General features: G+C 68.5%; 8 protein-coding genes across 23 annotated transcripts; 3 read left to right on the top strand and 5 right to left on the bottom strand.

Moving 5' to 3' along the window:
* Window positions 1-21,843: 21,843 nt before the first annotated feature.
* EBF4 (EBF family member 4) lies at window positions 21,844-37,678 on the bottom strand. Of its 3 annotated transcripts, none has more exons than XM_035571749.2 (17): window positions 37,548-37,678; window positions 33,083-33,239; window positions 32,879-32,942; window positions 32,761-32,816; window positions 32,412-32,485; window positions 31,724-31,792; window positions 26,617-26,698; window positions 25,597-25,714; window positions 24,464-24,597; window positions 24,272-24,398; window positions 23,850-23,938; window positions 23,419-23,484; window positions 22,959-23,133; window positions 22,682-22,864; window positions 22,303-22,506; window positions 22,097-22,172; window positions 21,844-21,982 (listed from the first exon to the last, which is right to left on the bottom strand). In XM_035571749.2, exons 1-16 carry the CDS (start codon window positions 37,676-37,678, stop codon window positions 22,102-22,104), a joined length of 1,800 nt encoding a protein of 599 aa, XP_035427642.1. In that variant the 3' UTR covers window positions 21,844-21,982; window positions 22,097-22,101. The 3 variants fall into 3 exon arrangements, with proteins under 3 accessions (XP_035427642.1, XP_035427644.1, XP_035427643.1); XM_035571751.2 differs by having other exon boundaries at window positions 24,272-24,368; XM_035571750.2 differs by having other exon boundaries at window positions 24,464-24,594.
* Window positions 37,679-41,680: 4,002 nt separating this feature from the next.
* LOC118261097 (RING finger protein 145-like) lies at window positions 41,681-46,303 on the bottom strand. Of its 2 annotated transcripts, none has more exons than XM_035571753.2 (10): window positions 46,108-46,303; window positions 45,301-45,409; window positions 45,011-45,102; window positions 44,415-44,650; window positions 44,120-44,295; window positions 43,846-43,986; window positions 43,500-43,682; window positions 43,142-43,289; window positions 42,582-42,938; window positions 41,681-42,421 (listed from the first exon to the last, which is right to left on the bottom strand). In XM_035571753.2, exons 1-10 carry the CDS (start codon window positions 46,268-46,270, stop codon window positions 41,879-41,881), a joined length of 2,148 nt encoding a protein of 715 aa, XP_035427646.1. In that variant the 5' UTR covers window positions 46,271-46,303; the 3' UTR covers window positions 41,681-41,878. The 2 variants fall into 2 exon arrangements, with proteins under 2 accessions (XP_035427646.1, XP_035427647.1); XM_035571754.2 differs by having other exon boundaries at window positions 42,582-42,887.
* Window positions 46,304-51,728: 5,425 nt separating this feature from the next.
* Window positions 51,729-54,806, top strand: LOC118261101 (C-type lectin domain family 4 member F-like). Of its 4 annotated transcripts, none has more exons than XM_035571761.2 (8): window positions 51,729-51,922; window positions 52,455-52,550; window positions 52,685-52,801; window positions 52,887-52,967; window positions 53,042-53,098; window positions 53,223-53,374; window positions 54,410-54,522; window positions 54,608-54,806. In XM_035571761.2, exons 2-8 carry the CDS (start codon window positions 52,496-52,498, stop codon window positions 54,762-54,764), a joined length of 732 nt encoding a protein of 243 aa, XP_035427654.1. In that variant the 5' UTR covers window positions 51,729-51,922; window positions 52,455-52,495; the 3' UTR covers window positions 54,765-54,806. The 4 variants fall into 4 exon arrangements, with proteins under 4 accessions (XP_035427654.1, XP_035427653.1, XP_050566405.1 ...); XM_035571760.2 differs by having other exon boundaries at window positions 52,455-52,559; XM_050710448.1 differs by lacking the exons at window positions 51,729-51,922; window positions 52,685-52,801 and having other exon boundaries at window positions 51,959-52,550.
* A 2,246-nt stretch (window positions 54,807-57,052) lies between these two features.
* On the bottom strand, window positions 57,053-58,695 carry AP5S1 (adaptor related protein complex 5 subunit sigma 1). The gene is made up of 2 exons (XM_035571778.1): window positions 58,505-58,695; window positions 57,053-57,452 (listed from the first exon to the last, which is right to left on the bottom strand). The coding sequence occupies exons 1-2, from the start codon at window positions 58,693-58,695 to the stop codon at window positions 57,053-57,055; spliced, it is 591 nt and encodes a 196-aa protein (XP_035427671.1).
* Window positions 58,696-59,217: 522 nt separating this feature from the next.
* On the bottom strand, window positions 59,218-63,880 carry CDC25B (cell division cycle 25B). The gene is given in 17 exon segments (XM_035571762.1): window positions 59,218-59,415; window positions 59,487-59,598; window positions 59,731-59,864; window positions 60,075-60,173; window positions 60,274-60,336; window positions 60,495-60,590; window positions 60,688-60,718; window positions 60,720-60,862; window positions 61,085-61,159; window positions 61,447-61,581; window positions 61,765-61,884; window positions 61,975-62,076; window positions 62,204-62,240; window positions 62,434-62,475; window positions 63,105-63,156; window positions 63,259-63,380; window positions 63,704-63,880. Coding segments are annotated over 17 exon segments (1,674 nt in total). The 5' UTR covers window positions 63,874-63,880; the 3' UTR covers window positions 59,218-59,274.
* Window positions 63,881-66,891: 3,011 nt separating this feature from the next.
* ADISSP (adipose secreted signaling protein) lies at window positions 66,892-82,715 on the top strand. 9 transcript variants are annotated; one of them, XM_050710506.1, is made up of 9 exons: window positions 66,892-67,041; window positions 67,196-67,307; window positions 67,719-67,875; window positions 68,583-68,640; window positions 69,056-69,176; window positions 69,385-69,499; window positions 72,866-72,967; window positions 75,366-75,508; window positions 77,982-78,120. In XM_050710506.1, the coding sequence occupies exons 1-8, from the start codon at window positions 66,924-66,926 to the stop codon at window positions 75,468-75,470; spliced, it is 888 nt and encodes a 295-aa protein (XP_050566463.1). In that variant the 5' UTR covers window positions 66,892-66,923; the 3' UTR covers window positions 75,471-75,508; window positions 77,982-78,120. The 9 variants fall into 9 exon arrangements, with proteins under 9 accessions (XP_050566463.1, XP_035427662.1, XP_035427661.1 ...); XM_035571769.2 differs by lacking the exons at window positions 72,866-72,967; window positions 75,366-75,508; window positions 77,982-78,120 and adding an exon at window positions 70,579-70,786; XM_035571768.2 differs by lacking the exons at window positions 72,866-72,967; window positions 75,366-75,508; window positions 77,982-78,120 and adding an exon at window positions 69,967-70,445.
* A 784-nt stretch (window positions 82,716-83,499) lies between these two features.
* On the bottom strand, window positions 83,500-93,551 carry HSPA12B (heat shock protein family A (Hsp70) member 12B). 2 transcript variants are annotated; one of them, XM_035571758.1, is made up of 12 exons: window positions 93,509-93,551; window positions 91,043-91,143; window positions 89,754-89,878; window positions 88,753-88,939; window positions 88,173-88,277; window positions 87,879-87,995; window positions 87,328-87,499; window positions 86,244-86,330; window positions 85,879-85,983; window positions 84,712-84,970; window positions 84,395-84,498; window positions 83,500-84,143 (listed from the first exon to the last, which is right to left on the bottom strand). In XM_035571758.1, exons 1-12 carry the CDS (start codon window positions 93,549-93,551, stop codon window positions 83,500-83,502), a joined length of 2,049 nt encoding a protein of 682 aa, XP_035427651.1. The 2 variants fall into 2 exon arrangements, with proteins under 2 accessions (XP_035427651.1, XP_035427652.1); XM_035571759.1 differs by having other exon boundaries at window positions 87,879-87,992.
* An 11,817-nt stretch (window positions 93,552-105,368) lies between these two features.
* Window positions 105,369-121,942, top strand: SIGLEC1 (sialic acid binding Ig like lectin 1). Its single transcript, XM_035571756.1, has 23 exons — window positions 105,369-105,450; window positions 106,957-107,086; window positions 107,544-107,900; window positions 107,981-108,277; window positions 108,632-108,895; window positions 109,202-109,401; window positions 109,486-109,540; window positions 110,093-110,392; window positions 111,263-111,514; window positions 111,997-112,299; window positions 113,121-113,375; window positions 114,117-114,416; window positions 115,100-115,360; window positions 116,002-116,304; window positions 116,870-117,124; window positions 117,972-118,259; window positions 118,380-118,631; window positions 119,015-119,308; window positions 119,397-119,651; window positions 119,846-120,142; window positions 120,863-120,962; window positions 121,045-121,117; window positions 121,549-121,942. The coding sequence occupies exons 2-23, from the start codon at window positions 107,026-107,028 to the stop codon at window positions 121,564-121,566; spliced, it is 5,040 nt and encodes a 1,679-aa protein (XP_035427649.1). The 5' UTR covers window positions 105,369-105,450; window positions 106,957-107,025; the 3' UTR covers window positions 121,567-121,942.
* The last annotated feature ends 8,964 nt before the right edge of the window (window positions 121,943-130,906 follow it).

The raw sequence follows: 130,906 nt of genomic DNA, 5'->3' as shown, positions 1-130,906 counted from the left end.
CCCAGGATCCCTGATCTCTGTTCTCCCTGGATCCCTGCAGGGGTCACAGGACTCGGTGTGGTGCAGGGGGCTGGGAAGTGGCTGCACATTCCTCCTGGATGGGAGCAGTCCTCTGGGGCTGGGCCAGCACCAAAACGGGTTGTGTTGGCTGAGAGGAGTGGGACATGGTCCCCCCTGGAGGGGGTCCTCGTGCTCTGCGATGCTGCTCCTTCCCCAGCCCTGGTGAGAGCAGGGTATGGCCGGGAATGCCGTGCACTCCCCCATACCAGACATCTGGCCTGCAGAACCATGGCTTTATTTCACATCCCGTCCCAGGGCTAGGTCGCAGGAAGGGGTTGCAGGGAGCCGAGGCAGCTCCCGTGGCGTGCCCGAGCGCCCGCATCCCAGCGGCTCCGGGAAGGGCCGGGAGGGGAGGCTGCCTGGGGGCCTGACTCAGCCGCCACGTGATGGGGCTTTCTAGGTTTGCAGCGGGCCTGGCACGGCTCCGCGCTGTCCTGGCTGTGCTGCTGGGACCGGTGCCTGGCCGCGGGGCAGGAGAGGCCGTGCTGGAGCCGGCCCCGCTCCGGGGCTGCCCGCGGCGGTGGTGACCAGAGGCCAAGGCACTCGGCGCAGCGGGCTCCAGCGGTGGATTCCGCCCCAGTCAGCACTTCCAGGGACTTGCTGAATTTCCACATGCAGCTTGGACCGGAGTCAAGGCGTCCGCATCTGCACCGCCGGCCAGCCGCCAGCTCCCTCCCCGGCTGCGGGAGATGCCTTAAAGGCGCCGGGCTGGGGCAGGGGCAGGGGTGCTGCACAACTCTGCTTGGTCTCAGATCCGACAGCACTTCCTTGACCCACCGGTGCCTGCGCTCCTGGGGAGCCCATGGCTCCCCGTGGGGCTGGAGAGGCCCCGGGGTCCCCCGGGGAAGGGGTGCCCCAGGAGGGAGCTTCTCCCCGGGGCACGGATGGCTGTGAGCCCCGGGCTGCCCCGTCGTGCTGCTGCCCCGTGCCCTGGCTCTCTGCCCTGCCCTGCCCGGCCGGGGACCGCAGCCCATGGCTGAGGTCGGGGCAGCCGGCCAAGGCAAACACTTTGGCAGCCGCTGCTGGCTGCGAGGCTTGTGCCCAAACCACCCGGCGGTTCCGCGCGCACCCAGGGAGCCCACATGGGTGGCTGAGTGCCCACCTGCAGGAGAGGACTGCCAGCACCAGCCTGGCCCCCCCTGGCCTCATCCCTGTCCCCCAGGCACTGTCCCACCACAGGGTGACGGCAGCCCTGCGGGCAGGGGGTGTGGGCAGACCCCTCCTGCCGGCCCCACATCCCCTGTGTGGGCAGAGATGTGGCAGGTGGCTCTGGGTTGGAGTGGGGTCGCTGGGTGTGAGAAGGGGCAAGGGCTCTGTGGGGCTTTCTGGCTGCTCGGGGCTGTGCTCTGTCCCCCGCAGCCACCTCTGCACCATGCTGATGCCAGAGCCCTCCTCTGGTGGCCGCTCCAGAGAGGCTCCATGCAGGGACAAGGGGGGCTGGCAGCAGCCCTGTGCCCATCCCAGGGGTCCCAGCACAGCCCCCAGCCCCAAGGGAGGCCATGCTCCAGGGCTGTCCCCTCCCTGGAGATGGTGTCACCCCACAAGCCCCGGTTGTGACATCGCCCTCCTCACTGGCACAGCCGGGACTTGGTGGTGCTGAGCCGTGGGTATGTGGTGGGCCAGAGGAGCTGTGCCGGGACCCCGACGGGAACAGAATTAATGTGTGCCAGCCCCGAGCGGGGCAAGGGGTGCGGGGGGACCCTGGGTGCTGGGTTCAGTGCGGGAGCACCCCCAGAGGGCTCCCACCTGGATCTGCAGGTGATGCCCTACGGCTTCGTGTCCCTGCAGGATGGATGCGACCGCCTGGGGCCGCGCACGGACCATGGAGCTGCACAACGAGAACCAGATGGTCCTGGAGATGGTGGCGTGTGTGATCCTTGCCTGCTACCTGTCCCACGCAAACGTCTTCTTCTTCTACCTGCTGGTGCTCCTACCCCTGCTCTTCCTCTTTGAGGACACCATCGGAGCATGAGGATGGCTGCGGATCCTGCCTGAGCTGCTCAATAATGCCTCCTGCCCTCCGTGCTGTGTCGTGCCTGGGGAGGCGGGTGGGCGCGCTGCACCCCCTGCTCGCCATGTGCCTCCTGCCTGGAGGTGGAGGGGCTGGCACCTGGGGCAGGGACAGGGACAGGGATGTGACGGCCAGCTCTGCAGCACACAGTGCAATGGGGAGGTCCCACGGCCGTGCTCAGCTCCCAGGGGTGGGTCCCCGCCTCCGTGCAGCAGTGCAGGGGGGGCTTGCAGTGAGATGCTCTGAGCGGGGCCGGCTCCAGTGTTGGTGCCTCCAACCCACCTGAGCTCTGCCCTGCCCCGTCCTGCTGCCCATGGGCGGCTGTGGTGGTTTTACTCGGGTGGGCAGCCGAGTTCCACCACGGCCGCTCTCACTCCCCCTCCTCAAAGAGGAAGGGGAAGAAAATACGACACAAAGAGCTCGAGGTTTGAGATAAGGAGGATTTAATTAAAGGGAAGAGGGAGAGGGGAAAAAAAAAGGCTTGGAGGGAGTCCTGATGCGGTGCCAGCACTGCTCAGCAGCAGACACAACCCTGGAGTGATACCAGTGCTGTTCCAGCCACCAGTGCAGAGCACAGCACTGCGTGAGCTGCTGCAGCGAAAGCTAACTCCATCCCAGGCAGACCCAGCACAGCAGCTGCAATGGGAAATCCCCCAAAGGGGCGGTGGGAGGCAGGGCAGGCACTGGGGCGAGCGCCAGGGGTCTCTGCTATGCTGCCACCAGGGGACAGGACCAGGGGACATGCAGCACGCTGCCCTGAGACGTGCACACCCACTTGGACACATGCAGCCTCTGGGCACGCACAGCCAATGGCCTTGGCACCCACAGCAGCAGGCACAGCTTTGGATGCCGGGTCCTGGACACGCACAGCCGACGGGTGTACAAAGCTGGGGGCACGGGTGTGCACACCGGGGGATGCAGGGGATGCGTGCTCAGTAGACATGGACATGATGGGACACACACACATTCGATAGGGGACACCATGGGACACAAGAGCCACACTGCGGGGCAGGGGACTTTCGGGATGCCCCCCGGGTCCGTCAGCCTGGTACAGAGCCCAAGGGGGGGCCGGGCAGCCCCCACCCACCTCTGGCACAGGCCCGCCATCAGCAGGGCAGCGTCCCGCTCCTCTGGGCTCTGCCAGCCCCGGTGCTGCCGGTCCTGTGAGGTCACAGAGGCCACGTGCAGTTGGGGACGTGGGGACAGCAACGGTGTCCTGCAGGGACCGCAGCAGGGAGCTCCTGCTTCCCCCATGCCCCCCAAAAGCCTCCTTGTAGGTGTTAATGGCAGCTACACGACCCCCCCTCACCCAGCGTGACCGCGGGTGGGACGGGGTCCTTGCCACGAGCGGGGACGGGCTGGGACGTGGAGACAGGGCTGGGACGTGGAGACAGGGCCAGCCCCCCCAGGCACAGGCAGGCAGAGCCACCTCTGTCCCTGCAGCCACCCAACCCTGGGCTGCACAAGCCCCGAGCACCCGCCAGGTGCTGCCCCCACCCTTGGGCATGGAACGGCCCAAAAGAGCCGGGCACCCCGAGCCCCGTGGGGCTGACCCAAAATGGAACCGCAGGGGACTGGTGGCCAGGGCATGGGGACACGCCAGTGCTGGCCATGGCCACGCACACCCCCTGGCACGGACACCCCGGGACACACAGCCCCCCTGGACACGGACCCCCTGGGACATGCTCCCCCGTCACACAAGGACACCCTGGGACACGGACCCCTGGGACGTGCTCCCCCTTGCACAAGGCCACCCCAGGACACAGCCCCCCAGACACGGACCCCCGGGACACACGGCGCCACTGGACACAGACACCTCGTGCCACGTCTCGGCTTTATTGGCAGGTGTTGCGGGCACAGCAGCAGGGCCGTGGCCGGGCGCGGTGGTGCGGCGGTGCGCGGGCGGTGGCGGCCGGGGCTCCCATCAGCGGCGGCTCCGCGGGCGCCCGGTGCCGGCGGGGATGGCTCAGTAGCGGCGGCTGCGTCTCCCGCGGCGGCGGCGGCTCCTCCCGTAGCGGCGACGCCGGCTGCTCCCGTAGCGGCGGCGACGGGGGCTCTGGTAGCGGCGCTGGCTGCGTCGGCGGCGACGCCGGCTCCTGCTGCGGGTCCTGCTGCGCCGGTAGCTGGCCATGCTGGGCTGGGGGCGCGGGCACGGGACGCTCGCCCTGTTGTGCCGGTGGCTTGCGCTCTGCGCCCCCGCGCCCCCCTTTTATAGGGGCCCGCGGGCGAGGCCCTTTGTGACGGGGCGCGCGTGCCACTGAGGGGGGACCCCCGGCGGGGCTGGGGGGGGGGGGGGGGATGAGGGCGGGGGCGGGGTCTCGCCTGCGCCCCAGCTCCTGCTGCCAGGCACCGAGCCCCACCGGGCACATGCCTTTCCCACCAAGATTTGATGCTGAAATTGCAACGAGGTGTTTGCGGTGCCCCAGTGCCCGCGTGCTGTGCTGTGGATGCTTCGCCCTGGCAGCGTGGTCCCAGCCCCAGGGGGTGCTGGCTAGCCCCAGCTGTGGCCGCACGGGCTGCTGTGGTCCTGCTGCAGACAGAATCACAGAGTCACAGAGTCACGGAATCACCTAGGTTGGAAGAGACCTCCAAGATCACCCAGTCCAACCTCTGACCTAACACTAACAAGTCCTCCACTAAACCATATCACTAAGCTCAACATCTAAACGCCTTGTAAAGACCTCCAGGGATGGTGACTCCACCACCTCCCTGGGCAGCCCATCCCAATGCCTAACGAGCCTCTCCATAAAGAAGTTCTTGCTAATATCCAACCTAAACCTCCCCTGGCGCAGCTTTAGCCCATTCCCCCTCGTCCTGTCACCAGGCACGTGGGAGAACAGACCAACCCCTACCTCGCTACAGCCTCCTTTAAGGTACCTGTAGAGAGCGATGAGGTCTCCCCTGAGCCTCCTCTTCTCCAGGCTGAACAACCCCAGCTCCCTCAGCCGCTCCTCCTAAGACTTGTTCTCCAGACCCCTCACCAGCCTCGTCGCCCTTCTCTGGACTCGCTCGAGCACCTCCATGTCCTTCTTGTAGCGAGGGGCCCAAAGCTGAACACAGTACTCGAGGTGCGGCCTCACCAGAGCCGAGTACAGGGGCACAATCACTTCCCTAGACCTGCTGGCCACCCTGCTTCTTATACAGGCCAGGATGCTGTTGGCCTTCTTGGCCACCTGAGCACACTGCTGGCTCGTATTCAGCCGGCTATCAACCAGTACTCCCAGGTCCTTCTCTGCCAGGCAGCTTTCCAGCCACTCCTCTCCCAGCCTGTAGCGCTGCTTGGGGTTGTTGTGCCCCAGGTGCAGGACCCGGCACTTGGCCTTGTTGAACCCCATACAGTTGGCCTCAGCCCATCGCTCCAGCCTCTCCAGATCCTCCTGCAGAGCCTTGCTACCCTCGAGCAGATCGACACACGCACCTAACTTGGTGTCGTCTACAAACTTACGGAGGGTGCACTCGATCCCCTCATCCAGATCATCGATAAAGATATTAAAGAGGACTGGCCCCAGTACTGAGCCCTGGGGGACTCCACTGGTGACCGGCGGGGCTGGGGGGGCAGGGGGGTATGAGAGTGGTGGCCTGGGCTCGCCTGCGCCCCAGCTCCCACTGCCAGGCACTGAGCCCCACCAAGCTCCCACCTCTCCCCAGTGTCATGCTGGTGGTTCCCTGCGTGCTGCACTGGGCACCCTGCAGCCTGCTCGTGGGCGCACTCCTGGGGCTGCTCCTCAGCAGGTGCACAAGTCGGGATGGTGCCCAGCCCTGCAGCAGTAAAGATGCACCCAGCATGGGGAAGGAGAAGGGCCACAGCACGAGGTCTGTCCATGTGTCACCCCCGTGTGAAGGCTAGGCACATCGCTGTCCCCATGTCTCCTGGGAATGGTGACACAGTGACAGCCCCTCAGGGTCTGGCCACCTTCCTGCTCAGTGGCTGGCCCCCCCAGGCACAGAGCAGCCCAGCGTCCCTCTCTAGTGCCTCCAGACCTGCCAGAGGATGTCAGGGTGTCCTGGTTGCAGCTAGGACAGAGTTAATTTTCCTCCGAGTAGCTGGTAGGGTGCTGTGTTTTGGATTAGGATGAGAAGAGCGCTGATAACACACTGATGTTTTAGTTGTTGCAGAGCAGTGCTTACACCAAGCCAAGGACTTCTCAGCTTCTCACACTGCCCTGCCAGCGGGCAGGCTAGGGGTGCAGCAGGAGCTGGGAGGGGACAGACCCAGGACAGCTGACCCAAACTGGCCAAAGGGGTACTCCGTACGATATGGGGTCATGCTGAACAATTATATGGCGTGGCTAGCTGGGGGTGGGGGGGGGGGGCGGCTGCTGGGGGATAGGCTGGGCATCGGTCAGCGGATGGTGAGCAATTGTGTTGTGCATCACTTGTTTGGTACACATTATTAGTAGCAGTACTATTATCGTTATTATTATTATTTTCCTGTCTTAATAAACTGTCTTTATCTCAACCCACAGGCTTCACTTTCCCGTTTCTCTCCCCAGTCCCGGAGAGGGAAGGGGGAGGGTGAGCAAAGGGCTGTGTGGTGCTGAGCTGCTGGCCGAGTTAAACCATAGCACAGGGTGGTCCCCAGGCACAAGGGAACACGGGGACCCCACACACTTGGGAGCAAGCTCCCTGCTGAGCCCCCAGCTTGGCAGCATCCCTGTTGGGCCTGGGGAGGTCTGCACCTGCAGCCTGCATCCCCCTGGCCGGGGGGGCTGAGGACCCTCCCTGGGGGGCTGTGCAGGGCTGGCACGTCCCTGTGTTTGGACACTGTCCCCATGACCCCTCTGTGCCTGCACGTCCCTGGTAAAATGCACGGACTAGGATGAGCAAACATCCCCGCAGCTGCTTCCTGGCACTGGGAGCTGGGGGGGCTGCAGAGCCCTTCAGAAGACCCTGGCCAGGTGGGAAAGGGGGTCCCCGGCCACTTGGGGACACACAGCTTGGCTGCGGAGGGGGTTGGGGCCCTGGGAGAACCCCGGCCCCGCTGACATCATGGTGACAGCACAACGTCCCCATGGCTACACAACATCACGCATAAGCTCCGTGGGTGCCAGCAGCCGCAGCAGGAGGAGGCAGCACCGCACCCCCAGTACCACCATGTGCCGCTGGGCCCCCCGGCCGCGCGCCCCACCAAAGCGGCGCAAGAGGAGCCCCCGGCCCAGCAGCCGGAGCAGGCGGCGCCGTGGGAAGAGGCAGCGGAGAGGTGGTGGTGTCCCTGCACCCCGAGGGACCCCGAGGGGACCCCAAACTCCCCGGCCCCCAGGAGTGGTAGTGGGCGCAGCACTCAGTCTCGCTTCTCTCCTGCAGGTTTCCAAGCAAAGACGGTGTATTACTACCGGAGGAACAGGGCCCTGTGAGCGCTCGCCATGCCTGCGCCCCTGGAGCACCCGTGGGCGCTGCCATCCGCCCCAGCCGTGCTCCCCGACAGCTGCTGGGGATTCACCTGCCATTAAATCCTGCGTGTCATCCTGCACAGCCTCCTCTGTCCTTCCTGGTGCCGCCGGCCCCAACGCACTCACCCCTGGTCCCTCCCAGACCCCATCCGCCTCGGGGTCACCTCCCTCTCAGCCCTGCCCAGCTCCTGGCTCCCAGCCCCAGCACGGGGGGAGCTCACCGTGAGCACCGTGGGTGGGTTTGGGGGTGACCCACTAGGGGCCATGGCTGCCCACAGGTTGCACACAAGGGCTGGCATCCTGTGGACAGGGAGGCTCTGGGCTGGGTCCTGATGGTGCCCCCACTGCCTCAGGGTGACATGGAGACGGGGGGACCCAGGACACAGACACCCAGCACGCACACTGCTCCGTGCCACGCAGGGGCTGCTCCTGGCCCCGCTCTGACCCAAGCAGCTCCTGCACCCACCGGGAGTAGGACAGGGACAGCATGGGGACAGGGATTTGATGGCTAGGGTTGATGACACTGCCGTGACAGCAGGGCGATGTGGAGTGCCCCAGTGCAGCCACACATGAAGCACTAAGAGGAGCATGAGGCTCAGCACCATCCTGGTGGCACTGAATGACTGCGAGGCCCTGCAGGACCCGGGGCTGTCCCTGAGGGGACAGGCAGCCTGCCTGGGACCCCTGCCCAGCAAAGGGGGAGCTGGGCACGGCCACTAGCAAGGCGGGCTCTGCCACTGCTGGGGTCATCACGGGGCAGCCACGTTGCTGCCAGGAGCCTTCACCAGGGCATGGTCCTGAGCCGGGCCCTGGGCTGTGACTGTGCCACGTGCGGAGCTGCACACGGGGGCCCTGTGCCACGCACCCCATGCAATGTGCCCTGTGCCGAGGCCCTGTGCTACCTCTGTCCCACCGCGCTGCAAGCACAGCACCGTCTCTTTTTAGAAAGTCTGTGGCAGCACCGAGCTCTCACACCAGGCTGTCACCGAAAGTCACAGCACCGAGCTCTTTTCAGACAGTCTGTGGCCACCCAGACTGAGTGCCCGCTCAAAAATGCGGCAGTTCAGGTCTCTGGGTGCACGGAGTGCCTGGGCCTGTTGCTGCCCTCTGAGGGCGGCAGAGACCCCGCGTGTGTGAGGTGTGAGCAGGTGGACGACCTGCTCAGCGTGGTGGCGGAGCTCGAGGAGGTGGAGAGGTTGAGGGCCCTCAGGGAGTGCGAGCGGGAGATAGACCTGTGGGGCACCTCCCTGACAGGCCTGAGGGAGAGGCACCGGGGTGAGACACCCCAAACAGTGGTGGACCCCCCGCCCTGCCGAGCAGAGGGAGGGGACCTAGGAGATGAGGAGGAATGGAAACAGGTCCCTGCTCCACGTCGCAGGCAACCCCCCTCCCTACTGGCCCTGCCTCCCCAGGTGCCCTTACACAACAGGTTTGAGGCCCTGGAGCTTGAGAGACCGGTGGGTGAGGATGAGGTGAAAAGTCTACCCAGGAGGCTGCCTAGGGCAAGGAAGTCAACTCCACGCCTCAAGACTGCCTCCGCTAAGAAAGAACGAAGGGTGATCGTTGTAGGCGACTCCCTTCTCAGGGGAACAGAGGGCCCTATTTATCGGCCTGACCCTACCCATAGGGAAGTCTGCTGCCTCCCTGGGGCCAGGGTCAGGGATGTTGCCAGAAACCTTCCCAACCTGGTTTGCCCCTCTGACTACTATCCTCTTTTGATAGTCCAGGCTGGCAGTGGTGATATTGAAGAGAGAAGCCTGAAGGCTATCAAACGGGACTTTAAGGGGCTGGGACAATTAGTAGATGGAGCGGGACTATAGTCATGCTTTCCTCCATCCCTACAGTGGCAGGGAGGGGTACAGAGAGGACTTGGAAAGCCCATCTGATAAACAGGTGGCTCAGAGGCTGGTGCCAACACAGAAATTTTGTTTTTTTTGACCACAGGGTGCTTTACTTGGCACCCAACCCGCTAACTGCAGATGGGTCCCACCTGTCTCGAAGGGGAAAACAGACAGTAGCGCAGGAGCTGGCAGGGCTCATTGAGAGGGCTTTAAACTAGGTAGGAAGGGGGATGGGGAGAGAATAAGGCTTGTTAGAGGTGTGCCAGGGAGAACAATGTCAGGGCCGGGGGAGCAGGCAATGGCCCAGCTGAAGTGCATCTACACTAATGCACACAGCATGGGCAACAAACAGGAGGAGCTGGAAGCCATCGTGCAGCAGGCAGGCTATGACTTGGTTGCCATCACGGAAACGTGGTGGGACCGCTCCCATGACTGGAGTGCTGCAATGCCTGGCTATCGGCTCTTCAGAAGGGACAGGCAGCACAGAAGGGGTGGTGGTGTGGCTCTCTATATTAAAGAGTGTTTTGATGTTGCGGAACTCGAGGCTGAGGCTGGGAATGATAAGGTTGAGTCCCTATGGGTTAGGATCGGGGGGAAGGCCAACAAGGCAGGCATCCTGGTGGGGGTCTGTTACAGACCGCCAAAACAGGATGAGGAGACGGATGAGGAATTCTACAGGCAGCTGGCAGAAGTTGTGAAATCGTCAGCGCTTGTTCTCATGGGGGACTTCAACTTCCCAGACATATCCTGGAAGCACAACACAGCCCAGAGAAAGCAGTCTAGGAGGTTTCTGGAGAGCGTGGAAGCTAGTTTCCTGACGCAGCTGGTTAGTGAGCCTACTGGGGGAGGTACCCCACTGGACCTTCGGTTCACGAACAGAGGACTGGTGGGAGATGTGGTGGTTGGGAGCTGTCTTGGGCAGAGTGACCACGAAATGGTAGAGTTCTCTATTCTCGAATGATATTCTCTCTGTTGGCGAAGTCAGGAAGGGGATCAGTAAAACTGCTGTCTTAGACTTCCGGAGGGCTGACTTTGAGCTGTTCAGGACACTGGTTGGCAGAGTCCCTTGGGAGGCGGTTCTGAAGGGCAGAGGAGTCCAGGAAGGCTGGGTACTCCTCAAGAAGGAAATCTTAAAGGCTCAGGAGCGGTCTGTCCCCACGTGCCCGAAGATGAGCCGGCATGGAAGAAGACCGGCCTGGCTGAACAGAGAGTTGTGGCTACAGCTTAGGGAAAAAAAAGAGGGTTTATGATCTTTGGAAAAGAGGGCAGGCCACTCAGAAGGATTATAAGGACGTAGTAAGGCTGTGTAGGGACAAAATTAGAAAGGCCAAAGCTCATCTGGAGCTCAATCTGGCTACTGCCGTTAAAGATAACAAAAAATATTTTTATAAATACATCAACACAAAAAGGAGGACTAAGGAGAATCTCCATCCTTTACTGGATGCAGGGGGAAACTTAGTGACAAGAGATGAGGAAAAGGCTGAGGTGCTTAATGCCTTCTTTGCCAGTTGTTCTCTGGATACCCAGTACCCTGAGCTGGTGGAAGGGGATGGGGAGCAGGATGTGGCCCTCACTATCCACGAGGAAATGGTTGGTGACCTGCTACAGCACTTGGATGTACGCAAGTCGATGGGGCCGGATGGGATCCACCCGAGGGTACTGAGAGAACTGGCGGAGGAGCTGGCCAAGCCGCTTTCCATCATTTATCGGCAGTCCTGGCTATCAGGGGAGGTCCCAGGCGACTGGCGGCTAGCAAACATGACGCCCATCTACAAGAAGGGCCAGAAGGTTGACCCGGGAAACTATAGGCCTGTTAGTTTGACCTCAGTGCCGGGGAAGCTCATGGAGCAGATTATCTTGAGTGTCATCACGCAGCACTTGCAGGGCAACCAGGCGATCAGGCCCAGTCAGCATGGGTTTATGAAAGGCAGGTCCTGCTTGGCGAACCTGATCTCCTTCTATGACAAAGTGACGCGCTGGGTGGACGAGGGAAAGGCTGTGGATGTGGTCTACCTTGACTTCAGTAAGGCTTTTGATACCGTTTCCCACAACATTCTCCTCGAGAAACTGGCTGCTCATGGCTTGGACTGGCGTACGCTTCGTTGGATTAGAAACTGGCTGGGTAGCCAGGCCCAAAGAGTTGTGGTGAATGGAGTCAAATCCAGTTGGAGGCCGGTCACCAGTGGAGTCCCCCAGGGCTCAGTACTGGGGCCGGTCCTCTTTAATATCTTTATCGATGATCTGGATGAGGGGATCGAGTGCACCCTCCGTAAGTTTGTAGACGACACCAAGTTAGGTGCGTGTGTCGATCTGCTCGAGGGTAGCAAGGCTCTGCAGGAGGATCTGGAGAGGCTGGAGCGATGGGCTGAGGCCAACTGTATGGGGTTCAACAAGGCCAAGTGCCGGGTCCTGCACCTGGGGCACAACAACCCCAAGCAGCGCTACAGGCTGGGAGAGGAGTGGTTGGAAAGCTGCCTGGCAGAGAAGGACCTGGGAGTACTGGTTGATAGTCAGCTGAATATGAGGCAGCAGTGTGCTCAGGTGGCCAAGAAGGCCAACAGCATCCTGGCCTGTATAAGAAGCAGCGTGGCCAGCAGGTCTAGGGAAGTGATTGTGCCCCTGTACTTGGCTCTGGTGAGGCCGCACCTCGAGTACTGTGTTCAGTTTTGGGCCCCTCGCTACAAGAAGGACATGGAGGTGCTCGAGAGAGTCCAGAGAAGGGCGACAAAGCTGGTGTGGGGTCTGGAGAACAAGTCTTACGAGGAGCGGCTGAGGGAGCTGGGATTGTTCAGCCTGGAGAAGAGGAGGCTCAGGGGAGACCTCATCGCTCTCTACAGGTACCTTAAAGGAGGCTGTAGCGAGGTAGGGGTTGGTCTATTCTCCCACGTGCCTGGTGACAGGACGAGGGGGAATGGGCTAAAGCTGCGCCAGGGGAGGTTTAGGTTGGATATTAGCAAGAACTTCTTTATGGAGAGGCTCGTTAGGCATTGGGATGGGCTGCCCAGGGAAGTGGTGGAGTCACCATCCCTGGAGGTCTTTACAAGGCGTTTAGATGTTGAGCTCAGTGATATGGTTTAGTGGAGGACTTGTTAGTGTTAGGTCAGAGGTTGGACTGGGTGATCTTGGAGGTCTCTTCCAACCTAGGTGATTCCGTGACTCTGTGACTCTGTGATTCTGTCTGCAGCAGGACCACAGCAGCCCGTGCGGCCACAGCTGGGGCTAGCCAGCACCCCCTGGGGCTGGGACCACGCTGCCAGGGCGAAGCATCCACAGCACAGCACGCGGGCACTGGGGCACCGCAAACACCTCGTTGCAATTTCAGCATCAAATCTTGGTGGGAAAGGCATGTGCCCGGTGGGGCTCGGTGCCTGGCAGCAGGAGCTGGGGCGCAGGCGAGACCCCGCCCCCGCCCTCATCCCCCCCCACCCCCCAGCCCCGCCGGGGGTCCCCCCTCAGTGGCACGCGCGCCCCGTCACAAAGGGCCTCGCCCGCGGGCCCCTATAAAAGGGGGGCGCGGGGGCGCAGAGCGCAAGCCACCGGCACAACAGGGCGAGCGTCCCGTGCCCGCGCCCCCAGCCCAGCATGGCCAGCTACCGGCGCAGCAGGACCCGCAGCAGGAGCCGGCGTCGCCGCCGACGCAGCCAGCGCCGCTACCAGAGCCCCCGTCGCCGCCGCTACGGGAGCAGCCGGCGTCGCCGCTACGGGAGGAGCCGCCGCCGCCGCGGGAGACGCAGCCGCCGCTACTGAGCCATCCCCGCCGGCACCGGGCGCCCGCGGAGCCGCCGCTGATGGGAGCCCCGGCCGCCACCGCCCGCGCACCGCCGCACCACCGCGCCCGGCCACGGCCCTGCTGCTGTGCCCGCAACACCTGCCAATAAAGCCGAGACGTGGCACGAGGTGTCTGTGTCCAGTGGCGCCGTGTGTCCCGGGGGTCCGTGTCTGGGGGGCTGTGTCCTGGGGTGGCCTTGTGCAAGGGGGAGCACGTCCCAGGGGTCCGTGTCCCAGGGTGTCCTTGTGTGATGGGGGAGCATGTCCCAGGGGGTCCGTGTCCAGGGGGGCTGTGTGTCCCGGGGTGTCCGTGCCAGGGGGTGTGCGTGGCCATGGCCAGCACTGGCGTGTCCCCATGCCCTGGCCACCAGTCCCCTGCGGTTCCATTTTGGGTCAGCCCCACGGGGCTCGGGGTGCCCGGCTCTTTTGGGCCGTTCCATGCCCAAGGGTGGGGGCAGCACCTGGCGGGTGCTCGGGGCTTGTGCAGCCCAGGGTTGGGTGGCTGCAGGGACAGAGGTGGCTCTGCCTGCCTGTGCCTGGGGGGGCTGGCCCTGTCTCCACGTCCCAGCCCTGTCTCCACGTCCCAGCCCGTCCCCGCTCGTGGCAAGGACCCCGTCCCACCCGCGGTCATGCTGGGTGAGGGGGGGTCGTGTAGCTGCCATTAACACCTACAAGGAGGCTTTTGGGGGGCATGGGGGAAGCAGGAGCTCCCTGCTGCGGTCCCTGCAGGACACCGTTGCTGTCCCCACGTCCCCAGCTGCACGTGGCCTCTGTGACCTCACAGGACCGGCAGCACCGGGGCTGGCAGAGCCCAGAGGAGCGGGACGCTGCCCTGCTGATGGCGGGCCTGTGCCAGAGGTGGGTGGGGGCTGCCCGGCCCCCCCTTGGGCTCTGCACCAGGCTGACAGCCCCAAGGGACGTCCCAAAGGGCCCCTGCCCCGCAGCGTGGCTCTGGGGGAGCGCACCCTCCCTGGGCTGTGGCGGTGCTCGGGGAAGGGCAGGGTTTGTGCACCCACAGTTGCCGGGGCCTTGACAGGGTGACCGGGCAACGCCAACGGGCAGTGTAGGGGCCGGCACGCCCCGGGGTGGTTGTCCTGGCTGGGACATGGCAGCACATGTCCCCATCCCACAGCCCTGGGGTGCCAGCCTGGGTGGGGGGCAGCTGGGGGAAGGGACCGAGCCCCCTCTGTGCTCCCCCCAGGCAGAGGCAGCGCATGGGAGCGGGCTGGGCGCGGGCTGGCCCCGGCAGCGTGCGCGGCACCCTGCAGTGCTGCTTGCAGCCGCTCCGCAAGTTCCTGTCCTTCGTCGTCACCGTGGGCTTCTGCGACCTCCTGCTGCGCACCGCCTTCCTCTTCCTCTTCTTCCTGCTCCTGCCCGTGTTCGTCGTGCACGACCACGTGCTGCCGGCCCTGCTCGCCCTGCTGCGCGCCATGCTGCCCGTCGCCAACGGCTTCCTCAACGGGCTGCTGCTGGCCCTGGCCGCCTTCCTCACCACGCTCTTCCCACCCACCGTCATCCTCCTCTGTGCCACGCAGCTGCTGCCGCCTCTGGCTGGCTGGGCCCTGGCTTTGCTCTGGTGAGGGCCCCGCGGCTCAATACGGCCCCGGCACTGCCACGAGTCCGCCTCCTGCTTGCGCCTTCGAGGGGGCTTTGTCCCTTGTCCTACAGCCTCACGGCCTCGCCTGCTGCCGGCCCCTCGCCCAGGTGACCAGCGTGTGTCCCTGGTGTCCTGCCATGTGCTGGGGACAGTGGCTGGGAGGTGACCGGGCTCCAGCAGAGCCTGGAGGGATGTGGGGCAGCGGTGCTGGGGGTGGGAGGACTGCGGGGTGCTGAGGTCCCGTCTGGGGGCCTCCAGTGGGTCCTTGTCACGTCAGCGGGGGACGGAGGTGCCAGGCAGTGCTGGGGATGCAGCTCCCAGAGCCAGCGCCAGAGCTGGGCTCTCAGCTCCGGGGCAGACGGATGTCCCCAGGAACGCCACGGCACAGCCACATCCCTGGGACACCACAGGTCCCACCTCAACCCCCTCTCCCCTTCTCCCAGCATCCCAGGCTGGATCTGCTGCTGGGGGGTCAAGGGGCGAGACTCGATCAGATCCCACCCTTGGGTGCTCCCAGCTCTGCACACCTCGAGGCTGCAGGAGGGGGCTGTGCCCTGGGGGTGCTCCAATGTCACTGCACTGCGGTCCCTCCCCGCGCACCCTGCACACCCTCTGCGCACCCCTAGTGCAGCCCATGAACCCCACAGACCCCATGCATCCTCTGCGTCCTGGGCACCCCCTGCACCCCCTGCACCATGCTCTGCATGGCCTGGAGACCCCGGGGGTCACTTTGCAGCGCAGCCCCTCCCTGCTTTGCTGCTGCCCCCCGTTAAGGTCCCAGAGGACAAGGGTGCAGCCTGACAGCCCGTGCTATCCGGAACGAATTGACTTACCCTGGGTGCAGCTTTTCAGCATGTGCCTCATTTTCTTGTCCCGGAGCTGAGCACACAGCCCCAGCCCGCTGCCTCGAGCCGTTACGAGTGGGATGGAGCAGTGTGGGATGGGGGTGCTGGGGGGGCTGAGCCAGACGGGTGGGAGCCTTGAGGTGCGCCCCATGTGTGCAGCCCATGTCTGCCCCCCCGGACTGCGCTCCTCTGCCCTGCAGGGACAGCTCCTTCCTGGGCCAGGAGGGGTGTGCGGGGGGGTCACATCCCTGCTGCCCCCTGCCCCGTTCTGCAGGGGCTGGGACGGGGTCACAGGGTGCTGGGTGCTGGTGTAACACTGCCAGGATGGGCCATGCACAGGCAGGGGGAGGTGGGTGCTGCGCCCTGCGGGCCCCTGCCCAGGCCCCCGGTGCTGTGCCCCCACCTCTCTTGCAGCAGGGGATGATGAAAAAAGCTCAACGTTAGCAGCGAGTTAATAGGAGCCGCTACCTCCCCCCTGCCCCGCTGCAGCAAATGGTGATAAATGGATTCCATATGGTTCCCATAAAGGCAGCGAGTGCCACATGCCTCTCCCCTCTGCCCCAGCCGTAAGCAAATAAATTAAAGCAATTACTGCTGCAGCTTGTCTGGCTTTTAATGAGCCGCGAGGAGCGGCTGAGAGCTCCCAACGCGTCCCGATGGCTGGAAATGTCAGCGTCTCCCCAGCGCAGCGCCGCAACCGCAGCCAGGTGCTGGGGCCCTCCGGGGCCACCGGCTGCAGGGGAGCGGGGTGCACCGGGGGGTGCTTGGGGTGGGAGTGCCACAGGGAGGTGTTTTTGTGGGACGGCTGCCCCCAGTCTGCTCTGGGCACGTCCCCCCCAGCATTGCCCCCAGGGCACCCTCGGGTCCTCTGCAGGAGCCAGCTGAGGGTGCCGGGGCGTGAAGCCGTGTGCGCTTCCACAGCCAGCAGAGAGGGGCAGGAGAAGGGGGTGTGGGCTGGGTGTGTGGCAGGGGGTGCAAGGAGAAGGTGCAGGGGTGAGCGGACATGGATGTGAGCACAGTGCTCGTGCAAGCAGGATGGGTGTACAGGGCACTGATGTGAACACGTCACTCCTGGACCAGGGACGTGTGGGCATCAAGGTGAGCGTGGCGCTTGTGCGAGGAGGGCACACGGGTCCTGCTGCTTGTGCCAGTGGGATGTGTGTGCAGGGCTCGGGTGTGTGCAGCATTTGTGTGTTGCTCGTGCAGGTGGGGTATGAATGTGGGGCACTGATAAGGGCTTGTGCGAGCCAGGTGTGTGTGCAGAGCACTGTTGTGGCCCAGCAGTGCGCACGTGCAAGGCACCGGTGTGAGCAGGATGAGTACCTGGGGCACTGCTGCAGGCATGTGAGCGGGGCACGAGTGTGAGTGTGCAAGCAGTGTGTGTGTGCAGAGCAGCACGGTGAGTGTGCGGGGGGGGTGAGCATGCAGGGCCCCTCTGAGTGTGCAGGCGTGGGGGTCACTGATGTGGGAGCATGAGGGGGGTGCACCCACAGGGCACTGCTGCAGTGTACCAATGTGCACCATGGCAGCACGAGTGTGCAAGGTACTGCTGCAGTGTACAAACATGCACCACGGCAGCACGTGTGTGCAGGGCACTGCTGTGAGCGTGCAGCGAGCCCTCGGGAGTGTGCAGCCGTGCGGCTCCACTGCAGCATGTGAGCAGGGCGCAGGCCTGCAGATGTCTCTGTTTCCCACCAAATGCGCAGCGGGGCTGGCGGCACGGCCATGCTGCACCCCCCAGGACCGCGGGGTCCCTGCCCAGCCCCGTCTCCGTCCCTGCGGTCACCCCTGCGAGCTGGGGACACCAGCTGGGTGCTGCCAGCCACGATGCCACCCGTCCCCAAGTACCATTCCCTGGAGCCTGGCCCCCGGGTGCCATAGCCAAGGAGAAATCTGGGCAAAATGCTGGTGGCATCAGGTCCCCAGGAGCTGTGGAGGCGCTGGGAGACCCCCAGGGGGTGCAGGACCCCTGCCAGCAAGGCTGCTCCCTGCTGCAGTGCGGCCCAGGAGGTCCTGGGGCTGGGGGCCGGAGGGAACCCCGGAGCTCCATGGCTCCCTTCCCAGCCACGGGCACGGCGTTCTCTCCTCTGCCTCAAGCACCACCCTGGGCAGCCCCTGCGATGTCCCCGAAGTGACAATTGAGAGCAGCAGGGTGGGCACCCCAGGGTCCCCCCTGGACCCTCCCCGTGTCCCCCAGCAGGTGAGAGCCACCATGGGGGCACCTGGGCTGCGGGTGGGGGTCCCGTGCAGGTGGTGAGTCCTGTGCACCCAGGTTTGCCTCGGCTGCTGCTGCCGCGGGTCAGGCGTGGCGTGTCCCCAGGAGGGGCACAGGGACGAGGTGGCCCCGAGCCTGGCTCCCCGTGCGGTGCCCGGTGCCGGCTGTGCCGCGCTGCCGCTCGCTGAGCACTCCTGCAAGCCTCGCGCTGCGCCGGCGCCCGCCGCAGTTGTACACACAAGCAGCCTCATTAACCTTTCTTGATTAAGGCAATTATTTCCAGCACATTATCCTCTAATCTAAACATCGCAGGCTGCGCTGCTCCGCGGGGCTGGGGGAGGGAGCTGGCACCCGCAGCCACGGGGCTGTGCTGGGGGGGGCAGGGGGGTGTCCCCAGGGCGACCCGAGGGGGGTCCCCTCCCTGCCCACCTTGTCCCAGCCCCCAAGGCAGGAGACCCCTGCACAAAGGAGCAGGATGCCGGGGGGGCCCAGAGGGGCTGGGGGACCCTGTGGAGGGGGGGCAGCTCAGCTCAGGGGTCTGGGGGCTGCCCTGTGCCCCAGCCCGCGTGGTCCCTGGTCCTGACGTGGGTGCAGGTGCTGGGGTGCCCCATCCTCATGGGGCAGGGAGCCCTCGGGGGCAGCTGGGGGGATCCAGGGGGCTGCAGACACTCCACGGGAGCTGCTGCCTGCGCCAGGGGCCATAAATATTTATGGTCCTTCCAGGCAGATGCTGTCAGCATCTGTGCGAGGCGGAGGCTGCCGGCATGCCGCTCGGTGGGATGGATGTGTGCCGTCCCACCGCTCCGGCTCCTCGCTGCCAGCATGGCCCCAGCCCCTGCCCCAGCCCCGCGGGGTGCTGGGGACACCCGGGGTAGTGTGGGGAAAGGGGCACCAGCCCCCCCCGGGTCCTGCCCGTGCCAGAGGTGTCTGGTGCAAGGAGTGAAGGGTGGTGGGGATGGTGGGTGACCCCTGCTCCCTGCCCCGCCACAGGTGGCACAGAAGCAGGGGGGGGTGGGCCGTACAGCAGGGGGGTGCTGCCGCCCAGAGGGACCCAGACGGGCTGGAGAAATGGGCTGCAGGAACCTCAGGGAGCTCCCCAAGAAGCGCTGAGTGCTGCCCCCAGGGAGGAGCAGCCCCAGCACCGGGACAGCTGGGGGCACCCAGCTGGAGCCAGCTCTCAGACCCCCTCACCCCCCCCAGGGACGGTGCTGGGGGCAGGCATTGGGGGGCTGCGCTTTGTGCACCCACCCTGGCTGCACCCCGCGGCTCTTCTGCCTCGGTTGGAGCATCCTGTGCCCCCCAGGGCAGGGCCCAGTGCTCAGCGTGGGTGCTGTGGGCGTGTGGGGGCCTGAGAGGGGCTGGGGGGGCCCAAATTGTCACTGCCACCCCGCTGAGCACTGCTCAGCTGCCTGCACCCAGCCGTGGTGCAGGCTGCCCCAGACACACGCGGGTGCACGCCGCTGAGTGTGCCAGCAGGGAGGTGCGGACACGTGCAGCCCCCCAGCGTGGCAGCAGGGCCCACCCGCCCTTTGCACGCGCGTGTGACTGACTGCCGGCTGTGCCCCCCTCTGTGCGCAGGGTCAGGGTGTGGGGCAGGCGCTACGGGGGTGCTGAGACCCCCCGGGCTCCTCAGGGGCACAGCGGCACAGGGGTCCTTCCCCCTGCACGTGTGTGTGTGTGCCTGGGTCTGTGTGTGTGCACGTGTGCCTGCACGTGTGCGGGGTGCTGCTGCTGACCACCAGCGCTGCTGCAGCCGGGGCTTTGTGTCCCACCCGTGCCTCGAACGCACGGGCCGTGTCCTGCACCGGGTGGCGCTTGGTGCGTCAGGTCTGTGCACACCCACATCCCACGGGGACACACCCACATCCACACACATGTGTCCCTGTGCACACTTAGCCCACGCACACGCTCACCGCACGGCCCCGCAGCCTGCTGTGCGCCCTCTCCCTGTGACCCCCACGTGCAGGAGTGGCGCTCGCACCCGGGGCTGGGTGGAAAACCCCGGCCGAGTCTGGTGCCTGCTCACCAAGCCATGAGCGTGCCCTGCTGGTCCTTGTGGCCAGGGCGGTCCCCAGGACCCTGTGTCCCCCCCACGTCCCCCTGCCCAGCTCCTCTCCCTCCTGCAGGGCTGTCCCAGGCCACTTTTGGGCTGTGGGGGCAACGGGGGATGAGGCACAACCCCCTGCCCTCCCACCCCCCACGCATGCTGGCTCAGTCCCTGGCTGTGCTCAGCCCCTGGGGCTGGCTGTGGGGCAGGCACAGCCCCACACCTCCGGGTCCCACAGCACCCGCTCCCAGGGACCACGGTGAGCCTGGTCTGGGGGCGGCCGTGGCCCCCCCCCAGCAGCTGCGAGGGCTGGGGGCTGCCCCCACATCCCCCAGGCTCTGACCCTGCAGGGCGGGGAGGAGCGGGCGCGTTCCTTGGGGTCCCAGGGGTCCGGCGTGGGGAGGAGGCTCCGCGCCCGCCTCGCTGTGCTCCGGCAATGGGAACGGGCTGTGGGGCCGGAGCCGGGGCTGAGCGCTTCCAGGTGCTGGGGGCCAGGACCAGGGCAGCAGCTCGGCTGCACGGAGAGGGGATCCCCCCGGGCAGGACCAGCGGGCAGCCTGCGGCCCCCAGCCCTGCCTGGCCACATGGCACCAGGCTCCGGCACCCTCCAGAGCCACCCTGTCCCTGTCCCTGTCCCTGTCCCTGTCCCTGTCCCTGTCCCTCTCTCCCTGGCCCCAGGACCCCCATGCGCTCACCCTACCCAGGGCTGGTGCAAGGCAGCCCCAGGGTCGGGGTGCTGTGGTGCTGTGGTGCTGGTTGTGCCCCCGCTTCGGGGCAGCCCCCTCCCCGCTCACAGACCCTGCCGAGCCGCTGCCTTTCTGCAAGTCCTTTTATTTCCGTTTCAAAAAGCCCCCCCACCTCCAAGCCAGCCTGCACAGCCCGCCCCGTGCCACCGCCGCAGGGGGCACCAGCACCCCGGTGGGGCCACCCCGTCCCAGCCACCCCGTCCCCAGCACTGTGTGACCCCGTCCCCAGCCCCCTGTCCTCGAGGCTTGGCTGGGGACAGAGGCCAGCGCTGGTGGCTGGAGGTCACTGGGCGGGGGGGGGGGCTCTACCCTGGGACCCCCAGATGGGGACAGATGGGGACAGCTGGTGAGGTCCCAGCTCCGGATGAGGGGACGATGCGGGTGGCACGGGCTGGGCACGGAGGCGTCACCTTGGCTGAGGCACGAGACACACGGCGGCAGGGGGACAGGGGCACACGGCCACCCTGCAAGGGGATGTGGATGGGACAGGGACGGGGATGGGGGGGGGAGTGGTGTTTTTTTTCTTTTCCTTTATTTACAAAATTTCTGTCTGCTCCCCCCTGCCTGGAAGTGCCAGCAGAGCCCCAAACGGGAGGGGGGGCAGTGCCAGCCCTGGGGGGCTCCCGCCAGGCCTGCCAGAGCCCCCTGCCCTGGGGCTCGTCTGTCGCTAAAAACAATAATAATATTATTAATAATAACCGTAGTGATAATCACAATAAAAGAGCTGCAGCTGTGTCCTGCGGCTGCCGGCTCCGGGTGCTGATGGGGCCGGGAACCGCGCTGAAGGGCTCAGATGGCTCGGGGTGGGCAAAGTGCTGCGTGCCCCCGCGGGGGGCTCGGGCTGGGGAGGGGGCAGTGTGGCCCCCCCCCCAACCCCAGCCGGGCAGGCTGCGCTGGGCTGAGCCCCCGCACGGCCCCGGTGCTGCGCGGGGGCGCAGGGGCAGAGACCCGGCCGCGGCCGCCCGGGAGCTGCGGGTGGGCGGCTGCACATCTGGAAGCGCACATCTGGGCAGCGAGCTCGGAGGTGAGGGGGGAGCGGGGCCGACCGGAGCCTTCCGCCCCGCTTCCCGGCGCTGCCCCCGCACGGGGGTCCCGGTCCTGCTGCACAGGTCTTGGGGTGCTTCTGAGGCTACACTCGGAGGGGTTGATTCGATCCCAGGAGCTCCCCAAAGGCCTCTGGCTGGCCCCATGAGGGACTGTGCCGAAACCAGGATCCGGCCACGCTGTCCCCTTCTGGTCATGCTGGCCAGGGTCACCCCGCTGCCCCGGGGGCACCCCGCTGCAGCAGGGGCTGAGCTCCGGGACCCACAGGCAGTAGGTCCTGGCCCCGCAGCCCCCCCAGCCCCGGGCACGGGTCGGAGGACCCTGCACCGCCACGCTCACGGCCGCGCTCGGTCCCGTCCCCGTCTGCTGCTCGGGGCTGTCCTGGCTCCTGCAGGCAGCACGTGGAGCCTGGGCACGGCTGTAAGGGAAGGTGAGGGGTCGGCAGCGCTGGGGGGGGGCAGGACCCCAGCCCTCCATGGCCCTGTCCCCATCAGGTCTGGATGCGGCCCCGCGTGCACCGCCAGGCACCTACTGTGCTTAGGAATAGGCCAGTCCCTGGAGCGACCGCGCAGGGGTGTGGAACTTGTCCGAGTCCTCAAAAGCCGGGTCTGGGCAGTGGGGATGGAGAGAGTGAGCCGAGAGGGGATGGGGACGGGAACAGGGATAGGGACGGGGACAGGGATGGGGACAGGGATGGGGGCAGCAGGCTGGGGGCAGCCCCTTCCCGGCCGGGCTCACCTTGCAGGCTGCTGCCGCTGGTGCTGGAGCAGGCGGGCGGCGGCGAGGTCTGCGGCCGCACCACGGGGGCGAAGGCGCTTTTCTGCTTCACCGCCGAGATCATGTTGACGGGGGAGAAGGAGAAGCCCCCGGCGGGGGCGGAGGTGGCGGTGCCGGACGGGAGGGTGATGGAGGAGGCGCCGAGGGGGGGGCTGGCGGGCATGACTGTGGGGGGGAGGCGCTCAGGACCCCGAGCCCCTGTGCCAGCTCCCCCAGGGACATCCAGGGGGACCCAGCTGGCAAGGGACAGGGATGGGGACGGGGAGCCCTGGGGCTGGTGCTCCGGGGGGTGCCCGCAGCCAGGGCAGAGCCGGCGGCACAGCCCCAGGTGAGGACTCACTGGCGTAGGGGGAGTTGGCGGTGGAGCCGTTGAGGAAGCTGGGGGAGCCGGGCACCCCCAGGCCGGCCATGCCGCTGCCCCCATAGCCGTTGATGCCGGAGGTGCCGCCGTAGCCGCCCTGCTGCGGCGTGGAGCTGGGCACGTAGCCCCGCGGCGAGGCGCTGCTCGTGTTCCGGGAGTAGCCTGCAGGTGAGAGCGGAGGTGGCACGGGGCAGGGCCATGGCCCACGGCCCCCCCACGGCCCCTCCAGCCCCCCCGGCCCTGGCCCCAAGCCCACCTTGCTCGGGGCCCTGCGCCGAGTCGCCGATGTTGACGGCCAGCTGGCTGCCGAAGGAGTTCACCCCCATCACGGCGCCGGGGCCGTGGCTGCCGAGCGAGGAGAGCTGCGCGGGGGCGCGGGGGACGCTGTACAGAGCCTCGGCGATGTCTGCCGCGCGCTTCAGGATGATGTCCTGGGGACGGGACGGGCACGGGCACGGCGTCACCCGGGGCTGCAGCGGGGCCCGGTGCCAGCACGGACGTGGGAGCGGGGCAGCTCCCGCGGCCGGATCTGGGCGGCTCCGGCTTCCGCGCAGGTGGGGGGCGGCAGCGCCGGGGGGGTCCCGCGGCCCTGACTCAGCGCCCGGGGAATCCTAACGCGGAGCAGATGTGGGGCCGGCTCCTGCGGCCCTGCTCCAGTGCCAGGAGCTGAGCCCGGCCAGCCGGGGGGGCCGTGGGGCGGGACGGGGCCGCGGTACCTGGTTGCTGTGCGGCATCCCGTAGAGAGCCTCCACCAGGTCGGCCGCCCGCTTCAGCAGCACCTCCTGGGCAGTGAGTGGCACGGGGTCAGGCAGGACCCGACCCCCTCCGCACCCCCCACGTCCCCATGCCAGTGACACATCCCCGCAGCGATGTCACAGCCCCATGCTGGCAGCTCCCCGGGCTGCCGTGCAATGCCCTGAGCCCGGCCCCACGTCAGCCCCACGGGGCTGCGACCCAGTGCTGCCCCACTGTGCCCCCCAGTCCCCCCTGCCCCTTGGCGGGAGGCAGCACAGACCCCATGCAGGGGACCACCAGTGTGTCCCTGCCTGCCACCACCAGCCGTCCCTGTCTGCACCTGCGGGTGCCAACAAGCACGATGGAGAGCAGAGCATGGTTTCACTACGGCGCTGGGTGAAGGGGTCCCCACCTTGGGCAAGCGCTCGGGGTCTCCGGGGTGCCGGGGAATGACCTTCTGCAGGCGCTGGAACCCGTAGTCGATGGTGGGCTCGTTCAGCGCTGGCCGAGGAGAGAAGGGGTGAGTGGTGAGGCCAGCCCCAGGCCCCCAAACCTGCCCTGTCCTCTGGGGAAACTGAGGCACGAAGCACTGTGCATGGAGCTGAGCAAGGGACAGCGGGAAGGGGGACCCCGGGGTCTCTCCTCCCACTGCAGGGACCCCCCCCACATCACCCCTGTCCCCCCCCATGCAAACTGCCTCAGCCCCCTTCCCCTGGCATCCCCCGTATCCTGCGCTGGCTGTGCCCTGGCTGTGCCCTGGGGCCGGCAGCGGGCACAGAGACCCCATGGCACCCCCGGGGGCCGTGCCCCCTCCCTGAGGTGCGGGCCCCTCACCGGTGTAGACGAAGCGCCCCGGAGCGCCCTTGCAGAACTGCTTGGACTTGTAGGAGAGCGTCACCTCCACCACGCCGGGGATGTGCCGCGGGGGGGTCTGCACCCGGATGGCGTGAGGCGTGATGAGCTGCGGGGAGAGGGGGGGGCTGAGCCCTCGGCCGGGCGCGCGCCCCCCCCCGCCCCGTGCCGTACCTCGCTCCACACCAGCATGGTGCCGAAGACGACCTGCAGCCCGTCGAAGAAGTTGTCGCCGATGACGATGACGGTGGCACCGCCGGTGGTCCAGCCCTCGCTGGGGCTGATGGCTTTGATGCAGGGGGTGGCTGCTTCGGGCGGGGGGGGGAGAGACAGGGCAGCAGTGAGTGTGGGGCGCGCGCGTGGCGGGAGCGGGGGGCGCCGGGGTCGGGGCCGGGGGCGCGAGCTGGGGGAGAGAAGGCAGAGAGGGAGAGCAGAGGCAGAGAGTGAGAACCAGGCGGCGGCGGGGCGCGCGGCCGGGGACAGACGGACACGGACAGACGCCACGCGTGAGCACGGGATGGCTGGCTCTGCCGGGGAGACGGGGACAGGCGGCGCGGGGACGGGCGGGGACAGCGGTGGGACGGGGACGGTGCCACGGGGGCGGGCGGGCGGGTGGACGGACGGACAGTGTGCACAGGACAGACGGACAGACGGAGAGGGAACACGTGTCGGATGGGCAGACAGAGCACGTATACGTCGGTCAGACGGACACAGACGGACGTCAGGGATGCACGGAGTGGCTGGCTGGACAGTGTGTGTGTGATGGCAGGAGAGCCGCGACGTGCTGAACAGACAGCCAGACGGAGGGACAGACAGAAAATGCACATGCGTGGTGGGTAGATGGAGAGACTGTGTGCTGGATGGACGGACAGACGGACGAGGCATAAATACCGGGCTCAGTGCCCACCCCAGGGTGCCCGTTCGCCCCGCTGACCCGGCAGGGAGGTGCCGGGGCCAGGGAGCTGCAGGCTCGGAGCAGTGTGGGGCAGAGCTGGGGGCATTGCACGGCCCGCCTGGGGGTCCCGGCATGGGGACACGGTCCCCGTGGGGCTGGGGGCTGCTCTGGTGCCGTGGGGCACACGTGGCCACGGGGCTGTGCCAGACCCCACAGCCTGGGGACCCTTCTCCTGTCCCAGCCCCGTGCCCGGCCACTGCTTGCACACACACACACGTGGCTCTGGGTGTGCGCGTGGGGATGCGCACAGCTGTGCATGCGTGCCAGGAGCACGGCACACTCGAGTGCACGTTCCATGGGCACACGTGCAAGTCCCGTGTGTGTGTGTGTGCGCGTGCGCTCAGGCGCTCACCTTCGGAGGGGTCGAGGCGCCGCGCTCGCCGCCCGTGCTTGGAGTTGTTGTGCACGAACATGTTGTCGGACACGGCCAGCACGTGGCCATCCACGTTCACAGTCGTCGACACGACCACCTGCGGGACCGACATCAGCGCCACCATCCCCTCGTGCCCCACGGGGGACGCAGCCATGGGGCACTGGGGCTGGTGCCCGTCCCCATGGGGACCCCGTAGGACCCCCTGCCACGGGTACATCACCCCACCCACGGGAGGGTCCTCACCGCCGCGGTCACCTCTGGTGTCCCCTCTGCCTCTGGGTACGGCAGCATTGTCACGCCTGCCCTCCAGCCCCTCCCTGATGTGTGTGCCAACATGTACCACGCGTGTGCATGCGTGTGCATACAGGTGCAGGAGCCAAGGGGGGGAGGGGGTGGGTGGGTGTGTACCTGAACGCGCCGGTGAGCGCTTGTGTGTGTGCAGGCACGCTGGTGTGCGCATTGTGCACGCGCACGGGTGCCATACCCACGCAGAACACGGCACTGCAAGCCCCCAGCACCACCCCCAGCACCGCCGTGCTGCCAGGACCTGCCCGTCCCACGCCACCCCCTGGGGACACCCTGGGTCCACGGCGGGGACACCCCACCCCGCCCCCTGCGCCCCCACCCCACCTTCCCCCCTCCCTCCCTCCGGCGTGGACTTGGCTGTTCTCCCGGAGCTGCTTGGCGCTATGCAAATTGGATAGGTCGTTAATCATGTAAAAATGTCACAATTATCATATCTTTACGAGAGGCCCTAATGAAGGCGCCCGTGCTGGGTGGGGGACGGGACAGAGCCCCCCCCCCCAGCTTCGCTACGGAAACTCCAGCTGTGGGAAGGGGGACGCTGGGGAAGACTTTGCAAAGGGGTCGGGGGGAATTCAGGATCTGATTCGCCTTCTTCAGTGGATCAAAACCCCCAATTCCCCTCGGCCCCACTGAGAAAGAGACGGGGCTCCTGACGTGTGGGGCATGGCTTGAAGGGGGGGCCCGGGGGCTCACCTGGAAGCGCCGCATGTCCCGTGGGTTCCCTGCGTTCTTCAGGCAGTTTTGGTTGCACTTGAGGAAAAACTTGAGGAAAAACCTGGGGTGGAAGGAGGGAGGACAGCGGGGTGAGGGCAAGTGTCCCCGCTGTCCCCATGTCCCCAGCCAGATGTGCTCAGGAGCTCTCCACAACGCAGCCCCCCCCCCCATGCATGCACCTCACAGCGATGTGTGCGCACACGCCTTGCACAGACACACCCCAGGACCCACGTGCTGAGTGGGGCTGATTTGGAAGATGGGTGGGCAGCTGGGCGAGCTGCCCCCGCCACCTCCCGGCCTGATGAAATATTCAAGCTGCTTGTCCACGGCCCTAATCAGCATCGGCCCCTCAATAATTAATGAGCAGCAGCAGCAGCACTCACCCCAGGGAGAGGGATGGGGTGGGATGGGATGGGATGGGATGGGGATGGGATGCACAGGGATCATGGCACACAGGCACACGCCTAGGAGCACAGACCTGTCCCTCCGTATCACGGACACATCCCCTGGGATCACAGATGCACATGCCCCAGTACCACCAGGGTGTCCCTGCGTGCACTCGCACACACAGTGCACACACAGCTGCACGAGCCCCGTGCAAGGCCACACACCACCACCCACATACACACACACCGAGCTGTGCCACCCACTCCACCATGCCCAGGAGTACCCCTGGTACGACTCGTACCTGGTACCGGGGAGACCCCGCTGTCAGTGCTGCGTGAGCGTAGGGCGGGGGCAGCCCCAGCCCCCCCGCACCACCCCAGGGAGCCATCCTGCTCCAGTCCTGCCTCAACATTGTCTCAGCGCCTGATCCCAGCACCCCGCACTGACACTGTGCCCCAACATCCTGCTCCAGCATCTCCCTGAGCACCCCGACCAGCACGCTGCCCTGTACCCTGGCACCCTGCCCCAGCAGCCCAGCCCAGCCCAGCCCAGCCCAGCCCAGCCCAGCATCCCATCCCATCCCATCCCATCCCATCCCATTCCCATCCCATCCCATCCCATCCCCATCCCATCCCATCCCATCCCATCCCAATCCCATCCCATCCCATCCCCATCCCATCCCATCCCATCCCATCCGCATCCCATCCCATCCCATCCCCATCCCATCCCATCCCATCCCATCCTATCCCATCCCATCCCATCCCCATCCCATCCCATCCCATCCCATCCCCATTCCATCCCATCCCATCCCATCCCATCCTATCCCATCCCATCCCCATCCCATCCCATCCCATCCCATCCCCATCCCATCCCATCCCATCCCATCCCAATCCCATCCCATCCCATCCCCATCCCATCCCATCCCATCCCATCCGCATCCCATCCCATCCCATCCCCATCCCATCCCATCCCATCCCATCCTATCCCATCCCATCCCATCCCCATCCCATCCCATCCCCATCCCATCCCATCCCATCCCATCCCCATTCCATCCCATCCCATCCCATCCCATCCCATCCCCATCCCATCCCATCCCATCCCATCCCCATTCCATCCCATCCCATCCCATCCCATCCCATCCCATCCCCATCCCATCCCATCCCATCCCATCCCATCCCATCCGCATCCCATCCCATCCCATCCCCATCCCATCCCATCCCCATCCCATCCCCATCCCATCCCATCCCATCCCATCCCCATCCCATCCCCATCCCATCCCATCCCATCCCATCCCCATCCCATCCCCATCCCATCCCATCCCCATCCCCATCCCATCCCATCCCATCCCATCCCATCCCCATCCCCATCCCATCCCCATCCCCATCCCATCCCATCCCCATCCCCATCCCATCCCATCCCATCCCCATCCCATCCCCATCCCCATCCCCATCCCCATCCCCATCCCATCCCATCCCATCCCATCCCATCCCCATCCCCATCCCATCCCCATCCCATCCCATCCCCATCCCCATCCCCATCTCATCCCCATCCCATCCCATCCCATCCCATCCCATCCCATCCCATCCCACCCCAGCATGCTGCCCTGGTACCATGTACCAAAAACCTGTCCCAGCATCCCACCCCAGCACCCCATCCCATCTTGTCCCAGCACCCCATCCGATCCCAATAGCCCATCCCACCCCATCCCACCCCATCCCATCCCATCCCACACCATCCCATCCCACCCCATCCCACCCCACCCCACCCCATCCCATCCCACCCCATCCCACACCACCCCACCCCACCCCACTGCAGCATTCGGCCTTGCCCCGCCGCCCCCCGGGGCTGCAGAGGGGCTGGGGAAGGCTGGGGGGGCAGGAGGTGGGTGGGAGGGCTCGCAGGCCCCCCTCGGGCCCCGGGCAGCCCCACCGGAGCAGGGCCCCCCCGCCGTGTCCCCCGGGGGGCTCCTGGCCCCGGCCGGCACAGGGACGGTTTTACCGGGAAGGGCACGGGAAGCGCCCCCCCACCTCTTCGCCCCCCCCCCGTGTCCCGGGCGCGGGGCCGCGGCCTCGCAGGTGGTAATCAGCGGAAGGAAGGCGCGGGGAGGGGGGGGGGGGGGGCAGGAAAGCAACCCCCCCCCGCCAGGAGATTGACAGGGGCGGCGCGGGGCGAGCCCCCCCGGGCCGGGCCGGCCCCGCGCCGCCGGGAGGGGAGCGGAGCGGAGCGGAGCGGGGCGGCGGGCGGCCCCCTCCGGCACGGCGCATATGGGCGCGGAGTTAAAAATACAGCGCCGCGCATCCATTAGCATCCTGATGCGCCGCGCTCCCCATTTAATATGCAAATTCCCGGCAGTGCTGCCGAACACCTTCTGTTCCGAGCGCATAAATTTGAATTCGCAATTAGAATAATCTTGTATAATTAATGAAAAGCGTCAATTTTAGCTCCTAAGTAATTTGATTAACATGTTGATAGGGCACTTATCTGGCTCTCTAAACCAGTGGGGCCGGGCGTCGGGCCGGGAGCGGGCGCGGGGGCAGGGCCGGGGGGCGGCGGCGCCGGGCGGGACCCGGCCGGCCCCGGGCACCGAGCGGGCCGAGGGGGCCGGGGGGGGCCCCGCCGGGGCCGGGCCGTGGGGCAGGGGCCGGGGCAGGGACGGAGCCGCGACCCCCGGCCACGGCACGGGGCAGGGGCACGGCCCCCGCGGGTCCCCGTGGCCGGGGGGTCCGGCCCCGGCGGGACCCGTCCCCACGCCGGGCAGCCGGGGCGGGGAAGAGGAGGGCGGGGGCCGGGGGCACCGGGGACCCTCTGGCCGGTACCGGGAGTTTGTCTTGGCCGGGCCGCGGCCGTTGCATCCCGCGGCCGTGCGGGGATTTCCTGATCCATAGGGCGGGGGCGGACGCACATCTGGCCGGGCACAGCTGGCCGGGCACAGCTGGCTGCTGCTGGCAGGGTGCAGGGAACCGGGCCCCGGGACCTGACACCCACCCGGGGCTGGTGTCACACCGGGAGGGCAGGGGACGGGATGGGGATGGGGACACGGTGTGCAAACATGGCCAGAGCCTCCCCTTGTCCCAGGTGGCCTCCAGCGCACGGGGAGCCACCCCCAGGGACCCCAGGGACCAAGGGGCACGGAGCGAGGTGAGGAGGGGACACGGCCCCAGCGTCCCCCCAAGTGCCACCGACCTCCGAGCTGGCAGCCCCCAGGGACAGCCCTGGTGCCACCACTGACACGGGTCCCCAAACGCCCCACTGTGCCCCAACAGCCCGGTGGTGTCACCAGGAGGGTGCCACCGTGCTGGGAGATGTGCGGGGACAGGGATGGAGCGATGGCATGTGGGGTGGGGAGACAGGAGGATGGACAGACAGAGGGACGGTGGGGCCTGGGGTGCTGCAGGGCAGAGGGAGGAGCAGAGCAACGCCTGGGGAAGGGGTGAGGGGAGGGAGGGAGGGAGGGAGGAGGATGCGGCAGGGAGGGAGGCGCGGTGTGTGCAGTATGCCCAGGGCGGGTGGAGGGCACAGGGCTGCACACAGATGGACAGACAGACAGACACCCGCCGCAGAGCCAGGGCTCTGCCCGTGGGGCTGGCTGGGGAGGACGCGGTGCTGTATCCAGCACAGAGCGCTGCCTCTCCCCTGTGCTGGGCTGTCGGCCTGGGGCACAGCATGGCATGGCACAGTATGACATGGCACAGCACAGCATGACATGGCACGGCATGGCACGGCACGGCGCGGTATGGCATGACTTGACATGGCACAGTACAGCACGGAGACTGGGTCCCACTGCTGACCCCAGTCCCACAAGGGGGGGACCAGGAGGTGGCTCCTGACCATCTGTGCCCCCTTGTGTCCCACTGCAAGGGCAGGGAACCCCCTCCCCGCTCTGTCCTGGGGCCGGGGTGCCCCAGGGGTATCAGCCCCTGCATGGGGACCCGGGGGTGACACCTGCTCAGCCCCAGCACCGAGGGATGGGGAGCACACACGGGGACCCCAGCACGACACAGGGGTGCCAGCGCTCATCCACCACGCAGCAGGAGGCTCGGGGGGACTCGGGGCTGTCCCTCCCCTGTGGGGCACACGCCTGGGGACACCGCGCCGTGCCAGGCTCTTCCCGCTGCACGTGGCCCCGTGCAGGAGTGGGGCTGCCCCGCGGCCCCGTCTGGCTGATGGCAGTGGCTGGGTGCCGTTTGTATTATTTATTTGTTTGACGCACGTCGGAAGTGCCGCGCTGACTGCGAGCGGCACTTCCCCATCTGTCACGGCTGGCCGCCACCGCAGCCCAGTGGGGGGACACGGGGACGCGGGGACGTGGGGACTTGGGGACACAGGGACTCAGGACGTGGGGACGCGGGACATGGGGACGCAGGGCACGAGACAGCAGGGGTGAGGGTCCGTGGGGCTACACGTTGCTGCTGGAGCAAGCATCTGGGTGGAGACGAGGCGCTGCCTCGTTCGGTGCCACCCGATGCCATCCACAGGCAATGGCCCATGCTGGGGGCGGGGGGACTCCTACCTGTCCCCCAGGGCCCAGGGCAGGATCCGGTGCTGCTGTGCCAGCTGCACAAACAGCAGAGAAGAAGGAGCAGGGAGTGCAGAGCGGCTCCGAGGTCGTTAGCACTAACGAGGCAGCGCTCACATCCGGCCCCCCACCCAGGGACTCCCTGCCCTGGCTCCCCGGGGACCCCCGGGCGCTGCCCCGTACCTGTCGATGATGACGGGGTCCGAGGGCGTCTCGTTGCGGTTCCCGCAGCTCTTCTTGTCACAGCAGCGGCTGGGGGAGAGGAGCAGAGTGAGGGAGAGGTGCCGGGACAGCCCCATGCGCCCCCAGGACCCCAGGGGTACCCCCCACCCCCAGAATCCCCCCCATCACCTTTCCCTTTGCTGGGGAGCAAAGGTGGGGGGGCGGACATGGAAGGGACAGCCACGTGCCCCCAGGGGAGCAGGGCTGGAGGGGTCCCCAGGACAGGGACATCGGCCACGTGGTGCCAGGGCACGGGGGGCTGGGGCGCCGCAGGGGATGCCCTGCTGCAGCCCCCCCTTACTGGTCCCACTGTGCCACCAGGCTCTGAGCTTGGGCTCTGCACTGGGGTGCCATGGGTGGGCTCCGTGCGCCGGGGTCGCCCACGCCCCGCATGCTCCCACGGTGGCCCCACGCTGCCCACGGGGTCAGGGGACACGGCTGAGCCCCAAGGAGCACCATGGGGAGCACAAGGCCCGGCCGCAGCATCCTTAGCACGGCTCCTGGAGATCAATTAGCCGTGCTGGCACGGAGCGCTAATTTGCACAAACACCGAGTGAGCGTGGTAAACAAGAGCGGCTCTAATGGGGCACGGGGGACCGTGGTGCTGGCACCAGGCAGCTGGGGCTGGCAGCCCCCCCCAGCCCCCTACCTGCACATGATCTCGTGGGTGAGGAGGACCCGGCACATCTCTGGGTTCTTGTCCTGCCCCTCGTAGATGATGGCCTGGCGGGGAGAGCGGGAGGTGGGGGCTCCGCCGGGCCCGGAGCTACGGGGATGGGGACCCGCGGGGAGCAGCGGCCGTGCCCACAGCCATGGGGTGTGTGGGGCGCATGCACACGCGTGTGCCCATGCACACCTGTGTGTGCCCACGCTGCACACAAATGCACACAGCCGTGCCCATCCTGCACATCTCCGTGTGCACGTGCAGGGCTCGGTGGCTGCGTGGGACGGGGCAGCCGATGCAGGGTGGGGGCCACGGGGACCCCCCGCAGCGTTACCTGCTTGGACATGGAGTCGACGAGCCTGACGTAGAGATCCTGCTCGGTCCGGACCCCTGCGGGGCGAGAGGGGTCAGTCAGCCCGGCACGCGCCCCTGCACCCCCCCCCAGCACCCACCGTTGCTGTAGAGCAGCTGCAGCCGGTAGTGGATGCCGTTGTTGGTTTTCTCGCCGTTCTGCTCCTGGGGAGGGGGAGAACAGTCGGGTGGGGGCCGCGGGGTGTCACCATCCCCCGGGTGCAGCCCCAGCCCAGTCCTGAGCCGCAGACCCCACACCCTACGGTGGCCTCACCCCCCCCCCATCCCATGCCCCCTGGCCTCACCCGCTCCTTCTCCACGAAGTCGATGAAGGAGGTGCGCTCGATCTCCACGGGCTGGCCCTGCCGGTCGTACATGGCCAGGACGAAGTGGAAGAAGTTGGATTTCCGCAGGTTGGAGGGGGGCTGCTTCTCGAAGTGGGCTCGGGCCAGGCCCACCCCGCTGCGGGGACGAGGCAGGGGTGAGCGCGGGGCGGCTGCTGGGGCCCTGCGGCCCCTCCCCAGGGCCGCCTGCGTCCCCCCACAGAGCTCCTTCCCCAGGAGGGACTTGGCACGACGTGCCCATCGTGATGCCCACGGGGCGAGGGTGTCCCCGGTACCCATGGGATGTTACGGAGATGGAAGCAGGGAGGACCACGGCCCCCCAGCCCTGAACCACAGCCAGGATGTGCCCACACCCAGCTCGCCCCCACCACCTGCAGGGCTTGCCCTGACAATGAGCGAGGCCGAAGGCCGTGGCGCACAGAGAGGGGCAGTCATGGAGACCCCCCAATTCCCACTGCCGCAGCGGGGCCCCACCACGTGCCACAGTCGGGGCGAATGCAGGCACCAGCAGCCCAGCCTCATGGGACTCCCTTGCTGTCCCCACAAGGACTTGCACATGGTGACAAAGCAGCGGTGGCACGGGGTGACAAGGCTCGGGTGGCACACGGTGACAAGGCACGGGTGGCACGGGGGATGCCAGCGGACGGGCGGCAGCTCCGGCACTGCCCGCTCCCCTGGCACACGCAGCCACCCACACGGTCGGCACCGTCCCCAGCCCGGCGGGTGGTCCCCGTCCCTGCGGCGGTGTCAGCGCCCGTGCGGGGGCCAGTGCCGCCCCCGCCCTGCACATCCGCGTGGGGGGCCGCGGGAGCAGGACCCGGCCCCACCGTGCGGCTCGGCAGCCAGCGGGGCGGCGCGGCCAAGACAAACACGGGGATGTAAAAAATTCCCCGCTTCCGTGATTAAAAACACATCGGGCGATGAGCGAGCCGGGGGCGGGGGGCTTGGCCCCCCCCCACCAGCCTCAGGGGGCTCGAGCTGCCGGAGCCGGTTCCCACGCTGCCTTGGAGCCTCCCAAGCAAGGCAGGGACCGGGACGGCCCCACGGGGACCCCACGGCCTGCACCGACCCCCGGTGTGGGGCAGGACCCCGCTGTGCCCGCAGCCCCCCGCAGCCCCCCACGGCATGGGGCAGACAGGGCGCAGGCAGGGGTCAGCACTGGGGGGGAGGGCACAAACGTGCGGGGCTAGAACCCCCGGCCCTGCTCCAGCCCCGGAGCCCCCCGGGGGGGGACACAGGGCTCGGTGGGGGGCAGCCCCGCAGTGCGCCCCGTTGCCGGAGCCGGGCCCGGTACGGGGCCCCCCCGCTGTGCCAGGGCACGGCCGCCACCTGATGGCCGGCCCGGGAACGGCGGGGGGGGAACGGCCCGGGCACGGCCCCCCAGGCCCCCTCCGGCCGCCCGGCGCCCCGCAAAGCTCCGGGACGCTCCGAGGGCGGGGGGCGCGCAGCCCACCGAGCTGCCTGCGGGGGCTCAGAGCCCCTCTGCACGCACCGGGGCGCCGGTGCCCCGCGCTTGCTTGGCACACGGGTGCCCGACCACACTGCAGCGTGCACGGCCGGACACGCGTGTGTGCGCTCACACACTCGCTGTCCCCGTGCGCTGCTGGCAGCCCCGCACACCTCCGCGCACACGCACACGCTCGTGTCCTCGCTGCCTCACACCCAGGCTCCAAGCAGTGTGGGGGGGCGCTCCCCGGACCCCGTCCGTGCCCACGAGCTGGGGCTCCGGCAGTGCCAAGCTCCGAGCTCCGGACCATCCTCCCTACACGTGGGTGCTGAACCCGGGACCCCACAGTGCACGGGGACCCCAGCTCAGTGCACGAAGCCGCGCGATGCTGCTGGGACAGGGGACCCCGCTGTCTGCGCTGGAGCCCGGCCACGGGGCTCCTGGCTAATGCGAACGTGGCACGGCCCCAGCAGCAGGCAGAGCCGGGCAGCTGCAGCGAGCCAGCGCTCGCCCCGGCCTTTTAATTCCCCTCCGCCTCCCCCAGGCTTTTTTGGCCCTAAAGTGCAGCGGGGGGGCGGGGGGGCCCGCGGGCTGCCGGCCGGGTAATAGCTGCATCTCTGCTCCCAGCGCTGCTGAGACCCCGGCGCTCCGAGAGCCGAGCCCGGCTGCCATTAATTATTAAAGGAAATCAGAGCATTTCCTAGCAAATGAGACCAGCGAATGTCTGTTACAGGAAAGCAACATCTTCCACTCACGGATCCTCCAAGAACAAGGGGCACCGCGCAATTATGCAGCCCAGGCTCCCCGCTCGGGCTGCGGGAGGGTGGGAGGGAGCCCGGGAAGCCGAGGCACGGCGCGGGCTTGTCCCCAGGACCCTGACCCTGAACGTCACCCCCGGGACGTGCTCGGGGCTGCTCGTGGGCAGCACGTGGGGAGCGAGCCTGCGAGGCACCACAGGACCATGGGGCCGGTGTTTGCCAGTGATGAGAGGCCCCGGGGCCGGGCAGCCGGGTGTGGAGGTGGCGAGCAGCCCGCGTGTGTCCACACGCATGTCACCGCCGACACACGCACCGTTCACACCCAGCTGCTGGGGACAGCGGCGGGACAGGGACGGCACTGCAGGCTGCCGAGCACATCATCTGCTGCCCCAAAACTGTGGGGCTGAGCAGGGGTCCGTGAGCCCCTTCCTCGTGCACCGACACACGGAGACACACGGCAGCCCCGTCCCCACCACCGAGCCCAGCCCTGCCTGTCCCCCGCTGTCCCCCTGTGCTGTTGCAGCCGGGGAGCAGAGGCAGGGGGACGGATATCATCCGCCTTCCTCACCACCACACTGGGGCACGGGGAAGTCTCTGGGTGCATGACGGCCAGCACCTCCTTGCGCCCCGGCTCTCACCCCCTCTGCAGCCCCCTCCCCACCTCCCGGGGCCGGGCCAGCCCACCAGTGCAGCCCTTCAGCGCAGCCCCTCTGCTGGGGTGCTCAGCAGGGCTGCACCGGGTGGCTTTGCCGGGGACTCAGTAGGATCGCTGCAGTTTTGCAGCACCCCGGAGCATCTGCGAGTGCAGCAGCGGGGGGGTTCCCGGGGGAGACCCCAGGGCTTCCAACACAGCCCCTGGGGCGAGCAGGCGGCAGGGCTCGCAGTGGTGCTGGGGTCCCCGGGCTCGGGGATGGTGCCCAGATGGGCAACTCTGCCAGGGGGCTGGCGGTGCTGGGGATGTCCCGCTCCGCTGTGGCAGTCGCCCCCCACCAGAGCCCAGCCCCACTGTCCCTGGCTGGGAGGGGACACAGGCACCCTCAGCATGGGGCAGGGCACTGGGGAGGCAGCACCCACACTCTCACTGGGCTGTGTCCAGGCTGTCCCAGGGCCCCCGGCACCTCCTGGTACGCCTAGGCAGAGCCGCAGCACGCTGCAAGCACGGCACCCCTGTACCGAGCCCCCCAACTCATGGGGACAGCAGGAGCAGGGGTACTAGGGACAGGGGTGGAGGTGTCCCCCTGCCACTGCCGGGACCCCTCTGGGCACGGGGCTGGGGAAGGGCAGGGGAGCGTTGCGCATGGAGCCCTGAGCCCCGCGGGGACGGGGTGGAGCACAGGGAGCCCCAGGGAGGGCAGGGGATGGGAAGAGGGATAGGGACAGGGCACGCAGAGCCCTATGAGGAGGGCAGGGAATGGGGTGAGAGAGCACAGGAGGGCAGGGGGCTGTGGAAGCAGCAAGCCCGATGGTGCAGGCTGCGTGAGCGGTGTCTCGCCTGGCCGATGCCACCAGCCCTGCCCAGGAAGAGGGGAAGGCGGCGCCGCCAGCCTTGCCATACAGCTGGGGCACGGGGTGCGGGTCCAGCCCCAAGACGCGTGGCACACAGCTCAGCATGAGCCCCTTGCAGCTCCAGCAGCAGCACCTGCCCCACTGCCATCCGCCAGCCCTCCCAGCACGGGGTGACCAGCCTGGCACACGTGGGGTGACAGGGCTCGGGGTGCTGCTGAGGTCCCCGGGGGTCCCCACGGTACCCAAGGTACTCAGGGGTCTGGATAACCCGCGAGGCCTGAGGAGCCCAGGGTGTGGGGGGCACTTGGGATGCCTGAAGTCCCCAGCGGGCACTAGGGATGCCCAAAGCATCCAGGCTGCCCACGGACCCCGGGATGCTGAGGGGGTTGGGTGCCTGGGGTGCCCAGAGCGTGCAGGGTGTGCCTGGAGTGCGCGGGGTGTTTGTGGGGCACGGGGTGCCCGTGGGGCACGGGGTGCTCGCAGCACCTGGGATGCCGTGGAGCTTGTGGCACCCGGGCTGCTGGGGGCAGCCGGGATGATCCTGGAGCCCACGGAGCCCGGGGTGCCCATGGAGCTCGGGATGCCTGTGGTGCCTGGGATGCCCACAGAGCCCGGGATGCCCACGGAGCCCGGGATGCCCACGGAGCCCGGGATGCCCACGGAGCCCGGGATGCCCGTGGTGCCGGGGATGCCCACGGAGCCGCCGTCGCCTTACCTCTGCGCCGCCGTGCTGGCGTCCAGGATGCCGGTGCCCTGCAGCCACCTCACCGAGGGCAGCCCGGCCGTCAGCGGCTCTTCCTTCATGGGCAGCCCCCCCCGGGGCAGCGCCTCCTGCACGGAGAACATGGCAGGGGCTCAGCGGCCGCCCCCAACTTCCCCCCCCCCGCCCCGGGCGCGGCGCTCAGAGCCGGGCAGGTGCCGGGCGCCGCCGTCCCGGCCGCCGGGGAAGCGGCATCTGCGGCGGCTGGGCGGCCGGGAGCGAGGGGAGGCAGGGGGGGGACCGGGGGGGGGGCTGGGGGGGCGGGCGGCGGGGGCGGGCGGAGGCAGGGCCGGAGAAGTTGGAGACGGAGGAGCCCAAGTGCGGGGAACCGGGAGGGGAAGGGGCGGGGGGCGGGGGGGGGGGGGGAGGGATGGGGAGGGCAGAGGAGGAGGAGTGGGGGGGGGGGGAGGGAGGCAGAGGAGGGGAGGGAGGGAGGGAGGAAGGCTGGGAGGAGGAGTGGAGGGAGGGCTGGAGGGAGGCTCGGGGGGCTGGAGGAGGGATGGAGGGAGCAGGGGAGGGGTGGAGGGAGGGAGGGAGGCTGAGGGCACCGGGGGAGGGATGGAGGCACGGGAGGAGGAGGAGGAGGAGGCCGGGGGAGGGCTGCGGGAGGGGGCAGGCGCGGCCCGGGGCGGGGGCTCGTTACCGGCCGGGCGGCGGCGGCGGCGGGCGCGGCGCGGGGCGGCGGCGGCGGCGGCGGCGGCGGCGGCAGCGGCAGCAGCAGCAGCAGCGGGCGGCCGGGGGGGGCCGGGGTCGGCGGGAGCCCGGGGGGGGCGCCCCCCCCGCCCCGCCGCCGCCCCCCCCCGGCCCCGCGGCCCCGCCGCCCCGCCGCGGCCACCAGCACCATCAGCACCAGCACCCGCCGCCGCGGCCCCGCCGCCCCGCCGGCCCGGGCCATGCCGCCGCCGCCTCCCCGGGGAGGCAGGGCCGGAGCCGCCGGGGGAGGCGGGGGCCGCGGCCGGGCAGGCTGACATCATTCCGGGGAGGAGCGGCCCCTCCCCGCGCCGCCGAGGGGCTCCGCGGGCAGCGCCGCCGCGGACGCCGCCGGGGGGAGAGCGGGGGGGGCGACGCCCGGAGCGCCGGGGACGGCCCCGGGGGGGGCCCGCGATGGGACGCGGCGGGGAGCCCGGAGAGGGCGCAGGGATGCTCCGGTGGACACCTCGGCTGCACCTGCGAGACACCCCGAAAGGACCCCAAACTGTTCCTGTGGATGCCCCGGAGTGACCCCGCTGCACACCCCGAGACACCCCAAAAGACCCCCAAACTGGTCCTACAGATGTCCCAGAGTGACCCCGCTGCACCCCCCAAGACACCCCAAAAGGATCCCAAACCGTTTCTGCAGATGTCCCAGAGCGGCCCCTGAGACACCCTGGGATCCCCAACAGGCTTTGCAGACGTCCCCCAGGGACCCCACAGAACCCCCGGGGCACCCTGCAGAGACCCCCCCCCCCATCGCCTGATGCCGCACAGAGACCCTGGATGGACCCCAGGCGGGCTGTGAGCACAGCCTGGCCCCACTGCGTCCCCCTGACATCCCGAGAGGCCTCAGTGCCCTTCGGATGCACCCCAACGCTGCCCAGAGAGACCCCTCAGGCCCCTCGCAAACCCCACAGAGACCCATGCAGCCCCCTGTGCCCTCCCAACGACCCCCCCGTGCCTCCTGAGGGACCCCAGTGCCCCTCTTTGTGTCCCCTGCATCCCCTACGCTGACCCCAAATGAGCCCCTTGGATACCCCAGAGTGACCCCAAACGAGCCACCGAGCACCCATCACGAATAATTGGGTCCTTTGGGATACACCCCGGGGGCAGGGACCCCGAGGGCGGCGCTGAAACAGAACCAGGCAGCCCCCAGCCCCCCCCTCCAGGGTCCCCAGCACCCCAAGGGGCCAGGCTGGGGAAGGTGGAGCTGCCGGAGGGTCTGAGGGGGGGGACACACGTCCCAGCGGGTTTCTGTCTGCAACGGGCAAGTAAACGGAGCAGGAAAGGACAAACCCCGGAGGGGACAAACCCAGAGGGGACAAACCCCCGAGGGATGAATCAGGGAGGGATGGACCCAGGAGGGTTGCACCCAGCAGGAATCGCCCCCAGGACCCCCCCACAGGGGAGGCTCAGGAGGAGGCCGAGGACTCGAGGCTTTGCTCCATCCTCCTCCGGGAAGGCAGCGCTGCCAGCCGGGGGGGGGGGGCGAGAGGGGGTCCCGCGGGAGCAGAGGCCTCCGGCAGCTGCGGGGCTTGGACAAACTCCCCCGGCTCCTGCGCCCCGGCGCTGCGGGAGGGGGCAGCCCCTGGGGGGTGTGTGGGGGGGTTCCTTGGTGTCCCGCGGCCCCCGCTCCTTGCGCAGCTTCTGCACCAGGGCTCTGCAGGGAGAGCCCCCCGCGGGGGCCGAGCCCACCGAGCGCCCCCAGCTCTGCCCGGAGCCCCCCAAGGCTGGTGGGGCCGTGGGGTTTCCTGCGGAGATGGGGGCGTCCATTCGCCTGTGCACCCATCCGGGCCAGCGTCCATCTGTCCGCACACCCACCCATCCTATTGTCCATCCGTCTGTCCCTCCGTCCACCCATCCCCCCATTAACCACCCATCCCCCCCACTATCCATCCATCCATCCGTGCACACATCCGTCCCATCTGCCCTTAAACCCCCCCATTTATGCACCCCCCCCACCCCAGCACCCACACACCCAGCCCGTTGTCCGTCTGTCCGGGCACGCGCCCACCCCCGTGTCTGTCTGTCCCCGTACCCCCGGTGGGTGCCCGGCGGTGGGGTTTGGGGTGCGGAGGGAAGGCAGGGGCCCTGCTGCCAGACCCGGGCACCCCCCCAGCACCAGGGTCCGCACGGGGGGGCCGCCTTGGTGTTCCCCCCCCCAACCCTCCCCCCCATGCTGCCGGTGCCAGCGGTAGGATCGCAGGGGTGGGCAGCACCCAGGGGACCCCAGCCCTGTGCCACCCCCCCGCCTCCCCCACTTCCAGGCAGCGCCCTCGGAGCCGTGCCCGGGGGGGAGGGAAGCCCGGGGGGGGGGGGGACGCCGGGTTTCTCTGCCAGGGAGCCGCGTTCCCTAGCACGGATCCGGTAACGTGCCCTAATGCCGGTGGGAGGGGCACGGGGGGGCTGCCCTGCTCACGGCTGGGGGCGAGGGGCACGGGAGCAGCCCCTTGGCCTCCGGGGGGGCAGAGCCCCTGCGAAGGGGTCCGGGCAGCTCCCCCCATGCTGCCTCCCCCCAGCCAGGGGCACCCGTGGGCCCCCCATGGCCACGTCCCCTCCAGGCCCCTCGGACCCCATGGGGGGCACTCAGCCCCACGGCAGCCCGGCCGGGGGGGGGGGTCCGGGGGTCGAGGCGTTGGTGTAAGGCTGGGGGCTGCGGGGGGAGGAGGGAGGAGGGAGCCTCGCCCCGAGTGGTTGGGTTTTATGGCCGGTTCTCTCTCCCTCGGCTAATGGGCTGCACAGGGCCCCCCCGGGACGCTGCGTCAGCCTCCTTAGGGTAAGTGCAGGGTGGGGCTGAGCTGGAAGGGGGGAGCCCATTTACCTCCTCCCCAGGGACCCCGGCCCTTGGGGCCCTCCCTGCCTCCCCTGCCGGGCAGCAGAGGGGCTGCCAGAAGGGCTGGGTGCCCCCCAGCAGGGACCCCCCACAGCCGGGCTTCCGCCCCAAATCCCACCAGGCGCTGACGCCCCCCCAGCCACAGTGGGGGTCAGCACCACGGGGACGGGGACCCCGGCAGGGCTCAGTGCCCCCATCCCCTCTCGGGCTCAGCTGGGAGCGGAGGGGGCCCCATGCCCTCCCCCCCAGCACGTGGATGGGGCTGGGGAAATGGGGTTGGGCAGCAGAGCTGGGAGGGGGCTCAGGGTGCCCAGCCCCATGCCAACCACCCCCCCCCATCCTGTGCCAGACCTGCACCGAGCCCACGGCACCCCGCACCAGCCCCATGCCAAGCCCAGCACGCCCCTCCGCCCCCAGCCATGCCCCCCGTGCCAGGCAGGCACCCGCTCTGCGCCCCCCCAGCACGCGGGGCTGAGCAGGGCTGGATGCGGCCCCAGCACAGCCCCCCCCCCGCGGGGTCCTGCCAGGCCCAAACGCAGGAGCACGGGGCAGGAGCACGGGGTCGCAGCAGCTTCAGCTCCGGATTTATTGCAAAATCAGTCCGCGGGGCACGGCTTGGTCCCAGCCCCCGCGTGCTGCGTGGCCCCAGAGAGAGACCCCAATCCTGGGGGGCCTGGAGACCCCTGGCACCGGGGGGCTGCTGGTGCGGGGTGCCTAGCGGTCTGCAGGAGGGGAGGGGGTGGGATGGGGAGGGGATGTGCTAGGAGGGGTGGTGGCCACTGTGGATGTCCCCACCGTCCCCCGCACCGGGGGTGGGGCTGGCAAAATGGTCCAGGCTGGCAGGCGAGGGCACCAGCTGCTGCGAGTCCTTGCTGGGGGGCCCAGCCCTGAGGGGTGCAGGGGGCCGGGGGCAGGGACAAGGGTCCCCGTGGGGCTGTGGGATGGCACCCGCTGCTTCTTCACCCAGGGCAGGGGTGCTGGGATGAGCAGGGAGGTGGGGGCTGCAGGGCCCAGCCCCGTCACCCTGGCAAGCCCTGCTGTCCCCTGGGCCTGCGAGCACGCTGTCCCCACGGGGCAGCCCGTCCTCCCGGGGCTGTGCTGGGGCTCCTCCATCCACCAGCACCTCGTCCTCGTGGGCCGGCACCTCCTGAGCCGCCGTCCCGATGCCGGCATGGTCCTGGGGGGCTGCTGGTGTGACCTGCTGGTGGCACATGGGGCACGTGTCCTGCACGTAGAGCCACTTGCGGAGGCAGGCACCGTGGAAGAAGTGGCTGCAGGGGGTGATGACGGCCACCTGCATGTCCTGCGGGCGGAGAGAGGATGTCACCCGGCGTCACCTGAGGTGCAGGGCTGGGGCAAGGGCCGGCACGGGACCCCGGGGGCTGCTCCAGCCCCCCCTGTGCTGGGGGAATCGGCAGAATGGGGCCCTCCCGGTGCTGCAGGGGGTCCTGGCAGGGGCTCACCTGGAAGCAGATGGCGCACACGTCGTTGTGGTCCCGCAGCTGCCCGCGCGTGGCCCTGGGCAGGGAGTTGATCTTCTTGGCGGCCTCGCGGCGCAGCAGGAAGCTCCTCCAGCCCGACTGGGCGCGCAGCCAGACGTTGAAGTAGGAGTGGATGATGATGACGGAGGCGCCCATCCAGCTCCACTCGCCGAAGAGGGACTCCCAGGTGCCGTAGGCCACCACGCACAGGGCCACCAGGAACTCCAGCACCCGGCTCACGGCGTTCACGCAGTAGATGATCTCGTCCATGCGCTCCAGCGGCGTGTCCTGCAGCAGCTCCACCACGAAGAGGGCGTAGATGAAGAGCGTGCCCATCACCTGGCGGGCAGCGGGACGCGCCTGGGTGCTGCTGGCCGGCACACAGCACGCCCCAACCCAACCCCAACCTTGGGAGCACGACTGGGACACGGTCGTGCTCCAGAACCCCAGGGAACCTCTGCTCACCCTGCCCAGGGCCGGGGAGCTCCCGGGCACATTGGAGGGGACGTGCACCCCCACAGGAGCAGGGGGCCCCCCCGTACCTGCAGGGAGGTGAGCATGCAGCTGGAGACCAGGATGAGCAGCCAGAAGTCCAGGTGGAAGAAGTGGGCGATCTTGTAGGCCATGAAGCAGGGGAAGACCAGCAAGAAGAGGCACATGCTGATGCCGCGGAAATGCTTCCAGAGGCTCCTGGGGGGGCGCAGCTCAGCCAGGAGGTGCCTCCCACCCAGACGCCCCCCGGCAGCACCCTCTGCTGCCAGCCCCCTGCTCCAGTCACCTCTGGCTCTGCCCCAAAGCGAGCAGCTCCCGTGCCTCGGGCATGGCTGCTCCCAGGGCCGGGCTGGCAGAGGGGTGCAGGACAGGGCTGCGTCCTGCTGCTCTTCCCCACACGACCGGTACCTGTTGCGGGAGGCCCCCAGCGCCAGCACGATGGGGTCAGCTATCTCGATCATGGACTGCAGCGTGGATGTCACCACGATGAAGAGGATGATGCTGAGGAGGAAGGTCCGCTGCAGGACCTGCAGGTCGAGCAGCCCCGTCTGCAGTGCCAGCAGCAGCAGCGTCACGCCCTCCGTCACCCCCCTGCCAGGAACAGGGCGTGAGGACGGGGGCCCCCATGCCCTTGGCCCTCCTCATCCCATACTGGATGCATCCCAGCCCCGGGATCGCTCCTGACACCCCCATCCCGTGCTGGGCTCGGACAGGGGACGCCCCCTGCCCACCCTGCGCCCCAGCCCGGGCTCACCTGTGCATGACGTTGCCGTTCTGGAAGGCGCTGAAGCCCAGCAGATAAAACTTGCAGAGGTTGAGCACGCCCAGGGCCAGGTAAGAGACGGTGAAGGTGAGGCCGACGAGGGAATAGGGCGTGCTGCAGCACTCGGCCACGCTGCGAGGGAGCCGGGCTGAGCACAGACCCTGACAGCACCCAGCACAGCCCAGGGAGTGCCCGGCCCCATCCCTCCTCCTCCTCCTCCTCCTGAAGCCAGGAGGGAGGAAGGCAGAGCTCAGCCGGTGCCTACCTGCTGAGCAGGATGAAGAGCAGGCCCTGCTGGGCTACGGCGCTGCCGGAGGAGGCCAGGAAGGAGGACAGCCGCAGGGAGAAGAGCACCAGCCAGAAGACGAGGAAGAGGAGGGGGACGGCCAGCTGGCTCCAGAGGGACACCCCCAGCGCCAGCAGCCGGTACACCTCCATGGCCTGCGGGGCAGCACAGCACAGCTCAGGGGGGGCCTGCCCCATCCTGCCCCGTGCAGGGGGGACGAGGGGTCTTGGTGGGCAGGGGACAGCCACAGCGGCGGGTCCGCAGCCCCCCTTACCTGCATGATCTCGCGGCAGGCGGCGGCAGCCAGCTGGAAGGGGACGAGGACGTGGGAGCTGAGCACGTAGAGCACCTCCATGCTGGTGCAGATGGCAGCGAAGGTGCTGGCCAGGGGCAGCGCGTGGAGGGGGAAGCCGCAGAGCCGGGCCAGCACGGGCAGCAGCGGGGCGGCGAACAGCCAGGCCTGGCGGGTCCTCATCAGGAGCGCGCAGAGGGTGCAGACACAGACCTGGCCTGCAGAGGGGACGTGGAGGGTGCCGAGTCCCTGCAGCACCCTGATCCCGCTCCCGGTCCCCAGCCATCAGCTGAAACCGAGGGCAGGGGGCTTGGGGAGACCCCAAGCTGGAGCACGCACAGCATGCTCGGCCACAACGGGACAGCAACACCCCGAGACTGCCTGAGCTGGGCACTGGGGGGGCTCAGCCCTTCCCCTGCAAGCGCTGGGGCAGGCCTGGGGCGTACCCCTGGACACGTCGCCGCAAGCCTCTGCCTTGTCCCCTGTCCTGCAGCCGTTCCCCACCCTTCTGGTGCCACTGTCCCCATGCTGGGGGTCCCAGGGCGCATGGGAGGCTGGAGCAGCCCGGGCTGGCTCACCTGCGAGGGCAGTGGTGAAGCGTCCAAACGCGGCTGTGTCGCTGTACACAGCGCCCTGGAATCCGTGCTCCAGCTCGCGGCGGACGTAGTCACTGCACAGGGAGAGGCTCAGCACCCTGACACATCCCCGCACCCCAAAACGTCCGCAACGGCCACCCGTGGGGGTGGGCACTCACAGCGCCCCGCAAACAGCCCCGCTGCTGCAACACCCCCAAACTGCCCCCACCCCACACCTCGCAGCCCAGCACCACGGCGCTGTCCCCCCCCGTCCCCCCGTGGCCAGACCTCACCTGGCCGCCTGGTGCCCCGCACAGAGCAGCAGCGCCGTGAGCAGGTGGAGGTAGAGCTTGACCAGGGAGCGCACCGGCAGCACCAGCAGCACCACGCACAGCACGTGTCCTGCGGAGAGGAGCGGGTGAGAGCCCTGCCGGGGGGGGGGAGAGCCCTGCCAGCCCGGCCCCGCCGCTCGGGGACCCCCCTGTTACGGCGCACACACATCCCCTGTCCCCAGCACCGCCACGGGACGGACCCAGCCGGGGATTTCTGCCCGTCCCCTCCCAACATTTTGGGACTCCGCAAGCTGCGAGGAGCCTGGGTCAAAGTTTGGCTTCCCGGGCACAACTGGCTGCCTCCGGTGAGAGGCCGCTGCCTCCGGGCCCTTCTGCGCCTCGCACGCACACGGGGCCGGTTTGGGCAGCCCCCACAGCAGCCGTAGCTGTGCGATGTCCCCTCGCAGGGAGCCCTCGGTGCCAGCGGTGCCACCGGAGCCACCCGCACCGTAAGGCACCGTCCCGGTTTGCCCACACCGGGGCCGTGACACCGGGCACACCGCAGCACCCACGCCCCACGGCCGTCCCCCCGCTCGGTGGCGGGGCTCTCAGTGGGCACCGGGGCGGGTGCGGGGGGCACGGGGCACAGCTGCCACCCCACCGGGCTCCCCCGCGCCGGGGGACCCGCGGGGACCCTCTGGGCACTCAGCACCCCCCGGCCCCGGGGACAGCCCGGCCCCGGCCCCGGCCCCACCGCGTCCCCGCCGCGCCCCGGTGCCCGCCGGAGCCGGGCCGGGCCTGCCCGCCCGGTGTCCCCGCGGCCCTCACCGAGGCAGGAGGCGGCCCGCAGGGCTCGGGCCCGCAGCGGGGCGCCCCCGGGCAGTACCGGCAGCGGGCCGGGCCCCGCCGCGTCCCAGCGGTACAGCGCGTCCAGCAGCGCCAGCGCCGGCACCCGCAGCGCCACGTTGGCCGCCGCCTCCAGCCGCGACATGGCCGGGACGGGCGGGGGAGGGGGGCCCCGGGGCCCGGTGCTGGGGGGAGGGGGAACGGGGGGGGCACCGGGGGAGCTCCCCCGGCCCGGCGGGGGGCGCCCGGCTGGGCCCTGCGCGGGGGCTCCCGGCGGGGCGGCCCCGCCCCCGCCGCCCCTCCCGCTCCCGCCGCCGCCCCACGCCCGCCGCCACTTTCGCTTTCTCCCGCCCCGCCCCCGCGCTGCGCCGCGCGCCCGGTGCGTCGCGAGGGGAGGCCTGGAGCGAGGGCCCGCCCGCGGCTGACGCTGCGGCCGCCATCTTGGAAGCGGGCACGGGGTCCCTTCAGCCCCGCTGTTCCGCCATCTTGAGTAAGGGCGATGCGCATGGGGGCGGCCATTTTGGAGAGGGGCGCGGCCCGCCCCGGTGACGCCGGCCCGGCCGGGCGGCGGCCATGTTGGGTGCGGGCAGGCTCCGAGGGGGAGCCCGCGGCCGCCATTTTGAGAGGGGCGCGGCGGAGGGGGGGACGCCTGCACCGCCTCCGTGCCGCTAATAAACCGAGCGCCGGCGGCCAAAGCGGCTTAAAATCCCAGAATCCCAGAATCCCAGAATCACCTAGGTTGGAAGAGACCTCCAAGACCACCCAGTCCAACCTCTGACCTAACACTAACAAGTCCTCCACTAAACCATATCACTGAGCTCAACTTCTAAACGCCTTGTAAAGACCTCCAGGGATGGTGACTCCACCACTTCCCTGGGCAGCCCATCCCAATGCCTAACGAGCCTCTCCATAAAGAAGTTCTTCCTAATATCCAACCTAAACCTCCCCTGGCGCAGCTTTAGCCCATTCTGTGAGAAGCAAAGTTGTGTTTTTGCAGTAGAGAACTAATTTTCTGTACTCCAAGGTAGTTGTGTAGTCGTAATAAGGAGAAATGCTAAGTAGATAAGTGGACAGTAGAAGGCCTCACTGTTCCAAAATAAAGCAGAAGCTTGAGAAAAAACAGGATGAGCAGTGTGGGAACAGTAAAACAAAGATCACAGGTTCTCAAAACATAAGAAAGGGAGAAAAAAGGGAAAAAGGAGAATTAAAGGGTTGAAAAAAAAAAGAAAAATTGTACATATATGGTATAGAGGAGCGTCGAGTAGCTTGTGAATCTGCAGTACTTGGCCAATGAGGAAACAGGGGAGGTGATCAGGCGTTGGGTAACAGGGGATAAAAGGTTATGATTTGTTTACTAAAATGCACTCCTGATTGACAGGATGCCCGCCATTGCAATCGCGAATAAAATAGCTTTACAGAAGATCCTGTCTGAAGAAAATTATTTGAGATTTTTCTCACACTGGGCCGTGCCCTGGGCACCCCCAACCCCACGGGGGTGGAAAGAAATGTCCGCACATCTGGATGGGCTGCGTGCAGCTTAACAGGGCACCAGGAAGGTGGGTGGCAGAGGGGACTGGCAAGGGCTGCCCTCAGTCCCGGTCCCTGCTGTACGCCAGCACCGGTGACCCCCAGACGCTGACTCTGTGCCTCAGTTTCCCCGCGGGGGCAGCAGGGGTAGCACAGCTCCTGCATCCCGTGGGCTGGCTTTCGGGGCTGGGATCCGGAGAGGAACGGGGCTGGTAGCACCCGTGGGGAGCTTGCTGATGCCAACCTCGCACCCACCAGTCGCCAGCTGCCGTTGCCTTCCCGGGGAGGCTGCCCGGTGCCTCCCGGGAGTGTGGGCACCGCCGGGCTCCCACCGGGGAAGGGGCAGCTTGATGGGTGTCAGGGACCGGTGGGCACACGGACAGACGGACGGGCACACGGACAGACAGGCACAAGGACAGACGGACGGGCACACGGACGGACCGACGGGCACTCCCGACCCCACGCCCTTGGGTGGCTCCGTCTCACGAGCTCGGCTCGGCGCGGCCCCCGGCCCGCTCCCGGTCCCCCCCCCCGGCCTTCCCCCGGCCCCGCGCCGCCCCCCGCCCGCTCCCGGCCCGCAGCACCGCGGACAGCGGCGGGCAGTGCCGGGCGGGGCTCCCCGCTCCTCCCGGTGCCCGTCCCGTGCGCTCCCGGTCCCGGTGCTCCGGGCTCCCCCGGGTCCCCCCGGTTCAGGCGCTCCGGTCCCAGTCCCGGTCTCCAGCCCGGGTCGCTGCCCCCGTGCGCTCCCGGTCCCGCCGCTCCGTGCGCCTCGCTCCCTGCAGCCCGGTGTCTCCGTCCCGGCTCCCGGTCGCCCGTTCAGGAACCGCCCCGGTGTTCCCAGAGGGGCCGCGGCTCCGGGAACCCCGGGCCAGGTCCCCCGAGCTCCGCCGTGCCCTGCGCCGTGCCCCGGGGCCGGGCGGCTCGGCGGGCGCAGCCCCGGTGCGGCACGGGGGGCGCCGGGGCCGCGGAAGGCGGCGGCGATGCCGGGCACGGCCCCGTTAGCAGCGCCCGCTCGCGGCTCCGCGGGGCTTTACCGGCCCCCGCGGTCCACCCCCCGGCCGCTCCCCGCCGGGCACGGAGGCAGCGCGACCCCGTGCCGCAGCCCCCCACGCCCCCCGCTCCCCGTGCCCGGTGCCCGAGCGCTGCCGGTCCCGGGAGACCCCCGCCCGGGGACCCCGCATCCCGGGACCAGCTGGAAAACCCGCACCTGGACCCCCAGCCCGGCCCCCCCAGCCCCAGCCGCATCCCCCGAGCATCTCCGGTGCCTCCGGTGCCTCTGCCCGCGGCTGCGGCCGCTCGCCCGGCCCCGAGCGCGGCCGCTGCCCCTCGCAGGGTGCCCCGGGGACACCCCAGGGCGCTGGCAGTGCGCCCCGGTGCTGAGGTTTGGCTTTGGCCTCGGGCAGCGGGGGTGAGGCAAGTGCCTGTAGCCAAAGTGCACGGGGTTAGGCTGCAGCAGGTGAGGTGAGAGCACGCAGAACTGGAAACACATCCAGCAGGAGGAGGGATGGACGGACAGACGGACGGACGGACGGATGGATGGAGGGATGGATGGGTGGATGGGGAGATCCTCGTGGAAAAGAGGGAGCTCCTCATGCACACACAGAGAGCCCCGGGGGTGCAGATGTAGCAGCTCTGCCGTCATGCCGTGGGCATGCTCGGGGTGTGGGTGCCACAACGAGGGCTCCCAACAGTGCAGGGGTGCTGCAAGGTGTGGGTGAGCTCCCCCAGAGCCCCAGCATAGGGCTTCTTCCTGCAGTGCCTCGTCAGGAAGGTTCAGGTGGATTCAGTCTGGGCAGGCCAGGCAACAATTTGGGTGCAGGCAGCGGGAGTGCAGGGAGCCTGGGGCTACCCCCACCCACAGCGAGGACTGGGGGCAGTGACAGGCACCCCTGGAGCAGCCCCTGGAGCGGCAGCTCTGTGTTTGGAGCTGGTACATGAGCACAATCCCATTTCGAGGGAACGTTCCACTGCCTGACGTCCCTCATTCTCCAGTTCATGCTGCTTCAGGCCTGCATCCTGCAGCTCGGGCTGCTGCGGCAAGGCTGACGTGGGCTGCACCCCAACGCCTCGGCTCTTCCTGCTCCCCAGCTGGCCGCCGAGCACGTGTTTGGGCAGGGGCTGTGCCCGAGCAAGTGGCTTTTGGGAAAGTGCTTGGGGAGCTCGTAGGAGCTGTCCCTGACCGTGGCCCCTCCAGCTCCTGGTGCAGATGGGGCATTTGCACCAATGCCCATGGGGGGGACACAGGAGGGGGTCTCTCCCGGTGGGAGCCAGCAGCTGGCTCAGCACGGCCTGCACAGAGCCATGGGGACAGTGGCAGGCGCTGCGCTTGTTGTGGTGACTGCTAAACGCCGGGGCTTTGCCAGGGAGCTTGGAGGGAGAGGCTGGCCCTTCCCGAGCTGGGGCTGCTCCCTGCCTTCAGGCTCACCTGGAGCTGCTGTCACCGACGGGGGACGGGGAAGCGGCCAGTCCGCAGGGCAAAGCTCCCCCAGCGGGGACCGTCACCCTGCCCAGTCCCCTGGCAAGGAGGCAGAAGGGGGTGCCTGGGGCAGCCGCTGCTCACAGCTGAAGCAGAGGAACCCCCGCCAAGAGCCATCCGATGGTGGTGCTGGTGGTCATGGTGGTGGTGGTGCTGGTGGTGGTGGTACTGGTGGTGGCGGAGTGGTGTCTGACCCCATAACCCAGGGGTGCCAGCCGGTGACCCCATCCCTCATTTCAGGCAGTGCCACATTGCACTGAGCTGCTTTAGATGCACTTATCAGGCTTTCTGCTGCCATTTCGCGTAGCACACTCGCTCCCTGCTCGCAAGCAGCCCGGCAGGCCCTGGCCCCGCTCCCCGCTGCCCCCACGGGCTCCCTCTGCACCGCGGCCCAGGAGGGCTCCACGCACAGCTGCAGTGCGGGGCCGATGGCTTTGCTTTCAGGGCTGCTTCTTTCGGTGTTTTTTTCCGTCTGCCTCACTTGTGCATCTCAGCACGAAGCTCCCCGTGCTGGGGCTTTCAGCCACCCTGTCCTCTCCCTGCGCGCGGCTGCTGCTACAGAGCAGCTCCCCACGAGACCCCACCAGCGCCGAGCACCAAGATCATAGAAAATCCCGAGTTGGAAGGGACCAAAAGGATCATCGAGTCCAAGACACCTGCTGCAACAAGGACCAAACCCTTCTGGCCCCTAGGAGCTCCTTGGAAGTGCTGAAACCAGAACCCCTCATCCCGGGAGGCCTCAGCCCCGTGCTTGGGGACGGGACATCTCCACCACCCCCTGCCCTGAACCTGCAGCGTCTCCAGTCCCCTGTGACAGCTCCTGCTCGCTCCTGCCTCGTGCTGGGGCTTGGCAGTCTCGGATCTGTGTCCTTATTGCTGGGGTCGGGGGTTTCTCCCGGGCTGCTTCCTGATGCTGTCCTCGTGGGGCAGGGCAGCCTCCAGCAAACCCTTCCTTCGCCCCAACGTGCCTCACAACACCCCCACGAGCTGGGGGGGCGGCCTGGGGGGGACAAGGGCTCCCAGTTCATCCCAGCAGGGCCACTGGAGCTGAGCCTGCCAAGGAGCTGCAGGTGGGTGGGGGAATCACGTCCCGGCCTTTTTGGTAACTCATCCCTGTGCCAGAGAAGTGCTGCTTCTGCAGATTTGGAGCTATTTTCAGAGCCTGCGTCAAACACCACAATGGTTTGGGCTGAAACAAAAACAAAAAAATCCCAAACAAACAGAAACCAAAAACAAAAAACCACCCAGAAGCTGCAAAATAACTCAGCCGAGGCTTCCGGAGCGAGGCGTGGGGCACGCAGGGGGACGCACGGGCGAGGGCTGTGCTGGGTGTGGGGCACCGGGGGTGCTGAGCCCAGGAAACGGCCCCAGCACCCGCTCCGCCCACGGCCTTCCCCTGTTGGGAAGCCTCAGGGAGGTCCCTTGGGAGGCCGGGAGGGAGAGCAGCCCCCAGGGACGGACCCCGCGACCCCGTCTTGGGCATCCGTCCCCGTCCCTGCTGCGCCCAGCACCATCCCTGGGGTGCTGTGCGGCAGCAGTACCGCGGTAGCAGCTCCTCTCCTCTCCCGCGTCGCCGCCTCCGTCTGAGCCTTCCCCGTCTGCGGGCAGCGGGGAGCCGGGCTCGAGCCACACGCCGGGCACGTGAGAGCTGCTAACAAGAAGCCGGGCGTAACATCTGCGCTGCTTGCCAGGGGTTCCCGGACGCGATTCTGCGTCTGAGGGCAAAAAGCGGAACACGACTGCGGTGGGGATGTGCTCGGGAATAAAACCAGGGCTGGAGCAGGGGCAAGGCTGGTATGGGGGCAGGGTTGGTGCTGGGTGGCCGGGAGGCAGCGCGGGCCAGGCGAGGGGTGATGGAGCTGGGCAGAGTCCCCTGGGCATGTCGGGGACGTGGCCCTGCTCCCCCTGGGGACATGCTGGGGACCTGGCCCTGCTCCCCCTGAGGACACAGGTGCTGCCTGCACCCAGCCCCGAGGGGTCCCCCCTGTGCTGCTGCGCCTGCGGCTGAGCAGGGCTGGGGCCGTCCCCCCGTGCTGTCCCCACGAGCTTGATGTGTCCCCACGGGAGCCACCTGTGGGTCACCACCAGCCAGGGCTGGCCGTGGGGTGGGGGGACAGGGATCCCCCGTGCAGGGTGGCCCCGTGGGGTGGCCGGCCATGGGGCAGCAAGCCAAGATGTGGCCACAAGCCCTGCGTGGAGGTCTGTGCCTTTGGGACGGGGGAATCCCTGTCCAGCCTGGGCGGTGGCACCCCAAGCAGCACCGTGCCCCCCCGGCTGCCGCCTTCCCTTTCCTGGCAGTTTCCATTGCTGGGGCTGCCATGCGCAGGGCTCCGGGAGGAAGTGGCTGTGGATTCGGCCAGCTGCGGGATGGCCACCGAGGGGCCGGACCTGTACGAGAACCTGAAGATCCGCTACCCGCGCGGTGAGCAAGGTGGGCCCGCAGGGCTCCCCATCCAGCCCCGGGGCTCCTCTCCGTGGGGCTGGGGGCCCGGGGGTGCTGGGTCCTGGGGGTCCGGATCAGCCCCGGCTGAGGACCCCTCTGCCGTCTCTCCGCAGTGCTGGATTTCGGGTCCCGGCCGTCCCCGTCCCGCCGGGTGCTGGGCACTCTGCTGGCCATGGGCTTGGCGGCCCTCCTGGCCCTGGGGGCCGCCCTGACGGCCGTCGCCACCCTGCGTAAGCGCAGCCGGGCTGGGGACCCTCACCCCGTGGGGGGCAGGCAGGAGGCTGGGGCTGCCCTGACCCCCCCCGCCCTCCCCAGGCGCACGGGACCAGGCGGAGCTGCGGGTGGCACGGGCAGAGCTGGAGGCGCTGGGGCCGCTGCTGCCGCCCGGCCCCGATGGTGAGTGCGCCCGGCGGCACCGGGGTGCGGGCAGGGCTGTGCCACGGCTCCTGACCCTGCTGTCCCCCGGCCAGGTTCACGGAGCCCCAGTGACAGCCCCGACGTGGCACAGAGGCGCAGGGACTTTTTGGGTAACGTTGGGACGTGGGGACAGACCCCACGGGGACGGGGCAGGGCTGTGCCTCCCCCGCGTGCCCTCCGTGCCCCATGGCACGGCCGCGGGGCCGTGGCACCGAGCACCCCCGCTGTCCCCAGGGCGGTGGCTGCAGGGGCTGGGCCTGGGCTGGAGGTACCACAAGGGGAAGATCTACTACTTCTCCTGGGACGAGAAGCCTTGGCGCGAGGCGAAGGAGTTCTGCCTCTCCAAGCGGGCGCAGCTCACCTCCGTCACCAGCCGGGACGAGCAGGTGGGTGCGCGGGGCTCCGTGCCCTTCACCGCCTGCGTGCCCTGCTGCCAGCTGCACCCCCGGGCACCCCCTGCCTGTGCCTTCCCGCCCCGTGTACCCCCTGCCCCATGTACCCCCTGCCTGTGCCTTCCCCCCCCATGTACCCCCTGCCCCCTGCACCCCCTGCCTGTGCCTTCCCGCCCCATGTACCCCTTGCCCCATGTACCCCCTGCCCCCTGCCCCCCCGCCTGTGCCTTCCCGCCCCGTGTACCCCCTGCCCCCTGCACCCCCTGCCCCCTGCCCCCCCTGCCTGTGCCTTCCCGCCCCATGTGCCCCCCCACCCCATGTACCCCCTGCCCCATGTACCCCCTGCCTGTGCCTTCCCCCCCCATGTACCCCCTGCCCCCTGCCCCCCCTGCCTGTGCCTTCCCACCCCGTGTACCCCTTGCCCCATGTACCCCCTGCCCCCTGCCCCCCCTGCCTGTGCCTTCCCGCCCCGTGTACCCCCTGCCCCATGTACCCCCTGCCCCCTGCACCCCCTGCCTGTGCCTTCCTGCCCCATGTACCCCTTGCCCCATGTACCCCTTGCCCCATGTACCCCCTGCCTGTGCCTTCCTGCCCCATGTGCCCCCCCACCCCATGTACCCCCTGCCCCCTGCCCCCCCTGCCTGTGCCTTCCCACCCCGTGTACCCCTTGCCCCATGTACCCCTTGCCCCATGTACCCCCTGCCTGTGCCTTCCTGCCCCATGTGCCCCCCCACCCCATGTACCCCCTGCCCCCTGCCCCCCCTGCCTGTGCCTTCCCACCCCGTGTACCCCTTGCCCCATGTACCCCCTGCCCCATGTATCCCCTGCCCCCTGCGCCCCCCTGCCCCCTGCGCCCCCCTGCCCCATGCGCCCCCTTGCCCCGTGTGCCCCCCTGCCCCCTGTGCCCCCCTGCCCCATTCGCCCCCCCCTGCCCCATGCACCCCCTTGCCCCATGCACCCCCTGCCCCCCCATTCGCCCCCCTGCGCCCCCCCACCTGCCCCCCGCCCCCCCCTGAGCCCTCTCCGCAGGAGTTCCTGGCGCGGGAGTCGCGGGGGGGCTATTACTGGATCGGGCTGGAGGACGGTGACCGCAACGACACCTGGCGCTGGGTGGACGGCACCGTGTACTCACCGGCCAACAGGTGAGGGGGCGGCGGGGACCGGGGATGGGGGGGGGGGGGACGCGTGGAACCTGGCCTCCCCCCCCCGAGCCGCTCTGCCCCGCAGCTTCTGGGCGCCGGGGCAGCCGGACCGGCAGGACCACGGGCAGCAGGGCCGCGAGGGCTGCGCCCAGATCCACCCGGTGGGCACCGGGCTCTGGAACGACCACAACTGCAACATCCCCTTCCTCTGGATCTGCAAGCGGGACCTGGGGGGGCCCTGAGCGCCCGCGGCCGGACCCCGCGGGGTGAAGCCCCCGCGCTGGGTCCCCGGGGCGAAGCGAGCGCCCGGCGGCGCCCAGCGCTTTGCCTTGAATTAAATTGAATCAAACATCTGCCGTGCCTCCGTGCCGCCTCGCCCCGTGCCCCCCACCTCGTCCCACCTCCGCGCTGCCCCCGTCCCCCTCTGCCAGCCCCCGGGGCCCCCGTGGCCGCCCCGTCCCTGCCCCGGGGAGCCCCGGTGCGGCACCAGGAGGGGCTGAGCCCCCCCGTGCGCAGACCCCAGCTCCCGGATGTGGCAGCGGGGGGGGGGGGGGGGCGCAGGAGCTTTGACATTTCTCCCCCGACCCGCTCAGCTCCTCTCCGGCCAAAGCGCCGCTGCGGCCGCCCGCAGCTCCATCGCAGCCGGAGGAGAGCTGGAAGACCCCTTCGCTTTGGGGCGCCCGCATTTCTTCCCCCCGAGGGCGGGCAAACACCCGCAGCAGCCCCCTGGCGGGGCGGTGGGTGCCCCGTGCCCGCAGCGCCCAGGCGCTGGGACGGGGCCCTCGGGAACGCGCCTGGGCTCCTGGTAGCCCTGAGGTGCTCGGGTGTTGGGCTCGGTGATCTCTGTAGGTCCCGTCCCACCGAACCGAACCGAACCGAACCGTTCTGTTCCAGCCTGTCCCGTCCTGTCCTATCTTATCCTGTCCTGTCCTGTCGTATCCCATCCCCATCCCATCCCATCCCATCCCCATCCCATCCCATCCCCATCCCCAATCCCATCCCCATCCCATATCACCCCCATCCCCAATCCCATCCCCATCCCATCCCCAATCCCGTCCCCATCCCGTCCCCAATCCCGTCCCCAATCCCGTCCCCATCCCGTCCCCATCCCGTCCCCAATCCCGTCCCCATCCCGTCCCCAATCCCGTCCCCAATCCCGTCCCCATCCCGTCCCCAATCCCGTCCCCATCCCGTCCCCAATCCCGTCCCCAATCCCGTCCCCATCCCGTCCCCAATCCCATCCCCATCCCATCCGCAATCCCGTCCCCAATCCCATCCCCAATCCCGTCCCCAATCCCATCCCCAATCCCATCCCCAATCCCGTCCCCATCCCGTCCCCATCCCGTCCCCAATCCCGTCCCCAATCCCGTCCCCATCCCGTCCCCAATCCCGTCCCCCATCCCGTCCCCATCCCGTCCCCAATCCCGTCCCCATCCTGTCCCCAATCCCGTCCCCCATCCCGTCCCCATCCCGTCCCCAATCCCGTCCCCATCCCGTCCCCATCCCGTCCCCAATCCCATCCCCATCCCGTCCCCATCCCATCCCCAATCCCGTCCCCCATCCCGTCCCCAATCCCGTCCCCAATCCCGTCCCCCATCCCGTCCCCAATCCCGTCCCCAATCCCGTCCCCATCCCGTCCCCATCCCGTCCCCAATCCCATCCCCATCCCGTCCCCATCCCATCCCCAATCCCGTCCCCATCCCGTCCCCATCCCATCCCCAATCCCGTCCCCATCCCATCCCCAATCCCGTCCCCATCCCGTCCCCATCCCATCCCCAATCCCGTCCCCATCCCATCCCCAATCCCGTCCCCAATCCCGTCCCCAATCCCGCCCCCAATCCCGTCCCCATCCCGTCCCCATCCCGTCCCCAATCCCGTCCCCATCCCATCCCCAATCCCGCCCCCAATCCCGTCCCCATCCCGTCCCCATCCCGTCCCCAATCCCGTCCCCAATCCCGTCCCCATCCCGTCCCCAATCCCGTCCCCATCCCGTCCCCATCCCGTCCCCATCCCGTCCCCAATCCCGTCCCCATCCCGTCCCCATCCCGTCCCCATCCCGTCCCCATCCCATCCCCAATCCCGTCCCCATCCCGTCCCCAATCCCGCCCCCAATCCCGTCCCATCCCCTGGAATAAACCAAGTCAGGGACACGGTTCAGCGGTGGGCTTGGCGGTGGCAGGTCGATGGCTGGATTTCATCTTAAGGGTCTTTTCCAGTCTGAACGACTCCGTTCCACTCGAGTCCATCCCATTCCATGCCGTTCCGCTCTGCTCTACCCTATCCCACTCCGTCCCCCCCCCATTCAATGATTTCAGACCCCGCTCACCCCATCACCAACCCGCCCCCCCCCCCCGCCAGCAGCACACCTCCCCGCCCCGCAGCCCTCCCCGTGCATTAAACCGACGATAACCCACCCTTTACCAGCACATCGCTTCGTCCCCCGCCGCGCTCCCCCAGAGCCCAGCCGCAGCCCCTTTTCCCCCCCCCCCCCCGCTTCCCCCCCAAAAACCAAGCCCCGGGGGGTTCCAGCTCAGCGTGACAGCTCGCGGTCCGCGGCCTGGAGGAAGCGCTCGCTGAGGAAGAGGAGCTGCCCGTGGGGCAGGAGCCGGTCGAGGAGGAGGTCGGCGGCGTCGGGCCGCAGCAGGACGCCGGTGCCGGGGGGGCGCAGGGCGGCCAGCAGGCGGGGGGCGAGGTGCCGCAGGGTGCCCTCGGCCAGCGCCAGGTTCTCCCGGGGGTCGCAGACCAGGGCGAAGGCGAGGTTGGGGGCCGCCAGCCAGGCGACCGAGGTCCCTTGGGGGAAGGGGTCGCCGGGGGGCAGCCGGAAGAGCCCCCCCGGGGCGTTGTGGAGGGACGGGGGGTCCTCGGCAAGCGGCGGGGCCGGGGGGCGGCCGGAGGATGCTTGGTGAAGGTGGCAGTGGGAGGCGACCTGCCTGCGGGGGGGGGGGAGGGGGGATTTGGGTGAGGACACCCCCCCCCCCCCGATGTGGGCAAGGGTAACGTCTTGCTGGGGGGGGGGGGGACAGGGCCTCGGCGGGACCCCCGGGGCCAGTACGGATGTACGGCCCCGGGGGTCCCGCCGGGCCCTGCCCCCCCCCAAAATGGGGCTAGCATCATCCCGGGGGGTATTGGGGGGGGTCCACAGCTTCTCCCACTGAGGCCAGACCCCCCCCAAAATGGGGGTCATCCATCCTTGGGGGTACTGGGGGGGGGTCCACAGCCCTCCCACCGAGCCTTATCCCTCCCCAAATGAGGCTGCCCCATCCTTGGGGGTATTGGGGGGACGGAGTGGGGGGGTCCACAGCCCTCCCACTGAGCCCAGACCCCCCCGCAACAAATGGGGTTCCCACTGGGGGGGTTCCACGGCCCAGGGGTCCCAGTGGGGGGGGTGCAGGGGGGATTCCACCGAGCTCAGGCCCCTCCCCAAATGGGGGTCCCCCAACCCTGGGGTTATTGGGGGGGGTCCACAGCCCTCCCACTGAGCCCTGCCTCCCCCCCCCAACAAATGGGATTCCCACTGGGGGGGTCCCACGGCCTGGGGGTCCTAGTGGGGGGGGTGCAGGGGGGTCCCACGGCCCAGGGGTCCCAGTGGGGGGGGTGCAGGGGGGTTCCACCGAGCTCAGGCCCCCCCCCAAATGGGGGTTCCCCCATCCCTGGGGGTATTGGGGGGGGGGTCCACAGCCCTCCCACCGAGCCCTGCCTCCCCCCCCCCAACAAATGGGATTCCCGCTGGGGGGGTCCCACGGCCTGGGGGTCCCAGTGGGGGGGTACGGAGGGGTCCCACCGTGCCCAGACCCCCCCCACAATGGGGGTCCCCCAGCCCTGGGGATACCGGGGGGGGGTCCACAGCCCTCCCCCCAAGCCCCCTCCCCCCCCCCCCAAACAGGACTCTCCCCTGGGGGGGTCCCGCAGCCCCGGGGGGGGGGTTACGGGGGGGTCCCTCCGAGCCCCGCCCCCCCGGGGGATCCCCCCGCCCCCCCCGTACCTGGCCACGGCCAGCAGCTGCTCCTTGCGGCGGAGGCGCTGCCGGGGGGGGGACCCGGGGGGGGTCCCGGGTGGGGTCCCCGGGGGGGCGAAGGCGCGCGCCAGCAGCACGCGGCAGGGGGCGTGGCCGGGGGCGTGGCCAGGGCCGGAGCCGGGGCCGCCCAGCGCCAGCAGCAGGAACGCCCGCACCATGGCAACGCCGCGCCGCGACCCCGGCCCGCCGAGCGTCACGTGGGAGCGGGGCGGCGCTAAGCGCCCCCCTCCGCCCGCGATTGGCTGACGCGGAGACGCTCGGATCCGATTGGTGGGCGACGGGAGAACCGGGTGCGGGCGGCGAGGCTCGCGGCCGGCCCCCTGCACGTGACGCGATTGGCGCGACGCGATTGGCCGAGCCGACGCGGAAGACGCGCTCTAATTGGCGGAAAGGCGAGCGGGGAGGGCGAGGCGGTGAAGCCGCTGCCCGTACCCGGAAGCGCCCCCGGGCGGACGCGGCCTGCCAGGCCCCGGCCCCGTTTATTGCCCGGCGCGGTCACGCGGCGCGGCCCTGCCCCCCCCCGCCCCCCGCGGCCTTACCGGGGGCACCCATCCGGGGGGGGGGGCGGGGGCGGCTCTAAGTGCTTCTCTGCGGCCCCCCGGTACAACGGGCGGGCACGGAGCCCCGGGAGGGGGCTGCAAGTGCTGGGGGACGGGGCCTGGGCCCCCCCCACCCCCCCGGTCCCGGCCGGGCTCTCCGGGGCCGCCCCCGGTCCCGTCCCCCGGTGCCCCCGGGACTCAGCAGTTGTTGAGGCGGCTGTAGAGCTCCCGGCGGCTGCGCTCGCCCGCCCAGGTGCGGCTCTTGAGGCGGCACTTGCGCAGGTCCTCCTTGAAGTCGGCGTGGTGCATGGGCCGGTAGTCCTGCGGCTCGCAGTGCGCCTGCGGGGCACGCGGCCCCGTCAGAGGGGCACGCGGCCCCGGGGGGGGGGGGGGGTTTGGGGGAGGCTCACCTGGTACTGGGGGAAGAACTCCCGGTACCCCCCCTTCAAGACGTAGAGCTCGGGGTAGTGCAGGTGGGGGTACTCGTTGCAGGCACGGTCCTTCTCCCGGACAAAGCGGCACCTGGGCAGCGGGGCGGCGATGGGAGGGGGGCAGAGAATGCTCGGGGCAGCCCTTGCCCAGGCCGTGCCGGGCCCCAAGAGCCCCCGGCCCCAAAAGCCCCCAGTCCCCAAGAGCCCCCCGGCCCCAACGTACATCCTGGGCCCCCGCTCGGAGGAGAACTCGCAGTGGAAGATGACGATCACGCGCTTGGTCGCGTCGAAGGGCACGATGGGCTTCTTCAGCAGGAACTCCTCCACGTCCTGCTCCATCGGCAGGTTGACAGCACCCTGCGGGGAAGAGGAGGCGCCTTCAGCCCCCCACCTCCTGGGGTTCGTCGGGGTGACCCCCCCCACGCCACCCCAGGCACCCTCACAGCACCCTCTGCGAAGATGCTCAGCACCCTTGGAGCGTCTCGAACCCCTGGCGTTTGATATTTTTAATACCACCCCCCTCCAAAAGGGCAGGGCGAGCCCCCGGGGCGCAGCAGCGGTTCTGACCTTGATGTGGCCTCCCTCGTACTCGTAGGGGTACCTGCAGTCCACGATCACGCAGCTCTCGATGAAGCTGCTGAACTGCCCGCTCAGCACCGCCACCATCTGCGGGGAGCGAGGAGCCCGTCAGCCCCCGCCGGCATTGGGGGCGAGGCGGGGGGGCTCTCGGGGCCGCTCCCTTACCCTCTCGGGGCCGCTCCCTTACCATTTCGGGGGAAATGTACTTGAGGTCCTGGTGCTTGCCCTCCACCGTCTGCAGCAGGTAGGCCTGGAGGCGTTGTGCGGGGTCAGGGGCTGACCGGGGGCGCCCGCCCGGCCCAGACTCGCCGCCTGGGTGTTGTTCCCCCAGCAGGGCTCCGCAGGCCACCCTCGGTTTTGGGGGGGTTGAGGGCACCCCGTGACCTCCAGCACCCCCAGGGCCCCCACCTTGGAGAAGTCTCCGATGAGCTCCCGGTGGTCGTTGGCCAGCATGTTCTCAATCTCCTCCTGGCAGAAGGACCTGGAGCGCATCAGCCGCGCTTTCTGCGAAGGAACGGGACAAAAAAACCAACCCCCAGGCGTGGGTGCGGGGCCCGGCGCGGGCAGGGGGCCCCTCGCCACCGCCCCCCCCGTCACCCACCGGCTCCGCCACCTCGCCCGGGGTGCCAGGCCACGCTCCTGCGCCGCTTGGTTTTGACGGGGGTGTCCCTGTCGTGGGGCCGCTCGAGGCGCTTCAGGATGGGCCGGATGACGCTGCTGGGCATCGAGGGCGAGCGGAAGAGCTGCCGGCACTTGCTGCGCTTGGCGGGGCGCTGCTGGGGGGAGAACCCCACGAGGGTCCCGTGGGCTCCGCTGGTCCCGCCAGGGCGAGGATCCAGCTCCAGCAGCCCACAGCAGCCCACGACGTGCCCCAAGCCCCGGGGCTGCCGCTGCCCACCCCGCAGCCCCTCTGCCAGGGGCCACGGCTCTGAGCCCCCAGCGGGGAGCGGCCCGGGGGCTCCCAGCCAGGCCCCCCCTCTTCGGGGGGCTGCACCTACCGGCTCTGCCTCCTCCTTCTTCACCAGCGGGGCGGTCAGCAGGCTCGCCATCCCCGGCGGCACCTCCGCGTCGCTCTGCTGCCACGGTGGTGGGGAAGAGCGTGAGGGGGCTCGGCCCTGCTGCCCCCTTGCCCCCTGGGGGGGACGGCAGCTGCAGGCAGCTCGGTCACCCCGCTCCCAGTTTTGGGGTGTCCCTGAGCTCTGACACCCCCTCGGCTTTACCAGCCGTAGGGATTAGCCCACCCCAGGAACTCGGCGCAGCCAAAAAAGGGGGGGGAACATGGGGGGGGGGCACGGTGCTGCAGAGGGGCAGGGGCTGCTCCCCAGACACAGCCCCTGAGGCAGAGCAGAGCCCTCCCTACCTTCATCTCCTCCTCGTCCAGGATCTCCATGAAGCCATCGTCGTCCTCCTCGGCCATGGAGGAGGTGAGGGAGCACCGGCGCAGCACCACGGGGCTCTCGCCCTCGGGCAGGTTTTCTTTCTCGGGGGTGTCGAACTGGGTGGGGGGACAGCCCGTGGCTCAGGGGCCCCACTGGGATATGGGGCACCCCGATACCCTCATTGGTGCCACCCCCACACCCACGGGTGTCCAGGCACACAGATTTGCTCCTGTGGTTCCTGTGAACAGCAGCGGCACCCCCCAGCCCCCCCCCCCCCCCAGCCCCCCGGCCCCCCTCACCAGCAGGTTGGGCGCGGAGCTGGGTCTCTGTGCGAAGGGCTCCTTCCCCGAGCCCCCCTCCGACGCCTGCAGCCGGCTGCGGTGCCCCGGCCTCTGGGGCTTCTTAAACACGAACCCCTCCTGCGGGAAGGACGGGGGGGGGGGGGCACAGCGTTATAGCAGCCCTCTGCCCCCTCCCCGAGCCCCCCCCAGCCCGGCTGCCCCACTCACATCGTCCCGGGGCTGCCCCTGCTGCTCTCTCGCCGGCGGGCTGTTGAACTCGCTGCAGTTGGAGATGTTCCTCAGGGCTGGGCTGGCCCCCAGGAGCCGCGGCTGCGGGGCAGAGTGGGGGGGTGAGAGGTGCTGCACGGCCCCCCCGGGACTGTCACAGTCCCGTGCCCCCTGCTCCAGCCTCCTCCCGGGCGGACCCACAGCAGGATTTGCCCCCCCCACGACTTACCGGCAGCGAGTGGATTCTCCGGATGAGGAGCTTGTTGCTGCAGAAAGCAGGAAAAGGAAGGGAATAAACCACGGAGAAGGCGCCCCAGGTACAATACATACAACGTGCCCCCCCCGGATGCCATGGACACCCCCCCCCCCCCCAAAAGAGCCCTGGGACAGGGACCCCTGCAGGCGTGAACCAGACCCGGGGTGGGCGACCGGGGACAGGGGGCAGCCCCCCGAACTTACTCGGTGACGACCCTCCCGGCCTCCAGCACGGCCTTCTCGAAGCTGCGGGGAGAGCGGAGCCGTGGTCAGGGGGTGTCGGACCCCCACGCCGGGCAGTGCTTTTGGGGGGGGGGGCTCAATGCTGCCCCCAGGCCCCAGCTCCAGCACCAACCCCCCCCCCCCCCCAGGCTGCTTCTGGCTCATGCACTGGCCCGGGGGGGGGGGGGGGGGTTAGGCTGTGCAGGGCCCGCGGGTGGTCCCGCAGCCCCGCTCCCCACCTGTATGCAAATGGGGGCCACCAGCGCTGCCCCCGCCATCTGGCCCCCAGCGCCGCGGGGACGCACCGGCCATCTGCCCTGCCGCCCCCTCGCTGCCAACGGCCGGGGGGGACACGGGGGGGACACGGGGAGGACACGGGGAGGACACGGGGGGGAACAGGGCCCGCCTGCAGCCCCCCCATCCTGCCCCCACCCCCCCCCCCAGCGCCCAGCACCACCCGGAACAGGCTGCGGCTTCCTGCCCCCCCCGGCTGGTTTTTGGGTAAAGGCGGCTCTGTGCAGGGTGGTGCTGCCGGGGGGGGGTGGGGGCAGCCGGGTGGGGGGCTGCTCCTGACTGTTTGCAACCCCTGATCCCCCCCCCACGCGGTGCTATTGGGGTACAGGGGGGGGGTCCCTTTGGGGGGGGGCACTCACACGTCCTCCAGGGCTTCGGGGTCCTCCTGCGTGGGGGAGTCGAGGCCCACTCCTGGGGGGACAGGGCAGGGGTAGCAGGAGGGGTTGGGGTGCGTGGGGGGGGCTCGGCTGCCCCACGAGGGACCCCCCCCCGTGCCCCCCTCCCCAAACTCACCCGCATCCGAGGCGTCGGAGGTGGCGGAGTCCTGGGACGAGCCCGAGGAGGCGCGGGCCAGGCGGCACCGGGGGCCCGGGAAGGGCCCCCCCGGAGCCTTCCTCCGGGGGGTGTCACAGTGGCTGCGGGGCAAGGGCGGGGGGCATGGGGCTGGGACCGGCACCCGCAGCCCCGCACCGGTCCCAGCCCCGCACCACGGCCGGGACCCCCCCCCCCAAAACATCACCCCCCGGGACCCCCCCAAAACATCACCTACCCCCCCCAAAACACCCCCCCCAAAAGCACCCCCCCGAAACAGCACCGCCCCCGAAACAGCACCCCCCGAAAGAACCCCCCCAAAAGCACCCCCCCCAAACAGCCCCCCCAAAAGCACCCCCCCAAAACATCACTCCCCCCCAAAAGCACCCCCCCCAAAAGCACCCCCCATGTCACCCCCCCCACTCACCTGCCCAGCCCCGCCAGCTTGTCCATGTCGCGAGCCAGCGTGGTGACCGGCGACATCCCCACCGTGCCCGACGACACCCCCGGCCCCCCCCCCGCCGCCACCGCCAGCAGCGCCGCCAGCCCGGGCAGCCCGCGGGGCCGGCGGGGGCTGGGACCGCTCTGCGCCGCCATGGGGGGGGGCGGAAACCGAAAATAAAAAAAAATAATTAAAAAAATAATAAAAAAATAAAAACCGAAATAAAATAAAAGATAAAAATTTAAAAAAGATAAAAATTAAAACTAAAACTAAAAAATAAAAATTAAAAAATTTAAAAAAAAGAAGAAAAAGAAAATTAAAAAATATAAAAATAATAAAAATAAAAAATAAAATGGGGGGGGGGGGCGGCGGTGGCGGTGTCGGGCCGGAGCCGGGGCCCCCGCAGGCCGCGGTGCCGCCGCCCCTATTTCTATTCGAAAAATAACACCGAGCGGCGGGAGCGCGGCGCCGCCCCGAGCCCGGCCCCGCCGCAAGCCCGGCCCCGCGCGGGGGGGGCACGGGGGGGGGCACGGGGCCGGGAAGTGCGGGGCGGGGGGGGGGCACGGCCGGGGCTGGATGGGGCTGTTTGGGGTGCGGGGTCTGTAGGGCGGGGGGGGGTTGGGGGGGTGCTGCGTGGCTGGCGGGGGGTCTGTAGGGCCGGGGGGGGGCATGGGGGGGGGTTGTGGCTGGGGGGGGGGGCCGCATGGCTGGGGGCACATGGGGGTGTGTGGCCTGCGGGTGGGGTGTATGGCCGGGGGGGCTTGGGGTGGGGGGGTATGAGGGGGTTTCTGGCTGGGGGGGGGTACAGGGCTTGGGGGGGGGCTTGGCCGGGGGGGTGCAGGGCTTGGGAGGTGCCTGGGGGGGCAGTTTAGGGTCGGGGGGGTGCACAAGAAGGATGTGCAGCAGGCAGAATGTATGGCGGGGGGGCTGCACATGGGGGTGCGAAGGGGGGGGCGTGGAGGGGCACTTGGCTGGGGGGGCACAAGGGGGGTGCATGGCTGGGGGGGGCTGCATATGGGGAAGGGGTTTGCAGTGGGGGGGTGTGGAGGGGCACTTGACTGGGGGGGCACAAGGGAGGTGCATGGGGGGGGCTGTACATGGGGTGTGCAGTGGGGGGGGCGTGGAGGGGCTTATGGCTGGGGGGGCACAAAGGGGGTGCATGGCTGGGGGGCTGCATGTGGGGAAGGGGTGTACTTTGGGGGGGGCACTTGGCTGGGGGAGCACAAGGGGGGTGCATTATGGGGGGGGCACGGCAGGGCACGTGCTGGGGCTGTGCGGGGTCGGGGGGCACGGCTGGGTGTGCGAGGGCAGACGTGGACGGGTGCACGTGGGCGATGGGTGGTGGGACCCGGGGGGGGGGCGGTCCCACTGCTCGGACATAGCCCCCCCCCCCAATTCTCCGGGGGTCCCGGCTCGGCCCCGCCACGTGCCACCACGCGGCGCGAGACCCCAACCTCGGCCCCGCTTGGTGGGGGGGCGGGGTGGGCTCCGACCCGGTCCATCTGTCCGTCCGTCCATCTGTCCAGTTTGGGGGTGTCCCCCCCGCCCCCCCCTCGCCCCCCCGGCCAGCCTTTCTCATGTAAAGCAGGGGCTGGGGGCACAGCGCAGGCAGCCCCGGCCTGGGTGGGCGGCCTTTCATCCATTGTCCCCGGCCCCCTTCTCTCCTTTCAGAGGGGAAAATAAAAGGGGTGCGGGTGTGCCGAGACCCCGACCGCAGCCCTGCCGGACGGAGGGTGGGGGGCAAGCGGGGGCAGCCCCCCCCCACCCGGCATGGGGGGGCACACGGCCCTGCTGGCACCACTGCGGGGGCCGGATCCTGCACCCCTGGAGAAGCAGGAGGACGGGGGGGGGGGGTCCTGTGCCCCCCCCCCCCCCCCCGCAGCTCGTGGCATTGGGGGGGGTTTTGGGGGGGTACGTACAGGGGCAGGGGGCTCCCGGCCCCTCTCTGGGGGCTGCGGGTTGTTGCCCCCCTCTCCCCCCCCGCCCAGGGCTGTAATTGCTTCCAGCCCCAGCAGCGGGAGGCTGGGCTGGGGGCCGGGGGGAGCCCAGCGCTTGCTGCCAGCCCCAACACCACGCCGCTGGCCTCGGGGGGGGGGTCTCCTGCTAAGCCCCCCCCCCGCGTCCTCATCCCCCCAAAATGGGGGGTTCTGGGGAGCAAATGGGAGCGAGGGGCGCAGTGGGTGCTGGGCCCCTCGGGGTGGGTGCTGAGCCCCCCGCCCGCAGCAGGACCCAGCCAGACCCCATCTGCAGCCCCCCCGGGTTAGGACGTGGGGGTCCCCCCAAGCCCCCACCTCCACGGTTGGGGCTGGGGGGGGCCGGGGGGGCGGCTCGCTTTAATGGCTGCACAGCGAGGGCTGCCCTAATGATCACTCTAATTAACGAGGCCGGGTGGGGGGCGGGCTGGCCCCCCGTGCTGCAGCCCCACGGCGACCCACCCCCAGTCCCCGTGGCCTGGGGGGCCCCCTCTGTGCCGGGCCTCCCCCGCCGTGGGGTCAGGGCTCTCCTGGTGTCCCATGGGGCTTGGGGACCCCCCGCCATGGGGCCAGGCCCCCCAGGCCTCCCCCCTCCCCCAGGTCCTGCACCCCCAGGTCCCCACATTGCTCAGAGACCCCCCGGGCCCCATCCCTCAAGACCCCCCTGTTGCCCCCCCATTGCTCAGAGCCCCCCTACCCCTTCTCCTGATCCCCTTTCCCCCATTGCTCAGGCCCCCCATTCCTCAGTCCTGCACCCCCAGCTCCCCACATTGCTCAGAGACCCTCAGGACCCCCCTGCTGCCCCCCCCCACCTCATCCTACCCCCCTCTTTCCCCCCATTGCTCAGAGACCCCCATCCCTCAGGACCCCTTGCTGCCCCCCCCCAATTCCCCAGGGCCTCCCCACCCCTTTATTTTACCCCCCCTTCCCTCCATTGCCCAGAGACCCCCAGGCCCCATCCCTCAGGACCCCCTGCTGCCCCCCCATCCCTCAGGGACCCCCAAGACCCTCCTGCTGCCCCCCCCATTGCTCAGCCCCCCCCATCTCATCCTACCCCCCTTTCCCCCTTTGCTCAGAGACCCCCCCCCCCATCCCTCAGGCCCCCCGGCCCCCCCCCTTCTGCCCCCCCTTCTGCCCCCCCGTTCTGCCCCCCCCGTTGCCAGGCAACCCAGCGGCGCGCTCCCAGCATGCCCCGCGCGGCCCCCCGTTGCCATGGCGACGCGGCGGGCGCCATGGCGGCCCTAGGCCCGGCGGCGGGCAATGGCGGCCTGCGGGCGCTGTACCGCTGGGTGGACGCCGTGCCGCTGTCCCGGCCCCGCAGGAACATCGCCCGCGACTTCAGCGACGGCGGTGCGAGGGGCCCCGGGCCTCCAGGGAGCCGGGCGGGGGCCCTGGGGGGGGCTAGGCCGCGGCTGTGGGGCCAGGTCCGGGCCCGGTGTGGGGCCAGGCCCCGCGTCCCGCCCGTGTCCCAGCGCCTCTCCTCCTCCTCCTCCTCCTCCCCCAGTGCTGGCAGCCGAGCTGGTGAAGTTCTTCTTCCCCGCCATGGTGCAGCTGCACAGCTACGTGCCCGCCAGCTCCACGCCGCAGAAGCTGGCCAACTGGGGCCACCTCAACAGGTAGCGGGGCGGCGGTGCTCTGCTCCCCGCCGGGCTGGGGGAGCGCCGCCCCTCGCAGCGGGGCCGTGGGTGCTGGGCACCCTGCCTCCCTGCTCCCCGCCGGGCTGGGGGAGCGCCGCCCCTCGCAGCGGGGCCGTGGGCGCTCGGTGCCCTGCCTCCCTGCTCCCCGCCGGGCTGGGGGAGCGCCGCCCCTCGCAGCGGGGCCGTGGGTGCTGGGCACCCTGCCTCCCTGCTCCCCGCCGGGCTGGGGGAGCGCTGCCCCTCGGAGCAGGGCCGTGGGTGCTGGGCACCCTGCCTCCCTGCTCCCCGCCGGGCTGGGGGAGCGCCGCCCCTCGCAGCGGGGCCGTGGGCGCTCGGTGCCCTGCCTCCCTGCCCTCCCGCCTGCCGGTTTGTCTCCTTTTTTGTTTTCAGGAAGGTTTTGAGTAAGCTGAACTTCTCCCTCCCGGATGAGGTGATCCGCCAGGTCGTGCAGTGCCGGCCGGGCACGGTGGAGCAGGTGCTGCTCCTGCTGCGGCAGAAGATCGAGGAGAAGCAGAAGCAGAGCAAGGCGGTGCCTGGCCCAGAGCAGGTCAGCGGGGCAGAGCCGGGGCAGGCGTGAGGCAGGCGGCAGGGCCGGCCCGTCGCGGCAGCCACAGACGTGCTGCCCCGGGAAGCGCCGCGGCCCCGCAGGCAGGAATTGGCCTGGGCAGCCCTGGAGGAGCTGCTGTGAGCCGGGGAGGTGAGGGGACGCTCGCTCCGTCATCCTCCTTTGGCACTGCTTGTCACCTCGCTGTGACAGCCCTGGGGAGGAGCGGAAGCGTGCCTGGGCTGGGTCGGGCTTGGCAGCCGTGCCGAGAGCTGAGCACGCGGCTCCAGGATGGGGCTGGCGGCAGCAGCCGCCTCCTCTCCTGCCGCAGCCAAGCCCTCAGCCCACGAGGGTCCCGGTCCCCACGGTGTGAGGGAGGATAAGGAGCCCGCGGGCCTGGGGCCGGCTGGGCTGCGTCTGCCAGCGCTCAGGTCAGGGCAGGAATCCGCAGTGGGAAGGGCTGTGGCTGCGCGGGAATTCGGGCGGATTGATCCCGGCCCTGCCTTCGGGCGGTAACTCCAGCACCACGCTGCGCTGGGAACCCCCTGCTCTGAGCTGACCTCTGCCACGGGAGCGGCCGGATGGGCTGGGGTGCCCCGGCCCCCTTTTCCTGACAGCGGGGTGGGCCGGGGCCGCCTCCCGGCAGGGGGGCTGCTTGCAGGCTCACCCCCGGGGCGAGGAGCCACGGGTGATGGGGGTTTTCCGTGCAGGAGCTGGGTGTGAGGACAGCGCAGGAGGAGATCGGCTACTTGGAGACGGGTAGGGCTGGTGCGTGGCACCTCGGGGCCCCCGCTCCTAACCCAAACCGTCTGCCCTCTGGTCCCTGCCTCCTGCTGGGGGGGTCGTCCTGGGCTGGTGGGGGGCAGAGCTGGTTGGGCAGGGCACGTGCTAATTGAGGGAGGTGCTCCTGGGGCTAATTGACGCTAATTGTGCTCGTAGAGGGGGGGTAGCTGGTGACAGGACACGTGCAGACGGCACAACGCTGCGCCAGGGGAGGGTCGGGCAGCACTTTAGGAAAAAAGTCTTTGCTGTGAGGGTGGCCAAGCGCTGGCACTGGTTTCCGAGCGGGGTGCCCGGTGCCTGTCAGCGCTCAGGAGGCGTTTGGAGGATGCCCTCAGGGACGCGCTTTAACTTCTGCGTAGCCCGGGAGCGGTCGGGCAGTCGGACTCGATGGTCTCTGTAGGTCCATCCGACCCAACCGTTCCGTTCTGTTTTGTTGTGTCCCTATCGCCGCGTTTGACAGGCTACTCCGGGGCGAAGAGCACGGGACAGGGCTGTGCCCAGGAGTCCCCCGGGGCTGCCGGGTAAGGGCGGGTGCTGTGCGGGTGCTGTGCGGGTGCCGTGCCCTCCCTGGGGGCTCCCAGCGGGATGGGCTCTGCAGGTCCCCGCGGGGTGCGGGCCCTGGAGGGGGAGCCCAGGACGCGCTGGGCACGGCCGGGGGCTCAGCCCCGCGGGCTGTGGGTGCTGCAGGGGGGCTCAGTCGCTGTCCTGGCGTTCCCTTCCCTGTCCCAGGGGGAACAGGAGCCGCCTCGGCTACGCCCAGCATCCCGCAGGGGACACTGCTGCCATCCACCTGCAGCTGGCAGAGAAGGAGCAGGCGCTGCTCCTGGCCCAGGAGACCGTCCAGGTGAGCGGGAGCGGGACCGGGACCGGGCCGGGCTCCCCGTGCCCCCCGAGCCAGCCCTGCAGCGGCGTCGTGCTCCCAAACGGGCGTTTGCTCCGTGCTGTCAGGCTCCCGGGCCACCCCTCTCTGGTGGCACCCTCGGGCGCGTCCCGGCCTGGAGGTGGCCCCGCTGCTGCCCGGATGTCCCACGCCTCCCTGGGGTGCTGCTCTGGCAGCGCCGGGGCAGGGCTGGGCTCCGGGCCGTGGTGCCGTGCTGTCACACGAGGGCGGGCAGTGAGGTTAGGAGGTCGCCCAGAGCCCAGCACCGCCCGGAGACGTGGCTCGATCCCCGCAGCTTGCCTCTGCCGCCCCCCCCCCAAACCCTCTGCCCGCAGCTCTCCCGCTGCGGGAGCCTTTCCTGCTCAGCCCTCCCCTCCTGGCCGTGCCCGGCTCTCTGCCGCACCCAGCAGTCACACGTCCCCGCTCCCCAGGTGCTCCCGGCCCTCGATCCTTGTCCTTCCCGGTCGCTTTTCAGCCAGCGGTGGCCGAGGTGGCGCAGGGCAGGCCTCAGCAGCGCTGCCCCGCTGGCCTCCGGACTGTCCTGGGGCGCAGGGCGGGCTCGGGGCGTCGGAATCCGGCCCCCGGCAGCAGCGGCTTTTGTCAGAGGTTTGGTCGGCACCGCGGGAGGGCGACGCCTCGGTCCGAATTGCCTAAAACCCAGGCTTTTCTGCCGGAAAACGTCAAAACGGGCCGTTTTGACAGAGGGGAAGGAGTGCTCCGTGCTGCCTTAAGCTGGGAAGCGTTGTCGCTGCTGCCCCGTGGGGCCCGGGGCTCCGGGGCCCTGTTCCGGGGGGGTCGTTGCTTGACGTGGGAGCGGGAGCTGCGGCCCCAGATCTGCCGCCGGTGCTGGCCTGCCTCGGTTTCCCCACGGCTAAGGGTGCCTGGGGCTGCTCAGTGCCTCCTGCCCCTCTCGCAGCCACGTCACCTGCACGTCCAGCCCGCGTCCCCGCTGCCGGTGGCCCCCAGGGCTGACCGAGGCCGGGGCAGAGCCGGGGGCAGAGCCGGGGGCGGCGCGGGCCGAGCTGAGGGCAGGTCCCGCTCAGCTCCTGCAGATGAAGGTGCGGAGGCTGGAGCAGCTGCTGCGCCTCAAGGACACGCGGATCGACGACCTCAGCCGGCGCCTGCAGCAGGCGCAGCGCCAGCACCGCTGAGCAGAGCCCCGGCGGCCCCGCGGCCTGGCCCCGCCGCCCGTCCCGTGGGGCTGGCAACCCGGGGCCTCGCGGGGCCTCCCGGGGCCTCCCGGTTCTCAGGACGGAGGCAGGAGCAGAATTACAGCCCCGTTTCCCACCCCTGACTGTGCCTCCCCGTCCCTGCCTCGGCGACGAAAAATCCGGTGTTTGCTCCTCCGAGGAGTGCGGGGGGCGGCGGGGGGGCTGCCGGTTAATCCCTGGGGGGGGCTGCCGGTTAAATCCCGGGGGGGGGCTCCCGGTTAATCCCGGGGGGGGGGCTGCCGGTTAATCCCGGGGGGGGGCTGCTGGTTAATCCCTGGGGGGGCTGCCGGTTAATCCCTGGGGGGCGGCTCCCATTTAATCCCGGGGGGGGGGCTGCCGGTTAATCCCTGGGGGGGCGGGCTCCCGGTTAATCCCGGGGGGGGGGGCTGCCGGTTAATCCCTGGGGGGCGGCTCCCGTTTAATCCCGGGGGGGGGGGCTGCCGGTTAATCCCTGGGGGGCGGGCTCCCGGTTAATCCCGGGGTTAATCCCGGGGGGGGGCTGCCGGTTAATCCCTGGGGGGGGCGGCTCCCGTTTAATCCCGGGGGGGGGGCTGCCGGTTAATCCCTGGGGGGCGGGCTCCCGGTTAATCCCGGGGGGGGGGGCTGCCGGTTAATCCCTGGGGGGCGGCTCCCGTTTAATCCCGGGGGGGGGGGCTGCCGGTTAATCCCTGGGGGGCGGGCTCCCGGTTAATCCCTGGGGGGCTCCCGGTTAATCCCTTCGCGGAGCCGTTTCGGTGACCCCCCAACCCCCCCATCCCAGCGGCCTCGGCCCCGGGCTCGCGGTGCACACCCGGTGTCCCCCGGGGCCGCGCCGTGCCGGCTGTCACGCACCGCTGGACGCGGGGACTCGGCCGGTTCCGGAGCAGCCCCCGGGGACGGAGCCGCGGTGCCGGGGCCGTGCTCCCGCGGGCTCCGCTGGGCTCCCCGGGACCACCCCCGGGGCTCTCCGGTGCCCTCCCCGGTGCCACCTCCCGGCCCCGCTCTGGGAGCCGGGCGCGGCCCCCCTGAGCCTCCCCGGCCCCTCCCCACCGTGCCCCGCCCGTCCCGGTCCGTCCCGGTCCGGGGCCGCGGGGCTCGGGGAGGGGAGGGGGCACCGGGGGGAGGCGTCCCCATGGCAACCGCGTCGCGCAGGGCGGGGCCGCCCGCCAGCGAAGCCCCGCCCACCATCCTCCCCATTGGCTGCCCTCTACCATCGCCACGCCCCCCCCTCCCCGCGACGGGCCCGCCCCTTGGAGACGACCTCGCCGGCGGGCCGCGTAGGAACCGGAGCCAATGGGAGTGGCGGGGGGGCGTGACCGCGGAGCGGGCGGACCAATGGGAGCGGCGGGGGTGTGTCCGAGCAGCAGGGTGACCAATAGGAGGGCGGGGGGCGTGTCCCGGTAGTGGAAGCGGGCAGCGGGCAGCGGGCAGCGCCCGGGACGCGGCGGTGAGCGGGGACGGGGCGGGGGGGGTGGGACGGGAGCGGCAACGGCAACGTGCGGGGGGTTCGGGCCTCGGTTCCCGCGGTGTGCGGGGTTTCCTGCGTGTGCGTGGTTTTTAATGATTTTTTTTTAAATTTTAATTTTTTATATTTGAACGTTTTCCGTTTTTGCCGTTTCCGCCGTGTTTCCGCCCGGTTTCCGCGCTCCGTTCCGACGCCCTCCCCTCGAGCTCCCGCTGCTCACCGCCAGCCCCGCGGCTGTGCCCATTGTCGCGTCCCTCCCCCCCCCCTTTTCATCCCGGGGCACCGGGGCCGGTACCGGGGTCAGGGCACGGCCCCGGTGCTCCCCTCCCGGGCCCCGTTTCCCCGCCCCCCGGGGCCGCTCCTGGCCCCGTCCCAGCCGCGGTGACCCCGAGGCCGTGGGACGGAGCCTGAGAGCCTCGGGACGGCTGCGGGGCCCTGGGGAGCTCCGTGGGGCCGGGGCCGGCTCCTCGTGCACCGGGGGCGGCAGGACCGGGGCCGTACCCCGGGGCCCGCCCCCTCTCGCTGCGGCAGCACCTGCCCCGTGCGTGCCCGGCGTGTGCCCGCCGCTGCCGCCGAGGGGCTGCCGGTGCCCGTGCCCAGGCTCCTCCCCGGCAGCCGCGTCCCCGGTGCTCGGCGGCCCTGCCCGCTCCTCACCGGCCCCTTCTCCCCCCCCAGCTCCGGCGGCGCCCCTCGGAGCATGGCCTCGCGCTGCCGCCTCTGAAGCTCGGCGCAAGGACGACGGACGGCGGCGGGGACACATGGCTGCGGCCAACAAGGGTGAGTCCCCGGCGGCCCCCCCCGCTCCCTCCCCCGGGTGCGTGCCCGCGCCCCGGTGGGGTCTGGTTCGGTGCCGCTCGCTGCGGGGGTCCCCGCCCGTGTCCGTGGGGGGTCCCCGTGCTGTGGCGGGGGCTGCGCGGAGCTGCCTGCCCTGCCCCTGCAGCAGGGGACGGGTGGGGAACGGATTGCTGCTGTTCTTTGGCTGTGGGCGCGTCCCGTGGGTGCCGCTCCTCGGGGTGCTCCCGGTGCCCCGCGGGGCTGGGACCCGGCCGTGTGCTCGGTGCGGGGAGGTGACCCGGAAAGGCTGCGGCGCTCCCTGCCCTGCGCCGCCCAGACAAAGCCCCAGGAGCTCTTTGTGCTCCGCTGAGCCGTGCTCTCATCTCTGCGTGGCCGCGGCTCCATGCCCCCGATCCCCGCGTCCCCTTCCTGCAGCGAGCGAGGTCGTGGGACGGCTCCGTCCCCGGTCGCTCGGCACCCTGGGGACCCTCCCTCCCGCGGTGAAGCCTTGTCCGGGCTGCTGTCACAGCTGACCGAGGGGCACAGCGCCAGGGTCCCCTGCTCCGCGTGCTGTCATCACCTGTGGCTCTCCTGGCGCCGGTGGCGGTCCCGTGGCAGCGGTGCCGAAGGGCAGACCGCCCGCTGCCTTGTTTCCGTCGGTGCCGGGACAGCCCCGGCGCTCCCAGCCCTGCCTGCTGGGGGGACAATGGGGACCCTCGCCTCGGGACCCTGTGACAAAAGGTGGCATTTACTGCCGGGCTCGTGACCGTCCCTGACACAGGCGTGGTGGTCTCCCCAGGGCAGACCCTCCCCGCTGCGCAGAGGCTCAGGGAGCAGGGGGAGCACAGCACCAGGGCTGGCTGCCGGCACGCTGACCCCCAGGGAGGGGTCCGGCGACCCTCCTGCTGCTGTGGTGGGACTCGGTGCAGTCCCCTACCCCACGAGAAATAGCCCTGGGTGATTTTCTACCCTGCCCAAGGCTGACTCACGCAGCTGCCGGAGCAGGAGACGCGGTCGGCGTCGCTGCCTGGGTGTGTGCAGGATGCACAATTGGATTGCACCCCTAATTTCATTTCTGGGCTGCCTGACGCGTGGGCACGGCCCTGGCCCCGTGGTGCTGGGGCTGCCGTCGGGTATTTGGGCTCTGCCCGGTGCTTTCTGGGTCACCGGGGGGAGGCCCGGTGCCAGCGCTCAGGGCGGGTGGCACCGTCCCTGCCAGCCCCCCGTGGGCAGGATGCGGTGCTGGGTCCTGGTGCCCCCGCAGAGGTGCCCAGGGACTGCTGGGGCTCCGCGGCCAGCAGCGAGCTGGGACCTCAGCCACAGCTCCCCGCGTTCATCCCACGGGGCCGTTCCGTGGGCTCCGTCCTGCCTGGTGTGCTCGGTCCACCCGAAGCTGTGCATCCCTGGGGGACGTCTGAGTTCAGGCGGGGACAGCCCCGTGCACGGCCCCGCACCCGCAGCGCTCCGCGCGCCCCCCGGGCCCGCTGCCTCCTCCACGCCGAGGAGCGTTTCTTGCCAAGCTGTTCCTGCTGAACAATGCCGAGTTATTAAATCTCTTGCATTTCAGTAAATTAGAGTCTGCCGAGGCACAAAGAGCCTTTTCTTTAAGAAGGCAGCAATCTGCTCCGTGCCTGCTGCCAGATGGACGCGCTCGGCGGCTCTGGGGAGGGGGCTTCGCCCTGCGTGGTGCAGCACCATCGTGGGGCGTTGCTGCCGCAGCTCCCAGCTTTTTGGGGTTCTGCCCCCCCCGCGCCTCGGCGATGGAGCTGCAGCAGCCTGGCTGGGGACCCGCCGTCCCCACGTGCCCTCCTGCCCCGCATCTCTGTGCCGTCCTGTGCTGAAGTCACCAGGACCCTGGCTTGTGCCCGGCCCTGCTCCCAGATCAGCGTCCGGCCGCAGAGCCCGTGCTCTGAGGGCCACCCCAGCCCGTGCTGTCTGCAGCGGGATTTCGCCCCTTGTCTCATCCCAGCCGGTTCTGGGCTCTGCTGGTTGCGGCAGGCCGGGGAGGCGGGTGTACTTTTTGCTGTCCGTTTGCGCTCTCTGCAGCTGGGTTTTTACTGTAGAGCTCCAGCACCCAAATGACGGCGGGGAGAAGAAGTGGCTGCCGGTGAAATCATGCCGGCAGTGCTTCCCATGGGTTCCTCGCCCTGTGCGGGCAGCCTGGCCGGGCGGCTTCCTGGGTCACTGGTGCGGGAGGAGGAGGAGGAGGAGTTGTCTCTTCCTGGCAGCCCGCAGCCCACACTCTGCGAAGGCACAAGCCTCAGGGCGCACGGCGCTGGTCCTGGTGGGCGGCTGGAGGCGGCAGGGGCCAGGGAGGGGAGCGGAACCCATCCTGCCCCTTGGCTTCTTGTCCCCGGGGGCAGCAGGTGACACGCAGGCTCTGTCCTCTCGTCCCGTGCAGGCAGCAAGGCGAAGGCGGGCGGCGTGCGCTTCGCCCCCAGCCAGCCCGCGGAGGGGGCCCCCGGCCACGTCCACTTCGAGGAGAAGCTCCGCGACTCGGCGGTGATGGTGACGCAGGAGAAGGACGGACACTTCCTCGTCAAGGTGGGGGCGCGGGGGGCACGTGCTGGGGCGGCTGCTATCTGCGGAGACGCGCCCGGGGGGTCCCGCAGGTGCCCTGTGGACTGGGGACCCCTCTCCACGGGTGGCAGTGAGGCTCCTCGGGGCGTGGCTATAAAGGGGGTGCTCTGCTCCGGATTCGCAGAGATAACCCCTGATTTCCGCCCCGTTGCTGCTGCCTGGTCCAGGCTGTGTTTGCCTGGGGCTCTTGGGACGGATCCGACCCCTCAGGGACCGCAGGGGCAGGCATGTGTGGAGGAGAGCGTTCGCTTCCCTGCGGGCAGCGCCGCCGCACCCGCTGCCACGCGGGGCCGGTTGGGGTTTGCCCACCAGGGACACCGTGCGTTTCCCAGAGCTTCCCTGGGACTTCGCAGACCCGAGCACCCACAGCCTGCCCCCATCCCCCTGGGCTGTGCTGAGCTGCCATGGGGCAGGGGGCCGGGTCCATCTTCAAGCACCCGGGCAGCTCCGTGGGGCTGGGGCAGCGCCTCGAGGGGGTGCTCGTGGTTGTTGTGGGATGAGCACTGGGGCTTTTTGTGCTGGCCACCAGCCCTGTGGGTGTTTGCAAGAGGAGGCTCCAGTCCTGCAGAAAAACCTCCACAATTTTCCTCGCTGGTTTGCAGGCGGAGGGGGAGAGGCCGAACCGCGGGGCCTCCATCCCCAGCCTCCCCCTTGGGGGCTCCCTTCCCCGAGAAATAACGCCGGCGAAGGGCTCGGCAGGTGTCCTGGCGTTGCATGAAGCAGAGCAATTTAAATTCCCTTTTGAGCTCTGAGTCACTTATTTGTCTAGGGCGGATGATGGGTTATTGCCCTAAAAATTGCTGCGAATTGCTTAGCGATTGCCGCCCCGTGGGTGGCTGTTGGTGTTTTTCTGCTGGCGGAGCGCGGCGTGCCGCAAGCGCCCCCGGCACCGCACGTGCCCTGCAGATGGGACGCGGGTCCCGAGGCAGAGCGGCAGCGGCCGGTGCTGCTCCTTGGGTGGATTTAGGGTGGGTTTGGGGCTCTCCCAGCCCCGGGGCGCTGTGGTGCTTCCCGTGCAGCCCGCCCCATGCCTTCGGAGGCAGAGGAGAGCTGCATCTCCCTGCCGGGGGTGAGATGGGCTCGCTGGGGCTGCTCACCCCGTGTCTGTCCCTGTCCTGAAAATCCCCGAAGCGTTTGTGGCTGTTTGGGTTGGTTGCTGTGTTGCAGTGATGTCTCCGAGCTGCTCACGGGCAGGAGTGCCGCCGTGCGAGGCAGATGGCTTGCACTTTATATATTTATATATATGCGTGTGTGTTATACATTATGTAAAAGATGATATATTTCCATGCAGAGCGGTGGCTGAGGCTCTGGGCACCGTGACGGGGTTGCACATGTGCCTGTCCTGGCTGGACGTGCCCGTGGCGGGGGTCATATCCCGGCGCCCGGGGCGGGTTGCAGGGCCGGAGGGCGATGTCTGAGCGGAGGATCGCCCCGCTGAACGGGAAGAGCGACGAGGTGGCACGGCTTGATGCGGTCACGTCGCCCACACGGTTGGCGACCGCATGCTGCGTGGCTGCTGCGTCACCCCGGGTGACAAAGAGCCACTGCTGTCCCCAAAACCCCTCCCGAGCCATCCGCGGGCTGGGCGTGGCGGGGGCTCTGTCTCCCTGCACACCCCTCGCTGCAGCAGCTCCCACTTCTTTGCCGCGGGCGCTGTGCCACGGCCGGGGCTGCCCCAGCACCCGGAGAGGCGCGGTGCTGGGCGGCTGTGGGTGCCGGCAGCGCTGCCGCCACGTGCCGCGCGCCCTCCTCTGATTCACGCGGAAGGTGTGGGCAGCTCCCCCCGCACCCCCCGGCAGCGATTAGCTCCGCTTCAGCTCCTCGCCTCCCCCTGCCCGTGCCAGCAGCTGGGGCGCTCGGAGGACTGGTGTCCCCCCTCTCCTTGGGGTCCCGTTGGCTCGGGGGGGCTCTGGTCGGTGCTGGGGGGACCGTGGGGGGGGTTCCCTTCCCGAAACGTGTATTGCTGGGTGGAAACAGACCTGCTGGCTGGGAGAGGGCTCTGGTTTTCATCGTGGAAAAGGATAAACGGCGTGTGAAGGCGTGCTCCTGGAAGCGTCCTGGCTTCTGGAGACCTGCAGCGGGAGCTGAACGCTGCTCAGCTTGAACTGGGAAAATTGGTCTGCTGCTCCCAAAGCACCCCAGGGTTGTTCTTAACAGTGCGTTTCCCAGAACTGGTTATTTCTGCCGCTTGCTTTGTGCAGCTAAAATAAATGCGTTTATTACATTTTCCTGATTGTTTGGGAAAACAGCCCCCCCCCCCCCCTCCCGTGGCTGCTGCCAACCCCGCTCCACCCCCGTGGTGCCTGGGGGCGAGCGCCGGGTGCTGGCGGGTCCCTGCCCCACAGAGGGGGGTGTGGGATGGGGCGGTGGCGGTGGGGGCCCCTCGCCGTGCCTTCATCCCACCCGGCGTGACCCGAGCGCTCCTCTCCCCTCGCAGGTGGGCTTCCTGAAGATCCTGCACAAGTACGAGATCACCTTCCTGCTGCCCCCGTCGCAGCGCCTGGGGAAGGACGTCTGCGCCGTGCCCCTCCCCAACCTCAACCTCAGGGTCCTCAGCGTCACCTCGGTGCCTGAAGGTGAGGTCCCCGCGTCCCTACAGCGTGTCAGACCCCCGCGTGCCACCCGCCTCCCCTCGGGGTCCTGCGGGTGGCTTCTGTCCCCGAGGGGTCATCATCACCGGGAGCCAGAACCGATTGACCTGCCGAGGGCTTAACGGGGACAGGCGAGAGATGGGCGGCGGAGAGCGGGTCCTGCTGCTGTCCCCAGGGTCCCCCAGCACGGTGTGCGCCCATGTGGGTGGCACCGGCTTGGCACCCTTGCTGCTTGGGGGTGGCTTGTTGCAGGGGGGTGTCCCCGCCGCTCCACTGGGATGGGGGTGGCATGGTGTGGCGGGGACAGGGCGGCGTGTTTGGGGCTTGAGGCTGCTGGGCAGGAGCAGCCAGGATGCAGGGTGCCGAGCAGAGGGCGTGAGACCTCAGCTTCACCCGGGCATCGCGACGCAGAGCTGGAAACGCCTGGGGGGCTCCTGGGCAGGGGCAGCAGTCCCGGCTGGGAGCGTGGGGCCGTGTCCCAGCGCCTGTCCCTCGCCGTGCTGGAGAGCTTTACAGCATGGAGAAGGAATCCGTGTTTCCATGCGCCTCCCGGGAGACGTCTGACCCTGACCCGCGTGCTTCAAGAGCGGCTTTTGTGGCATTTTAATCCAGGAACCTGCTGAACGGAGTCCAGACGTGCTTTTATTTTTAGCCCTTGTTCTGTCTGCTCTTTCTCCGTGCCGAGGGTCCGCGCGGAGAAGCGGCACAGCCCTGCCTCTCCGCCTGCCTCCACGCTCGTAGCTAATTTCCATGTCAGAGAGGGAAGGGGGAGCAATATCCTGACGAGTGAGCACCACAACGTGATTCTCGGTGCGGCGGCGCTGCCTGGGATTTGTTTTGCTGCAGCTGCAGCAGCTCAGCCTCCTCCCAGCCCTTCCGGAGCCGGGCACGTGGCAGCCCCCGCCTCGTGGCTGCGGGTCCGGGGGGGCCCCGCTGGCTGCTTCACCCCCCCCCTCTACCCCTGCTTCCTCCCGTGCAGCTTCCCCCGGTCCCGCTGGCTGTGTCCGTCCCTGTGACAGCCCAAGCACGGCCCCTCTGGCCCTGTGGCTGTTGCTCCCCCTGCTTCGAGCCCATGTCCCTCCGCTATTTATCCCCTGCCATCGCACGTTACAGCCCTCCTGTCCCTCGCCCGCGGTTTGGGTCGGTCTCGAAGGCGGGAGGTGGGAGGTGAGCCTGCAGCCTGGGGGACAGGGACGGGGACTGCTCCGGGAGCCACTGGGATCGGTTCATGGCCCTGGAGAAGGGAGCAGGAGCACTCGCAGCAGCTGGGACGGGCTTCGGTGCTGCGCTGAGCATGTCCGCAGCACGGCTCGGTGCACAGGCCGGGCAGTTCGGGGTGTGAGCTGCGTCCTGGCTGCGGGCAGGGCTGGGCATCACCTTGGGATGGATCCAGTCCCTGGTGGTGGCGGCAGCCTGCAGGAGCCCGTGCCACCGAGCCGGGGGAGCCCAGCCTGGCGCCTGGTGGGGCACGGCCCGGGGCTGGCCACGACAGCAGCCATGGGTGGCACCAGCGAGGCTTTGATCTGCTGGCCCTCTGGCATCGAGACAGAGATGAATCGGCCCCGGGGAGTGCAGCCAGGTGATAATGGGGCTCCTGGCAGTGAGAAGAAAGATTTTTGCCACCGCTTCGCCCTCCGGCCTGCAGATAAAACCCTTGACCTTGTTTTGAGGTGGAGCTGCCCGACGGAGCGGAGCAGGGGAGCCGCACGCTGCTGGGTGGCCCCAGGGCCCTTCTCTGATCACCAAAACGCTCCTGTGCCTTTGCTGGAGGTGGTTGGAGCTCCTGGAGCCCCCCGAGCTGATTCTGCCCCTGCTCCCCTCCTCCTGAGCACGGTGCTGAGGTCCTGAGCCCTGCGCTGGGCTGGGGACGTGGAGGAGAGGGGGGCGGCCTCAGGGACAGGCACCCACCACGCTGCTCCCACTGCTGCCTTGCTTTCCTCCACCCACCCAGGCACAGCGGGTGTTTCCCAGCCCTGGTGCTGGGCCCCTGGTGCTCAGCACGTTTTTATTTCTTCCCCAGCACCGTCACTGCGTCCCCCCAACGCCAGCTCTGTCGGGGGCCTCCCCTCGGGGCGCGCAGAGCCGGTGGCCCGGTGCTGTGCCGGGTGCTTGCGGCAGGCTCGTGCCCCCGGGGCTGCACTAATGCCTTTCTTCTGCTGAGACGCCGCAGGTGTTTATTTTTCTGCCTACTCCTTACTTTTATAGAGAGCTTTTTTTCCTCTGGATGGAAAGCAGCTGCCGCCTCTGGCTCTGACAGCTGTGTCTGCAGCCCGGGAGGGGACGCAGGGCTGGGGCCAGCCTTTGCCTGGCTCGCTTTGGGGCCATGTCCTTGTTCCCCCTGCCCTGCGAAGGGGGCAGTTGCAATGTTTTGGCACGGGCTCTCATGTCAGGAAGGGTTTGGGGTGCCTGGCTGATGGGAGACGGTGGCCTGGGGCACGGCATGGGTGCCCACCCGTGGCTGTGCACAGGGCAGGGTGCGGGCAGAGCGGTTGATTTCGGTGCTTTTGGGGGTGGTTGCACAGCGTGCTGGTGTTCAGGGTGCTGCTGGGTTTGGGGCCGGGTGCTGCGGTGCCCAGGCACCCCGGTGCATCCCAGCAGTGCCGCTGAGCGGGGCTCCGTGTGTGCCGGCACCGTGCTGCCTGCTTCGTGCTCCTGCCCTGGCCGTGCTGCATCAGCTCTGCCCCTGGCGATGCCTTGGGGCTGGAGGGCTCCCGGAGCAGGGGTATTGGCACAGCACCAGCTCCTGTCTTCCCCCCAAAAATCCTGGCCCGGACCTGGGCTCACAGCGTCCCCCCCTGTCTCCAGGCTACAGCGTCAAGTGCGAGTACACGGCGCACAAGGAGGGTGTCCTGAAGGAGGAGATGCTCCTCGCCAGCGAGACCGGGGACGGCGCCTGCCTCAAGGTCGTGGTCCAAGCCCGCGTGATGGGTAAGGGCTGCTGTGGGGCCGGGGACGTCAGTCTGGGCCCAGGACGTCTGTCCTGCCTGCCCCGGGGGTTCACAGCCTGGTGGTGGATATGCAGCTCCCGTGGGCCTCACGCTTCAAAACCTCCCTGGGTTTTGGAGCTGTGATTCCTCCCCAGCACGACCCAGAGCTGGCTGCAGCCCCTGCTTCTGCCCTGCCTCGGGCTGGGAGCTGAGGCCCTGCAGACCCTGCCCCGGTTCCAGCCGCCGCCGTCCCCCTGGTGGAGGCTTCTGAGCACCGGTCCTAAAGCAGGACACTTTCCACCCGAAAATCCTGGGGCTGGGGGACGTCGCAGGGGGAGGCTGCGGGGCCTCCCTGGCACGGCGGCTGGGTGGGATGATGGCAGTGGCCGCTTCAAGCCCCAGCATCTCCCCGCTCCCCCGCACGCCCCCGGTTTCTTCCCCACCGTGGTGCCGGTGGGTGCTTGCTTGGGGGCACCGGCTCCATGGGGCTGCAGGGCTCGTGCTGGACCCGCTGTCCCAGCTGTGGCCAGCCTGGTGCCCCCACTCGGTGTCCCAATTCCATAACTCCTAACCAGTGCCCGGTGCATTGCAGCGCCATGGGGCTGAGCTCCTTCTCCTGCTCAGCACCCCTGGGGCTGTGACTGCAGCAGTGACCCGGGGACAGGGTGCAGTGTCCCTGCGCTTCCCAGCCCCGCAGGTGACAGTGTCCCCTGTGGGAGGACAATTGCGTGTGAGCCTGAGCACTTCCCGAAAGGGCTCTGAGAAGGGAAGAGGCAGTGCAGGCAGCGCTGGAGCCAGCCCTGGTGTCACAGAAGGTGCAAGGCCAGGTTCTGTGTCCCCGTTGCCACTGTCCCCTCCTGTCTCGCAGACCGGCACCACGGCACGCCGATGCTCCTGGACGGGGTGCGCTGCATCGGAGCGGAGCTGGAGTACGACTCGGAGCAGAGCGACTGGCACGGCTTCGACTAGCCCCCAGCCTGCCTTCTTCCCGGGGGCAGAGCTCACATTTAAAACAGAAAAAGCAACCCACCCCCCTTCCCCAGCGTCGGCAGGGCCCCAGCCCTCCTGCTGCCACGGAGCTGGTGGCTGCTGCTGCTCCCCTCTGCCCGCTGAGCCAGGGCCGCTGCTTCGACACCCGCCGTGTGCCTCTGCTCCCCCCAGCTCGGGGTGGGGGCGTCCCCCCAAAACCCCCAGAGGCTCCTGAAGTGCCCCAGCACCTCCTGCCAGAGCTCTGCGCCTCGCACGGGGCTGGGGCGGGGAAGGGGCTCCCTTGCTGCCCGCCTGCTGCTGCTGCTTTCCCCCTTGCTTTTCTCCCACCCCATCCTCCCCAGGAGGGGACATTTGGGGCCTTGGGGTGGCAGACCCTGAGCTGGGCCCCTCCCCGGGTTAAATTTTGCCTCCTGGGGGCTGGGGCAGGATCTGGCCCTATGATGGAGGCTGGGTCCCCAGGGCTCTGGTGCCTGTGCCCCTTTGCCTGTCCCTGTCGTCATGTCGAGCGCTGCCTTGATCCCCTCCCGCGATCTCCTCCCGTTTTGCTTTTTTCTTTCCTTTGTTGGCCCGTGGTGCAAGGACTGGGAGAAGTGATTCAGTTCTGAAAGCAACAGGAGGCTTTATGTGCCTATATATATAAATATATAGATATATATATATATACATGACTGTGTATGTGTGGGTTTTTAAGTACAAAAAAAAAATCTATAGAGGTAAATAATAAATGTCAGTTGAAAACATGCCAGAGCTCAGCTTGTCTGTGTTAAACCCCCCAGGGCTTCGGGGCTGGCTGCTGCCAGCAGCTCCCTTCCCCCCCCTGCCCCCTCACAGGCAATTTTCTCTACCAAATGCGATTAAAACCCACGAAGGGGGGGGGGCACCCCGGCCCTTCCCTGCAGCTTTCAGACTCCCCGGGGGGTGAGGATGTATTTGTTGGTGTGTGAGCAGCCAGGGGATGGTGGTGTGGGGCGGGGGGGGCAGGCATTTCCAGGCAGCCCCGGGCTGGGTGCAGGGCTCCTTCCCGCACGCTCTGTGTCCCCAGGGCTCAGCACGCACCCGCAGTGCTGAGCAGTATGTGAAACCCAGAAATTTGGGGGCATGGGAAGCATGCGTGCTTGTGTTCTCTGTGGGCTCCAGCCGTGGGGGGGGGGCAGCCTGAGACCCCTCCCCGGGTGCCGGGGGCAGTGCTGCCCGCGTGGCCCCACCCGGGCTGGTTTTATGCTTTCTGAATTTGGACCCCGAGCCCTTTCTGTGAGCGGTGCTGGCTGCCCACGGCAGTGATGCACAGCTTCGGGGCGCCCTGTGAAACGTGGGGTGGCAGCAGCCTCGTGGCATGGTGAGGGGTGAGCGCTTGGGTCCCAGCGCCCCAGGGTGCCCCCGGGGCTGGCACCGCACGGAGGCAGCTGCCGGGGCCCCCCCCGGCCCGGTCCCGGCCCCGCCGGGCGCGTCAGTTGGAGAGGAAGTCGATGGTGGCCCGGACCGTCTTGGAGGTGCGGATGTCCATGGCGGTGACCTTGATCTCCGTGTCCCCGAACTGCATGGCGGCGCGGATCTCGCGGCGGGCGCGCGGGGGGCTGCCGGCATCGCCCAGCTCCGGCAGCTCCAGGCTGATGGTGCCGCACTTGCGCACGCCGGGGTCGGTGATGTAGACCACGTCGTCCGTGGCGCTGCAGTAGATGTTGATGATGGTCTTGCGCTGGCCGGCGCGGGCCGGGCAGTAGCTGCGCTGCACCACCTCGCCCAGCGCCACCGACTGGTCGACGGAGACGAACTTCTCGAAGATGTCCGTGCACCAGTTCTTGCCCTCCTTCACCAGCAGCTTCTCCCGCGGGTGCTTCCCCTCCACGAACTTGTTGAGCACCCCCACGCCGTAGGTCAGGGGGGAGCGCCGCACGCGGACGATGGTGGGGTCGAGGCCGAAGAGCACGGCCCCCTTGAGGATGGTCAGCCCCACGTCCTGGGGGATGATGACGCGGCACACGGGGCCGAAGGCAGCCTGCACGGCGTGCTGCAGCATGGCCGACTCCGCGAAGCCGCCCACCAGGAACAGGAACTTGATGCCTTGCACTTCGGGCTTCTTCAGGAGGGCATCTGGGGGGGGGGCAGAGAGGGGATTTGGGCCTGGGCGGGGGGCGAGGGAGCCCCCCCAGTGCCGGTGAATGGGGGAGCAGGGTTGGCTCCGGGCAGCGCTCGGTGCTGAGGGAACCACCGAGGGGCTGCCCATGGGGGCTTGGGGCTCCCCGTCTTTGGGGGGTGCTGGGGCCGGATGGGTGCAGAAGGTGCTCCACATGGTGCCGGGGGGAGCAGGGAGCATGCCCCCCCCATTGCAGGCTGTCACCTACCGATGTGCTTGATGATCTGGGTGATGGTGGGCTGGAAGAGCTCGCTCATGGCCTCTGGGGACATGCGCAGCATCCCCTGGGACGACCACTTGACGAAGTTCACGCTGGGGAAGGAGGAGAGGAGGGGGGCACTTGGGGCTGACCCTCACCAAAAGCTCCCCCCAGCACCCCGAGCCCCCCCAGCCCACGGCCCCCCAGCAGAGCGTTGTGCTCGGCTCCCTCCCTGCCCCTCCGTGCCTCCATGGAGGCCCCTCCGGGGCTGTGCGCTCCGGGGGCTGGGGGTGCCCGGCTGCCCCCCGCCCTCGCCGGGCGCTCACTTGCTCTTCTTGAGGGCCGTCTCCACGTTCTGGCCCCGGTGCTTGCGGTAGAAGTCGATGAAGGAGAAGGGCAGGGAGATGTTGAGGGGGCTGGCGCGGGACGGGGCCGCCGCTCGCTTGCGCGCCTCGAAGGCGATGGTCAGGTCCACCCAGGCGGCCGGGCGCTTGGCCTTGAAGGTGGCGATGAAATCCTCCCCGAAGATGTGGCACAGCAGCCGCTCGAAGGCCAGGTCCACCCCCACGGCGCCGTAGGGACCCCCTGGGTGGCGGGGCCGTGGGTCAGGCAGCGACCACGGCCCCACGGCACCACACGGCCACGGCGCGGGGGCAGCGGGGTGGGGGGAACGCGGAGGGGAGCCCCCTGCCCAGGGCTGAGCTGGGGCAAGGAGGGGTCCTGCAGCGGCAGGGGACACGGAATGCCCCCCCCCCCAGCAAGGAGTGTGGCCGTGGGACACCGGCCCTCCGGACAAAGCCTTTGGCCGGGGCATGGCCCTGCTGGGGGTCCTGGGGCGATGCTGGGGGGGGGGGGGGGGGGGCTTGGTGCCTGTCTCCATGCGCAGCTTTCCCAGGGGTTGAAGGAAATGGAGGCGCTGGAGCGGGGACACTGGGACAGCCCAGCCGGCCCCGTGCCACCCGGTGCCACCCCATGTGCCCAGGCAGCGCTGGAGGGGCTGCAAGGCGCATCCCGGGGGGGACATCGCTGCGGGGGGGGGGCTCGTCCCCAGACCTGGGCCTCAGCCTCATCTGCTTCGCCCCCCCTCCAACCCACTGCGCCCCCCCGTCCCACTCACACCTCCGTCCCCACGCCCCCCTGCCCCCCCTGCAGCCCCCAGCCGGCCCCCCCCTTTCTGTGCCCCCCCCCGTGCCGTCCCCGCTCCCCGCTGCCACCAGGTGTCGCCGCAGGACAGGCCGGGCACGGCGCCGCGGGGCTGGGGGCGCGGGGGGGCCCCGCCGTTACCAGCCGGGGGGGCACGGGACGGGGCTGCAGCAGGGCACCCCCGTGCCACAGCCCCCAGCACCACCGCCCCCAAACCCCCCCCCCCCCAGTCCCACCAGTCCCTAACCCCCCTCCCCAGCCCCACCGGTCCCTAACCCCCCCCAGCCCCACGGCCCCCCCAAGCCCGCCACGTCCCTTCCCAGGGCGGGGGCCCGGGGGCTGCAGCCCACCTGAGGCTTTGTACAGCTCCTTCAGGGTCCCCTGCGGCTTCTCGATCTGGTGCACGGTCAGGTCCACCGTGCCGCCGCCGCAGTCCGCCACGATGTACCGGTCACCTGCGGGGGGGCAGCGGCGGCGTGGGAGGGGGGGGCGCGGTGGCCTGGGGGGTCCCCACGCTGCAGCCACGGGCCGCTTGAACCCCGATGTGCGGTGTGTTTTTTGTTTTGTTTTGTTTTGTTTTTTTTTCAATTGAAAACTGGAAAAGGTTTTGGAGGCCCCAAGGGGAAGGACACGGACGTCGCAGCGTTTGGCCGGAACGAGGAACCCCAATTTAGGTTGGGGGCCCCCCCTGCCCGCCCGCCGCCCCCGCTCCTACCCGCCTGCATCTCGGACCAGAGCTCCCCGACGCCCGACTCCACCAGGAAGGTGCGGCTGTGGCGGGACCGCCGGAGCTGCTCGCGGGCTGCGGGGACAACGGGGGTGGTGGCGTAAGGCTGGGGGGCGCACCGGGATCCCGCAGCACCCCACAGGACCCCTACAGCACCCCACGGGACCCCCATAGCACCCCACAGGACCCCTGCAGCACCCCACAGGACCCCCGCAGCACCCCATGGAACCCCTACAGCATTCCCCGGGACCCCCGCAGCATCCCACGGGACCCCCACAGCACCCCACGGGACCCCCACAGCTCTGTGGTGCCACCCCTGCGGCTCTCCCCCCCGCCACCGCAGCGGGACCCGGCCGGGTGGGGTTTCCTCTGCTCTGTCCCCTCCCGGGGCCGGGGACGTCAGGGCGGCCAGGAAGGGCAGGAGCTGTTTGGGAAGGTGCGGCTACCCCAGCCAGCGTTTGGCAGCGGGGATGGACACGGCAGAGCGATTCCTCCAGCCATGGCACCACGGGTGGCTCAACATGGAGCAGGAGCAGGGGTGGCTGGGCAGGAGCCAGGGGCCGCTCGAGCTGAGCCTGCAGAAGGGGGCTCCAGCCAGGATGTAGGGGCAGGAAAGGTGGGGTCGGCCGGGGGGCTTTACTCAAAAGCTTCTTGGGAAAGCAGCTCGGGTCTGCCCCAGGACCTTGGGGCAGATGGGACCGGGTGCCAGGGAGCAGAGGGCAAAGGGGAGCAGCCCACTTGCTCTCTGCCTCAGTTTCCCCCATCCCCGTGTGGCACAGCGGGCTGGGGGGTCTCCGATGCCGAGGCCCAGCCCTGCCCCATCCTTGTGGCGGCACCAGGGACGCTGCTGGCTTTATGGGTGGGGGGGGCACCTGTTAAGGACTCACCCACAACATCCACCCTTGGAGCAGGGGGGCCCTGGTGAAGCTGGGGGGCCTGGGACAGGGCTGCCCCCAAACCCAGCAGCTCAGGGGGGCAGGAGGGCACTCGGGGAACAGCCCCTGAGCCCCCCGCAGCCCGGGGCTGCCCACCCTGCAGCACCCACCCCGTGCACGGCCCCGGCTCCGCTCACCCTGCCTGAAGCTGGAGTCGATGGCGTGGTCGGGGGCCAGCCCGTTGGGCTGGGGCTTGCAGCTCAGCTCGATCAGCTGGTGCAGCCGGAGCTTCCTGCAGTAAATGGAGGCGGCCTCGGGCTCCAGCGCGATCAGCAGCTGCTCCGGGGTCTCCGGGGACACCAGCCCGGCCTGCGAGGGGGACGGGGCATCGTGACTGGGACAGGGCATCACGACAGGGACAGGGTATCGTGACAGGCAGAGGCTCCCCATGGTGGTGCACTGGGAGGATTCCCCGTCTGCCGCCTCTGTGCATCGTGTGGTGCTCTACATCATGCCCAGGTAGCTGCGGGGTTGGTGAGGCTTGGCCCCCGCAGGACCAGCTCTCCCTCCCCGACTCCAGCCTCGCAGTGGCACCTCCACACCTGGGGGATTTGCTCCCAGTGCCTGCCACCCCCTGCCCGCTATCCATCCCCAGCCTCACACCCAACTCCGAGATCTCCCCCACCACCACCAGGCTTCAAAGCCTGAGCCCGATGGCACCCAGCCCACCCCGAGCTCGCCCCCTCGCCTTGTAGGCAGCCTCCCGCATGAACTGCTTGGCCGGCTGCTTCCAGATGGCCGGCACGGTGATCACCCAGCGGATGGCGTCCCTCTCCGGCAGCGACGGGCACTGGTCCTTCAGCTCCTGCCGGGCAAGAAGCAGCCGGTGACGCCCTGGTTTTCGTGCCAGGGCTGTGGGCCAGGGGCCAGAAGCCGTAGGTGGAGGAGACCAGCACCGCATGCGCTCCTTCTGGGGAGGGAGCGCGGAGCCACGGCCCTGCGGAGCTGCTGCAGGGGGGCAGGAGCCCCGTGGCAGCCCTACCTGCACGGCGTGCTGCTTGAAGAAGCGGAGCGCGTGGGCGAACACCTCCAGGGCTTGCATTTTCTTCCCGTTCACAGCTTCCAGCTCAGTTTTCATGGTGAGGTCCTGGCCGGGAGAGCAGCGACAGCGAACGGATGATGCAGGCTGCTGGGACGCGGCTGGCAGCAGGGGCCCGGAGCAGCGAGCTGCCAGCCTGCACCCACGGCCAGCCCCACGTGCAGCACGGCCACGGCCATTCCCAGCCTCCAGGTCCCCAGGGCAGGCACAGGACCAGGGCCGGGGCAGCCAGCACCATTGGTTACTGGCACGGCTGTGGCTTGTGCTTGAAGCTTTGCTCTGCAGCCACACGTGCCTGCTCCAAAGCAGCTCAGATGGGGGAACAAAAAAAATCCCCCCCCCCCCCCCGCAATGGGCCATGTTGCAAAGTGTAAAATGCGTGAAAAGCAAACAGGGAGCCGGGCACACTCTGTGGATGCTGACACTCAGAGGTTTGTTTTGCACCCCCTCCAGCCCCCCAGATTTCTGCCCCCCCCTCCCCCCAAGCCCCTCTCTTTGCAGGAGCACAGGAGCGCGGCCTTACGCTGGTGCTGTGGATCTTCATCTTAAACTTCTCAAAGTAGAGCCAGTCGCGGGCCTCCTCGGGGTCGAGGTCGTGGTAGTAGTCCCTGGCGGTGTAGCCGAAGCTGTGGAAGCTGCCCTCCGGCGTCAGCAGCAGGCTGGTGGGGGTCTTCTGGTTGGCCACCCCCGGGTCCCCTCCTTCCCATTTCCTGCACACAGCAGCCGGTGGTGCTGAGCCCCTGCAGGGCAGGCAGTGCGGCACAGCGCGGCACAACACGGCACGGCATGGCACAGTGTGGCACGGCACAACACAACATGGCATGGCATGGCACAACAAGGCACAGCACAACACGACACAGCACCCCACGGCACACCACAGCTCTCCCCAGAGCACGCAGGAACCATAAAGCCACCCAGGACCCCCACGCCGGTGCGCTGGGGGATGCGCTGGGCTGCTCCTTGCCGCCAAGTCCTCCGGCATGGTGAGGATCTGGCCGGGAGGCACAGGGCAGGGAGAGCCACATCTGCACGCAGGCAGCTGGGGATGGGGATGGAGCCCACAAAGGCCCCGTGGCCACCAGCCCTGCCCGAGGAGACTGCGGCTGCACGGCCGTAACCTCGGGGCAGGGAATGGGTCCTGGCCCCTTTTGTTTATTTATGTGGGCACAAGCTCAAATGCCTTGCAGAGGGACAAGGAAAGGACAAAGTCACTGGGAAGGCCGGGGCTCTCGGCGTGTGCTCACACCCGCATGGAGACTGTTTGCTCCCTGCGCACAGCCCCTGCAGTGCTCCTCTGGCACCCACACAGCTAATTATAACGGAGCACCAATTAAGCGGTGCTCCCAGTCAGTTAAGCAGTGCTCCCCCTCTCCTGGGGCGCTTCCACCCCGTGTGCCCAGGCACCCCTACCGGTGGCGGTTCTCTCTGCTCTCCCCCCTCTCCCCGAGCTGGCTCCGGGCTGCTTTTGGCCAGAAGCCCTCGGTGGGCGGCAGGAGCAGCGTGGGGGCCTCAGCTGCACGTTACCTCATCATGTGGATGGCCTCGGGGTCGCTGCAGAAGCTGAAGGCGTAGCCGCTGGACGTGGTGCCGAAGTCGATGGCCACCACGACGGCGAAGGAGGGGCTCTGCTGGGAGCGCGCCTCGCTCCTCTGAAACACAAGGCAGGCGTTGGGGATGGGACACCATCTCACACAGGGTGAGCGCAAAGCAGTGCCGGCTGCTTCGGGAAAAGGGACAAAGCCTCCTGAAGGGGTTAATTTTTCCTGCGTCGGGCCCACAGGCACAGCGATTTCTCCGAGTCTGACCCCACGCCAGGGCAGGGACTCGGTGACGCCGTGGTTTCCTCTGCAATGATGCTCTGTGGTTCTACAGCACGGGGCAATTTCTACTCTTGCACAGCGCCAAAACAAAAAAAAAAGAGGCTGCCTGTGTGCTCGGCCTCGTGGTGTCTCACTGCAGCGGTTTCCAAAGACAACCTCTATGGGAAGTGGAGAAAAACCATCTGGAGGGAGATGCGCCTGCAGCCCACGCAGGCTGCCTGGGGGTCTCCGCTCTTCCCCACGTGGAGCTGGTGTTAGGGGAGCCTGCTACCTTCAAACCCCGCAACTTTTAACTCCAATTCACCAAAATCCCTCCCTGCTTGAGAGACCGGGGACGTCCAGGTGCCCAGGACCGGGTGTCCCCACCAGCCTGTGCACCGGGCGGTGCAGAGCCCTGCGCTGCACCGCCCGCGCCTTCACGGGGCAGAGGCAGCCAGCTAAAAGCCCTCATTAAGTTTTTAATGCGTTCAGATTTGATAAATGCAGACATCAGCTAGCCTCAAAAAAAAAAATGCTTCTATTAGCACGGGTGATGTAGTTGTCTCAGAAATGTGCACGGCCTGGTAACTGCAGGGACAGCAAGTCCCCAGGAGGGATCCGCTCCGGCACGTGCCTTCGTCTGTCCTCGCAGCCCCCGGGACATTCTGATAGGAGCAAGTGGAAAGAAAGCGCGTGGCACTAGCCGGAGAAAAGCTTTGAGAAGAGTTGTATTTATGCTGGTATTTCCTCCAGCCCCCCCCTGCTGCTGAGCTATGCCCCCCTGCGCTACCCTCGGGCACTGGCATGGCCGGGAAAACTGCAGGTGCTGCAAATCCCCTGGCACGAGCACGGGTCTGGGCACCGGCCCGATGCACAGCCGGTAGCTGGAGGGGCAGGGGCTGTGCCGTGGGCAGGGTGCCCAGGCGGGACAGGAGGACAGTGAGGGGCGAGCACCGATGGGCAAGGAGCCGAGGGCACCGCGTGGGGACGTGGGGACCCCCCCGATTGCCTTACCGGGGACTGGGAGGGCGTCAGTGGGGCGATGCTGCAGCTGTCATGGTGCGTCCCTGGGGAGCCAGGGGGGGACGGCGTGGGGCACTGCTCGCCGTTGGCACCTGGGGACAGAGCGGGGTGAGCCTGGCACGGGGATGAGCCCCGTCCCCCCCCGAAGGTCCTTCCCGGGTGTGAGGGCAACGCGTGGCATCCTGATGGAGATGTGCTGGTACGGGCACGGGTTTGTCAGCGAGGGGTCGCAGCTCAGGCAGGGATGGGGACGTGGTCAGAGAAGAGCCGCAGGACCGAGGCACCCTCTCCTTGGGGCACGGGGAGGGGTCAGCACTTGCTCGGCACAGAGATTCAGGACAACTTGGCCGTGGGGTCAGCGAGGGACTCAGCTCGCTGGTGGGGCAGGCTTTGGTGGTGAGGCGTGGGCTGAATCCCTTCCCCATCACCCAAGGGGAACTGGCACACGGAGGAGGATTCGTTTCATCCTGAAAGCGGTGTCTGAAGCACTTCGGGTGACCCTGCAAGCCCAGCTCCTGCCCCCGGCTGTACAATGACTCTGTGGCGGGTGCAGGTGGAGACCCTTCCCTTGCAGATGGGTGAGCTGAGGTGGGATGGGTCCTGCCTCTGCATCTGAGGGGAACTGGGACGGAGGGAGAGGAGGGGTCTTTGACCAGGGGAGGAGCAGCCGGATCTAATTCCTCCAAGCTGACGACAGAAGAATTAGGACTAACGAAACATGACGTATTTGTAGTAATAAGGGATGCGGTGGGTTCTCCAGGCTTGGCTATTTTTAAATCACGACGGTCGTCAATGTGCGATAAACACATGTTAACTCGGCGTGGCAACATCTGCTGGGGACGGCTGCAAACAGCCCCGGCGGCTGCGCCGTGCGGGGGGGCGAGCAGCTGCAGCACTGGTGTCCCCCGTTCTGCGATGCCAGCCAGCCCGGTGCCTCCTCCAGTGACTGCCACTGGCCCCATCCAGCAGCAGAAGTCGAGGTCCTGAGCTCGTTCTGGAGGTGCCCGGCTCAATCGTGGTGCCCCAGCCCGGGGGGACGCCCGACCCCAGCCCCGCACCGCCAGCACCGGGACGGGGCGAGTGCCGGAGCCGTGCCTCGTGCCCGGGGCTGCCTGCTGGCTGCGCTCCTCCCGGCACATGGCTCCAATTAGCAGGGAGGCTGATTAATCACCCGCCTGTGAGTGCACGAACCGATGGATGGACAGGCTCCAGCTGCGGGCCCGGGGGGGCTGGGGCTGCGCGCAGCTCCACGGGGCTGTGCTGGGGACAGGGGCTGGGGACGGGCTGGGGACGGGCGCGGGACCCGCTGCGGGGGGTGGCGGAGCAGCAGCGAGTGAGGAGCAGGGGGGGCTGCCAGGCCTGGGGGTGGCAGGACGGGGCCGGGGCAGGGCAGGGCTGCTGCCCAGCGTCTGCTCCCTGCAGGGGATTGTTTCTGCTGCCCGCACGGGCCCGAGCTGCCTGCACTTGGCTGCGCTCGCTGAGTCCACCTGAGCTGCCATAAATGCACGAGGTGCATTGCGAGGGTGTCCCCGCCACCAGGGGTACCCGGCACGGACGCCCGGATGTCCGTGTGTCCAGGTGAACCCTCCGCGCCCCCACTGACACCAGTTTGCACCAGGACACCCCAGGGGCAGCTCCCTAAATCCCTCTGGCTGCTTGGGAGCCCCACGGCCTGCAGTGGGGTCCTCTGCGACCCTAAAACTGGGGCTGGGCTTGGTTTTGGGCACCCCAATGCCAGCAGTGGGGGTCCCGGCCGTTCCCCACTGCTTTGCCTCCTGGGCTGGCCGGGAGCACAGCTGCCGGCACACACCACGCACGGCTCACCGGGGCTCAGCACCGCGCGTGCCGCTGCCAGAGGCTGGATTTTGCTGTGGGCCCCTCCCCGGGATCCGACGGGGGGGGCTCGGCTGCTCCCCGGCACGCCACGGCCTCGTCCTTCACGCCTGCTCCATAAGTGCCTTTCCCTGTATCCGTGTCTGAGGCATGAATATTTGATCCCTGACAAAAAGGAAAGTCCCCCGGGATGGGGCGGCGGGGGCGGCGGGGCCGTGGTCGGGGAGGCAGCGGAGCCTCTGTCTTTGGGGGGGCTGCAGCCCGGCACCCCGAAGGATGGCTGGGGGCAGAGCGGGTGCGGGGCTGGGTAATGCATGGGTGGGGGGACACGGGGGGACACGGGGCGGTGCGTGGGGTGTGGGGGGCCGCAGGGCAGGCACGGGGGGGGGACCCGCGGGGGGGCTCGTGCGGTGCCGCTGCTGGGGCCGCTGCTGGCGCGGCGTCAGGTTTCGCAGCAGCAGCTGGTTCTGGTTATGGGGCGCGGGGGAGCGCAGCTCATTAGGGGCGCGGGGGGGTTCTGCGGCGTCAGCAGCCGGGGGGGGCGGCGGGGACAGCGGTGCCCTGTGTGTGTGTGTGTGGGGGGGCAGACAGACCCCCACCCGCTGCCCTCCCCGCGGCACTTACCCACGCGCAGGCCGCGCACGCCGGGCTCCAGCAGCGTCGCCATCGCGGCCTCGCCTTCCCGGCTGAAGAGAGGGAGAGCGGGCGGTGGGAGAGCGCCCGGCGGTGCCCTGGTGCCCCCCACACCCTCGGGGCACACGGTGTGCCACCCACCAAGCACACGCGGGGCCCCCCAGGGTCACTGGGGAAGCCCAGGCTCGACCCCACTCAATGACCCCGTGGGGACAGGGCTGGCCGTGACCCTGCGTCCTCCGGGACCCTGCAGGAGCAGGGACCGTGGTAGGGGAGCCCGAGGTCCGTCGGACACCGGTGGTGACGGGGGGGTGTCACTGGCCCTAGTCCCAACACACAAGCCCTCCGTGCCATCCCTGCAGGACAGTGGTCCTGGTTCAGGCGGCCACCGAGCGGTGCCGGCCGGGCACGGGCACCGCAGCAGCCCCGCGGGATGAGGGCACCCGCTTTGCTCAGTTAATTTCCACTTGCCGTGCCACAGCACCCGCCTCCACGCTGCCCAGGTTCAGGCTTTGGTGGAAGAGAGAAAATGGCAGAGCAGGCGATCCGCTAAAGCTATTTGCCTAACTGCAAGGAGTTATTTGTGCTGGAAAAGGCTCCCTGCAGCGTTGGGGTCGTGCTGGTAGGAGCGGCCGTGGCTGAAGGTGTCCCTGCCTGTCCCAGGGGGCAGATCCAGCACGGACCCGCTCCAAAACTCCACTCCCCTGGCTGAGGAACGGGCTCCTGGCGCCCTGCCTGCTGCGAGAGCATCACGCCGCCCCCGAGGCTGCCGTGCGGGGTGGCCGCCGGCTCGCACCAGCGGTTTCCATCCCGCAGAGCCCCAGGGCTCCGGACAGGGCTTAGCAAGGCGGGGAGGAGGCTTCGCTCCCAGCCAAACCCACCCACGCGCTGCCGCCCGGGCAGCCAGAGCCGACCCCCGGCAGAGACCTGAGAAAAGGCCCCGTGCTAAAAAAGGCAGGTGGCGAGCCCTGTCCCAGGGCAGATGCGGTCCCGCTCCGGCCACCCCTGCAAGTCAGCGCCGACGGAGGCGGAGGTGAGGGGCGAGTGAGGAGGAGCTGCAAGCCGAGGGTCTGACCGCAGCAAGGAATTGGCACTGGCGGTGCTGGCCGGGGGTTTCCATCACGCCGAGGCGAGGACAGGGGCTCCTCCACCAAAAGCAGCCCTTCCCCGCAGCGGTGGAAGCGCCTTGCACCGCTGCGCCCCCGGCATCGCCTCCCCAAAGCCCGGCTGTGTGGGGTCGCCTCTGCTCCGCGCTCGGCTGGCTGCAGCTCTGCCCAGGGCTCGTCTCGAGCCATGGTGGCTGTTTGCCCTGGAGGTTGAGCTCCCCTTGTGCTCGTCCAGCGCCAGCCAGCCTCGATGGGTGGCACCGGCCCTAAAACCCCAGCGCCCAGCCTGGGACTGCCAACGGGGCCGTGCAGGGACAGCCTCCGTGTCCCTGTCCTCTGTGTCCCCGCGTGCTGCCTGGGAGATCCCAAAGAGGCTGCACGCCTCCAGCGGGTGCTCGGAGCCATCTGCCCGAGCAGGAGGCAGAAGGGAGAGGCCCGGGGCTCTTGTGACTCAGAGATTTCATTTTCTTGCCCTTGGTGGCCGTGGGACACTCTTGGTCGGTCGGTCGGGAGCCGCAGCAGAGCCCCAGGCTGGGCGCTGGGGTTTTAGGGCCGGTGCCACCCATCGAGGCTGGCTGGCGCTGGACGAGCACAAGGGGAGCCCCTGTCCTCGTGCAGCACCGGGACACTTGCCCCCTGCACCCGCCGGGTGCTGGCACAGCTTCGGGGTGCCCCACGAGCCTGACCAGACCCCGCAACCCCTGCCAGGGAGGGTGCCAGCGGCTCCCAGCGCTCGCTCGCAGCAAATTGTGCAGCAGCAGCAGTTTCGAGGGCTCTCTGCCGCTTCCGCTTCTGCGGGGGCTCAGGGAAACGGGGAAAGGAAACGAGGCTGGGAGGGCTCGGGGAGGCAGGCAGAGCGGGCCGGGCACCGCAGGGTGCCGGTGTGTCTGCGCGGAGCGCGGCACGGGAACACCAGCACCGCCGGGCGCGGGGGCCCCGCGGCTCCACCTGCACGAGCCCGGGGGTTTCAGGGCAGCTGCGAGGCTGGGGGGGTGCAGTGACCCCAGAGATGGGGCTGCTGGGCTTGGGGAGCCCCCAAATCCTCTGGGCAGAGCTCCACGGTTTATGGGAGTCCTCCCCTTCCCGCTGCCATCGCTTGGCCACTGCCGGGTGTTCCCAGCATGGCGCGCCCCGTGCCGCTCACAGCCTCCTGCTGGCACCGCAAGGTGCTGGGCTGTCACCGTGTTGTCCCCACGGGTCATGGTGGTGTCCCCGCAGGATGGGGGGGGGACGGGGATAGGGCCTATGGAGGCTCAGGGGAGTACAAACAGCCATCCCCACTCCCACCCGTGTTCCCTGCCCGCAGCTCCGGGCTGGGGATAGGACCCAACCCATCCCAGCCCTCCCCAGTTCCGCGGCACTCACTCGCCAACGTCCCCAAACTGGGGAGACACCTCCGGCGTCACGGCTGTGACACCTTCCCCGTGGCCCAGCCCGCAGCCAGGCAGTGCCAGGTCCCCCTGACCCCACGCTTCGGCTGGTGCCGCTCGGTGGTCCCCAGGTCCCACCGCGAACCCCGCAGGAGCTCACCTCTGCGGCGGGGGCAGCGGGGGGACCCCTGGGCCGGCCACCGCCTTCTCGCTCCAGCTGCTCCTGCGGCTCCTGCTGCCGGTACCCTCGGTGCTGCCGGTACCCTGGGTGCTGCTGTCGATGCCCTCCTGCCTACGGCCGCTGGCGATGCCCAGCAGCTCCAGCCCCCGCCTGCCCGTGCCCGGCCCCGCCGCCCTGCGCTTCGCTCTGGCTTCCCGAAGCGCCTTCCTCCGCTCCCCGTTCCCGCCCGGCCCAGCCCCGGCAGCGGTTCAAATTGCAATTCCAGCTGCAGATGTGGGAGCGGGGAGGAGGCAGGGCCAGCGGCCGCCGGGACGGAAACCTCGGCTCGGCCCCGGCCTCCCCGCACCGGGGTGGGACCGAGGCCGCCGAGGGGCCGAGGCCGCCGAGCAGCTGGGGGGCTGCGGGGAGCTGGGGGGCACCCTCGGCCCTCTCCCCTCGACGCCTGCAGGCACGGCTGCCCCACAGATCTCTCATGTATCCATCCCCCCCACGCACATTTCTCCCTGGGTTTGTGCCGCTCTTTACACCCACAGACATCTCGGCCGTGTCCCTGCAGCCCTCTGTCCCTGCCTGCCCGTGTGTCTGTCCTGCCTGTCTGTCTGTCCGTGCCTCCAGCCTCCCCATCCTTTCACAGCCCCGTTTCCCCCAGCCCCACGGCCGGCCCCGATCCCTGCTCTCCAGCTGAGGGTTTTGGCCGGGGCACACCGCGGTGTCCCCTGGCCCCGAGAGCAGGGGGCAGCCAGGCACTGTGCCACCTCTGCGCGGCCACCGCCGTGGCACTGCCCGGGGCCAGCCTGGCCCTGCCAAAAGGGCATCAAACCATGGGGGGGGCTGCACGGAGGGGTGAGGATGAGCGGGGCTGGGCGAGCCGTGCCCGGCAGTGCTGGTGCTGGTGGCACGCACCGCGTGCTGCTCGCCCGCAGCCCTGCGCAGAGAGCACCGCTCAGACTGCTGCCTGCGTCGGGGGACTCATCCTGCTGGCTGCGGACAAGGGGTGCTGGGCTGCTGGGTGGTGCCCCTGGTGTGTGGGCTGTCCGTCTGTCTGTCTGGCCCGCACACCTACTGATGCACACCTGCATCCATCCCTCTCCCTGCTCACCGCACACATTTCCCCTGCCCGCGCACACACGCGTTTATCTGCCCCTTTGCTGCCCGTGTCCCCTCGGTGCCTGTGTCGCCGGCCCCAGTTTGGGAACTGGGAGGAGCCCAGAAGGTGCTGGGCAGTGGGCAGCGCCCAGACCCCCCCCAGTGCCCTGCGTGTGCCTCGCCACGGGCTCCCAGACAGGCCGTGGGTGCACATACACACGTGTGTGTGCATTGCATCCCACTTCTTGCCCAAGGGCACCTCTCCGGGGCAGCGGGTTCCAGGGCTGTGGGGGCACGGGGCCTGGCTGTGCCCCCACTGCCGGGGGGTCTCAGCCCCCCCCGGAGCCGGGAAGCTGCTGGAGGGAGGGGAAGAGGAGGGGAAGAGAGGGGCGGAGGGGGCTACGCCTGTGTTTGCTTCCCTGGCTCCCCGTCAAGGGATGAGGTAGCGCTTTCCGGCGATTGAGGAAGGGCCCAGAGCGGTGCCGCGCTGCCGCAGGAAGCACGGGAGGAGAGCGCAGCACCGGGGGCCAGCACCGGTCCCCGGCCAGGGCACAAAGCTCACGCTGCGCCCGGGTGGAAAAGCAAAACGGGGGCAGGCCAGGCTGGGCGTCCCCCACGCGGGCACCCCCTGCTGCTTTTGGGGTGGCTCTGCACCCCCCCCCCCCCCTCCCCGCAGCCCCTGGGCACGCAGCCCCGTCCAGTTTGCTCCTCTGGGCACGCACACAGCCCAGTTCACCCAGTTTATTTGCTCCTTTGGACACACTCACAGCCCAGCTCACCCAGTTTGATCCTCTGGACATGCTCACAGCCCAGTTCACCCAGTTTGTTCACTCCTCTGGACATGCTCACAGCCCAGTTCACCCAGTTTGTTCACTCCTCTGGACATGCTCACAGCCCAGTTCACCCAGTTTGCTCCTCCAGAGGCCGGCAGTGCCAGCCTGGGTGGGCAAAGCAGAGCTGGCCCTTCCTGTGCCAGGTCTTGCTGTGCAGCGTGAGGGGGGCAATCATCATCACCATCATCACCACCACCACCGCCACCACCACTGTCACCGCCACCCGGTGGCAGCGTCACCAGGGCCACCTGGCTGCAGCCCCCCCGTCACCTCCCTCTGCCCCCAGGTGTGGGGCTGGGGGAGCCGGACGGCGAGGCGGGTGGTGGGGACGGTGCAAGGGGGAGCGAAGGAAGGGGCCACCGCACCCAGGGGACCCCACTGCCCACTGCTGTCGGCCGGGCGGGCTGCTCAGGACCCTTTTACAAAACTTCCCATCCCGCCCGGCCCCGCTGCTCCCTGCAGCACTGCATCCCCTGGGCAGCATCTGCTGGGTCTTTTGGGCACAGCCCCAGCCCCTCTGCCCCTGCCCTGGGGGTGCCAGGGCTCAGCCAACGTCCCCGCACCCCGCCACATTCCCGCCTGCTGCTCCACAGCTGCCAAGCACTGCCCTGGGGGGGCTTTTCGGGTTGGTAGCCCCCGCACCAGCTTCCCACGGGAACCCCGGGGCGAAGGAAAGCACCGGAGCGCGGGGGCATCTGCGGTCACGGGGCACGTGGGCTGGGACGGGCGGGCAGCAGCTGCCCGTGCCTCGGTGCCCCGGTCAGCACGGCGTCCACTGCTTCGGGGGGGGAGCACTGTGGGTGGTGGGGGCCCGTGCCCCTCATTTCCATGGGCAGAAAGGTTTTCCTTCTTCCCTCCTTCAGGTTCCCCGCTGTGCCTTGCCGTGTGTCCCGTCTGCTCCCAGCCCCTCGTTTCCTTCCCCCCTGCCCCTGGTGCCGGGGGGAGCCGCAGCGGGGGAGCCCCGGGGTCGCAGCGTCCCTGCGCCGTGCTGCTCGGTGCTGGGATGCCCATTTCTGGGGCAGCCCCACGCGTGCCCCCATATGGGGCCACGTGCACGGAGCCGTGCTGCTGCTGGCAGCCCTGCGCCCCTGCACCCCCCTGCCAGGGGAGCAGCACAGCCCCCCCATGCTCTGCAGGGCTGGATCCCAGCCCTGACCCCATGCAGTCCCACAGCCTACGCTCTGCGCATCCATGTGGCCGGGTCCCAGCTGTGCCCAGCCCTGTCCTGCCACACGCACACATGCAGAAACGCATGCACACGCACGCTCGCACATGCATGCTGCACCCCCCCCCACGCACACCCACTCCTGACTTCCCCAGGAAGCCGCGGCCGCGCACGGCGCCTGCGCGCTGCTCGCAGGACCTCTGGTCCCCGGGGCCGCATTGTCCCCAGGTCGGGTGCTGCCAGCTTCCTTCCCGGCCGCTCCCCTTCCCCTGCCCGCCCCGGCTGCCCGGGGCTGGGTCCTTGTCCCTGCTCCCGGCTCACCCACCGCTGCCACCTCGCAGCGGGCTTTGCCCAAAAAGCCTCATCCTTTTGCTCTCCCCTTTTTCCTGCAGCTTCCCTGCCCCGGCAGCACGCGGTTCTTGCAGACGAAGCACTTTCACACCAGCGGGGTGCCAGATGCCCGGGCCCGGGGCTTTCCACCACCTGCGCCCTCTCACTGAAATGCCCCTGATGACGCCAGCACGTGTGGCCGAGCTGCTCCGGGAGCCCCGTGCGGGGCAGCAGCTCAGCCGAGGAGACCACTAAAAATAACCTGACCTCAGCTCCTTCCTGCGGTGTCGTAACGGGGCCTGGAGAGGCCGGCACGGCCCCTGCAGCCGGCGTGGGGACATCGCCGTGGGGCTTGGGGGGGCTTCCCGGTGGGTCCTGCCATGGAGCTGGGTGAGGTGTGTCCCCGTGGGTCCCCGGTCCCCTGACTTGTCCTCGGTGGTTTCCTGGTGCCACCGGGGCACAGCGGGTGGGGGTATGGAACAGCCAAAATGTCACATATCCGTCCCCGTCTGGGTGGGCCCAATTCACATCGGGCTGCGTGCTTGGGGCACCCCACCCCCGGTCTCCGTGTTGGGTCCCCAGGGCCCCTCCCCAGCCCCTCGCCCCATAATGGGTCCCTTCCCTCCGTGGGCACGTGGGGGCGAAGGCACCGGGATGGCAGCTGGGGGTCGGGGGCTGCGGTGGGACCTGGGGGGCTGCAGTCACGGGGACCCGCTGTTTCCCTGGGAGGAGAAACGTGGGGTTGGGAACCCAAGGGACCCCTTCCCCCTGCCCCGAGCTGGAATATCGGCAGCACGGGGGGGTCCGCGTGCCTCCGCCAGCCGCGTGCTGCACACTGATGTTTCAGGTCCTGATAACCGTGAGCGGAGAACAAGGACGAGCAAAATGCAAAGCGCTGTAGCAAAGCGGCCGCAGCCGGGAACACGGGCGCTGCGAGGCGTGCACGGTATCCGTAGCCCGCTCCTGGCAGCGCCGGCGCTGCCCGTAATGCGATGCAGGCGAGAGCCGTGTCGGGGACATCGACCTGACAGCAGCCACCCCGGCAAGCTGCTCGGCACGGCTCCCTCTGGGCGGCGACGTGCCCGAGCCCCCTCTCTCCTCCCCACCCCTCGGGGCAGCCCCTCGCTGCCCTGGCACGGGGAACGGGGCACCCTGCGCGTCCCGGCCCTGCCCCTCACGTCCCAGCACCCTGGGAGGATGCCTTAAAAATTCCCCTTCAAGCTGCGTTCTCTTAATTCCCCGAGCAAATGTTCCGATTTCCAAGTCCACGTTTCGTTGCCAACAGTTTTGGCAGAAACTGCCTCCTCGCCTCCAGAAATCTGAAAGAATCCCCAAATCGGAGTGTTTCAGGGCAAAGCTGCCGATGTTCACAGAACCCCACGCGCACAGGAAGCCGCTCATCGCCCACCGGGGCTCTCAGCAGGCACAAGGCCCCTCTGGGGTCTCACCTGCTCCTGCGCAGCCCCCTTGGGTTGCAGTTTTGGGGCTGACACGGGGCGCTGGGTTTCCTCAGTGCATTTTGGACAGTGCTGCTGGCGGGGGGGGGCTGGAGTGAGCCTGCTGCGTGCCGAGTGCTGCTCCCCAGGAGCCACGGCTGGGGCAGGGCTCAGAGCAAAGCCCCCCGGCAGCCCCTCGCTGTGTGGGCTCCGTGCCGCGGCCCCGCTCCCCGAGGAAGGAGACTTTTGGTGTCACGTGCGCGGCAGCCCGGGGACGAGGCTGCGGTTCCCTCTTCCCCTTTCCGCCCTCCCCGCTGCCACCCACTCGTCCCCCCCAGCCCTGTCCCCTGCAGACTGTCCCCTCTGCCCCCTGCGATGCTGCAGGCCCCCGTGAGCAGGGCTCAGCACCCTGCTGCCAGCACCAACGCTTCTGGCCCGGGGAAATCGCGGTTGCGGGTGCATCGGCAGGGCTGTCCCTTCGGGCTGGGACAGGCTCAGCTCGCAGCGACACCGTCCCTCCCTCTGCCACAGAAGGTGCTGCCAGACCTCAGGGCAAGAGCTGGTGGTCCCCACGCATGGGGAACAAGCTCCTGGTCCTCAGGGCTCTGCCCGGGGCTTGTCCCGGTGTCACCTGGGGCTCCTCCAGCGCTGTCTCCGTGCCGGTGACCAGCCCGGCAGGGTCCGGTGCTTTTGGGCACCTCCTCAGCCCCACCAAAGCCTGGCAGCAGAGCGGTGCCAGCAGGCAAGGATCCCTGTCCCCGTTACCACCCCCGTGTGCACAAACCCCACGTTTTGGCCCCAGTTTTAGGCTGAGCCAGGCTTTGGGTCCGTCCCAGGAGGTGCGTTGTTGGTGACCTGCGCTCCCCGTCCACCCCTCGCCTGGCTCGGCGGCGGCGGCGACGAGCGAGGTGTCGGCAGAGCTCCCGCAGCGCAGCGTGTGCCACATCACATCGCATCGGACTTGATTGCTCCTCGTGTCGCAGGAATAATTTAAGTCTTTTTTCTCGTCTGTTTCTGCAGCAGCCCTGTCTGGCGCTCGAGCTAATGAAGCTTCTGGGATCGGTGACTCGCAACGCCGAAACCGCTTCAGCCCGGCGTCTCCGAAATGTACAAGTTGGATTTGTGCATTCAAAATTGATTTTGCACTTGAAAGCCTGCTTTGCTTCTACATGTGTGCACGTCCAAATCTCCTGGAATCCAAACCCAAACACTTCTGCTCCGACAAGCCCAGCTCCCAGGGCCGGCCGAGCAGCGCGCTGCTCTCAGCGGGCTGCGTGCGCACCTAACCAGGGGCGCCTGGGGGGGCTGCTCTGCCTGCAGGGGGGCTCCCAGCCCCGCAGCAGCCCTGGTCCTCGCCCCCCCCCCCCCACTGTGCAGGGTCTTTCCTGCCCATCCCCACCTCCGCCCTGGCCCTGGGTCCCCTCGTCCCCAGCTCCGCAGCCCTGTCCCTCCCAGGGCCCCTGCACCCGCCTCTGGCTGGGGGCTCGCATCCCCCCCCCCTCCGGTCTGCTCAGCAGAGCCTGGCCCAGAGCCTGGGGGCCGCTGAGGGCCCCGAGCCCTCGCACCCACCCTGCTGCCAAGGAAAGCACGTCCCCGTGGGGCCCCCAGTGTCCCTGTGGGGCGCCCAGTGCCTCTCTGGCTGCACGGGGAGGGCAGGGTCCTGGAGCTGCCCCGGCCCCCCAGAAGGCAGCCCCATGCCCCCAGCAGCCCTGGCCCCCGCTCTCCCTCCCCCAAGACAACCAGTGCCTGCTGACTCAGGCGCCAGCACTGTGCCGGCTGTGCCCATGCTGCGGCCTGTCCCCAGTGGAAGAGCCGGTTGGTGTCTGTGCTCTGAGCCATTTGGTTTTCGTGCTTTTCTTCCCATTTCTCCCCCCAGGACGTTCAGCGTGACTCCTGGGGGGCTTGCAGCGGGCCTTGAGCCCGTCCTGCCTGCGCTGCCTCCTCTCCCCCTGCTCCCCGAGCATCCAGCAACGGCCCGCGGGCAGACGGGCACAACGCGCATTTTTCATGGGGAATTTTCCCCCCCCCCCCATTCCCACCACTGCCAGCAGGGGCTGCAGCCCCCCCCCCCCCCCCCCCGCACGTCACTGCTGCTGATTTATGTTCGCTCTTCCCCGGTGTTTTCTTCTCTCCCTCCCGACACCTCACACCCCAAATTCCTGGGATGCCCCTGGGCAGCCCCTTATCGCTCTGGTATGCCGGCCCGTCCCGCATTCCTCTGGGGAGAAGCAGCAGGCTGCCTCCGGCCGGCCATTTCCAGGCTCCCCCTCACTTTTTGCCTGGGCAGCTTTAGGGAGCGCCCAGCCCGCAGCCCAGCCCTTCCCCGGGGCTGTGCACCCTCCGTCTGCACAGGGCTCTGGCTTTGGGGTGCAGCGTCCAGCACCGTGGGAGCCCTGCTCCCCTGCAGTGTGTGAAGCAGGGACGGCGGCTCCCCCGTGCCCTGTGCCCACCCTGACCCCCCACGAGCCCACGGCCAGCGGCAGGGGCAAGGAGCTGGTGCTGAGCATGGTGCCCCTTGCCCCAGCCACTTGTCCCCAGCCCTGCACCCCTGGGAGAGCACCCGCCTGGGTGCTGGTCCCCAGGCCACCACCACCGCTCCTCTGTCCCTGTGCGCGGGGCACGACTTTGCTGGCACAGCGCAGACTTTCACTCATTGCCTTCATTTGTTTCGGTTTCCCCAGGAGGTTCCCCTTTCCAGACGGACACCAACCCCGGGGGACATGTCTTGGGACCTGGAAAGAGGAACCGGAGGGGCTCCGGCCTGGATGCTGCCCGCTGCCCACATGAAGGCTCGGTGCCGAGCGCTCCCGCAGGCAGGCACCCTCTGCGTGCCCAGCGCCGCGCGGGGACATCGAGCGCCGCTGCTGGGACACGGCTCAGGGGCAGCCCCTGGGTGCCTGCAGCCCGGGGGGGGTCTGAAATGTCCAGACAGGAGCTGTCTCCACTGGGGCAAAGGGATCACGGTGCTGGGCAGCTGGGGCGGCCATGGGGACAGGTTTGGGATGAGGCTGCGGCGCGGCGAGGGGCACATCCAGCCCCAGCAGTGCCCAGAGCTGGGCGAGTGGTGCCGTGGTGTGTGGGGGCTGCAGAGCTCCAGAAGTGGTGAGGGAGGGCAGCAGAGGTGCAAGGAGCCCACACAGAGGGGCTGGAGCTGGGGCTGTGTCGGGGCCGGGTGGTCAGGGCTGGCTCCTCACAGAGCTCCTGGCGCTGGCTGGCCACAGCCCAGGCGCCCCTGGCTTCGTTTGCCCAAGTCAGGGCTCACGGCTCAATCCCGGCTGGAAACACACAGTGCCCGATGCAGGGAGGTCCCTGCAGGTCCCTGGGGGCAGCAGCCCCGCTCCCTGCCTGCCTGCCCCCTCGGGAGCCATTTCCCCAGGGCGTTTTGGCAGGGGGCTGTGCAGCTGTGGCGCCGGCTCTGCACCCACACCGTGCTGAGCCCAGCCTGGCACTGGCACGGGGCCGCCGTGCGGGGTGCTGCGGGGTGCTGCAGGGAGCTGTGGGGTGCTGCAGGGAGCTGTGGGGTGCTGCAGGGAGCTGCGGGGAGCTGTGGTGTGCGGCAGGGTGAACGCAGAACCCAGGGCTCGGTGGGCAGCTTACAGTTCTCACGTTCCCAGCCCTTTTGCACAAAATCAAGCATCGACTCTGAGTCCTCAAGCCCCAGTTTCGCCCGGTGCACAGAGCGCCCGTGCCACAGCACAGGTTCCGTTCCCTTAGATCCAGGCACCCGCAGCAGAGGCCGGACCTGGGCCCTGTCCCGGAGCAGCCCAGGACCAGCGCGGTCCCTGCGTGCTGCAGCACCGGCACAGGCAGCAAACGGCCGCTCTGGTTTCTTTGAGACACTGCCTGTGCGGGGCCCCAGGTTGGCTCTGGGGGCGGCTGGCCCCCAAAAGCTGGCACGGGGAGCCCAGGGTTGTAGGGCGGCTGCGGCTGCCCCAGGGGCTCTTCGTTAGGCTCGCCCCACTGCAGGGTCAGCGGCACAGAGCAGGGGCACCCAGCGGGGCCCTAAAACTGGAGCCCATCCAGGCAGTGCCCCGTGGGTTGGTGCCTCCTGTGCCCTAATTTGGGCTGGGAACCGCACAAGGATGATGAAGGGGTGCAAAAGCATTCACCCCCCCCAAATAGGACTGGGGGCCTGGACCCCTGCAAAATCTTCCCATGCAGACCACCTTAGCGCCCGCCCCAAAAGAGCCCCCATTAGTAAAAGGCAAGAAATAGCTGACAGTGTCAGCCACTTCCCAAAACCGGAGGCAGGGACAAACCCCTAAACGGGGAAGTGATGTGAATTTTGGCTCCTTACTCCCGCAGCAGATAAATAGCTCGCCCCCAGCCACACGGGGCAGGCGCTGTTGTGGAGGCACAGCCGGGGGTGCCTGCCGGGGGACACGGGGACCGCCAGGGGAACACAGACCCTCCCCGCCACGCCGAGGTAATGCTGCTGCCCCTGGGGTGCAGAGGGTCTGGGAAGGGGACGCTGGGGGCCAAGGTTTGCCATGGGGGTGCTGCCGTGGGTGCTCCGCGGCCTCCTGGGCTGGGGCAGGATCAGTACCGGGGGGTGCTGAGCAGTTTCCCCGTGCCCCTCCTGGTGCTCAGCCCCACGGCTGAGTTCCACCAGCACCTGAAGGAGCTGGCGATCTGTCTGGCATTGCCTGCGTGCATGGGAGCCCCCGTAGGGATTTTGGAGGCTGTCCTGCAGAGACAGGTTCGTGTGGGTGCAGAGAACACGGTTACAGGCTCCTTCCCCAGGCAATCACCCCGTTTTCCCGTTTTCCAGCACGTGCCATCCAGCTGCTGTCCTGTCGGTGTCAGGGTGGCGATGCACAACCCTGCTGCTCCGTCCCACACCTCCCCGTGTCACACGTGTGCACGCACACAGCTTATCGATGGCAGCTGAACGCATCCAAGCTTTGGGTTTGCAGAGCTGCCGTGCCCCAGGCCCCCCCGTGGCCCCACTCATCTGCTCACGGGACCCCGGCCCTGCTGCCAGAAAACGAAACCGGGAGGGGAGGCAGAGAAACGAAACCGGGCGGCGAGCGGGGGCCGCGGCGCTTCCTTCCCCTCGATTAATAAATCCCAGCCCATAGAGAACAAAATACTGATGGAAAGAGCACAAAAAGGGGGAAGTGCTGCTGCTGTTTAATCCTGACCACTGCTGGCACGCCGGGGCTGTGCGGTGGCTGCTGGGGACAGCATTGGGCTGGCCGTGTGGGGTCACCTCGTGGGGACAGCAGCGCCGGGTGAGGAGGTGACGGGTCCAGGAGGTGATGAGGAGATGAGTCCTGCTCAGCGGGGAGAGGACACCTGGCTGCTGTGCCGTGCGTCCCTCTGTCCTTTGTCCCCACGTCACCAGCATTTGCACCACTCTGTGCCCACGCCATGCACGGTTCCCATGTCCGTATTACTTCATTCTTCACTTGCTCCCCGCATTGCACAACGCAGGGAGCCCGTGAATAAACCTGTCCACCTCTCGCTGTGCGACCTGCACTTGGTCCTCGACCTCCCCAGGGTCCTTGACCTCCCCAGCTCACTGTGGGTAATGCTGGGGCAGTGAGCACCCAGGAGGAGCCTTCGGCAGGGCCAGGGCTCTCCCTCACCATCTTCCTCTTCCCCAGTCCCAAGAAGCACCCGTGCCCGTTGCTCCATGTCGGTGACCTTGCCACTGCCATGAGGCAGCCACCTGCAGCCAGAGCGGTGCTGCTGGAGGCAGGATTTGTGCCGTGTGGCTCCACCAACATGTTCTGCTGACAGTGCCCGACGGGCACGAGCTGGGACACGGGCTTCCCCGCTCAGTCCCCCTGCAGCAGGGATCGCTTTTGGCCAAACACGTGCGGGACGCCTTGGCTGGCAGAGCCCTGGTGGCGGTGTGATGCAGGGTGAAGCGGGGCTGGGTGGATTAACGTGGTTCTGGGGCCTTTGGCCACCTTTCTGCCATCAGGGGCTGCTGCACAACGACCAGCCACCTCCTGCCCGTGTGTGCCCGAGCCTGCCCTCTGCTGCCTGCCCCATGGCTGTGGCCACATCCCAGCTGCAGTGGCTCGTCCTCCTGGCCAGCCTTGTCCCCCCAGGTAAGGTGCCACCACACCAGCCTGCTGCCCCCTGCATCCCCCCAGCCCACGGACCAGGATGGGATGGGGTGGGATGGCGGTGGGACAGCCAGGGCATGGAGAAAGGACAAGGAGGCAGGGAGAGGGGCAAGGAAACGAGCTCCCGAAGGGCTCAGAGGGCAAATCTCCCCTTTTCTTACTGGTGATTTAGGCCTTTGCTCTTTGAGTCCAGCTGGTGCTTTTTGCTGGCTGGAAGCCCAGCTGGGAGCATTGCCCCCGGCCGGACGCTTCCCTATTTATCTCCACCTCCATGCTTTCTCCTGGAGGGTTTAGCTCTCCTCCCCCAAGCCCTCCCTGCCCACCGTGGCCCTGGCTGGATGGGTGGAGGAGCAGTGGCACAGGGCTCACAGGATGGTGCAGGGGAGCTGGGCACCAGTGGCCACCCCGCATGACCCAGACCTTGCCTTCCCTCCGACAGCCCACGGCTCCTGGGGTGTCACCTACCCCCGTGAGCTGTGGAGCATCACGGGCTCCTGCGTGGTGTTTCCCTGCACGCTGAGCTTCCCCGACAGCATCTCGGCCAGCAAAGGCATCGTGGCCATCTGGTACAAGGACTACAGCAACCAAAAGACCGTGGTGTACCACTCGGAGGGCCAGGAGGTGGACGCCAGGTTCTGGGGCCGAGCCCAGCTCCTGGGGGACCCGACTGCTCACAACTGCACCCTGCTGCTGCGGGAGGTGACGCCGGAGGACAGCGGGCCCTATAAGTTCCGCTTCGAGATCGTCGATGGAGACCGGTGGTCGGCGGAGCAGGACGTGGTGCTGAGCGTTTCGGGTGGGTACGGCGGTGATCCCGCCCGGTCCCGCGCTCTCCCGTCCCGTGGGGACGTCCCACCCTCGGCTCTCCATCCCCAGATGTCCTGGAGCGCCCGAACATTGCCGCCAGCGAGGAGGTGTCCGAGGGGACGGAGTTCACCTTCCAGTGCTCCACGCCCTACGTCTGCCCGCTGAGCGACGTGGCCCTGCGCTGGGCGGGCTATGATGAGCGCGTCTCCTCCGTGTCCGGCCGCGTCCAGCTGGACACCAGCGGGGTCGGCCACCACCTGAGCCTCGTCACCTCCTTCTCCTGGAAGGACCACTCCAGGGCGCTCTTCTGCGAGGTTCTCCACGGCTCCCAGAAGGCGAGCGGGGAGCTGGTCCTGCGGGTGAGACGTACGTGGGGCGGCTCGGAGCACGGCACGGGGACACCTCTCCCACTGCTGTGCCACCCCCGAGGTCCCTCGCAGAAAGCCAGGGCAGAGTGTCCCCAGCTTCTCCCTCCCTGCTCCTCCACGGCTCTCGTGGCCAGGGCCCGTGCAGGTCCCACAAACATCCTGCAGTGCTCCTCCCTGCCCTCTCTGCCGCCACTGTCACAGCTTTGTCCCCTTTTCCCTGCTCCTTTCCTCTGGGCAGAGCCTCTCAGGGCTCCCTTCCCTGCCATACAGCCAGCAGGAAGCTCTGCGGCAGCACCCCCAGGGTCCTGCCCGGCTTCCCCTCTGCCACCACATCTGTCTGTTCCCCCCGCAGACGCCCCAAAAGGCACCAGGGTGTCGATCACCCCCTCGACGCAGAACATCCGCGTGGGGGACACGGTGTCCCTCAGCTGTGTGGTGAACAGCAGCTACCCGCCGGTCTCCGCGTACCAGTGGTACAAGGACGGCGCCGCCGTGGGCAGCGAGCACACCCTGACCCTGCGGGGTGTGCGGCGGGCGGACCACGGGCAGTACCGCTGCGAAGCCCACAACGCCCTCGGGGCCAGTGCGGCGCCCGCTGTGATGCTCTACGTCTTCTGTAAGTGCCGGGGGGGCTGTGCCCTGGGATGGTGCTGGCAGGGGGAGGCACCCAGTCTGAAACGGGCAATTCGCCAAGGGATCCAGGCTGGCTGTGATGGGACCAGGTGGGAAAGCATCTCCCCTGGGCTGGGGCAGCTTGGGCGGGCTCTGCGTGTACCCGAGCACAGGTCCTTAGTGACACGGGACGCTGCTGCACAAGCAGAGGATTTTTCCCCGGGGATATTGCATTAAATTCAGAAACTGCGCCCTGGCCAGCCTCCTGGGGGTCTCCTGCCCGCCCTGAGCGTGCTCCCGTCTCCGCCAGCCGCCGAGATCTCCGTGAGCCCTGCGGCTGAGGTGCAGGAGGGGACGAGCGCCGAGCTGTCCTGCGACGTGCCCAGCAGGGAGGGCCAGGACCTGAACTACACGTGGTACAAGAACAGCGCCTGGCTGCAGGAGGGCCCCGCGCACACCCTGCTCTTCCACCGCGTGGCCGCCAGCGACGCCGGCTTCTACTCCTGCAAGGTGAGGTTGGACTCGGTGGTCTTGGAGGTCTCTTCCAACCTGGATAATCCTGTGATGATTCTGTGATTCTGTGATTCTGTGAAGGTGACCAACGACCGGGGCAGCACCGCGTCCCAGCCCGTCAGCCTGAGCGTGACCTGTGAGTGCTCGTGGCCCTGGCCATCACCCTGCGGGGATGGGGGGTGAGCTCCCTTAGTGCCAGGGGCCGTGCAAGCCCCAGGCTGCCCCAGACACTATCAGTCCAGCTGGGAAGGGGGGTTCGGCCTCGCCGGGTGAGACCCAGGCAGGAGATGCTGCAGATGCAGCAGCTCCTGGCCGTGAGCCCCGTGAGGGCGGCAGTGGGTGAGCTCCCCGCACCAGGCGCCCGTCCGCTCATTTCAGCACCTCCCGCCTCTCCGATGCGCGCCATAAACTCCGCTCGGAGGTTACTAACCCAGGAGCCAGCGGTGATAATAACAGCTCAAGAGCTTTTGCAAGTCAGGGGAAAAATAAAATAGCCCTGGGTTTGGCTCTGACATTTCTGTTCATAAATATAACCCGCTTACGTCAGTGGGAAAACAGCTCTGAGGAGCAGCTGTGCTCGCTGGCAGGGCTGGGTGGACATGACATGTGTGCGGCCGACCAGGTACGGCCGCGATGCCGGGGCCTCCCGGGGCCAGCATGGCTGCTGACCCCTCTCCCCGTGCCGCAGACCCCCCCAGGACCCCCTCCCTGACGCTGCTGCAGGAGCCGCAGGGCGGCGGGCTGGCTGTCGTGCACTGCACGGTGGACAGCCGCCCGCCGGCCACCCTGGCGCTGTACCGCGACGGCAACCTCGTGGCCACCAGCGGCTCGCAGGCGGCCCCCAGCCAGCGGCTCGCCGTCACCGCCGCCCGCAACGCCCTGCGCCTGGAGATCCGTGGCGTGCGGCCGCAGGACGGCGGGCAGTACCGCTGCACCGCCACCAACGCCCTGGGGAACGCCACCGCCACGCAGCCTTTCGTCACCCACAGTGAGTCCTGCCGTGCCCTGCCTGCTCCTGTCCCCGGGGCTGGGGGCACGGCACCTCCTCCAGCACGGAGCCGGGGGTGCCGGGGTGTTTCTGCGTGGCTGTGGGTCCTGCCATGTTCCCGGGTGCCGGGATGGGTGCTCGTGGTGCCGTCTCCTGTGGCCCTTCCCCACCCCAGGAGGTTTCACAGCTGGAGGTGGTTTGGAGCTTTGCAATTCAAAATCTGCAGCAGAGCTTGTCCAAGCCCGTTCCTCCTGGTGCAGGTAGCGTGGGGTGGGAGCAGCACCCGGGCATGGAGGGGGTCCCCTGCTCCCTCTCGTCACACCCCATGGCTCCCCCTGCTTTTGACATCTGGGGTGGAAGGGAGGCAGCAATGAAAAGGGAGGAGGGGAAAGCCCCCAAAAACACATCCAGGGGAATCCTTAGGACGTCAAAAGAAACCGAGCTGGACCTCAAGGTTCCAAAGGAAATAACGCTGGTCTGGGTGGTGCTGTTAGCTGGGTTTGTTCCCGGGAGCCTGAGATGGCTCCATCCGAGCCCCTCACCTCCTCCCCAGCCCCTTTCCTGGCCCAGTTCCTCTCACCAAACACGGGTGCCTGGTGGGAGCAAAGTGACTTCTCCGGAAGGCACCCGTGGGTCTCTGCTGGTGGCAGAGAAGTGGTGAGAATGGCTCGGCTGGGGACATCCCAGCTGGCTGCCAGCTCCCTCGAGCATCCCCCCCAGCTCCGCGAGCCCTTGGCTGGGGGCTGCCCAGATCCGTGCGCTGGAGGGCGGTGGTGTGGGGGGGATTTGAGCAGGCGGATCCACAGCAGGGGCAAAGGTTTAGCAGCAGAGGTTTCCCTGACAGCCCAACCTCTCCTTTCCCTCCTCCAGCTGCCAGAGTCCTGATCCAGCCCTCGGCGGAGGTGCGGGAGGGGGAAGCCGTCACCCTGAGCTGCGAGGTGCTGGGCGACGCGGGGCCGGCCACGTTCGCCTGGTACAGGAACGGCCGGTGGCTGCGGGAGGGCGCGGAGCCGGCGCTGAGCTTCCCGGCCGTCCGCAGCGCCGACGCCGGCGCCTTCCAGTGCCTGGCACAGGGCAGTGGCCACAGCCACACCTCGGCGGCCGTCCCGCTCCGCGTGCTCTGTGAGTGCCGTGGGTGAACCATTCCGTGGGGGGGAGCAGGGGGAGAAGTCCAGAAAAGCCCCTAATTCCCAGGAAACAAAGAACATCCCGTGATATTAATTTATATTTCTCAGAGCACAAAATGAGCCCAAGTTGCCCTGTGAAAGATGTATCCCGGTTTGACTTCGCCTTCCAAATATTTCGTGCTGGGAAAAAATAAAAATAAAAATCTTCCCTGATAGCAAACAAGGAAAACACAACTGGGAAGCCTCAGTGCTGAGGAAGGGGTGGGTTTTTGTAGTCACGGTAGGGAATGTGCCTCACCCCAGGGCAGAGCAGTGCCCTCGGAGGTGCTGGGGACACGCAGGTCCCTTGTGGAGAGCGGGTGGACGTGGGACCCTCTGCCCTGGGTGAATGCAGGCAGGAAGGCAGGAATCCCCCAGCTTCAGGGGCTCCCCTAACCCCACGGTCCTGTTCTCACCCATGCTGCTTTGTCCCTGCAGTCCCACCCCGGCAGCCAGTGATGAGCTCCCTCCTGGAGACCCAGGGCGGGCAGCTGGGCATCATCCAGTGCACCGTCGAGAGCGACCCGGAGGCCAACCTGACCCTGTGGAGAGGAGACGAGGCACTGGCTTGCACGCAGGGCTGCCCCCCGGCCCCCAGCCCCCGGCTGCAGGCGACGGCCTCGTACAACAGCCTGAGGCTGGAGCTGCGGGACGTGGTGCTGGAGGACGAGGGCACCTACGTGTGCCGGGCCGGGAACACTCAGGGCAGTGCCAGCGCCTCCATGGCCTTCAATGCCGAGAGTGAGTGCGGTGCTGGGGGGGTGGGAGGGTGCCCGGGGTCTGAGCCCCCAGGGTCTGAGCGCTGGGGAAATCCTGGGACAGAGGAGGGTGGAGAGGGGTGCCGGAGCAGGAGGAGCTGGGTACTGTTTGCGTAAAGGCAGAGCCAGCATCGGTAGCACACGTGCACATGAAACCCAGGGCATCAGGGTAGCAAAGAGCATCGGTCTCAAAATGTGTGCACAGGGTGCTGGGGTGGGCCACGAGCAGGATTACAGCGGGTGCTGCAACGGGAGGGTGCAGCCGCCGGCCCTTCCCGACCCTCCTGGGCTCCCAGCGGGGCTCACCGCTGGTCCTGTGCGGGACCTGGGTGCTGGGCACACCGTGCAGAGTCCCAGGGGGCAGGCTGAGAAGCCTTCTGGCTCCCGTTCTGGCACCGTGAGCAAGCTAGGAAAATCAGACCTGGCTTCCCACGAGTGGAAGAAACAGCAAATATTTTGGGTGTCACACGTGGTGGCAGCGGGAAGCAGGGGGGCTGCTGGCTGGGGAGCCAGCATGGGGTGACACCCGGCATGGGGTGACACCTAGCATGGGGTGACACCCGGCGTGGGGTGACAGCCTGGGCTGCTGCCTTGCAGCCCCAGTAGGGTTTTGCACGCCGGCGCTGCGCACGCTGTGTTGCCTTCTGGTGCCGTACCTGCAGAGGTGCCTGCAGGCTCCCTCCCGCAGTGGTGCCGCTCACGGCGTGGTGGTGCTGGGCCAGGCATCCTGCCTTGCAGCCCCACAGCCCCCCTGAGGCTCTGGGCGCTGCAGCTGAGCCCCTCCTGCCTCCGCCCTGCCCTCAGCTGCCCGCGCCCTGGTGTCCCCGTCCTCCCACGTGCTGGAAGGCAGCGCCGCCAACCTGACCTGCCAGGTGAGCAGCGACTCCCGGACCCTGCCCAACGTCACCTGGTACAGGAACGGGCAGCGGCTCCCCCAGGGCCCCGACGCATCCCTGGTGCTTCGGCGGGTGGCGAGCGGGGACGCGGGGCTCTACCATTGCACCGCCGCCACCGAGAGGAGCAGCCGGAGCTCTGCCGCCGTCCTGCTGGATGTGCTGTGTGAGTGTGGGGTGCTGGAGATGTTGGGGTGCTGGGGATGTTGGGGTGCTGGGCATGTTTGGGGTGCCGGCCATGTTTGGGGTGCTGAGCATGTTTGGGGTGCTGGGGATGTTGGGGTGCTGGCCATGTTTTGGGGGCTGGGGATGTTGGGGTGCTGGGCATGTTTTGGGAGCTGTCAGGTGCTGCAGGAGCAGCTTTTTGGCTGCCCCTGCTCTTCTCTGGGCAGGGGCTGCCCTGGGGCTGGTGCAGGGGGTCTGTGGCACTGCATGGAGTGCACAAGGGTGGGCACACAGCACATCTGTGTGCGGCTGCCTATGGAGAAGTGAATGCAAACCACTGTGTTATCATCTTGGGGTTTGTAGCCTTACATGTAGCCTACATCCAGGTGTGCACAGCTCTGCTCAGGCACGTGGCCCCCCATGGGCATACCCACAGCCTGGGCAATCCAGTGTGGGTGCAGGTGCACGTTTGAATGCCTCTGTGTGTCCTGGTGCCTCCTCCCATGGGGATCTGTCCCCCTGGTGCCACCCGGAGGTCACACTGCCAGCCCGTGGAGGCGTGCTCCAGCTGCAGCCCCATGCACCGCTGCCCTTGAGTGTGAGCTGGGCTGGTCGGGCGGTGTCTGCAGGAGCACAGCCAGCAGCTTCCCTTCCCATCCTGTCCTGTCCCGTCCCATCCTGCCCCTTCCCGAGGCGGAGCTGGGGACAGGTAGCCGTGCAATGGCAGTGCTGTCCCACGCAGACCCCCCGAGGGACCCGCAGCTCACCGCCTTCCTGGAGACACAGCGGGGCCGGCTGGCCATCTTCGAGGGCTCGGTGGCGAGCAACCCGCCCGCCCAGCTGGCCCTGTACAGGGGCGAGGAGCTGGTGGCCTCCAGCAGCGCAGGGCACAGCACCAACCCGAGGGTCAGCGCCACGGCCGTCCCCAACACCCTCCGGGTGGAGGTCCGGGATGTCACGCTGGCAGATGAGGGCACCTACCGCCTCGCCGCCACCAACGCGCACGGCACCGTGTCCCAGCACCTCTACTTCCGTGTGCAGGGTGAGCACGGGCGTGCTGCGTGCTGTGTGTCCTGCACGGGCTGGTCCCAGTGGGCGGGAAGCGCCGTGGGTCGGGGCTGGGTGAGAGCCAACGCAGGCTGTGACCTTTTCTGCATTGCTCCTGCCTCTGCACGGCCGTCTGATGGGAAGAGATAATGGTCCCGGCTGTCCCACGGGGACAGCGGGGCAGAGAAATGTCACTGAGCATCTCAAGCTGTGGCCAGAGAGCAGAACGCGGCCGAGCTTCTGCAGGGGGTGTGCTTCTGCTCCCCCCAGGGCGCAGCAGGAAGAGTGGTTTGTGCTAAAACCCCGTGCGCAGCCGCAGCTGGGCAGGGCCTGGCATGGGTTGCTCCTCAGCTCAGCCCCGGTGCTCAGGACCTGTCACTTCCGTGGGGGAAAGGCCAGAGCATCCCCCTGGGGACGGCGCTGGGTCCCTCTTGGGCTCTGGCTGCTGCTCTGCAGGTCCCGGCTCACATCGCCCACCCTACACGGGCCACATTTGAACAGCTCGGCCCCAGCACCGGTGAACACAAGTGGAGGAGCCCCGGGGGTGTTTCAGCTAAGGGAGGCAGGGAGCGATGCGTTGTCCTTCATATAAGCACCTAGCACCAGCCTCGGGCTGCAGCAGGAGCATCAACACGATGTGAGGTGTTGCGTCCACCACGCGCTGTTCTCCTCCCTCAGCCGCCCGCGTCCTCGTCACGCCGTCGGCGGAGGTGCTGGAAGGGGACGACGTCTCCCTGACGTGTGAGGTGCTGGGGGACCTGCAGGCAGATGCCGTCTTCTCCTGGTACAAGGACAGCAAGCACGTGCAGGACAGCCCCGGCCACATCCTCGCGCTGCCCCACGTCGCCAGCGATGCCGCGGGCTCCTACCACTGCAAAGCCCACGGCCCTGCAGGGACCGGTGCCAGCGTCTCCCCGGCCGTCAGCCTGCGCGTCCTCTGTGAGTGGGGCGAGGGGACAGCGTCCCTGGGGACACGTAGTGGCAGTGGGGACACGGCACGCGGGGTGGGACGTGGCACGGGGCCGCAGCTGGCGCACAGCGGGGCACGGCACGGCCCCTGCTGCTGGCACCGTGCCCGGATGGCCCCCGCGCAGAGAGAGGCTGGGGTTTAACAACAGCTCCGCGTGTTCAGTAAAGGAGCATTGTCTGCCTTGAGAAACGGCCAGAATGTTAAAAGTAGGGTGTTGGTGGGAACGTAGCTCCTCGATAAGGCCATACAGAAGCCACCTCCCCTGAAGGCGTCCCCGTTCAGGCAGGGCTGTCTGGTGGAAGCGCTGTGGCCACCCCGGGGACCCCGCTGCCTGCTCTCAGTTAAAAAAGGGGGGAAAATGCAATAACCAGTGCTTTGGTTCTGTTAAAACAACACATTTTGACTGACCTAATTGCTTACACATTTCAAGACTTGAGTTTTGGAGAAATGTCGTCCTTCTGGGACAGAGGGGGAAACTCCTGGCAAGGAAAAGGCTGCCGGTGCTTTGCTGAGAGCGTGCGGTGCTGCCGTGCGGGTGCTCCCCGAGGGGTACCCAAAAAACCCCCGGGGGCTCGGCCTCGCTCACACCCGGCCACATCTCTCCCTGCAGATCCCCCCCGGGTGCCGGTGCTGGGCTCCTTCCTGGAGACGCCAGGGGGGCGGCAGGGCGTGCTGCAGTGCCGGGTGGACAGCAGCCCCCCGGCGCAGCTGGAGCTCTTCAAGGACGGCGCGTTGGTGGCCTCCAGCGCGCTGCCAGCGCCCGCCACCTCCCCGCGGCTCAGCGTCACCGTGGCCACCAACAGCCTGCGGGTGAGCATCGGCGACGTGCTGCTGGAGGACGAGGGCGAGTACGTGTGCGCCGCCAGCAACGCCTACGGCAACGCGAGCACCGCAGCGAACTTCACGGCAGGGAGTGAGTGCGGTGGGCACGGGGTGGGCACGGGGTGGGCACGGGGTGGGCACGGCGCTCAGACAGGCACCAGCTGTGTGCCACCGGGAGGGACGGGTGCTGGGGGCTGCGGTGAAGGTGTGGATGGGGGCAGAGGCGAGCTGGAGGATGCCCGTGGGGAAAGGAGGAGGGGGAGAGAGCTAGAATAAGATGGGCAGCACAGAAATGGGGAAGAAATGGTGGAAACTGCAGGTTTATGGGGATGGAGGGTTACTGGGGGGAGTGCGCACATGGAGCAGGAGCTGCAGCTCCCTCTCCAAGGGGATGTGTCGCTGTAGGAAGCTCCCATGGCATCTGTCCACAGCTCTGTCGTGGCTGGGCTCGCACAGCTGCCATCACCCTGCGCTGTGCTGCTGCAGGGCAGGGAGAGGAATTAGTGGTGGCTGAAGTGTCTCCATCACTTCTTGCCTGGAACTGCAGGGAGGGAGCCCAGAGAAAAGTCCCAGGTGGTAGAACCATAAGCATAGAACCATAACGTGCTGGAGCCCAGAGCTCATTTCCCTGACCGTCTCTTCTCCTCCCATCGCAGCTGCCCGGGTCTGGATCTCGCCCTCCTCGGACGTCCGTGAAGGGGATGCCGTGACCCTGACCTGTGCAGTGGACAGCGCCGCCCAGGAGGCTCTGACCTACACCTGGTACAAGAACAAGGTCTGGCTCAGCAGTGGCACGGCCCCGCACATTGTCTTCCCCAGCGTGATGGCCGCCGACGCCGCCTCCTACCACTGCGCCGTGCAGAGCCCCGCCGGCACCCGCAGCGTGGCCCCCAGCACCCTCAGCGTCCTCTGTGAGTTCGGGGGGCTTCGGAGCCCCCATCCCTTTCCCTGGGCTGGAAAACCCCCTGGGCATGGCCTGCAGTGCCCAGGGGGTTTTCCAGTTTTTCCGATTTTTTTTTTTTCAAGTTTTCTTTGCATTTTGAACCAAAACTGAAACAGAAAAATTTTTGGCTTTTGGGGAAGATTATTTTTTTTTTCTTTCCTGCTTTGGCAAATTGAAACCAGACTTTGTTTAAAAAAAGATGCGCAAAAACTGTAGCTGCAAGTCAGAATAGATTTTCCTTTTTAGTAGAAAAAGATGGCTTTAACTTGTGAGTCTGCTGCGAGGAGTGACTGCCGAGGGGCTCTCCTGGAAATGCCCTCCAGAGAGCCTCAAAAATGTGTCACGTCTCTCCCTGCTCCCGGTTTTGGATGGGGAATGCAGGATGGATGCTGCTAACACCACCTTGGCGTCCTGGGCCTGACTTACAGCCCAGGTTTTTGCTGCCGTTTCGCCAGCCCTGGTTTTTCCAGCAGAGGGGGGTTTGCTGGGCCGGGTGCGAGCGGAGACCCAGGGGCCAAGCTGTGAGCAGGCTGCAGGTGGGAACGGGCTCCGAGCATCGCTTTGCGGTGTGCTGAGCTGTGCTTTGATTCGAGGAAGGCGCAGGGAATCCAGGCAGCGCCGCCAGGCAGAGCCTCTGCTGCAGACGGCGCAGCAGGTCCTGGCTGGAGGCATCGCCGCTCAGCTCACGGCGTGGCGGAGACCAGAGATCACCGGTGGAGATGGAGCATCGCCGGCGTGGGAGCTGCCCCTCGGCAGCCATTTCCCTCCCGGTGAGACGGTGCTCGGCCCACAGCCCCCTCCCCTCTCATTTCCAGACCCCCCCCGGAACATGCAGCTGAAGGCCTTCGCGGAGAGCAGCGGGGGGAGAGCTGTCATCCTGCTCTGCACCGTCGAGAGCATCCCCCCGGCCGAGGTCAGCCTGCACAGGGAGGGGCAGCTGGTGGCCTCCAGCACCGCTGCGGCCGCCGGCCAACGCTCGCCCTCTCCCAACGCGCTGCGCCTGGAGCTGCCGGCCGCCGCGGCGCAGGACGAGGGCGAATACGAGTGCCGGGCACGCAGCCCCCTCGGCAGCACCCGCACATCCCTGCCTCTCCACGTGCAAGGTGAGCGTGGCACAGGGGGGCTCGGGGCTCGGTGCCCGCTCCGAGCCTCGCCGTGGGCACGCAGGGGGGGTCCCGTGGCCCTGCCACCCACCGGCACCCCCATCCCCGTGTCTCTGCCAGCCGTCAGGGTGGTGGTGCGGCCAGGCACCGAGGTGCACGAGGGCACGGCAGTGACGCTGAGCTGCGAGGACGCGGGCGCCCAGCCGGGCACCGTCTACACCTGGTTCAAGAACGGGCGCTGGGTGCAGGAGGGCCCCGGCGCCGCGCTCCTGCTCCACACCGCGCGCAGCAGCGACGCGGGCGCCTACAGCTGCCAGGCGCGCACGGGGGCGCGCAGCCGCCGGGCCCCCCCCGCAGCCCTGCGGGTGCTGTGTGAGTGCGGGGGCTGCCCCGCACCGGGGCGAGCTGCCGGGGAGGGAAGCGCGGGCTGTGTCGCCATCTGGTGACCGCTGTTCCCCTCCCGAGGGTGCCCGAGCCGCTGTTCCAAAGGGGTTGTTGGAAGGAGAAAATTTGGTGTTGAAATGGTTTAAAACCCCGTGGGGCGGTGCAGGGGAAGGGCTGCGGTGGACAGCACGCTGCTCTCCTACCCGGGGGGGGCTCGCTTTGGCTGACGGATGCTTCCCCACCCTCACCATGCCCCATCTCCCCAGCCTGAGCCAGGAACGAACGCATAAAACCCCCCAAGCCAGTGGGGGGACGTGGCCCCCCGAGGCCAGCCGGAGCCAGGAGGCAACACGCTGTCCTTGTCGTTGCAGACGCGCCCCGGGAGCCGTCCTTTGTGTCCCTGGTGGAGCCGTGGGGCGGGCGGCAGGCCGAGCTGCTCTGCACGGTGGACAGCCACCCGCCCGCCGACATAGTGCTGCTGCGGGGCCGCGCGCCCCTCGCCTCCACCCGGGGCCCCTCCGACCCCCGCGTCTCCGTCCAGGCCGAGCCCAACGCCCTGCGGGTGCGGATGGCGGCGCTGGGCCCGGGGGACGCGGGGCTCTACGTCTGCTCGGCCAACAACAGCTTCGGCACCGCAACCGCCTCCCTGCTCCTCGCGGCGAGCGGTGAGCGCCGTGCTGCCCGGAGCTGGCCGTGGGGCGTCCCCGTGTGCCTCGTGCCACGCCGGCTGCACGGCCCTTTCCTCCTCCTCAGGTGTCCGAGTCACGGTGGAGCCCTCACCAGAAGTCCCCGAAGGTGCCACGGCCACCATGAACTGCTCGGCAGTGCCCTGGGTGGGCGACGAGGCCAACTACACGTGGTACAAGAACAGCCGGTGGCTGCGGGAGGGACCGGCCAGCGCCCTCGTCCTCAGCCCCGTCTCCAGCACCGACGCCGGCTTCTACCACTGCCGGGCGAGCGGCGTGCAGGGCAGCGCGGCCTCGGCCCCGCTCAGCCTCAGCGTGCTCTGTGAGTGTCCCCCAGCCCCGCGGGGACAGGGCAGGACAGGCTGCCACATGTGTCCCATCTGCACGGTCCTGCTGCAGGGGACGTGGCCCTTCCTCCTCCTCTTCTTCCCCCTCTCCCTGCCCCGCTCCTCTCCCTGTAGCCCGGGAAGGGGTTCCCTGAGCCATGGCCCACCCAGCCCCCTCCCCTCCATGCAGACGCCCCGCGGGCCGTGGCCGTCAGCACCTTCCTGGAGAACCGCAGCGGGCGCGTGGGCATCGTGCTGTGTGCGGCCGATAGCCACCCGCCCGCCGCCCTCGCCCTGTACCGCCGTGGCCACCTCCTGGCCTCCAGCCTGGCCACGGCTTCCACCCCGGGGCTGCGTGCAGCCGCCTCCCGCAACGCGCTGCGCCTGGAGATCGCGGCCGTGGGGCCCGAGGACTCGGCCGAGTACAGCTGCGTGGCCAGCAACGCGCTGGGCAACGCCACGGCCAGCGCCTACTTCGACACCCGCAGTGAGTGGGGCCGGACCCCGCGGGGATGCTCTGCCCGGGGGGGGTCCGTGGGATTTCAGGTTTTAGGGTGGTGGGGGACGACCGGCAGAAGTTTGAGTTTTTTGGTGGAAAAGCAAAGAGGGTTTCACTGCCAAAGCATGCGTTTTGTTCTTGAATTCGGTATTTTGTTCCTAGGAGCTTTTCTCCTGCAGCATCCCAGGCTGGGGGCGGAAGGATGCTTTGTAAGGGCTACAACACCCCCCCACAAGCAGAAAATTGAGTTGAATGCTAAAGCTTGACCAAAAAAGTGAGAAGAAATGGGCTAGGGCAGGGTTCAGTGGAAGGCGAAGCATGCTCATGCTGTCTGCTGCTGTGCGTGGCCCCCAGCCCCACGTGTTGGCAAAGGGTATGGGGGGCAGGACACCATCCAGCGGGGGGGCACACAGTGATGTGCCAGCCTGTCCCACCTGGGTGCAGGGGCAGCGACATGGGCAGGGGCACACCAGGATGAGTGTCCCCGTGAGGTCCCCGCCGTGCCGTGCCGCACTGCGCCCCCCCCAGCCGTGGCACATCTGTGATCCACTGGATCCCATGGGGGGGCGAGGCACCAACCCCACGCCATGGCCAAGCCGTGGCTGCAGGCATGTGGAAGGGGCCTGGAGGAGGAGGCTCCCCAAAGCCCCTCCAGCCCGGCCCCAGACCCCGGCACCGATGGGACCCCCCCCCCTCCTGTTCCCGCAGCACTCTCCCACCTCCTGGTGTTCACCATCCTGGCCGGGCTGCTCCTCGCCCTGCTCTGCGTGGCTCTCCTGGCCCTCCTGGCCGCGAGGCTGTGGCCCAGGTAACGTCCCCTGGCTGGGACGGGGACGTGGGGACACGCGGGCAGGGGGCAGCGGGTGGCAGCTGCCTCTCCTTCTGCCCAGGCTGCGGAAGATTTGGGGCTTGCCACGGGCTGAGGACACCTTCGAGCTGAGCAGGAAGCAGGAGCAGCTGCAGGTAGGAGTCAGCGGTGCTGGGGCTGGCTTTGAGGACCCTGCCCCGAGCTCCCATCATCGGGTGTCCGTGGGGAGCAGCGTGCGGGAGCACCCACGGGCTCCCTGCAACCTGCCCTTGCCCCCCCTCCAGCCCTCTTCCCCCGTTTTCTCTCTGCTCCACCAACTCTGAGGGGTCCTGAACGTCCCCAGCCCCACCGAGGCCATGGGGCACGGTGCTGCGGGATGGCTGAGGTCCGGGTCTGGCTCTCATGGGGGTCTGGGCAGATGGGCACTGGGGGTCCGGGCTGCAGCCCAGCACCCCCTGAAGGGCCTCGTGAGGGTCAGGTTCACTCCCGCAGGCTGCTCCTGAGGGGGCTTCACGTGGGTGCTCCCCGGGGCGTGGTGGGTTCTGCTCTGCTCAGTGCCTCTCCAGCCAGCCCCGAACCTTTGCAGGTGGACGGAGCATCCTAAGCCGCTGGCTCTTTGGCCCAGGAGCGACTGTAGCAGCTGGAAACCGCACAGCCCCAGAGAGGGGGGCCCAGAGCCACCCTGGGGCAGCCCAGCCCCATCCTGACATCCCCTCCAAGCCCCCCCTGCCTCCCTCCCTCCCCTGCTGCACGTGGGCACAGCTCTGTGCTGGGCACAGCGCCCGTGGTGCTCCGGCTGCGCGCGGTGCGCCGCAGTCTGTGGCTGCTCGGAGCTGCCGAATGCCCAGGACCCCCGCCGGGGGGGGGGCGAGCCTGGTGTCGGCCTCTTGAGCACCACCATCCTCCCCCCCCCCGACTGAGCCACTGCCCCCGGGGGGCTGCGTGCTACTCACCTGTCTGGAAATAAAGCACGGAGCAGCGAGCAGCGCGTGTCTGTGCGGGGGGCTGGGGTGGTGCTCGGCACCCTGGGGGCTGCTCTGGGAATTGGGGGAGCTCAGAGGGAGCTGGGGGGCCAGGCAGGGCTGGTTCCCACAGGGCCCCCCGTGCTGCTGGGTGCTGCTCTCTCCTGTTTTATCCCCTGTGGTTTGTCTGTGGCCACCACGGAGCAGCCGGTGACCACTTCTCCTGCGGATGTGGCTCCGAGGCGCACACAACATCGGGGACGCGACGCTCGGGGCCAGCCCCACGGTCACAGCGCCCCATTTCCCCGGCACAGCGGGCGGGTGGCTCTGTCAGGGGCTCACCGTGGGGGTTTGCTTGCAGCTCCTCGTGCCCTGTCCCCTCCCGGCTCGCCGCCGTTAGATGTCACCCTGAGGCCACCCGTGCCAGACCCGGCTCTGCTGTGGGTGCCCACGCATCGGGGTGGCGGCGGCGGGGGCGATGCTCGCCCACGTGGGTGCTTAATCCCGCGTTATCCGCCTGCTTTGCTGCTCTTGTTTATTTACTGGAGGAGCGTGCTGCGGCTGGCGCGGGGCCTGGGGCAGCGCCCACACCCCCATCTGATCCCATTGCCTCTCCTGCCTTTCCCGAACATCCCTCTGCCTTACCGCCTCTCCACACCCAAACCCCATAGGATCATCGCATGGTGTGGGTTGGAAGGGGCCTTAAAGGTTGGCTATTTCCAACATTTCTAGCTAATCTGCTCACCCAGCTGGCACACACAGACCCACGTCCCTGTGCCAGCGCTCAGGCTGTCCCCACAGCACCTATCTGCTCTGGGACCCCCAGTGCCACAAACTGGAGCTAGCGGTGGTCCCCGAGGGCAGCACAGTGACAGGAGCAAAGGACACAAGTCACAGGAATAGAAAGTCTGATTTGATAAAGCGGAATTAATCCTTCACTATGGGACAGATTAAGGAGGGAGCCAGGGTCTGTAGGTGCCGTGGGAATCCCCGGAGAGGGCCACGCTTGGCAGGACAAGGGCCTGGGAAAGCTGGTGGGGCTTTGGGGTCTGCTCTTGGTGCAGAGGTGGGGGCTGAAACCTGTTGTGGGGGACACACACAGTGACCTGGGGGGGCCCTGAGCTCCCCAAGCAAGGGGCTGGCTTTGCTCCCATGGCTGCAGGTTGTGCCTGTGAGTGCTGAGGGAGGGATGCGATGGGAGCAGAGCGGAGCCTGTGTGGGCAGCAGGGACCCCCCCAGCCTCCTGCTGAGACCCCCCCCGCATCCAGCAGCGGCGAGGTTAAACCTCCATCATCTGCTAAGCTGCACGCCCAGGCAGACGAGTCCAGGTGGAGCCGGGGTGACTTGGGCAGGTCCCCCCCTCCGGCTGGACATCACCTTTTCAAGGCATCTCCGTGCCAGAGCCCTCTCCATCCTCCCCAAGCACCCGCTCGCTGCGCTGCTCCCGACAGAGCCCCGGGCTCCGAGGAGGGGCCCCGTGCTCTTCAGCTCCCTCCCTCCGCATCTCACAAGGCTGAAGTTCATTAATTCTCGCCCGAAGCCCCCCCGGGTGGCCCAGCTGCTCCAGCTGGCCCCTGCTGCCCGCCGTGCCCAGCCGCTCACCGGGGGGCCGGGGCAGATGCTGGCGGGTGCTCGTGGCAGCTGCGGACCCTTCCCAGCACCGCGACCGCTGCAGCCTGCTCCGGGGGGGGCACCGGGAGGTGCCAGCTGCTGTGGGACCCGCAGAGGGGCTGCGGGCACAGGGTGGCACCGTGGGAGAGCCGAGTGCTCGCTGTGGTTGTGCCAAAGCTCTGCTAAAAGCCTGCACGGGGCGAGCGGGGAGACCCAGGGAGCCGCAGGGCTCGGGAGGGGACCGGGGTGCGCTCCCTGCTTAATCCAGAGCCGGCGCTACGGGAGCCAGCGATTACCTCCGGTCCCTCTGAGCTCCTTCTCCTCCTTTCCTTCTGGAGCGACACACGTTAAGCCAAATCCTCCCGTCACATGGTTTAAAGGCAGAGCAAGGGAATAAGGGCAGGTCAGAAGGTGAACGGGAGGCCACGGATTTGCCATCAGGCAGAGGACCTTGCAGAAATGTGCGAGGCATTTCTCCTCGGATAAATTAGCGCACGCTTTGATTTGTTGTTTGCAATAATCCTCGGGCCGGCTGAAGTGCACACGGCGCTCGTTCCGGGGGTGATCTGGGGGCACGCGGAGGGCTCGGCTCGCTCACGTCGCTTTGTGCTCGGGGAGCTGTCCACAAGTGTCACCCAGCCGTGCCTCGGTGCACCAGTGACGCTGATGACTGCTGCAATTATCGTCGCTGGCCTGCCGGGCTCAGAGGCGTAAGGAGGCCCCGCTCGGCCAGGAAATGGGCCCTGTGGGAGCAGAGGCGTGACGGCCCCGTGCAGATGTGTCCCTCGCCCTGCCCTCTGCCCTGCTGCCCGGCGGGGGGGCTTTGAGCTGCACAAACCGGCAGCTCGGTGCTGGCCTGGCGGGGCGATGGGCGCTGCCGCGTGTCCACAAGGGCGAGAGGTGCGGGGCGACACCGTGCTGCCTCCCCTGCACTCTGTGCCCCCAGGATTTACCCCTCAGCCCACAACAAAGCGTCAGCAGCACCCCCCCGCCGCTGCCTCCCCAGCCTGGGCTCGGGCTGCTCTGCTCCAGCTCCTGTCCTGTCTGCGGTCACCTCTCCTCCATCCCAGCGCTGGCGCCTGTCACGTCCTCCTCCACCCCTCTGCGCCCTCGGTAACATCTGCTGAGCCCGTCCTGCTTCTTCCTCCCCATCATCATCAATTATCAGCAGGTCACCCATAGCTGGGGGCCAGGTGGCGGCTGGGGGGGGACAATGAGCTCTGGTGGGGTCGGGGGGCTGTGGGACACCCCCTGCCCCTGTCCCAATGCAGCCCCCAGCCCTGGGTTTCCAGCACGTGGCTGCACCTCATGGCAGCTCACGTGGGAGCTGGAGGGGGTGGCAGGATGGTGCTCCCCAGCTCTTGTTAAGCCCCATAGGGGTGGCTTCCCTTAACCCCCACCAACACCCATCCCTGTTCCCGGCCCCACGTGCTGTGAAATCCCTGAAGCTCATGGGCAGCAGCTCAGCACCAAGCCCTGCACCTCTGTGGCCCTGGGCACCCCCGTGGCTGCTCCATAAACCCGTGGGACACCATGGGCGCTGCAGGAGCATCTCCAGTACAGAGCCCCCGTGCCGACCTCAGGGGACCCCGCTGCTCCTGCTGACCACAGAGGGGTTTATTCGGATTTGTTGGGGCCCTCCTGGTACCCCAGGATCACTAAGGCCGCTGCCAAAACCCACGTGCCCAGCAGCATCCACGGATGAGGAGTGACAAGGCCCCCCCACCCCATTAATTTGATGCTCATTAACTGGAATTGCCTCTGCGTGGCAGTGATGGGTGCCTGCAGAAGGCACCGTGCTTTGGAGCCATTTCGGCCCCCTGAGGAAGCAGCCCATGTGGGGGGGGGAGGGGGGGGGGAGAGCACAGGGGGCTGCACACTGCAGAGGCCGGGGCTGGCTGCAGAGCCCAGGCAGTGGGAAGGGGGGGGGCAACATAGGGGGGTGCAGGAGGACGGGGTCCCGAGCAGAGCAGGGGGGCTGGAAAATGGGAAAGGTGGAGACAATGAGAGGGTGGCTCCTCACACCTGGTAGCATGGGGTGCGAGCAGCCGCCTGTCACCCCCCAGGTCACCCCAGCCCAGCACCGGTGTGCGGCCCTGGGGACGCTCGGGATGTGCAGGGAGAAACATCAGCCAGAGGCCAGCCTGCGAAACGCAGCGCGGCTTCTTCCAGGGCAAAACAACCCGCGAGGGGCTTCGGCAAGCTGAGCCCTAAGGTTTGTGCACGCTCCTTCCCCCTGCCCCGTGGCGGGCTGGGGTCCCCGTGGCCAGGTGCCCCTTCACAGCTGCTGTCACCGTGTCCCCTGCCGTGGGTATTTGTGGGGACGTGCACATCTGGAGAGGGGAAAATGAGGCACCATTAACACAGCTCCTGTGTGTGTGGGGGGGGGTTGTTGGGCTTGGGGACAGAGCCAAGCATTGCACAGCACCGGGCCAGCACCAGGCTAGACCCAAGCCATGGTCTGGGGGCTCACCCTGCCCCGTGGGGACCTGGGGGGCCGTGGGGACCTGCTGTGTGTGTGCGTGCTCTGTTTCTGTCGGGGCTGCACTCTGCCCCACGTCCCTCAGCATTTCTGCCACCTCCTCCCAGGGACTGTTTTTGCAGTTGTCAGGATCCGGAGCTCTGGTGTGCCATGGAGCGGGCTGGGGGGGGACAGGTCTCTGCGGGGACACCGCACCCCAGTGCTGGGGGATGTGTGTGGGGGGCAATGGGATTGCCCGGACCCCGGGCAGCGATCCCAGCAGTGAGGGACCAGGAACCCATGGAGAGGGGACCCCAGAAGCGGGGGTTCCCAGAACCAGGGTGCGGGGGGAGAGGACGCCCGGGGCAGGTCCCAGCAGCGGGGGGGGAACCTGGGCACCCCGGACCCCACCGCTGCCCGGCTCGGGGCGGCCCCACCGCCGAGGACTCGTTTGGGGCGCGGAGCCCCGCAGCTGCCCGGGCCGGGATGGGCGCACGGGGAGCCCCGGGGCAGGGGCTCGGCGGTGCGGGGCCGGGAGCCGCCGGGGCGGGGGCGGCTGCGGCAGCGGGCTCCGTGATTTCGTTTGATTTCCACTGATTTCGTTTCACCGGGGCCGGGCGGTCGGGCCGGGCCGGGCCGGGCCGGGGCAGCGCATCCCGCCCGCGGGGCTGCGGGGCGGCGGGGCCCGGCGGGGAGCGGCCCGGGCCGGACAGGGGGCTCCCCCCGCCCCGACAGCCCCGGGGCCGCCCCGGTTGCCCGGGGCCGGCCGGGTCCCGCAAACGAAATAAGCTCTGCCGGGGTGCCGGGGTGGGGGGCGCGGCGGGGCTGGGCACCGCGCGGCGGGCCCCGGGACGAGGGCGATGTCGGGGGGGCCCCGGGGGTCCCAGCGCCCCCACCCGCTCCTGGGCGCTGCCCCCGGGGCAGAAACCGGGGCCCGTGCGGGCGGAGCCGCCGAGGCCTCCCGGGACCGTCCCGTGCCGGGCAGTGGCACCGACCCCGGGGGTGGCCCCGGGGCTGCGACCCCCGTCCTGCTGCGGAGAAAGTGCCCGGCACCGGGCGGGCGGCACGGGAAGCGCCCCCCGCCGCCCCGTGGGCACGCACCGCCGCGTGGGACCTTGCCCGCTGGGCCCCCACCGTGGCACCGCGCACCGGCGCCTCTCTGCTCCGGGCACACGCGGTCCGTGCACGCTGCTCCGCCCGGGCACGGGCACGCTGGGTGCTGCACGCCCGCCGTGTGTGCGCGCCCGCCGCGTGTCCTGAAAAACAACCCCAGAAATCAACGAAAGCACCAAACGAAAAGTGGCCCCCGGCAGCAGACACCCACCCGGCCGAACCAATTCCCGAACAAACAAAAACAAACAAGCAAAAGAACGAGAGAAAAAGGAGAAAGCCCCCAGCACCAGCCAGCGGGGAGCGGTGCGCGGCTGCACAGCACCCACCCACGCGCGGCCGCCCCGTGTCCGTGCCGAGTGGCGCCGTGCCCGTGCAGCTCCCCGTGGGCGTGCACAGCCGTGCACAGCCGTGCCCAGCCACCCGCCCCGTGCGCACTCACGGCGTCTCCGTGCAGTCACCTCGAGCCGCTGTGAAGCCCTGCACACTCACACCTTGCACACTCACCCCGTGTCCGTGCACGCTTACAGTGACAGTGCACACCGGCACCGTGTCCGTGCACGCTTACAGTGTGTCCGTGCACACCGACACCGTGTCCGTGCACACTTACACCGTGTCTTTGCACACTTACACTGCCCGTGCACACCGACACCATGCCCGTGCACTGATCCCGTGTCCGTTTACCCCGTGCAGTTGCCCCGTGTCGTGCATACTCCCAGCGTGTCCGTGCACACTCACACCGTGTCCTTGCACGTTTCCCGTGCCCATCCACTGCTCGCACAGTCACCGGGGACCGGGCACACCGATGCTGTGGCCGTGCACAGCCGCAGCACACGCGTGTCCCCCGGATTTCCCCCGTGTCCCCCCGAGGCCAGGCACACTTTCTGTCTGGGCACTTTTACCCGGTGGCCGTGCACATTCGTCGCGTGGCCGTGCACCTTCCCCCGTGTTCGTGCTCGGTTCCCTCGTGTTCGTGCACATTTCCCCATGTCCGTGCGCGGTCCCCGTGCCCGTGCACAGTTCCCTCGTGTCCATGCAAGGCCCCCGTGGCCGTGCACGTTTTCCCCGTGTTCGTGCACGGTCCCCGTGTTCATGCGCAGTTCCCCCGTGTCCGTGCCCGATCCCCGTGTTTGTGCAGTTTCCACGTGTCCATCTACGGTCCCCATGCCCGTGCACAGTTCTCCCGTTTTTGTGCACGGTTCCCTCGGGTCTGTGCACAGTCCCCGTGCCCGTGCACGGTTCCCTCGGGTCTGTGCACAGTCCCCATGCCCGTGCACGATCCCCGTGTTTGTGCACAGTTCCACCGTGTCCGTGAACGGTCCCCGTGTTCAAGCACAGTTTCCCCGTGTCCGTAAACCTTTCCCCCGTGTCCGTGCACGGTCCCCGTATTCATACACAGTTTCCCCGTGTCCGTGCACGGTCCTCGTGTCCATGCACAGTTCCCCCGTGTCCATGCACAGTTCCCCCGTCCACGTCCATGCACAGTTGCCCCACGTCCAAGCACATTTATTCCGGGGCCGTGCATCTTTCCCCCTTGCACGTGTCCGATCTCCTTATTTTTGCACAGTTCCCTCACGTCCGTGCCCGGTCCCCGTGTCCATGTACAGTTCCCCCATGCACTGCACAGTTCCTTCATGTCCACGCACATTTATTCCGGGGCCGTGCACGATCACCGTGTCCGTGCACCTTTCCCCCGTGTCCGTGCCCGGTCCCCGTGTCCATGCACAGTTCCCCATCCATGTTCAAGCACAGTTCCCCCACGTCCAAGCACATTTATTCCGGGGCCGTGCACCTTTTCCCCGTGTCTGTGCCCGGTCCCCGTGTCCCTGCACAGTTCCCCCGTGTCCACGCACAGTTCCCCCGTGTCCCTGCACAGTTCCCCCGTGTCCATACACAGTTCCCCCATCCACGTCCATGCACGGTTCCCCCATGTCCAAGCACATTTATTCCGGGGCCGTGCACCTTTCCCCCGTGCCCTCCCGCCGCCCCCCGCCCGCGCCCCGCTCCCTGGCTGCCTCCGGCCGCGATTTCGTTCCCCCGGCCCCGAGCACGGCGCGGGGGTGCTGGGGACCCGGGGCTGTGCTCGGGGTGCCCCGGAGCCCCCAGCCGCAGCCCGGCCCCGCGGTCCCCGAGGGGATCGGGCCGGGCTTCTTCCCGGGAGAGAGCCTTTGTTTACGGGGAGGGGACGGGGAGGGGACGGGGAAGGGCCCCCCCTGTTTCCCGGCCAGACCCGGCGGCTCCCCGACAAAGCCGGACCGGGGGGACCGGGGGTCCCCGGGGCTCCGCTCCCCGGCAGCATCCACACCCGTAGGCCGCCCGCGCGGGCAGTGGGCCCGGAGAAGCGCGGCCACGCCGAGCCAAGCCTTGCCGTGCCGTGCCGAGCCGTGCAGCGCCGAGCCGTGCCGTGCCGTGCCGAGCCGTGCAGTGCCGAGCCGTGCCGTGCCGTGCCGTGCCGTGCCGTGCCGTGCCGTGCCGTGCCGTGCCGTGCCGTGCCGTGCCGAGCCGGGCCGTGCCGTGCCGAGCCGTGCCGTGCCGAGCCCGCAAGAAGCGGCCGTGCCCGCCGCCGGCTCCGCGTTACCTCCATTTCCAGCGGGCCGGGGCTGCGCCGTTCCCGCAGCCCCCCGGGCCTGGCGAGCTGCGGGCGGGAGGCCGGGCACCTCCGCCGAGCCGTAAAACGGAAAAGCGAGGGAATTTTTTCCCCCCTTCCCGGAGCGGCCCGGGGGAGCCCCGGGGCCGGAGCGCGGAGCAGCCGGGCTCGGCGGCCCCTCGGCGGGGTGGGAGCCGGCGGGGCCGAGCGGAGCCGCCCGGCACGGCCCTGCCCCGGGCTCGGTCCCGGTTCCCGAGCGAGCCGTGAAGCAGCGGGCGCGGCGATAACAATACCGGCACCGCCGGCAGTAATCAGGCGGTGAAACTAAACCGGCAAGAGCAATGGTCTAATAACAGCAACACTCCGCATTGTTTATTATAATGGTAACTGCTAGTATTTATGATTATGAGCCGGAGCAGCCCCACGCTCGCCGCGGCTCCTCTCAGCCCTGCGCAGCCCGCGGAGCGGAGCGGATCCGCTCGCCTCCTGCGCCCCGGAACGGCGGAGCCGGCTCGGCTCCAGGCGGGTATTTCCCTTCCTCGGCTGCTCCGCGCACCGTGACCGAGGCAGAGCAAACGCCGGGCGGTTCATGCGAGCGATAGCAACGGCAACCCCGATAAGAGCAGCAGCAAGGGCGAGGGTGGGCGGCGGGGCTGCGCCGGGGGTGTTTTCCGTGGGGGCTGCGCGGCCCCGGGCTGCCTCTGGCTCGGCCCGGGGCTCGGTGCGGAGCCGGGGCTCGGTGCTGGCGGCTCTGCCCTCCGCGCTCCCCGGTGGGAACGGGCCCGGAGCCCTCCCCGCGCATCTCCCCCGGGAGCGGCCGGGGCAGGGCGGAGGGACCGGGGTGGCGGCTGTTTCCCTGGGTTTCGTTAGGGTTTGGTTGTGGGGGTTTTGTTTGGGTTTTTATTTGTTTGTTTTATTTTTTTTTTCCGCTCGGCCCCGGCACGACGCGAGCCCCCTCGCCAGCCGGGCCCGGCGGCGGGGACAGGGGAGCGCGGCCCCGGCCCGGCCTTGCCGCAGCGCCGGGACCTGGAGCGGGCAACCGGGAGCCGGGAGCTGAGCACCGCGGGCAGCGCCGGCCGCCGGCTCCGTCCCGCCGCGGTGCCCCGTTTGCCCCCCCCGGCCCCTCCGAGCCGAGGTGCGGAGCGGGGCGCAGCGGCCCTCCCTGCGCGACCGCCTCCTTCGTGCGCCGCGCTTTGCCTTTTTCTTTTTATTT

This window comes from Cygnus atratus, chromosome 4 (genome assembly GCF_013377495.2).
Source record: "Cygnus atratus isolate AKBS03 ecotype Queensland, Australia chromosome 4, CAtr_DNAZoo_HiC_assembly, whole genome shotgun sequence".
NCBI classification, from domain to species: domain Eukaryota; kingdom Metazoa; phylum Chordata; class Aves; order Anseriformes; family Anatidae; genus Cygnus; species Cygnus atratus.
This window is presented reverse-complemented; position numbering and strand designations above follow the sequence as displayed.

What these genes read in the sequence shown, in the direction of transcription:
- EBF4 (XM_035571749.2), bottom strand. Translation starts at nt 37,678, where the DNA reads ATGTTCTCCGTGCAGGAGGCGCTGCCCCGGGGGGGGCTGCCCATGAAG. An exon ending in ACTTCGTGGAGAAGGAGCGG is followed by an intron (nt 32,943 to 33,082) that starts GTGAGGCCAGGG and finishes CCCCCTCCCCAG; the next exon opens with GAGCAGAACGGCGAGAAAAC. An exon ending in CAGCGGCAGCAGCCTGCAAG is followed by an intron (nt 22,173 to 22,302) that starts GTGAGCCCGGCC and finishes CCCACTGCCCAG; the next exon opens with ACCCGGCTTTTGAGGACTCG.
- LOC118261097 (XM_035571753.2), bottom strand. Translation starts at nt 46,270, where the DNA reads ATGTCGCGGCTGGAGGCGGCGGCCAACGTGGCGCTGCGGGTGCCGGCG. An exon ending in CTGGGGGCCTCCCGCAACAG is followed by an intron (nt 43,290 to 43,499) that starts GTACCGGTCGTG and finishes GCGCCCCCCCAG; the next exon opens with GAGCCTCTGGAAGCATTTCC. An exon ending in GCATGCTCACCTCCCTGCAG is followed by an intron (nt 42,939 to 43,141) that starts GTACGGGGGGGC and finishes GCTGCCCGCCAG; the next exon opens with GTGATGGGCACGCTCTTCAT.
- LOC118261101 (XM_035571760.2), top strand. Translation starts at nt 52,496, where the DNA reads ATGGCCACCGAGGGGCCGGACCTGTACGAGAACCTGAAGATCCGCTAC. An exon ending in CTACCCGCGCGGTGAGCAAG is followed by an intron (nt 52,560 to 52,684) that starts GTGGGCCCGCAG and finishes GTCTCTCCGCAG; the next exon opens with TGCTGGATTTCGGGTCCCGG. An exon ending in GCTGCCGCCCGGCCCCGATG is followed by an intron (nt 52,968 to 53,041) that starts GTGAGTGCGCCC and finishes TCCCCCGGCCAG; the next exon opens with GTTCACGGAGCCCCAGTGAC.
- AP5S1 (XM_035571778.1), bottom strand. Translation starts at nt 58,695, where the DNA reads ATGGTGCGGGCGTTCCTGCTGCTGGCGCTGGGCGGCCCCGGCTCCGGC. An exon ending in CAGCTGCTGGCCGTGGCCAG is followed by an intron (nt 57,453 to 58,504) that starts GTACGGGGGGGG and finishes CCCCCCCCGCAG; the next exon opens with GCAGGTCGCCTCCCACTGCC.
- ADISSP (XM_035571768.2), top strand. Translation starts at nt 66,924, where the DNA reads ATGGCGGCCCTAGGCCCGGCGGCGGGCAATGGCGGCCTGCGGGCGCTG. An exon ending in CTTGGAGACGGGTAGGGCTG is followed by an intron (nt 68,641 to 69,055) that starts GTGCGTGGCACC and finishes TGGTCTCTGTAG; the next exon opens with GTCCATCCGACCCAACCGTT. An exon ending in TGGCCCAGGAGACCGTCCAG is followed by an intron (nt 69,500 to 69,966) that starts GTGAGCGGGAGC and finishes CCCGCTCCCCAG; the next exon opens with GTGCTCCCGGCCCTCGATCC.
- HSPA12B (XM_035571758.1), bottom strand. Translation starts at nt 93,551, where the DNA reads ATGGCGACGCTGCTGGAGCCCGGCGTGCGCGGCCTGCGCGTGG. An exon ending in CGACTCCAGCTTCAGGCAGG is followed by an intron (nt 86,331 to 87,327) that starts GTGAGCGGAGCC and finishes TTGTCCCCGCAG; the next exon opens with CCCGCGAGCAGCTCCGGCGG. An exon ending in CTGGTCCGAGATGCAGGCGG is followed by an intron (nt 85,984 to 86,243) that starts GTAGGAGCGGGG and finishes GCCCCCCCGCAG; the next exon opens with GTGACCGGTACATCGTGGCG.
- SIGLEC1 (XM_035571756.1), top strand. Translation starts at nt 107,026, where the DNA reads ATGGCTGTGGCCACATCCCAGCTGCAGTGGCTCGTCCTCCTGGCCAGC. An exon ending in CGTCAGCCTGAGCGTGACCT is followed by an intron (nt 109,541 to 110,092) that starts GTGAGTGCTCGT and finishes CCCGTGCCGCAG; the next exon opens with ACCCCCCCAGGACCCCCTCC. An exon ending in GCCGCGAGGCTGTGGCCCAG is followed by an intron (nt 120,963 to 121,044) that starts GTAACGTCCCCT and finishes CCTTCTGCCCAG; the next exon opens with GCTGCGGAAGATTTGGGGCT.